The sequence below is a fragment of the Chiloscyllium plagiosum genome, unplaced genomic scaffold (genome assembly GCF_037043375.1).
Source record: "Chiloscyllium plagiosum isolate Xiang-an unplaced genomic scaffold, Cpla_swu_hap1 HiC_scaffold_26, whole genome shotgun sequence".
NCBI classification, from domain to species: domain Eukaryota; kingdom Metazoa; phylum Chordata; class Chondrichthyes; order Orectolobiformes; family Hemiscylliidae; genus Chiloscyllium; species Chiloscyllium plagiosum.
This window is the reverse complement of record NW_028270164.1, coordinates 35,031,585-35,175,107: the sequence shown is the minus strand read 5'-3', so window position 1 is coordinate 35,175,107 and position 143,523 is coordinate 35,031,585. Positions and strand designations below refer to the sequence as shown.

The 143,523-nt window shown below is 40.4% G+C and overlaps 2 protein-coding genes across 2 annotated transcripts; one reads left to right on the top strand and one right to left on the bottom strand.

Annotated features, from left to right (window-relative positions):
* Nucleotides 1-29,113: 29,113 nt before the first annotated feature.
* On the top strand, nt 29,114-82,017 carry LOC122563224 (ADP-ribosylation factor-like protein 8A). The gene is made up of 7 exons (XM_043716808.2): nt 29,114-29,542; nt 54,571-54,651; nt 57,416-57,489; nt 58,398-58,491; nt 66,181-66,248; nt 71,077-71,147; nt 81,855-82,017. Exons 1-7 carry the CDS (start codon nt 29,420-29,422, stop codon nt 81,902-81,904), a joined length of 561 nt encoding a protein of 186 aa, XP_043572743.1. The 5' UTR covers nt 29,114-29,419; the 3' UTR covers nt 81,905-82,017.
* A 43,146-nt stretch (nt 82,018-125,163) lies between these two features.
* On the bottom strand, nt 125,164-130,567 carry LOC122562985 (G protein-coupled receptor 37-like 1). The gene is made up of 2 exons (XM_043716286.2): nt 129,227-130,567; nt 125,164-126,700 (listed from the first exon to the last, which is right to left on the bottom strand). Exons 1-2 carry the CDS (start codon nt 129,998-130,000, stop codon nt 125,894-125,896), a joined length of 1,581 nt encoding a protein of 526 aa, XP_043572221.2. The 5' UTR covers nt 130,001-130,567; the 3' UTR covers nt 125,164-125,893.
* Nucleotides 130,568-143,523: the final 12,956 nt, after the last annotated feature.

Here is a 143,523-nt window from a genome sequence, read left to right as displayed (position 1 = left end):
TTCAATAGTCCCATAACATAAAAATAAAAGCAGATTGGCGGAGGCAAACCACCTCAAATAATCTTTACCCAGTATCAAAACTGTTAGAGTGGCATGTATCACAAGATAGCAGGAGTTGTCATCTGGGAAAATACCACAATAATCAGGCGTAGGTCATTTTGAACCCGTTCTGCCATGAAATAAGATCATGGCTAATTTGAGGTCAATTTAGAACAGAAATGAGGAGACATTTCTTCAGCCAGAGAGTGGCGGGCGTGTGGAATTCATTGTTACAGAGCACAGTGGAGGCAGGGATGTTAAATGTCTTCAAGGCAGAAACTGATAAATTCTTGATCTTGCAAGGAATTAAGGGCTATGGGGAGAGTGCGGGGAAGTGGAGTTGAAATGCCCACCAGCCATGATTAAATGGCGGAGTGGACTCGATGGGCCGAATGGCCTTACTTCCACTCCTATGTCTTATGGTCTTATGGTCTTTTCTTTCCTGGCAATTTCTGATACCCCTTAAATAATTTTAAGTCCGAGTTGGATAGATTCTTGGCTGAGGATGGAGTCAGTGATCCTGTCTCTGCTGCTCTCTGAGGAAGAGAAATTGATAATCTAATGAGGCAGTGAAAGAAAAGAAAAATCTCCTCCTCTTCATCCTATCTAAGAGATCCCGTATTTTAAATGTGTTTCCCTATTTGTAATGGCTCCATGGGGAGAAAGAAAATCTTCTCAGGATCCATGCTGTGATGTGCAAACGAAGCAAGGATGATGGGAGAGAAAAAAAAGCAGGTAGTTAGAACATGGAACACACAGCCTGGAAGGTAATAGATGAACTCAGGAGGGCATTGAATGATTATTTGGTAAAGGTATGAGGCAAAAGCAGAAGACAGACACTAATTAATGATGTTTGTCTGAAGAAACAGTATAGACACAATGGGTTGAATAGGCTCCTGTGCTATAGCACGTCTATTATTTTGAATAATTGCTCAATCATTTTAACAGCATGATTTAAATCGCTTCGTGAATTCTCGCATTCCTCCTTAAATTTGTGGGCGGGGGAGGAAATTACTTTTTGTCCTAAACCTGTAGGATAAGTGCTTGGAATGCTGTCGTGAGCAAAATCCACCAGTTTTGAAGACCTCAGCTAGAATAGCATTAGAAAAACATTGGATCAATTGTGCCATGCTCAGCCTTCTACTAGATACCTCTGCCAGTTGACAAAGGTTCTCGTATACCGAGCAGCTGTCATCACCACACACCTGGCTGGCATCAAGGAACCTGGAATGTGTATTAGCAATGCAAAAGAATGCTAGAGGAATTCCACTGTAGACAGGCAGGAGACTGGAAGAACACAGCAGGCCAGGCAGCATCAAGAGGTGGAGAAGTTGATGTTTCAGGTGTAACCGTTCTTCAGGCCTCTTCAGGTTGGGTTACACCCGAAACATGTCTTGATGCTGCCTGGCTTGTTGTGTTCTCCCAGCTTCCTGCCTGTCTACTTTGGATTTCAGCAACCGCAGATTTTTGTCTCTAGAGGAATTCCACTAGCAATATGTCCACCTGCACTCTCCACCTTCTAGAGGAGAATCACTGAATAAATGATGATGTCCTTTCTGAAGTCAGCACCACAAGTATTCAAGAAAACCTCCTGGAATATCAAATATGAATGACTGGACATGGTGACCAAATGGCTGAAACCATCTATCCTATTAGTTCCTGTTTTCTCAGCTCTCAAAAAGCCACTGTTCCAGGTGGATAAAAAGAATGCAACAAGGAGACTCAGAAATTCGGGCAGCATGGTAGCTAAGTACTGCCTCACAGCACCAGGAACCCGAGTTCAATTCCAGCCTCGAGCGATTGTCTCTGTGGAGTTTGCACATTCTCCCTGTGTCTGCATGGGTTTCCTCTGGATGCTCTGGTTTCCTCACACAATCTAAAGATGTGCAGGTTAGGCGAATTGACCATTCTAAATTGTCCATAGTGTTTGGTGCATTAGTCAGAGGGAAATATGGGGAATGGGTCTGGGTGGGTTACTCTTCAGAGTGTTGGTGTTCTCTTGTTGGGCCGAAGGGCCTGTTTCCATACTGTAGGGAAACCAATCAAAAGGCTTTGATTCAGGACACCTCACTGATGTGGAGGTGCTAGTGTTGGACTAGGGTGGACAAGGTCAGAATACAGACGACACTGGTTTATAGTCCAACAATTTAATTGAAATCACAAGCTTTTGGAGCATAGCCCCTTCATTGATTGGTGCTAGGTCCTCTACTTTTTGTCATTTACATAAATGATTTGGATGCGAGCATAAGAGGTACAGTTAGTAAGTTTGCAGATGACACCAAAATTGGAGGTGTAGTGGACAGCGAAGAGGGTTACCTCAGATTACAACAGGATCTGGACAAGATGGGCTAATGGGCTGAGAAGTGGCAGATGGAGTTTAATTCAGATAAATGCAAAGTGCTGCATTTTGGGAAAGCAAATCTTAGCAGGACTTATATACTTAATGATAAGGTCCTAGGGAGTGTTGCTGAACAAAGAGACCTGGGAGTGCAGGTTCATAGCTCCTTGAAAAGTGGAGTCGCAGGTAGATAGGATAGTGAAGAAGGTGTTTGGTATGCTTTCCTTTATTGGTCAAAGTATTGAGTACAGGGGTTGGGAGGTCATGTTGCGGCTGTACAGAACATTAGTTAGGCCACTGTTGGAATATTGTGTGCAATTCTGGTCTCCTTCCTATTGGAAAGATGTTGTGAAACTTGAAAGGGTTCAGAAAAGATTTACAAGGATGTTGCCAGGATTGGAGTATTTGAGCTATAAGGAGAGACTGAACAGGGTGGGGCTGTTTTCCCTGGATGTTGGGGGCTGAGGGGTGACCTTATAGAGGTTTATAAAATTATGAGGGGCATGGATAGGGTAAATCGGCAAAGTCTTTTCCCTGGGGTTGGGGAGTCCAGAACTCGAGGGCATAGGCTTAGGGTGAGAGGGGAAAGATATAAAAGAGACCTAAGGGAGCAACTTTTTCACACAGAGGGTAGTACGTGTGTGGAATGAGCTGCCAGAGGAAGTGGTGGAGGCTGGTACAATTGCAACATTTAAGAGGCATTTGGATGGTTATATGAATAGGAAGGTTTTGGAAGGATATGGGCCGGGTGCTGGCAGGTGGGACTAGATTGGGTTGGGATATCTGGTCAGCATGGACAGGTTGAGCAGAAGGGTCTGTTTCCATGCTATACATCTCTATGACTCCATGGCTATGATTAGGAAGAGTGGCTACAGAGAAGGAATGAAAAGGAAGCAAATCCTATACTCTGGGTCCCATCATCTTGTAGCAATATTTCCTGTATGGGAGAGTATAGGACCAGAGGGCATAGTCTCAGAATGAAGGGGCACCAATTTAAGTCTGAGATGAGGAGGAATTTCTTCTCTCAGAGGGTTGTGAGTCTTTGCTGTGGACAGCAATGGGGGCAGAGTCTTTGCATATATTTATGGCTGTGACAGATTCATGATCAGTAGGGGAATCCACGGTTATGGGGAAAGGCAGGAAAATGAATGTGAGGATTGTCAGATCAGCCATGATCCTATTGAATTACAGAGCACGTTTGAGGGGCTGAGTGGCCCAAATCTGTTCCTATTTCTTAGAGCGTTATAATGTGGCATCTGTCCCCATGTACCAAAGATCTGTGGATCAAAAATTGTTATGTTCAATTACACAACAGAAACCCATGACCCCGATATCACCCTCAAATCAAGGGGTAGCAGATGACAATTATAACAAATATTCACAGGTAGCTGGTATCATCCATTGTATAGTCTTGTACTAATCATTGGTGGATGTTTAGGGGAGAGTGCAGCCAATCCTACATCCTGCACTTTAGATATTTTCCAATCAACCTGCACAGAAATGTCATTACACCCCTCTGGAGGAGGTGAAACTTGAACCCAGATCTTATGGCTCAGAGGCTACGACTGCACCACAAAAACCTTCAATCTTATATTCTATTAAAGCTAACTTAAAATCAGTTTAAACAGCTTGTGATGGAACACTCTAAAATACATTCAAATGATTAATAGTAACTTATAAAATGTGAATGGAAACTTAACAAATCAAAATAACATTCTCTAGGGTGATGATGCACACCATTTGCTGTGGTCCTCATTGGCCTCTACCGACCTCTATCGTGCCACTGAACACTACATGCTCCCTATAAATGGACACTCAAGCACAGATGTAATGATGAAAGAGAAGCTGAGAGTCTGGCATATGCTCCGATGTCTGGAACTGTCAATGGCCACTTTGTCAAAGCCTGGGAGCAGATCTACGAGGTGGCCATTTGACCTGGCCACCCTGTCAGCACAGGGCACCCATGGATCAGGAGCATGGTAGACCCATGGATTAGGAGCATGAGGCCCATGGATCAGGAAAGTGGGACCCATGGATCAGGAGTGTGGGGCCCATGGATCAGGAGAGTGGGGCCCATGGATCAGGAGAGAGGGGTGGTCAAACCAGAAATTTATGAGCAATCCCTTCAAAAAAAAACTAAAGAGGGTCTATAAACAGAAAGATTCAACATAAACATGGAAAACTATTTCCTTCAGGCCACAAAATCTACTTGTAGTCTATAACCCAGTGCACCTACAAAACCTACTGTTGCATAGGACTACTGTGTGCAGAACTTTCTACTCCAGATCCCCAATAGAAAAGGGAAGAGCTCCTTTGTAGAGGGCCCATTACTAGGATCTCCTCCACTGGAAGACAGAATGTCATGCCAGGGCATATCTGAATGTCTGTCAAAGTTGAGGAACTGGAATGTGTGCAGGAGCAGCCCAGACAGGAAAAGTTTCCACGTGGTTTTGAAAGGGACAGGGGAATATCTCTGAGATGGTTCAAATTATGGGGTGCCATGACCCTAAGGAGGGTCCATTGTAAGTGGATACTATTGAATCCTGAACAGATAGGGATCAGTTTGTCCAGAAGCCCAAAACACACCTGAGCACCTCGATTTTCCACATAATCTTGAGGCCCATGTATCATGGTCAGGGGCCTCTGGGTAGCTCAGGCCACAGATTGGACATCGATTGATGCCCCAGAAGTAGTCCAGGTGACTTCTCACCAAGATTCCTCAGATATTTTCAATCATGCTGTTCAGACATGTCTCGGGCAGGTGGGAGTTGAACATAGATCTTCTGACCCAGAGGTGAGGACAATACCACTGCATCACTTGAACCCTCAATGCTTCATTCCAATGAGGTTATGACATAGCTCTGCAGAAACCTAGCCTCCTGGCTCAGAGGTATGGATACTACCACTGGGCTACAAAAACCCATTAAAGGGCAGTCTCTCATTATAGATATTTTAAACCAGGAATGTCACGATACATGTCTGGTGTAGGTGGGAGTTGAACCCAGGCTTTTTGGCCCCATGGTAGGGAAACTACCACATTACCAGAGTCCTCAACATTCTACTCTTTAAATAGGTGATAGTGAGAAATGCAGATGCTGCACAAAGTCGATATAGTGTGGTGCTGGAAAAAGCATAGCAGGTCAGGCAGCATCCAAGGAGCAGGCAACTTGATGTTTTGGGCAGGAACCTATAAGGGCTCTGCCTGAAAAGTCGACTCTCCTGCTCCTTGGATGCTGCCCGATCTGCTGTGTTTTTTCCAGCAGTACACTTTATCGACTACTACTCTTTAAACCAAACAGAATCAGGTTAAAGAACCCACTGATGCAGCATTATAACAAAAATACAAAATTAACAATTAATCAAACTTATACGAGGAAATTGAAACTTACTAAATCAAAATAACATTGTGCAGGGTGATGAGGGACCCCAGACATCTGCAGTGTCACTGGTCTCCAAAGGCTTCCATTGTACTGCTGTATCAACATTCTACATTGAGTTTAAGGACCCATCTGTTAGCAGTAGTGGATAATAAACCACTAATGCATCTTTTAAAGACAATGCACTTCTCTTAACCACAAGATGTACTTTATGCATGATAAAAGGTACACATTGCCTTGACGAGTTCAGCATAATTACAAAGAATATCAGGACCCAACAAAAACATTTCTGTCTCCACTGGGGCCTCATTCAAGACTGCTTCTTCACTCCAAGATTCTGACATAATCAAATTGGGTGAAGCCTCATGTAATCTCCAACATGAACCTTTTCAGAACAATTAATTTATACGCCATCCTTCAATCTTCTCTTCCCCCTCTTAAGAGTCTTTATCTCATTTTTTATTATATAGTAAACCAGTGCTGCCCAAAATACTCTAAATGTAGCCAAGGTTTGACATTGCTTAGCATAACTTCCTGACTTTTCAATTTTGGAAGCTGATGAAAAGAAGGAAGGATTGGCTGCAGAGAACACGAGAGAAAGGAACATAAGAGCAGGAGTTGGCCATTCTACTCCTCAAACCAATTCAGTTCAGGGCTCATCATATACTTCAATGCCATTCCCACATTATCCCTAGATCCCTTGGTATTGTTATTATCTAGAAAGGGTAACGAGGGAGAGAATAGGGCCCATCAAAAATGACCAAGATGGCCTTTGTGTGGAGCTGCAGGAGATGAGGGAGATACTAAATGAGTATTTTGCATCAGTGTTTACTGCGGAGAAGGACATGGAAGATATAGAATGTAGGGAAATAGATGGTGACATCTTGAAAAATGTCCATATTACAGAGGAGAAAGTGTTGGCTGTATTGAAATGCATAAATCCCCAGGACCTGATCAGGTGTACCCGAGAACTCCTTGGGGAGCAAGGGAAGTGATTGCTGGGCCCCTTGCTGAGATATTTGTATCATTGATAGTGAGAGGTGAGGTGCCGGAAGACTGGAGGTTGGCTAACGTGGTGCCACTATTTAAGAAAGGTGGTGAGGACAAGCCAGGGAACTATAGACCAGTGAGCCTGATGTCGGTGGTGGGCAAGTTGTTGGAGGGAATCCTGAGGGACAGGATGTGCTCATTTTTGGAAAGGCAAGGACTGATTAGGGATAGTCAACATGGTTTTGTGCGTGGGAAATCATGTCTCACAAACTTGATTGAGTTTTTTGAAGAAGTAACAAAGAGGATTGATGAGGACAGAACAGTAGATGTGATCTATATGGACTTCAATAAGGCGTTCGACAAGGTACCCCATGGGAGACTGGTTAGTAAGGTTAGATCTCATGGAACACAGGGAGATCTAGCCATTTGGATAGAGCTGGCTCGAAAGTAAAAGACAGAGGATGGTGATGGAGTGTTGTTTTTCAGGCTAGAGGCCTGTGACCAGTGGAGTGCCACAAGGATCAGTGCTGGGTCCACTACTTTTCGTCATGTAGGTAAATGATTTGGATGTGAACATAAGAGGTATACTTAGTAAGTTTGCAGATGACACCAAAATTGGAGGTGTAGTGGACAGCGAAGAAGGTTATCTCAGATTACAATGGGATCTGGATCAGATAGGCCAATGGGCTGAGGAATGGCAGATGGAGTTTAATTTCGATAAATGTGAGGTGCTGCATTTTGGAAAGGCAAATCAGGGCAGGACTTATACACTTAATGGTAAGTCCTAGGAGGTGTTGCTGATCAAAGAGACTTTGGAGTGTAGGTTCATGGCTCCTTGAAAGTAGAGTCACAGGTAGATAGGATAGTGAAGAAGGCATTTGGCATGCTTTCCTTTATTGGTCAGAATATTGAGTACAGGAGTTGGGAGGTCATATTGCGGCTGTACAGGACATTTGTTAAGCCCCTTTTGGAATATTGCATGCAATTTTGGTCTCCTTCCTATTGAAAGGATGTTGTGAAACTTGAAAGGGTTCAGAAAGGATTTGAAAGGATGTTGCCAGAGTTGGAGGATTTGAGCTCTCGGGAGAGGTTGAATAGACTGGGGCTGTTTTCCCTGGAGCATCAGAGGCTAAGGGGTCACCTTGTAGCTGTTTATAAAATCATGAGGGGTATGGATAGGATAAATAGACAAAGTCTTTTTCCTGGGGTGGGGGAGTCTAGAACTGGAGGGCATAGGTAGAGTGAGAGGCAAAAGATATAAAAGAGACCTAAGCGGCAACCTTTTCAAGCAGAGGGTAGTACATGTATGGAAGTGGTGGAGGCTGGTACAATTGCAACATTTAAATTATGAATATGAAGGGTTTGCAGGGATTTGGGCCAGGTGCTGGCAAGTGAGACTAAATTAGGTTGGGATATCCAGTTAGCATGAACGAATTGGACTGAAGGGTCTGTTTCCGTGCTGTACATCTCTATGACTCTAAATCTATCATTCTCTGCCTTGAACTTACTTAATATCTAAGCATCCATGGTCTTTTGGGATAGTGAATTTCGAAGACTCACCACCTTCCGAATGAAAAAAATACTTCTCCACTCACAACTAAATGGCTTGCCTTTTATTGAATCTGTGTCTCTGGGCACCACAGACAGGGAAAACACCCTTTTAGCACTTATCCTGTCTATTCCTCTAAGAATTTTGGAAATTTCTATGAGATTGCCTCTCATTCTTCTAAACTCCAGAGATGTTAGATGCAATCTCCCCAATCTCGCCTCTTAGTGCAGTTCCACACCCCAGGAATCAGTCTGGGGAGCCGCTGCTGCATTCCCTCTATGGCAAGGGAACCCGAAATGCATACAATACTCAAGGTGCTGTTTCACAAGTCTTCCACACAATTGAAGATAGATTTCATTGCTCCTGTATTCAAATTCTCTGGCAATAAAGGCCAACATCCCACTAACTTTCCAAATTGCTTGCTGCACCTCCATGCTAGATTTGAGTGACTTATGAACAGACACCAGGTTCTTTTCAACATCAACATTTTCCAAACTCTCATCATTTAAGAAGTACTCTGCAACTTTATTCTTTCTACCAAAGTAGATAATCTTACACTTATCTACATTCATCTTCCATCTGTAATGTTCATGCCTGCTCAATCAGCTTGTCTGAATGCCCTCAAAACCACTTTGCATCCTCCTTACAACTCATATTCCCAACAGGTTTTGTACCATCTACTAACCTGGAAAGATTTGCATTGCTACAGACTGTCATGAGCTGGGGTCCAAACACTGATCCTTGTGGTAACCATTTGGCACAATCTGCCAACCTGAGAATGACACATTTATTCCTAATCTCTGCATTCTGCCTGCTAACCAATCCTGAATCTATGCTAATATATTTCCCCCAATTCTCTGAGCTTTAATTTGGCTCCTAGCTTCCTATATAAGACTTCACCAAAAACAATGTCAAAATCCAAATACACCACATACACTGGTTCTTCTTACCAACTCTGTTAGTAACAAGCATAAAAATCTCTATCATTGTCAAGCATGATCCCCTTTTCATAAATCCATGTTGACTAATCAGACAATTATTTTCTAATTACTCAATAACTACATCCTTTATAATAGAGTCTAGTATTTTCTCTACTGCTGAAGACAGGAGTTGCATGGTGTGTTATGAATGGAGTGGAGTGGGGTGCTGAAATTCCTTTTTTTGCTTTTTGTTTTTTTTCTACATCCAGAATTGCTTTTACAAACAACTCAACTTTTTTTCCCATCACCTGCGGAGTCTTTTTTTGTTTGTTCATCACTACCAGTATATCACCCGTGTTTCCACTTGAATAATTTACTTGCAAAGGCTGTCAAGGTCAATGCAAACCATCAAAGGTGCCAGAGAGATAGGGAAAGGGAAAAGGGGCATATCAAAATGGAGTTGGAAGGGGAGATAAAGCACTCTGCGGTGCTCACTTCTCTCTGAATGCATCAACAGCATGGATGGACACTGCATTCTCCCTCTCCAAGGACATCTGGGCACGAACATTGCCACATGATTTTTGTTTTGTAAGGCAGCTATTACCTGAAAGATTTAACTAAACTAATGTCATGAGATAAGCCCCACCCATCAGGATATGAAAGGATCACTTCTGGGAGGAACTAACCAGTATTATATCTATGTCGCTAACAGTAATTCAGACTTATACTTAAGTTTACTTCAAAATTACTTCACAGGATGTGGGCATTACTTTCCAGGTCAATATTTATTGTCAATCCCAAATTGCCCAGAGAGCAGTTAAGAGTCAACCACATTGTTGTGGGTTGGAAGTCACATATAGGTCACAGCAGGTAAGGATAGTACATCTCTTTTCCTAAATGGCATGAGTGAACCAGATCAATTTTTCCTGACAATCAACAACAGCTTCATGGTCATTATTAGACCCTTAATTCCAGATCATTATTAAATTCAAATTTCACCATTTGCAATGATGTGATTTGAATGCAGGTCCCCAGAACATTACCTGGGTGTCTAGATTAATAATCTAGTGATAATACCACTAGGTCATTGCCTTCCCAGCATAGCTTGGGGCCTTACAATATACTCTTATGTAACTCAGATATAATGTAACTAGCTATGAAATGCTATGTAATAAACTTATTTTGTTCTACAAGACTGAACTTCACTTCTGTCGAAGAAAATTCATGGGAACTTGGTATCTTCTCCATTTGATATCAATAAGTTAAACTAAAGCCAATAAGAATGATTAGCGTCAGTGAATCATTCTAAATTTTGTCAGATGGTTCCACTGGACATAGCCACAATATATAACATGCTGGTCGAGTTAATATCTGAAAATAAACTAGTTCCCAGTGACAATAGTTACAAAAAGTTGCACGCGTATCTTTGTTTTAAGGACAACTAATAAAGTTGAAACATAAACTCAGATTTCAATAGAACAGTTAAGGAAATCTATACGACTAAATCAATAATAGCATTGGTATGTATCTATTTTCTGCCTCTGTAGTTGATCATAAAAGGGAGATGAATGTTTCAATTCGAAAAGATGCTCATTTAAAATGTCTGCTAGTGAGACATGGAATTATGGCCTCAGCTACAAGTTTGCACCTAAGCTACATTTTAAGTTACAAAAGCGAGTTGGAAAAAAATGGAATTTTGGTAGAAACTCACATATTGTTTTCTGGAAATTTTGAAACCACCCAATTTGAAAATCAATTAAACTGAACACTGACTGTCGTCAACACTATTTGGTAGCTAGATTCAAGATTGGAAACTAAACATTTAGCAATATATGTGTATATGCATGTGTGTGTAGACAGACAGAAATATTAAACCACAAGATATGGCAGCAGAATTAGACCATTTGTCCCATTGAATCTGCTCTGCCATTCGATCATGGCTCGTATGTTTATCATATCCATTCTCCTATCTTCTCCCCGTGACCGTTGATCTCCTTACTAATCAAGAATCTATATCTATCCTTGTCTTTTTAAAGCACTCATGACTTGGCCTCCATGGCTCTCTGTGACAATGAGTTCAACAGATTAACCATTCTCTGTCTGAAGAAATTCCTTCTCATTTCAGTTCAAAAGGGTCGTCCTTTCACTCGGAGGCTGTGCTCTCGGGCCCTAGTCTCTCCTATAGGTGGAAACATCAGCTTCACGTTTACTATATCCAGGCCTCACTGTATTCTGCAAGTTTCAATCAGATCCCCCCCACCCCCCCGCCCACAATCCTTCCAAACTACCAGAGTAGATCCAGAGTCCTCAGCTGGTCTTCAACGACAAGCCCTTCATCCCGAGGATCATCCTTGTAGACCTCTTTTAGACCCCGCCAGTACAGCACATCCTTCCTTAGATACAGGGCCATAACTGCTCATAATATTCTGAATGCAGCCTGACTAGTGTTAAACAGCCTCAGCAGTATATCTTTGCGCTTATACTTTTGCCCTCTTGAAATGAACATTTACATTGCATTTGCCTTCCTAACTGCCAACTGAACTTGCATGTTAACCTTAACAGAATCCTAAACTAGGACTGCTAAGACTGTTTGTGCTTCAGATTTCCAAAGCATTTTCCAGTTAGGAAACAGTATATGCCTCTATTCTTCCTACCAAAGTATATAACCTCAAACTTCATGTACATATAAATGAATGTTGGGCTAGAAATTGGTTGTCACCTCAGACATTTTAATGGAAGCAACACCTAAGCTTCCAATATGTTGGTTTTGCCAGTCTTTTTGGGCTTAGCATCTTTTTGCATGTCCTTAGGAATGATTCAAGGTATCCACTGTGGTATTTAAGAAAGGGTAGTGTATTACTTATGACAACATGCATGAAATTGGGTGAACTCTCAGTGACAAATCCATTCAGAACTTATGGTAATCAGTAGCAAGGACAGCTCAGTTAGATACCTGTTAGATGGTTGTTAGTTGCTGACCTTCTTTCCAGAGTGCAGATTAACTTCCAGAGTGCAGCCATTTATTCATCTATTCTCTGAATTTACAATTTAACACTGACAGCTGATTAATAGTAGACTGCTTTTGCTGCTTTCAAAATAGTTTAGCTACAGAGCTGGGTAATTTGGTTGGGCTGAGTTTGGACCAACATCTGGTCTTAAGGGGACATTTATTATACCTGAATTTCTCTGCTCATTTATTGCACTGTTCATTTACCTAAGGTGCCTTCACTTAACAAAGGCAGATTTTCAGCCACAACACAAGACTCAAACCATAATTTCTTCATCCTTATGCCACCTTTATTCCAAACATGCAATCGAGTCATGGCTTGGCTACATGGGTTGCATAGTTCATGACTTCTGTTCAGAACCTGGGCACATCAAGCTGTCACCGAAAGCATCGTCAAAGACCAGTTAGGACTCAAGCAATACACCCATCTCCTGGATCGCTGAGGAGAACTTTTGTGGTGCTGGCCAAGCTATGTTTCCAGATTTGTTGCTGTTTTCTGCATTTTTTTATAACTTTGCAATCATGATGGACCAGCTCTTACCAATATCTGGGCAGCGAAAATAACAGCTGGAAGAAAAGTGATAGGATGAAGAGTAGTGTAACCAGGAGAAAGAGCTGAGCAGTACTGAGCATCAGTGCCCCTGGCTGAGACAAATCCATCCAAAAGATCACCACATGAATTATCACTCACATATCCAAATACAACAGTTCTTGTATTACCATCCTTGCTACATCCTTCAGTCCAGCTTTATGCTTCTAAGCCACACTGCACTATAATGAGCCAGCATTTGCTGGAAATATAGAATCAAAAATAGTGATGCATTCTGTTAAAAATATGCAAATCAGACAGCAATTTGTGGGGTGAAAGAGATGCCCTATCAATTCCATTTAGCTACAAATTGCAGGTTGATTTGTATGTTCCACATTTAACTTTATAAAACAGCAACACATTCTTAGTTTCCCTGTGAGTTTTCATAAAGTTGCTGCATTTGCACACTATGTCCAGATAATCTCGCCGCAGAATTTTAAGTTTTGTAATTAATTATTGTCAGTATCTATCTTCAGATGACATAACTGCTCAATATTGCTCATTTCTCTTGGTTCCTTTATCACTTTCTTTTAATCCAATCTTTCTTTCCCTCACATTCTTTCACAGTTTTTGATTTGATCACACTTCGCCCACTTTAATTCCTTCTCTTTCTTAGTTTGATCTGTTTCTCAGTCTATGAATCTCACTGGTTTAGGGAATATGCTTTTTATCCAATCATTCATTCAGGACCCGGACATCCTGTTGTCCCTGTTGCTCTCTTATCAGGTCACACTTTTCAGTTAGTTACAGAGCAAAATACTTTGAACAGAAGAGTGCAGAAAATTGCCTAAATAATTGGACTAACTGTATGATGCTCTGTTCCAGAAAATTCTGGTCCCCGAACATTAATACTAAATCCAGAAAACAAATATGTCATTTAATTCCATCTTTGTAAAAGCTAATATAAATAATTCAGAATTATCATTAATATCTATTTCTGTGCTCATTTCTTATATCAATGGTCCTATGCAGTGTTTTTGGCAGCAGCTTGGGAAATGGAAGATGTCTCAATCTTTACTGAGACTCTGCAGACAGTCAGAAAGGATGGCTTTGAGCAGTTACAAAGTATTACAAAGCATTTAAGGCACAGATCATTCAACCCAATAGGTCTATCTTCTTCTCGTCCTGTCTTCATCCAACCCCATGAACATAACAATATTTTGTTTACTCCCACATATGCTTACCCAGCTTCCCTTTGAGTGTATTGATTCACCTCAAACTGGTACCAAGTTCCACATTTTAATCACACTTGTTCTTAGTCTTGAGGAATTGGCTACAGACTGCATGAGATGAGTTAGAGTCAAATGTGTGGTGCTGGAAAAGCAAAGCTGGTCAGGCAGCATCCGAGGAGCAAGAGAATCGACGTTTCGAGCATAAGCTCTTCATCAGGAATAAATTGGCCTATTCCAAATAACTATATGGTACTGATAAAAACTATAGAGTTGGTAGCTTCAGGGTGGAAAGATGTATTGAAATCCAGACAAAGTATAGCAGGAGCTTCTCCTACAAAGGCAGGACCAATCTCCTGGAAACTGTCATCAGGGAAGCAACAGTTTAATGGTAAAACAAATTGGACCCTCTACCATCTCTATTCAGTGGTGTAAAGCATTCTGTCTTGAAACAGAAACAAGAAAACAAATAAGAGAGTAAGGATGTAAAGACATCCTGACTGACATCTCTTTCAACACTGCCTGTGTTGATACTATGGCTTTAAGAGGTGTATTTTGTCTTGGTTTTTTCATTGAAGAAAGATTGTGACAGATATGTCGGGTAGTCTGCTTCAAAGCCAGTAAAGTAAACAGTTTGTGAGGCCTAGGAATTTTTTTTTAGTTGGAACAATAGAAGCAGCCCAAGTGGATGGGGTCAAGCTCCACAGAACCAGGACTTTGAGTCTTAGTTGTTTAGTAGCAGCAGTTGTTAGAGTCTTGAAGTCAGATTTGGAAGCTGCAGTACATCTCTCCCTGCTACTCTCTTCCTCTCAGAATTTTCTCTTGATGTTTTTCCTCCTGGGATGGAGACTTGCATGTAAGACAATCAATTTTACTGAATTTGTCTTTGCTAAGGGTGTATTTATAGGATGTTACCTTGTTGGAACAGTTGCTGTTTAGCAGTTAAAAAATCTGTTATTCTGTTAAGTTTTCCAATAGATTTAAATTATTCCAATTTTTAAAATTTCTTTTGTTGTGTTTTAACTACATGAATATGTATGAATAAAGTGTGTTTTGCTTCAAATCTGGTAGTTTGACCAATTGAATTGCATCCAGAACACAATGCCAGGCACTTGCCTTTAAAATAAGAAAACATTAAGGGCTAGGCTATCTTCTTAACACATTTTGAGGGGGTTTGGTCTGATCCATAACATGCCACTCACTAAAACTCAGAACTCCCCATGATATCAGATTTTATAATTGATGAGATGGGGTTTTTTTCCCAATAAAAATGTGGCCACAGAAATGCATAATGATAAAAGGTCACACAAAAAATTATGACCAAAATATGGCAACAGAAAAGCAAGTCTTAAAGCCAGGAAATACATACAGAAGTACACTTTTCAACATATTCCACAGAAATATATATTCACAGTTATTTCTAGTCAGTCTCCCTTGGTGTTTTCCATTAGTTAGTATTCCAATGAAAGCAGGGACACCAAGACCAGAGCACACAAAGGTAATTCAGTCCCCATCCAAACTTGGGTAAATGTTTTCAGAATGTTTGTCAAATAAATATATATGCCTTTAGCTGTATTGTGTGAAAAAAGCATTTGTATTTATATTCCACTTTTACAATTACAAGACTCCCAAAGAACTTTACAACCAACAAAGAATTTGTTGTAATTGCACTCAACCAGTTTGCACTCAATAGGAACACAGCTATGTGATAATGAATGAACAATCTGTTTTTGTGATATTGATTGAAGGATGAATATTCTCTGTGCCACTGGAAATAAATCTCTGTTCTTCGTTGAAATAGTTTCACGGGAACTTGCGCATCCACCTGACAGGGCAGAAAAAGTTTCAGTTTAATGTTTCATCTAAAAGATGGCACTTCCAACAGTGCAAAACCTCCTCAGCACTGCACTGGAGTGATCACCTGAATTTTTATACTCAACTCCTCAAGTGAGACTTGAACCCACATCTTTCTGAACCTGAGCTGTAAATCTTCTAAAAAATCGCTAACAATGCTACTATCTGAGACACAGCTCACGTAGCAGTGTAATATGTTTTCTGTAGTTAATACATGTAGTTAAAATAGAGTCACTGTAGATACATTTATGTCTTCAATAATTTTACTAGATAATACAATGAGGAAATATTTGTATCCTGCAATGTTTAACGCTTATTTATTTTCTTCCGGCCTCAAATTTCTAGCCTGCCAAAGTTATAAACATAATAACCCAGCTATGTGAAATTCAGCATTTATCTACAATAGCAATATGAAACTAATTCAATAACTAGGAAATGTAAAGGGGCAGAAATTGACCATAAAAATGACCAGATTGTTGTAAAACTCCAACAGTTTGCCAACAACTCACAAGAACAGGAACCCTAAACTGTTCTGGTCTACGTATCAATCTAGTACTACAATATGCGGTTTACTCTAACTTAGGTTGGGTAATATTTGCTGATATTACAGTTCTAGGAAAGACTGAGCTAAATTTTACCAGAAATTGTCTAAGTTTCAATCTTGGGGCATTTATCTCTGTACACCCTAGTGAGTTTTCTCTTTACAGCTTGCCTCATTAGATATGCACCATCCCTCAATGGTGTTCTGCTCACTCATCTTCTCCTCAGCAACATGCCATCACTGGGCTTTGCCAGGATTCCTGTAGCCAGTACCATTGTTAAAGTTAAACTGGGCATTAGCTCAAGCACAGGTAGCTAGGATCTGCACTTCACATGCTTTGTTTCTAATTCATTCACAGGATGTGGGTGTCACTGGCCAGGCCTGCATTTATATAGAACATAGAACAGTAGTTCAGATCCTTTGGCCCTTGATGTTGTGCTGAAGTTTTATCCTCGTCTAAGATTAAACTAATCTATATACCCTATATTTTACTATCATCTATGTGCCTATCCAGGAGTGATGTAAATGTCCCTAATGTATCTGATTCTACTACTACTGCTGGAATGCATTCCACTCACCCACCACTCTCTGCATAAAGAATCTACCTCTGACGTCTCCCCTAAACCTTCCTCCAATCACCTTAAAATTATGTCCCCTCGTGATAGCCATTTCCGCCCTGAGAGAAAGTCTCTGGCTATCCACTCTATGCCTCTCATTGTCTTGTACACCGCTATCACGTCACCTCTCATTCTTCTTTGCTCTAATGAGAAAAGCTCTAGCTCTTTTAACCTTTCTTCATGACACATAATGTGGTACAGAAATGAAAAGGAAGCACTTCTGCAGGCCCATAGGTAACATGGTTGACACTTCCCTGCAAACACAGATGCCCATTTGTAAATATATTGTTACTTTACATTATCACCAAGCTACATAGATTACTTGTCCTAAGCATTTTCCCACCTTAGAACCCTGTCCAAAGAAGTGCAGTTCTTTCCAGTATAGCCTAACATTTCTCATTATTTAACATGGGACTGTGGCAGTCTGAAAAGTCTTCAAATGGTTGGAAACATTCACTGTTATTCATCAACAAGAAAAGCAAAGAAACAGAAAAAAGTTGCATTTGCTTCTGGGAATAGACAGGATCAACAACATATTTACAGTAAATTAGTGATCACTGCATCCAACATACGTCTGTTGGAAGCAAGTGTCAATTCAGTCCCATCTGTCTCACAGTGCATGACACTGCAGCACTCTATCATGCTGAAGGTAATGTTCCTCCCTACTCAATGTCCTCATCTTCCTCCTTGGAAAACAGCGTTCATCATATCCCCTCTTTGCCTGCTTCAGTTGGCTTTTGCCCGAAACAGCGATTTTACTACTCCTTGGATGCTGCCTGAACTGCTGTGCTTTTCCAGCACCACTCTAATCTAGACTCTGGTTTCCAGCATCTGCAGTCATTGTTTTTACCTAGTTGATTTTAACCCTACTGCTTCAGTTGTGCAAAGCAATAACCAATGTCATGGTAAAGATAGCTTGTGACCATGATTTGGATAGACACTGCATGCATTTCATATACAGGGTACAATGATTACAGATAACTTCAACTGTTACGGTGTAAGTGCCGAATTAATGCAATTGTCCCTTGAAGGCAAAGAAAAATGTGCTGAAGAAACACAACAGATTTGGCAACATCTATAGAGAGAAACACAGAGTTAATATTTTTGAGTCCAATCTCACCTTACTCACAAGTAGATTCCATATTCTCAGACAGAAAAAAAAACACACTCTGCTCACTCTTTGTGTGGTTGCAACCATTTTTGATTTCTCATTGTACATTCAAAAATTGTGCAGGTCCTGCTTGGCACAGTGAGTCCCAGGCAAAGTCTGCTAATCAAATGCTCACTCCATCCCCGACCCCACCAGTACCACCATGTTGTTTTTCCCCTTGCACTCCCTGTTGAGTCGATCAGTACTATGCTGTCACAAGTTCTGATCCACCTCTTCAGCTACCATTTTATCTCACAACATTACCTTGAATTCAGTCCTACTTAGATATGTCAACCGTCGTACTCCACTGACCCCCATCGAAGCCAGCGTGGTTATGACCATTAATAATCCATGTTCTCCAATTCACTACTGTCTTTCCCCCTTATATATGGAATTGTCCCTCCCCATCCTTCACAATTATTGTCATCTCTGTAGCCTAGTGTGCTGCTTCTAATGTAGACAATTGATTTATCCAACTTCTGTACCACAGCAGTGACTTTGACTTTTATTGATCCCTGACTGATCTTTGTGTAGCCCTTTGGCTGACATATCACATTCCTTAGACTAGTGATACAGACCTACCTACCCTAACAGCCTAAGCTGTGTCCAAGCCCCTGCAAAACATCAGATATTGCCCTTGACATACTATGCTGGATACCCTGACTGAAGGTTGTATTTCTTGACTTGACTGAAGACTTGAGACATGGCTGTTTGGTTGAAGCACATGTAGTGTGTTACCCACATCTCTTGCTAGCACATCACACGGGTGTAACTTTAATGTAACACATTGCCAGAAAACAACATGTCCACGCCCTTCACAGATCACTGCTGCCAACCATGACAAGCTGCCTGACTTTGTGTTTGCACAAAACAGCAAGTCAACATACAGTCCTGTGAGTCTTGAAGTCTGAATGAAGGAGGCAAAGCACAGATGGGTTGGTACCTGGGATTTCGATGTTGTGGCTATTACGGAGACATGGGTAGAACAGGGACAGGATTGGCTGTTGCAGGTTCCAGGGTTTAAATGTTTTAGTAGGGTCAGAGGTGGGGGTAAAAGAGGGGGAGGTGTGGCATTGCTTGTCAAAGATAGTATTACAGTGGTGGAAAGGACGATGGATTAAGACTCGCCATCTGAGGTAGTTTGGGTTGAGGTTAGGAATAGGAAAGGTGAGCTCACCCTGTTAGGAGTTTTCTACAGGCCTCCTAAAAGTCCTAGAGACGTAGAAAAAAGGATTGCAAGGATGATTCAGGAGGAGTGAAAGTAATAGGGTGGTTATTGTGGGGGACTTTAACTTTCCAGATATTGACTGGGAAAGCTATAGCTTGAGTTCGTTAGATGGGTTGGTGTTTGTCCAGTGTGTGCAGGAGGGTTTGCTAACACAATATGTAGACAGGCCAACAAGAGGTGAGGCCATACTGGATTTGGTTCTGGGTAACGAATCAGGCCAGGTGTTAGAATTGGAGGTAGGTGAGCACTTTGGGGACAGTGACCACAATTCGGTGACTTTTACCCTAGTGATGGAGAGGGATAAGTGTGCACTGCAGGGCAAGAGTTATAGCTGGGGGCAGGGAAATTATGATGCAGTGAGGCCCGACTTAGGATGCGTGGCTTGGAAAAGTAGGCTTCAAGGGAAGGGAACGATTGATATGTGGAGCTTGTTCAAGGAGCAACTATTGAGTGTCCTTGATAAGTATGTACCTGTCAGGCAGGGAGGAAAGGGTCGTGTGAGGGAGCCATGGTTTAATAAGGAATTGGAATCCCTTGTTAAAGGGAAGAGGGCGGCCTATGTAAAGATGAGGCGTGAAGGTTCAATTGGGCCGATTGAGAGTTATAAGGTAGCCAGGAAGGATCTGAAGAGAGAGCTAAGAGCAGCAAGGAGGGGACATGAAAAGTCCTTAGTTGGTAGGATTAGGGAAAACCCAAAGGCTTTCTATAGGTATGTCAGGAATAAAAGAATGACTAGGGTAAGAATAGGTCCAGTCAAGGATAGTAGTGGGTAGTTGCGTGTGGAGGCTGAAGAGATTGGGATGACACTGAATGAATACTTTTCGTCAGTATTCACTCAGGAACAGGACATTGTTGCCGATGTGAATACTGAGTCACAATTAATTAGAATGGACGGCTTTGAGGTATGTAGGGAAGAGGTGTTGGAAATTCTGGAAAGGGTGAAAATAGATAAGTCCCCTGGCCCTGATGGCATTTATCCTACGATTCTCTGGGAAGCAAGGGAGGAGATTGCAGAGCCATTGGCCTTGATTTTTATGTCCTCGTTGTCTATAGGAATAGTGCCAGAAGACTGGAGGATAGCAAATGTGGTTCCCTTGTTCAAGAAGGGGAGTAGGGATAACCCTAGTAACTATAGGCCGGTGAGTCTCACTTCTGTTGTGGGCAAAGTCTTAGAGAGAATTGTAAGGGATAGGATTTATGCACATCTGGATAGGAATAATGTGATCAAGGATAGTCAGCATGGTTTGTGAAGGGCAGGTCGTGCCTCACAAACCTTATTCAATTCTTTGAGAAGGTGACTAAAGAGGTAGATGAGGGTAAAACGGTAGATGTGGTGTATATGGATTTTAGTAAGGCGTTTGATAAGGTTCCCCATGGTAGGCTACTGCAAAAAATACGGAGATATGGCATTGAGGGTGAGTTGGAGGTTTGGATTAGGAATTGGCTGGCTGGAAGAAGACAGAGGGCAGTAGTTGATGGTAAAGGTTCATCTTGGAGTGCAGTTACTAGCGGTGTTCCTCAATGATCTGTTTTGGGACCATTGCTGTTTGTCATTTTTATAAATGACTTGGAGGAGGGGCTAGAAGGTTGGGTGAGCAAGTTTGCGGATGATACGAAAGTTGGTGGAGTTGTTGACAGTGAGGAAGGATGTGTCAGGTTACAGCGGGATATAGATAAGCTGCAGAACTGGGCAGAAAGATGGCAAATGGAGTTCAATGTAGCTAAGTGTGAGGTGATTCACTTTGGTAAGAGTAACAAAAAGATGGGGTACTGGGCTAATGGTCGGATACTTGGTAGTGTGGATGAGCAGAGGGATCTTGGTGTCCATGCACACAGATCTCTGAAAGTTGCCACCCAGGTAAATAGTGCGGTGAAGAAGGCATATGGTGTACTGGCTTTTATTGGTAGAGGAATTGAGTTCCGGAGTCCTGAGGTCATGTTGCAGTTGTATAAGACTCTGGTGCAGCTGCATCTGGAGTATTGTGTGCAGTTTTGGTCGCCATACTATAGGAAGGATGTGGAGGCACTGGAACGGGTGCAGAGGAGGTTTACCAGGATGTTGCCTGGTATGGTAGGAAGATCGTATGAGGAAAGGCTGAGGCACTTGGGGCTGTTTTCATTGGAGAAAAGAAGGTTTAGGGGTGACTTGATAGAGGTGTACAAGATGATTAGGGGTTTAGATAGGGTTGACCATGAGAACCTTTTTACACATATGGAGTCAGCTATTACGAGGGGGCATAGCTTTAAATTAAGGGGTGGTAGGTATAGGACAGATGTTAGGGGTAGATTCTATACTCAGCGAGTCGTGAGTTCATGGAATGCCCTGCCAGTAGCAGCGGTGGACTCTCCCTCTTTATGGGCATTTAAATGGGCATTGGATAGGCATATGGAGGATAGTGGGCTAGTGTAGGTTAGGTGGGCTTGGATCGGCGCAACATCGAGGGCCAAAGGGCCTGTACTGCACTGTATTTTTTCTTTGTTTCTATGTTTCTAAAAAGGCAGGGCAGGGATGCTGTCAACATCAAAGTTGATGCACAGTGGTTGAGCACTAAGAAAGAAAGCAAGGGGCCCTAAAATACATTCTGTGCCCCGCCATGAGATGGATGTTAGTTCCTGTGTGGAAAGTGTCCTGGTAGCAGTATTATAATGAAAGGTGGCTGTATGCGCGAAGTGCAGAATTCAGGGGGAAACTATATTGTAAGTGGGTCAGAGATGTGCAGTGAGGATGTAGAAAGACTGATATGTGTCTGATGCCAACCTTCATGGATGGTTGCTGCTCATGAAATGTGTCCTGTGATGTTGATGATTGTCAATGTTCCTGCTCAGACTCTTTAGGTTCTGCACATGGCAATCAGCATTGGCATGTCAACTGTAGCATTGACTTCTGCTAGGTATGGACCACACAGCTGAAAAAAAATGAGAGGGAACAATACTGACTGATGTCCATTGTAGGCTGATCCATGCAAATAGCCTCTTACTGCTCACTGATGACATTCTTGTCTCACTGTTCAAAACTTGATTGCAGAGTCACAGACATTTCTTCATGTTGTCAAGAATATCAGTTCTGCCACTCTCACTATATTTTCCAAACATGTAATTTCCATGTCGTTCAGGGGCTGCAATGTTTCTACCCATACAAAAGCAAGACTGTTCTTGGCGAGTAGGCAGATGAGCTATTGGGAAATAGGTAGATGAGATGAAACAATCTGGGACCAGTGTCACTTGGTGAGTACATCAAAGTGAAAGTAAAAAAAATGAAAACAAACCTTGAGTATTTATTTAGCTCAATGTGTACCTCCAGCATTTTACCAATATATGTTATGAACTACAACATTGACTTGTGCTTTCTGACTCATCAGTTCGCAGTACGAAATGACAATGCTTGAAATGTCATCATCCAATTTTAAGATTAGATCAAGCTGGGCTTGATTCTAACTAATATAAATGCTGGTAAATAAATCTCAGCTGCACAGTTTGTATTATAGCTTCACAATAGACTAACTTTGATCAGAGGTAATGTGGTTGGACAAGCTTGCTTTCCTCATTGATGGGCAAGGGACCAAATGTGCAGCCTTATTCTGCTGATGTCATCATGTTGATAAATGTGTTGTTAAGCAACGACATCAAACATACAGCGTCTGCTTTGGCAGCAGTACTCTTTGCCCTGGTTTTACAATCACATGAGAATCAGTGTTTCCTCTAGGGGCACTGGATTTTCCATTGGTAAACCTCTGAAATAAATCCACACTGCAATAAGCTCGCAGGACCATTTATTGAGAAAAAATATCAGCGTCACATAGCACTTTGTTCAACTTAATTATTTTTAAAATTTATTTTCATATTTCATGGAATTATTAATTTGCTTTTTTTTCTGTTCAGTGATTCATTTTGTTTCTCTTAATGAAGAAGGCATTATTTCACGACCTTACTATACTAAATGTCACCTCTCTGTCCATCCTGATAAATATGTCGATGTCATCTTAAAGTCTTCTGACTCAGAAGCATACGCTATTACTCACCCAGCTAAATTTTGCAATCCTCCTCATTGTTTGCCAATTTCCATATGTGGTCTGCAAATTTTAGTATTGTGCTTTAAAATAAGTCCAAATTGTCTCTGCCTGAAATCAAATTATATACTGAGCACTGATCCCTGCATTAAATGGAATTTGAATCCTTCTCCAATTTAACAATATCTATTTAGCTGAATCCTGGGTGTCCATCAATTTTCTAACTAGGATCTACTACAATCCTGAGATCTCTACAGAACCAACAAATAACATCATACAAATATTTGGGAACACAGGGTCTAGTACAAAGGTAGGAACTAAAGGAAATCTGTATTAGTAGATAAATGGAATTGGGGAGATTGATGGGACAAAAAATGGATAAATCCCCAGGATCTGATAATCTGCATCTTCGAGTACTTAAGAAAATTGACCTAGAAATAGTGGATGCATTGGTGGTCATCTTTCAAGCTTCTATAGACTCTGAAACAGTTTCTATGGATTGGACGGTAGCTAAAGTATTTATACTATTTAAAACAGAGAATTATAGATTGGTTAGTGTGACATTGGTCATGGGGAAAAAACTACAGTGCATTATAAATGAGTTAATAGCATTGAGCGTCAGAGATGGGAGGTCATGTTGAGGCTGTATATGATATTGGTTAGGCCATTTTTGGAATACTGCTAGTAATTCTGGTCTTCCAGTTATACGAAGGACGTTGTAAAACTTGAAAGAGTTTAGAAAAGATTTACAAAGATGTTGCCAGAGTTGCAGAGTTTGAACTACACGGAGAGGCTGAAAATGCTGGGGCCATTTTCTCTGGAGTATCAGAAGCTGATGGGTGAGCTTATAGAGGTTTATAAAATTGCGATGGACATAGATAGGGTGAATATGCAAGGTGCGGGAGTCAAAAATTAGAGAGCATAGGTTTAAAGCGAGAGGGGAAAGATTTAAAAAGGACCTAAAGGGCTAACTTTGTCACGCACAGAGTGATGCATGTGTGGAATGAGCTGCCAGAAGTCGTAGTGGAGGTTGGTACAATTACAACATTTAAAAGGCATCTGGATGCATAATGAATAGGAAAGATTTAGAGGGATATGGACCAAATGCTGGCAAATGGGACTAGATTTATTTAGGATATCTGGTCAGCATGGACGATTTCAGACCAAAGGGTCTGTTTCCATGTTGTACAGCTCTATGACTCTATGACCATTTGGTAAACAGTGACAGGATTAGAGTCAGGACGGATTGACAAAAGGGAAATCATGCTTGACAACTTTACTAGACTTTATTGAGAATGTATTAGTAGAGTTGATCAAATGGATCGAGTGGATGTGATTTACTTGGACTTTCAGATGACCTATAATAAGTCTCACATCAGAGACTTTCTTGTAAATTTAAAGTGTGTGGGATTGGGGCAAGTGTACTGACATAGATAGAGAATTGGTTGCCAGACAGGAAACAAAGTGGGGAAAAACAAATCTTTTTCTGGTTGGCAGACAGAGACTAATGGGCTACTGCAGAGATCAGTGCTTGGACCCCAGGTATTCATTATAATGATTTCAATGAGGGAACTAAATGTAATGAGTTTGCAGATGACACAAAACTGGATGGAAATGTGAGCTGTGAGGGGGATGCAGAGATGCTTCATTGTGATTTTGACAGGTTGAAGGAGTGGGCAAATGCCAGATGAAATACAATATGGATAAACGTGAGGTTATTAACTTTTGTCGTAAAAACAGGAAGGCTGATTATGATCTGAATGGTGATAGACTGAGAAAGAGGGAGGTACAGTGGGACCTAGATGTCTTTTGTACACCAGTCACTGAAAGCAAGCATGCAGGTGAAGCAGACAGTGAAATGGGATGTTGGCCTCCATAGCAAGAGGATTCGAATACAAGAGCAAGGAAGTCTAGCTGCAATTCCATAGCATCTTGGCGAGACCACAGCTGGAGTATTGTGTGCAGTTTTGGTCTCTTTATTTGAGGGAGGACATTCTGGCTATGGAGAGAGTGCAATAAACATTTACCAGACTGAAGGGAGATGTTTTTATTCACTTGTGGGATATAGGCATCGCTAGCTGGCTAACATTTTATTGCCCATCTCTAGTTTCCCTTCAGAAGGTGGTGGTGAGCTGCCTTCTTGAACCGCTGTAGTCCACATGCTACAAGTTGACCCACATTGTTATTAGAGAGGGTATTCCAGGATGTTGACTAAGTGACAATGAAGGAATAGTGATATATTTCCAAGTCAGATTGGTGAGTGGCTTGGTGGGGGAATTTGCAGGTGATGGTATTCTCATGTATCTGCTGCCCTTGTCCTTCCAGACGGAAGTAGTTGTGGGTTTGGAAGGGACTGTCAAAGGATCTTTGGTAAAATTTGGTAAGTGGATCACAGGAATTTGGAAGAATGAAGGGAGAATCTCATATAATCCTACAAAATTCTAACAGGAATAGATGAGATAAATACAGGAAGGATGTCCCTGATAACCTGGGAGTCCAAAACCAGGGGTCACAATCTAAGAACACTGATAGGCCATTTAGGACTTAGATGAAGAGAATTTCTTTCCATTTTGAAAATGGTGAGCCTGTGAAATTTGCTGCCTTAGAAAGCTGTTAAGGCTAAAATATTGAATGATTTCAAGAAGTTAGATATAGTTTTTAAGACTAAAGGGATCAAACGATATGGAGAGAAAGTGGGAACAGATTAAGGAGTTGAATGATCAGCCATGATTATCTTGAAAGGCTGAGGAGACCTGAAGGGCCGAATGGCCTACTCCTACAGTACTGTCGATATTTCTATGTTTCTAGCTTTGTTGTTACATTTCTTCCTGCAAGTTATTCATGAGTTTCAGTGACTATCAAGTAAAGCTGGTATGGAATTCATATGCACAATATATATGTTCCATGATTCCCTCCCCTCCTCCCTGCAACCTTCTCTCCTCTGCTCTCTGATTCTCCAGGTCCTGCCATTTCTCTCCTCTTCCCCTAATCACTTAAGTGAGACCAGGTGGTCATTTTGCTTAGTGCCTCCATTCACTTCCCAAACATTATGCTCAGTTGCCAGTGCTTATCACTTTAATTCTCATCCCCCTACTTTCAGGTTGAGTTCACTATCCTCAGCCTTCTATACTGTACATTTTACAGGTATAAGTAGAACTGTATTGAATTGGCTTCAAAATGATAAAACAATGGATAATAATTAAAATGTTCAAATTAATATGGTCATAGAATGTAAATTAAATCTACATGTAGGTAGATAATCATTGACTCTCAAAGGCGAAAACACACACACACACACACAACCTCTTGAGTAAGTTCTTAAATTCTGAAGCGGTGTCACCGGACCTGAATCGTTAACTTGCTTTCTCTCCGCAGATGCTGCCAGACGTGCTGAGTTTTTCCAGCAATTTCTGGTTTTGTTTCAAAACAAGTTTTATCTGATTCGGAGATGCCGGTGTTGGACTGGGGTGTACAAAGTTAAAAATCACACAAACCAGGTTATAGTCCAACAGGTTTAATTGGAAGCACACTAGCTTTCGGAGCGACTCTCCTTCATCAGGTGATTGTCTTGAAACTTGATGTCTGTGTCGATATGTGCAATCTTCTTGGAGATCCTCTCCACTTTAAGCCGGCGGTTAGTGGTGTCGATAGTAGTCACAATCACCTGATGAAGGAGCGTCACTCCGAAAGCTAGTGTGCTTCCAATTAAACCTGTTGGACTATAACCTGGTGTTGTGTGACTTTTAAAGTTTTATCTGAATTAAGTTCTTGAAATTTGTCCTTCTGTAGTTCTTGAAAATAATTTTGAACAAAAGAACTCTGCACAAACCATTAAGACAAAGAAAAATAATTCTTTTATTCAACTCATAAATGATACCAATGCATGTAGTTTCATGACATTTCCAAGAGCGCACATTCTGAACTCAGCTCACAATGTTGCATCGCTGTGCAACAATTTAAATAAAATGAGAAAGAGAACACAATTTCTTTCAAATCCCCATTTCTTTTCAGGCAAATTGCTCACCGCCGGTTCAACAGATTAATCCTTCATTCTTGAAGTATTGGCAACCCTAAGCGGCAGTCATTCATTTTGGCTTCCAGACCTGACACTGTGTACACGTATGTCATACCTTAAAATAACCAGAGTACTGGGTGTTCATTATGGTTTCCAAACGGTGTCAGATTTCCAATCACAAAATAAGTGTTTGCAGTCTCTTGATGTTGCAATAATGATGAGAAAGTTGCTGTTCAGGCCTCTGTCTACTTTATCATCCATATTTAGCCTTGCACATGGCTGGATAAGATGAAATTAAATAGCGCAGCAAAATTAAAATGGATCAGCACCTTCAATCATGTATGCGGAATCAGAAAGCAAGTGCCCTTTTTTTAACCAATCAAGTGACAATAATATTTCTTGTATTTATATTATACCTTCAACTTTGACAGTTACACAAAATCTGATTCAGCCTCAGCCAGTTGGTATGGAGAGGAAGGAACCTGGTGATGTGGACTGAAGATAGTAGCTTTAATTGTCCTAATATTTAATTGGAGGAAATATGCTAGAACATTTAGAAGAGCAGTCAGAGGTGAAGGAAGATTGAGTGTCATCAATGTGTTTGAGGAATCAGATACTGTGTTTGTGGATGGTGTTGCTGAACAGCAATATCTTGAAAATAAATAGCAGAGAGGTAAGGATTAGAGTTTTGTGAAATTAATAGTGTAAGGACTGAATAAAGAAGGAATGTTGATAATGTCAAATCAGGTAAAGATTGAGAAATAGAGAAAGGGAAATAAAGAGTTGATCAATAGAGACACAGGGAGAGAAAAGTAAAAAAAAAAGCTTTATAATTTTGAACATTAAATCTTGATGAATGAGGTTCCACACTTGTAAAAGCTAATTTTCAGTGTCAAAGATGTTGACTAGCACATCACATTATTCAAAGGTCACTTAAACTTGAAATGACTTCAGTTACTAGAAAAATTTACTTTGTATCTAATGTGCAAAGCCAGAAACTTCATGCAATTCCCTGCTTCTGAATGGGCACCCAAACAGCAAAGTATAATTTTTGTAAAGCTCACAGCAGAGAATGCACTTTCTTTACCTGTAATCACCCTCGTGTACAATTACTCTGACACTTAACTGAAAGCAGTGGGTAGAATTAGCTTCGCCCTTACCTTGCCAGTAATCCTTCAGGCCATCATAAGTTAGTCTTGTACATATTCTTGTCCCTCAATTTCTTGTCCATAACCCTCTTATTAATATATTGCCTGAAGTGTCTGGGGAAAATATCATAAAATTTCCTATTATCTTAAGTGTCAATGCAGCAACTGTCAGAATAAAACCTACCTACTTTCTCAGCGGTGCTTTGAGTCCTGAAAAATTGGTCCCAATTTTGGGAAGGAATGTGTACAACTGGGAGGCTACAGGCTCTTGTGGTGCGATGGTAGTTTCCTTTCGCCTCAGCTAGGTGAGCTGGGTCCAAGTCCCAGCTGCTCCAAAGGTGTGTCCTAAAATCTCTGAAACAGGTTGATTGAGGAAATATCTTGTGGCAACAGGGAGGCTTTGCACAGGGAATGTCTCATCCTTCCCTGAAGAGGACGGGGTTGTTGCCACTCATCCAGGACAGGGGGCGCGAGTGGTCGCTGCGGGGGGCGGGCGGTGTGTTTACAGGAGACGGGGCTGTGGGAGCTCGGTTCTCTCTTGTCGGGTCTGTCCCCGGGAGGGAGAAGAAGTATCTTCCATCTCTGTCTCTTTCCTCCAGCTCCGGGTTGTGGAAGGGGAGGCCGGTCGAGGAGGAGCCGGAGCCGCCTTCTGGCTTAAGCAGCGGCCGTCGGGGCTTTGAAAAAAAAATTAAATAACTCATAAAAAGAGCCGTCAAACAGCAGCTGATCCACCACCTCCTCCTGTCACCCCCCACCCCAACCTTTCATCACTTTCCACTTCCCTGGCCCTTCACCCTCCCCATCAACTATCCCCAGCCTCCAAAAAAGCTTTTTTTTTAAAAAAAGCCTAAGCAACGGGGGAGAAAGGAGGCAACGGGAAGATGTTGGCCCTCTTTAACAAGCTGCTGGACTGGTTCAAGTCCCTCTTCTGGAAGGAGGAGATGGAGCTGACCCTGGTGGGGTTGCAGTACTCGGGCAAGACGACGTTTGTCAATGTGATAGCGGTAAGAGAATTAGCAATAATGAAACGAAATGTCAACAGAGGGGCCTGCCCCATGGAAACCAGCCCATTTCAATTGTCCCGTGCTTGAATAACCATCCTTTCTACGCTTTTTGTTTTACATGTTAGAAATTAAAACGTCCCCTGGCAATTATTTTTAAACGAATTTGGCAATATCTTGCTTTCATGATTGATTTATTCCTCTTTTTATTTCGAAAAAAGATGGTGCTTTAATTAAGAAAAACCAATTCTGCGCATGATCCGCCCTTCCAGCTTTAACTTCCAGGCTAGTTTTTTTTTAACCCTTTATGGCCTGTCAGTATGTTCAGATAACATTGCCTTATTGTTTGCAGCCTGGGTCTGGTTTTTTAATCCTTCTCATTGCTGTAGATGAATGTTATGGATTTTATGGGTTCCTTCTGGCATGGAATACTTATCTCTGCAAACTGACAGTGGTGGAGTATTTGAAAGATTACTCCCACCACATTGAGGGAGAGAATATGTCCTGATTTGCCTCCTTTTATGGTTGCCCCCAAATTATTAAACACAGAGATTTATCTTACGAATATACAACACAATCCAAGTGACAATATCAACCAAGTCAGTATTATGTTAACTTTTTTAAAATTTCTCTCATTTTAGTAATGGAATTTGTAGAACGTTCATTATAAAATGGATTTGCAGTGACAATAACTGTAGCAAGTTGCAAAATACATTATTTTGTGATTATAAACAAAGCACTGGAGAAACTCTGGCAGAACACCACAACATCTGTGGAGAAAGAAAATTAACACTTTTGCTCTGAAGAGGAATCACATTGGATTCGCAAAATTAACGTCAATTGTGATTGTATTGCCAATCTGTGCCCCTTCCTGCAAACATGCCCAAGTGCATTTCTTTTCCCTTGTTTATAGTACTGTTGAAATAGATTTGCAATATTTTCAGGATGTTTTTAGCTATGCCTAATCACTTTTTAAAAAAACTTTGAATGTATGAGTTAACTGAATCAAAAGGAAAAACACTTTCTTGACAACTGAACTAATAATTTCAAACCATTACATCTGTCCCAGCATTGCTGTCATTCTAAATCCAAGTTTTGTTTTCAAATAAATTAGTATTTTCCTCACATGAGCACTGATTGCTCTTGCTGAAGCTGAATCTACGCATACCTTACGTGCTGATGTTGTGTAAGAGAAATTACAGTCTAGCCTGACTCATTTTGTTAGTTTTGTATTTTCCCCATACTTTAATATAGTTGAGAATGAGGATGAGACCTAATACCTTCCTATCTCAAGGCTAAATTATACATTGGCGTTGATATACATTCAACCCATCAGGAAAGCTCGCTGATGAGCAAGTCAGTACTGTATTGGCGCTGCCTCGTGCTCCCACGAGGAGGTTGAACAGTTCATCCACTTTACCAACACCTTCCACCCTGACCTCAAATTCACCTGGACCGTCTCAGACTCCTCCCTCCCGTACCTAGACCTTTCCATTTCTATCTCGGGTGACCGAATCGACACGGACATTTACTATAAACCGACCGACTCCCACAGCGACCTAGACTACACCTCCTCCCACCCTGCCCCCTGTAAAAACGTCATCCCATATTCCCAATTCCTTCGTCTCCGCCGCATTTGCTCCCAGGAAGACCAGTTCCAAAACTGTACAACCCAGATGGCCTCCTTCTTCAAGGACCGCAATTTCCCGCCAGACGTAGTCGACAATGCCCTCCACCGCATCTCTTCCACTTCCCGCTCCTCTGCCCTTGAGCCCTGCCCCTCCAACCGCCACCAGGACAGAACCTAACTGGTCCTCACCTACCACCCCCCAACCTCCATGTACAACGTATCATCCACGTCATTTCCGCCACCTCTAAACGGACCCCACCACCAGGGATATATTTCCCTGCCCTCCCCTATCAGCGTTCCGAAAAGACCACTCCCTCCGTGACTCCCTTGTCAGGTCCACACCCCCACCAACCCAACCTCCACTCCCGGCACCTTCCCCTGCAACCGCAAGAAATGCAAAACTTGCGCCCACACCTCCCCCCTTACTTCCCTCCAAGGCCCTGAGGGACACTTCCATATCCGCCACAAATTCACCTGCACCTCCACACACATCATCTATTGCATCCGCTACACCCGATGTGGCCTCTTCTATATTGGGGAGACAGGCCGCCTACTTGCGGAACGTTTCAGAGAACACCTCTGGGACACCCGGACCAACCACCCCGTAGCCCAACACTTTAACTCCCCTTCCCACTCCACCAAGGACATGCAGGTCCTTGGATTCCTCCATTGCCAGACCATGGCAACATGACAGTTGGAGGAAGAGCGCCTCATCTTCTGCCTGGGAACCCTCCAACCACAAGGGATGAACTCAGATTTCTCCAGTTTCCTCATTTCCCCTCCCCCCACCTTGTCTCAGTCAAATCCCTCGAACTCAGCACCGCCTTCCTAACCTGCAATCTTCTTCCTGACCTCTCTGCCCCACCCCACTCCGGCCTATCACCCTCACCTTGACCTCCCTCCACCTATTGCATTTCCAACGCCCCTCCCCCAAGTCCCTCCTCCCTATCTTTTATCTTAGCCTGCTGGACACACTTTCCTCATTCCTGAAGAAGGGCTTATGCCCGAAAGGTCGATTCTCCTGTTCCTTGGATGCTGCCTGACCTGCTGCGCTTTTCCAGCAACACATTTTCAGCTCTGATGGGCAAGTCGGTCAGTTTTGGAATGGGGTACCATTGGATGCATTCTGCCACCAGAACTTAAAGATATTGGAATAAAATTACTTCCTGTAACTTTTGTTTATGAAAGTAAAATATGTAACACCAGGGCGGCATGGTGGCTTAATGATTATCACTGCTGCCTCACAGCACCAGGAATCTAGGTTTGTTTCCAACCTCTGGTGACTGTGTGTGTGGGGTTTGCACATTTTCCCCATGTCTGTGTGGGTTTCCTCCGTTTTCCTCCCACAATCCAAAGATGTGCAGGTTAGGTGAATTGGCCATGCTAAATTGTCCGTCGAGTTCAGGGATGCGTAGGGTAGGGGAACATAGAAATGAAAAGTGTGATGCTGGAAAAGCACGGCAGGTCAGGCAGCATCCGAGGAGCAGGAGAGTGAAATATTTTGGGCATAAGCCTTTTATCAGGAATGTGTTAGGGGGAGCTGGAAGGGGGCTGAGAGGTAAATGGGGTGGGGGGGGAAAGGGGAGAGGGGAGTGTGGTTGGGGGAAGGTAGCTTGGAAGGTGGTATGTAGATGCAGGTCGGGAATGATGGTGATAGGTCAGAGCAAGGTCCTCGCTTTCTCCTGAGTAAGACGTAGAGTACGACGGTAGGGAATTGGGCCTGTGTGGGATATTCTTCGGAGCGTCGGTGTGGCCTTGTTAGGCCAAATAGCCTGTTTCCACACTGTAGAGATCCTGTTCTCAAATAGGATAGTTTCACTCAGATTTTGATATGAACAGCATATGGGTGAAGGGTTGCTCTTGTGGTCTCTTTTGTAAAGAGATTATCAATAATTTCCACTTTCTTTTAATTGAAATGTACCTTTTGGAAGCCTTCAAGTATACTTGTGAACCAAACTTTAAAATATGAATAACAATCTTGTGCAGATGAAAGGTAATAAGTTTTATGTTGAGAATACTTCCCTTTATTACCTAGACACAAGACTACTTTTCACTTAATAGCTGATTTAATAATCAATCAAAATCTGTTTATAATCTTGCACAACTGTAACTTTTGTGGTATTAGCTGTCTATGTATAAAATTCAAATTGAATATGCTACAATAAACTGTCTATGAAGGTTAGCTAAAAGTTTGATTTAGAGTAATCTACAAATTATCTGTCATAATCATGTTAGTTGTGTCCTGGATCACATGTTTGGTGATTTATACTTTCCAAAATCAGGTTCGAATCTTTATGGGGGATAGACCCAGATTTAAAGGTATTGTTAGTGTCGTTGTTGTGAAAGTAAGGTCCTGATATTAGAATGTTTTAGTTTGAAGTTGTTTTTGCATTTGAATCATTATTTTTAACATTTTAAATCTGCTGCCTTGTGACACTAACTGATTACAAAAGAACTGGAGGCCTCTGCTTGATCCCTAGTCTTTAATGCAGTGGTTGGTGCGATGGATTGGCTTTGATATTCTTGGCTGGGCATGTCCAACAATCATAAGCCCGTGAAGCAGGGTGGAATAAGATGTTGAAACATGCACATGCTGTGTTTTGTCTCTGTTTTCTCCCTCCCCACCCCAAGCCAAGTAGCTTTAAAGAATTACAATCCAGCTTCTCTCTCAGTAAGGCCACTTGGAAGACACACCAGATGGTTGCCTGTTCCTGTAAAATATGAGAAGCAGTTTTCAAGAAGTACTGCCTTTTTTTTGTGATATGCTTCAAATCATCATACCATACTGATGTGTTGCACAGGGTGATATTTTACTTCTGTTTCAACTAGACGCAGCAGTGTTCCCTTTGTAATTCACCATCATTTGAATGCTTTTATCCTGAAAAGAAAAGTTTGTAGATTCTATGTTAGTCTCATTTTTTGAGAGAACTCTATGACTTTGCAAGGCTGACTAACTGCACCTGTAGAAAATGCAACATTCTACGTACAAGCAAGCAATTTTGTCTTTCATTGACACCAATATTTTGTTCTGCCATAAGCCACGTAATTTAACTGAAAACCATTGCTTGCTGCCCATACCCTTATGTTCCTCATTTTTAGGTAACTATTGATAAATGTCTTTTAAAAGTAGTTGGAGCTGTGGTGTTGACAATGTTATGGGATGAACGTGTAACAATTTTTGAGCCTCTGATTTGCTTTTCTAACAATTTGAATTTGGTCTTTTTCTTACTGCGCCTCACCTTTTCCTCTTATATACCCCCCAAAAAAGTGGATAACCATTTATAACAAAATCAGGAAGTGCTGGAGAAACCAATCAAGTTTGACAGCATTCTGTAAAGAGAAAAACAGAGTTGATGCTTTAAGGCAAGAGAATTTTTGTCAGAAAGTCATGGGACATAAAGTATCAACTCTGTTTTTCTGTTTATAGGTATTGTCAAACCTGAGTTTCTCCTGCTCCTTCATTTTCTCTGTCAGATTTCCAGCATCTGCAGCTCTTCATTTTATTATTTGTAGTGTTGTGACCCTCTCTCAAATCACTTCAATCCTTTTAACTCTTCACATGTTTACAGGAAGGTCTGAAGTGACTGTAGAGTGCTTATTACATTCTCTACATTCCAAATATGAGGTTACATGTTCACCCTGTATTATTGTCAATGCCAGAGCTCCAGCTACTTTTAAAAGAGATTAATCAATAGTTGCCTGAAAATGAGGAACGTAAAGGTTTAGACAGCAAACAGCAGCGGGGTGAAAACAATGACTGCAGATGCTGGAAACCAGATTCTGGATCAGTGGTGCTGGAAGAGCACAGCAGTTCAGGCAGCATCCGACGAGCAGCAAAATCGACGTTTCGGGCAAAAGCCCTTCATCAGGAATAAAGGCAGAGAGCCTGAAACGTGGAGAGATAAGCTAGAGGAGGGTGGGGGTGGGGAGAAAGTAGCATAGAGTACAATAGGTGAGTGGGGGAGGAGATGAAGGTGATAGGTCAGGGAGGAGAGGGTGGAGTGGATAGGTGGAAAAGGAGCTAGGCAGGTCGGACAAGTCCGGACAGGTCAAGGGGACAGTGCGGGCTGGAAGTTTGAAACTAGGATGAGGTGGGGGAAGGGGAAATGAGGAAGCTGTTGAAGTCCACATTGATGCCCTGGGGTTGAAGTGTTCCGAGGCGGAAGATGAGGTGTTCTTCCTCCAGGCGTCTGGTGGTGAGGAGCGGCGGTGAAGGAGGCCCAGGACCTCCATGTCCTCGGCAGAGTGGGAGGGGGAGTTGAAATGTTGGGCCACGGGGCGGTTTGCTTGATTGGTGCGGGTGTCTCGGAGATGTTCCCTAAAGCGCTCTGCTAGGAGGCGCCCAGTCTCCCCAATGTAGAGGAGACCGCATCGGGAGCAACGGATACAATAAATGATATTAGTGGATGTGCAGGTAAAACTTTGATGGATGTTTCAAACTTCCAGCCCAAAACGTCGATTTTGCTGCTCATCGGGTGCTGCCTGAATTGCTGTGCTCTTCCAGCACCACTGATCCAGAGCAAGCAGCAGCACCCATTTCAACTATGTGGGTCCTGGTGGAACAAAATATTAGTGTCAGTTTAAGGACCGAAAATAGCTTGATTGTACTTCAAATATTGCATAATAAAAAATAAATTATTTACAAGAATTGTCGTTTTCATAAGTCTGCAGCAGTAGACAGCTTGTCCACAGCAAATTCACAACACCAATTGAGATGAAAGACAGATACTTCTGCTTTTATGGTGATGAATAAATCTGTGCCTTAATACCAGGATAACTGCTGCTTTTTAAATTATGCTATGGGATATCTTGCAATATTTCAGAAGGAAGCAGGCCTTTCAAATCCTGTGACGCTTTCACACCAATGCAGTATTCCCTTTTGCTGTATTGAAATGTTTGTCTAAATTCTATGCTGAAGTCTAAGTGAGAGGTTGGGGGCAATAATCTTAATGGTACAGAACTAATTTGATCTTTCAGTCTTGAGTTGCATATTATGGTAAGCCTTTTTAAGCTTTTGTGGAATGTTATATTGTTTGAGGCATTTGACTGAATTGCATGTCTTTTTTTTTAAACTTCCTCTCATCCACTACTTAACTATATCATGGAATACTTAATAGGGAATAATATTCATTTTGGGTGTAAAATTCTTTGCCAAAATCAATGCTTTTTTCAACTCCACTTAGCCAATCTAAGATAATGGATATTCTAATTGGTGTTTATTGTTGTGGTAATCTTTGTAACTGAAAATCCCAGCTGAAAGTTGAATGTTCTTGTGCAAGGTGTCAGCAAAGTTGAGCAAAGGAAGAGAGAAGGCAAGCTTTATCAAATTAGATGTCATCAAGCTTGATGTAGAATAACTTAGGTTGAACAACGATTGTACAAGTTCCAAGTTGTGAAAGAAAATACAACTATCAATTGGCTTGAGACATTCTCCAACTTCCAGTACACAAGTCTATTTTATCTTGAAGCTAAGCACTAACTGAAATTTAGCTAAACGCATTTGTGCAATATTTGCAACAATGATCCATATGACTCACATGTCATGTGAGCAGACAAAGGTGAAGTCCAATCTTTCCCACCACAAAAAGCTGTTAAATTATTTGCGGTGTTTTTAAGAAAAAAACATGTTTGTTTGTATCTGACACCTATTTTATAGTGTACAAATTGTGTTTTAGGTTTCTGAGAATGGGTATTTCAACAATATCTGTTGTGTATAAGACAGAATAAACTTCAGCTTGTATACATTTATCCTTCCTTGACCTATTTAATCTATGCTACAATATGGTGAGATTTTTGAGTTTCTGGCTATCAGTCTGGAGGCAGAGGAAAGCTTTGTTAATAAATAATGAATGAGTGGTGGCAGGGGAGAAAGACATTATTATGGGCTCAGCTTGTAGAGAATAAAGGAAGAATTTGGATTTAGTAAAAAGTTGCAGCATCAGATTTTAGTACAATACAAATAGGCAGTCATGACAGGAAAATGAGCTGAACCATTTGAATGTGTCTCACATAAAACTTAATTGCAGTACAATTGTGGTTCCTGATATCCTCTCTCTCAACAGCCATATAAACCCTTGAAGCAGGAAAGAATGGATTCCAAATGAAAAATAGACCACTGCAGGGAAAAGAGAATTATGGGAAATTCCTCTTCAGTATCTGTCCACTTTGTAACCCTTACCAGCCTTACCAAACAAAAGTTGTCACCCTGAGTTTTGAAGTTTTATATTTGCCTCACTAGCTTTTAACTTTAACTATCCTTTGTGAAGTGTTTTCTAGGATCACCATTGAAGATTCAAGCTCTGAATTTAAGGTCATTTATTTGTAAGGATTGTGTGTTCTAGACATCTGCCGCCAGAAACAGGGACAAAAAATTACGGCCCAAGTACAGAACATTGTGGGATATAATAAGTTGTGTTCCAGTCGTTTAAATGCATCTCATTATCCCCACATTTACTCCACCTCCTAGGTAACTTCCTGTCAAAACCAGTACCATGTGCACTCATTTTTAAGTGTTGTCAAACGTTTTTCTGAAGTCTGGTGATCTCTCTAATTTTTTCCTACTGTGTGAGCCTCCCAGCTCCGTGCAAGGCAGGAACTTCTGCATTGCGATGCTGATCAGCATGCTTGGGACCGTCAAGCTGTTGTATGGCTGTCCAGCTTAGTGAATGCTACTGAAGTCCCTAAAATAACATGCATATTCACTCCCTTAACTGCCATGTTGGTTATGAATTTGTGTACTGCTGTGGCAGTGTTTGAGACCTATATGTTGGTTGTATAAATTAGCTTGGAAGATGCATAAATGAAACATGATGGATCTGTCTAATTTTCCTTGCTGCTTATAGCAGTGGTAAACATTATCCCTAAAGCACTATTGCTGACCACAACCGAGTGAGAAACAGGCTCTCATCTTAGTAATCATAGAACAACAGAATCCCTTTGCTTTTGGAAGAATGAGGGATGACTTGATTCAAGTGTATACTATCCAGAATGGTTTTCACAAGGTGGACATGCAAAGGATATTTCATCTTGTGGGTCAGTCCAGAATAAAGGAACACTGTTGAAAAGGAATGAGGAGTTATTTTTAGGGTTGTATGGCTTTGGAGCTTTCTGTCTCGAAAGACAATGGAGGTAGAGTCATTGATTAGTTTTAAGATGCAGATGGATAGATTTGTTGTTAGACAGGGAAATTCAAGGATTATCAGAGCCAAATGGGAATATGGAATTTAAAATGCAAGAAAATCAGCTGTCAATGTATTGAATGGCAACGTGGATTCGGGACCAAAGTGTTCTACTTCTGACTTATTTCATATGTTCGTTCAGTGTTTTGGAAACTGTTTGTTCATAGACTGTGCCGCTGGCCCACTGTTAATTAGGCTGAGTTATGCAACAGTGCACGCCAAGTCCTTGCCTTGTACAATAATCTTATCTGGTATGATGCATGTCATCGTTAAAATGCTGTTGATGGACGATTCAGCGAAAAAGATTGATGTATTTCAGAGTTGTTTTGAGTCAGAGGGGCCATTGTAATTTTTTTCAGGTGTACTTTTTTTCTTGAATTGTGTACAAGTTTTTTTATTTGCGGGAGAAAAAAAAACAAATCTGCTTTTTAGTCACATTTTTACATGGAAGAATGTGCAATCTCTTGTTGGGATAATTTGGTTATGAAGGTCAGAAAGATAAATCCTTTGTTAATGAAGAACATGGGTGTGTGACTTGCATAAATCAATGCTTTTAATTGGATTTTGTATCTTCATTTACATGTGACATATTTTATCGAAATGTATTCAGTAGCATGGTTAAGACATCATATTTGAAGCCCAGAATTTGCTGAGAATATAAAACTGAGTTAAATGTACAGCCTATTATTTATCATCTGGCAGATTGTGTTATGATAGAGAAACTGTGGGTCCATTCATACTCGCAACTCACACCAATTGCCGGGCAGTAAAGTGTGAGCATCTGGCTCCCACTGCTGTTGGCAACATCCACACCAGTCGTTGTGTTTGGGTGACTTCAACAACGTCATTGATACAGCTGGGTGATCTAGTGGGGCTAATAGCAAACTGGACCCCACATCCAGATTTGTGATGACACTGGTAAAAGATGCCAAGCTGCACGACATATTCAGCATTGCTACAGATGGAGCAAAGTGTAGATAGGCCTGTCTGGCTCTAACCAGGTATATCTGCTCAAGTATAATGTTATGGAGTTGAAGGTGTGTACTGTACCTTTAAGACAGTGTGAAAGTTGAAAAGCAGGCAAGCCTGTCATGTGAATGACTACAGGCAAAGAGTGTGCTGGATACCTTGAAAATGTAACATTCGAGCTGTCACTCAGATACTGAGTTGTTTACACAACATTTCAAATTCAACCAATCAGTTTAAATTATGCCCCAAGATACTAAAACCCAATTGAATTTGAATTTTACTGTTTTGGAATTTGGGAAGTTTTCTGTCACTCATACTTAAACAGATCACGAGGCGAGGTGAGCTTTTCTGTGTATTTGGGTTAAATTAGCAGAAGAGCATAAGACCTAGGAGTGGAAGTAAAGCCATTTGGCCTGTCGAGTCCACTCCACCATTTAATCATGGCTGATGAGCATTTCAACTCCACTTGCCAGCATTCTCCCCATAGCCCTTAATTCCTTATAAGATCAAGAATTTATCAATATTTGCCTTGAAGACATTTAACGCCTCCACTGCCCTCCGTAGCAATGAATTCCACAGGCCCACCACCCTCTGGCTGAAGAAATGTCTCCTCATTTCCATTCTAAGTTGGCCCCCTCTAACTCTAAGGCTGTGCCCATGGGTCCTAGTCTCCCCGCCTAACAGAAAAAAAACTTCCCAGCGTCTCACCTTTCTAAGCCATGCATTACTTTCTAAGTTTCTTTTAGATCTCCCCTCAACCTTCTAAACTCTAATGAATACAATCCCAGGATCCTCAGCCATTCATCGTATGTTAGGCCTACCATTCCAGAGATCATCTGTGTGAATCTCTGCTGGACACACTCCAGTGCCAGTATGTCCTTCCTGAGGTGTAGGGCCCAAATCTGGACACAGTATTCTAAAAGCCTAACTAGAGCTTTATAATGTCTCGGAAATGCATCACTGCTTTTATATTCCAACCCATTTGACAACATGACATTTGCTTTCTTAATCACGGCTCAACCCGCAAGTTAACCTTTAGTAAAACCTGGACTAACACTCCCAGAACCCTTTGTACTTTGGCTTTATGAATTTTCTCACCGTTCAGAAAATAGTTCATGCTTGTATTTTTTCCAGGGTGCAAGACCTTTCATTTGCTCACATTGAATTTCATCAGCTATTTCTTGGGCCACTCTCCTAAACTGTCTAAATCTTTATGCAGCCTCCCTACCTCCTCAGTATTACTTGCCCTATCCACTTAACTTTCTACTGTTCTACTGTCTTCTCCGCTAGGCTCTGCTTCCATTTGATGTTCATCGGTTCCTCTTTCATGCCCCTGTAATTACCTTTATTTAACTGTAACACCATTACATCTGATTTTGCCTTCTCTCTTTCAAACTGCAGACTGAAATCTACCATAATACGATTGCTTGAAGTGAGTAACTGTTCCCTTATTTTAAGATCTTTTATAAAGTCTGGCTCATTACAAGGCACTAAGTCCAGAGTAGTCTGTTCCCTTGTGGGCTCCATCACAAGCTGTTCCAAAAAAACATCCTGTAAGCATTCCCTGAATTCTCTTTCTTTGGATCTACCGACAACATAATTCACCCAGTCCACCTGCATATTAAAGTCTCCTATGATCAGTGACCTTGCCTTTCTGACATGCCATATCTATTTCCAGAAACATCTTGCGCCCCTGGTCCTGACCACTGTTAGGGGTCTGTACATAACTCTGTCATTTTATTTTCTGCCTTTGTGGTTCCTCAACTCAATCCACACAGACTCCACATCATCTGACCCTATGTCATTCAGCGCCATAGATTTAATTCCATTCTTAACTAACAAGGCAACCCAGCCCTCTCTGCCCATCTCCCTGTCTTTTTGATAAGTTATAATGTTTAACTGCCAGCCCTGAACCTCTTGCAACCATGTCTGTGTGATGCCTACCACATCATATCATTCACAGTAATTTGTGCTGTTAATTCATTTACTTTGTTACGAATACTACAAGCATTCAGGCAAAGTGCCAGCAAGACTTGCACCATGTCTCAAAGGCATCCAAGATGATCTTTTGGTCTAGGTTCCACTTCATGGAGTATGATGAAACATGCTCATGTGCACAGATGGTGCGCAAGTAGAGCTCTGTGAAGAAACATAATTGCTCGGTAATGTCATTTCAGTCTGACAGAGGATTGCAAATCCTTTCATGCCTTGTATGACATGAAGCACACAGGCAGCACTGCCTCCCAACCATTCGTCTTTCCAACTGGGTCAGGGCTACTCTGAGGTCGATGTTTCACCTTGATCCTGCCTGGCACAACACAGATATGAAGATATTTGAGAGCCTCATGCTCCTCCGGGATATGATCACTTAGGTGCAGGACAGAGGGTGGGCACCTGCCACATCAGCCTAGATCAGGAGAAGGCCTTTGGCAGAATATTGCATGCATACTTTGGGGGGGTTGGGGGGACATCTTGTCCAAAATGGGCTTTGTGGAGGGAAAGCACAATTGGATCTGACTGCTCTACACCAACATCAGTAGAAATTCTCAGTCAATGGGTAGGAATTAGAAACTTTCCCAATCTGATCTGAATTGCAAAGTGCTGGAAAAGTGCAGCAGGCCAGGCAGCATCCTCGGAGCAGGAGAATTGACATTTCAGACATAAGCCCTTCTTCAGGAATGAGGCTGGTGTGCCAAGCGGGCTGAGAAAAAAGGTGGGGTGGGGTGGGGGGGGAATTTGGGGAGGCGCACTGGGGATACGATAGGTGGAAGGAGGTGAGGGTGATTGGCCGGAGAGGGGGTGGGGAGGCGGAGAGGTTGGGAAGAAGATTGCAGGTCAAGAGGGCGGTGCTGAATCCAGGGGTTGGTACTGAGATAAGGTGGGGGGATGGGGAATGAGGAAGCTGGAGAAATCTACCTTCATCCCGTGTGGTTGGAGGGTTCCTAGGCAGAAGATGACGCGCTCTTCCTCCAAGCATTGTGTGGCCAGGGTCTGGCGATGGAGGAGGCCAAGGACCTGCATGTCCTTGGCGGAGTGAGAGGGGGAGTTAGTGTTCAGCCACGGGGCGGTTGGATTGGTTGATGTGGGTGTCCCAGAGGTGTTCCTGAAACGTTCCGCAAGTCGGCGGCCTGTTTCCCCAATGTAGAGGAGACCATATCAGGTGCAGCGGATACAGTAAATGATGTGTGTGGAGGTGCAGGTGAATTTGCGACAGATATGGAAGGATCTATTGGGGCCTTAGAGGGAGGTGAGGGGGGAGGTGTGGGCGCAGGTTTTGCACTTGCGGTTGCAGGGGAAGGTGCCGGGAGTGGAGGCTAGGTTGGTGAGGGATGTGGACCTGACAAGGGAGTCACGGAGGGAGTGGTCTCTCCGGAACGCTGATAGGGGTGGGGAGGGAAATCTATCCCTGGTGGTGGGGTCTGTTTGGAGGTGGTGGAAATGATGGAGGATGATACGATGTATCTCGAGGTTGGCGGGGTGGAAGGTGAGGACCAGTGGGGTTCTGTCCTGGTGGCGATTGGAGAGGCGGGGTTCAAGGGCAGAGGTGCGGGAAGTGGAGGAGATGAGGTGGAGAGCATCATCGACCATGTCTGAGGGGAAATTGCGGTCTTTGAAGAAGGAGGCCATTTGGGCTGTTCGGTTGTGGAACTGGTCCTCCTGGGAGCAGATGCGGCGGAGGCGAAGGAATTGGGAATATGGGATGGCGTTTTTACAGGGGGGCAGGGTGGGAAGCGGTGTAATCTAGGTAGCTGTGGGAGTCGGTTGCTTTGTAGTAAATGTCTATGTTGAGTTGGTTGCCCGAGATGGAAATGGAGAGGTCTCGGAAGGGGAGGGAGGAATCTGAGACGGTCCAGGTAAATTTGAGGTCGGGGTGGAAGGTGTTGGTAAAGTGGATGAACTGTTCAATCTCCTTGTGGGATCTGAAGTCATGCAGGTCTGCCCATTCCTGATTTTATTTGTGTTGCATAGATCCTTTGCTGAATCCATCAGGAACGTTGCGAGTCTGAGTGGGGAAACTGCAGGCAGTGAAGGTCAGTGGGTCAAAGCTTCCCTGTATATGGATGACGTTGCCATTTTCTGCTCTGACCCGACATCAGTGCACAGACTCATGAGTATCTGTGACCAGTTCAGATTAGCCTTGAAAGTCATGATAAATCAAGACAAGAGCAAGGCCATGTACTTTGGGAATGGCCAACAGATCCTTTGTCTGTTTCAGCATCAGGTCACATAACTTGAAGGTGCTGTGATATAGTTTGCAGGGGGCAGGGTGTGTGCTGAACTTTGGAGGAGTATATTGCCAAGATGAGGCTGAAATTGACCAGATCAGAGCATCACTTCCCCTCTTGCAGGTAAAAACCTGGTCATCGGATATTAGGAACTTGTGTGTGTGTGTGTGTGTGTGTGTGTGTAAAACATGTACCCAATGTGGCCTTTATACTGACGGCCACCTTTGTGTGCAGCTACATCAAGCTGTGTGTAGACCCTTGCTACGCAAATGCCAAGTATCACTACATACCGAGATTCTACCTGACCTGGTGTTACAAAGATGAGTCTGGCTTGTAGCTGTGGAATGCTCCAAGTAGTTGGAGTGTTCTCTATTGCCCGTCCTCCGTGGAGAAATTTTTAAAGGAAAATTTTTTGACGACAAGTTGATCAATTCAAAAAAGCATTGTTGATCCTTTCGGAGCAGTCCTGAGCAAATTGTCAAATCATTTGGCAGAATGCCTCATTGTCAAAACTTTCTAACAAATATCAAAACATAGCTTGGCTGATGGTAAGAAGTGCACCATCCATCAGATCCTTCATAGTTTCCTGACTCTCTCTGCCACCACATGCTGCCCTCAAAAAGTAGCTGAAGTGACTGTTGCGCCTCTCCTTCAGGATGGACCTTCACAAAAGGAGGTTTGGAGAGAGATGCAGTGTTTTTTGTTGAGGATCATCCCAAGCAGCTCCATGGTACAGGACTTTGTGCTGTTGTTCCCTGGGACACGCACAGACCCAAATATTGACCAAGCCTGGATGTCTATCGTCTTGGTGAAAGACGCTCTTCGGTCTGTCCAAAACATGTTGGTCTTCCAATGTGAAAAGTTGACCTTGACTGTTGCAGACTAGTACATTCCAAGGTCTAGGATTATGTGCTAAGGGACGAGCTAAAGCTCAGGGCAGTTGCTACCAAGGCGTAGTGGGGAAAGACCACTTTTTCAGGTCTCTCTGCTAAAGTATAATGAGGGTCAGTTAAGTTCTCAGACATCTTATTGCTTCAAAATGAGTGTAAATAGTTTCCTGCATGAGTAGAAAATGCCTTTCCAGTTGCAACTGCAGGGAAGCTCTGAGAAATGTCAAATTTCATTGTGTTTGCTTATTCTCAGCAAAGACTACAGACTGATTTAGGACCTTATGTATGCATTTGTAGATTTTTATGAATAACGTATATGTTTGTAATTAGGAAGTTTTTGGATTATTTAAGAGACTGCCTATTAAATTCATCACCAACTTCTTAATTAGATTCTGGAAATTGCTGCTTTTGCATTTACTTTATTAATTAGGTTCATTACACACCACTTCCACTTACAAATAGTTTGCATCGCTAAACATTTCAGCTACTTTTTGTATATACCAAGTACATGGTGCTGATACTTGCAAGCAAGATTTCTGTTATTATAATACTACCTAATGTTGGAACCTAGAAAGAGTTGGGGAGTAAGTTGATCCTAGATGTATTCAAAATTGAACTGTTTTCAGTTTTTTCATCTATCCAATCTTTCTTTTACCTCCTTTATTTCTCTTTAGGTAATTCATCAGTATTGTTTGTCAGTCATTCCTCTTTTTCCATCTTCAGATTTAAATGTCAAAGAATATATATTTAATCTCTCATTCTTTTAATCGTGTCACTCTATTACCTGTTCAAGTTTGATGACAAATATCTTACAAGTTAGCGGACAAGAGTGTATGTTTTGCAACCTGAATGTGATTCTTGTTCTGTATTTTTAATTGTATGTTTGTAGCATAAATTTTAAAAATAAACCATTTAATTACAGCACGGAATTTGAAATTTTCATCCTCATGGTTTCCCTTGTTTATTATATTCTTCATGCCAAAATAAAGACTCTTTCAGGAAATTATTGACCTTATGATAAATATATTTTGGATGTTTGGCATTTCTATTTAATTAACACTTCAGAAATGGAAATGGTGAAATGTTGACTTCAAAATTGAGTGTCCAGAGGCACCTGCAAGCATGAAAAATGCTAATAGAATTAGTGGTGTAAAATGTATACATCTGTGTATGATTACCATGTAGTCTTTATCTGCTGCATGTGTTAGAAGCAAGAAAGCATCGCATTCTAGGCCTCTCCTTTTCCACCTCCATGAGTTTTGCTTTTTTGCTGAGGATCTCTTGCCTCATTTTTTATTCATTCATCTCTTCCTGCATCCTTTTTGCTAAATTGCAGAAGGGCTGATCCCTAAAGCCATATGAGTTTTAAGTTAGGTGTCATCTGTTTAAACTAAATATCTCAATATTAAGTTTGCTGGCTGGTGACATGGGAATACAGGCCTTAAGTGCTCTCTCAGGTCCATTTGTCATTGATCAGTTAAAATAATGTTTTTGCATTAAGTTTTGAGCAGAAAAGTTAATTATTTAAAAAAAATGAAGGTTGCTTTTTGAGAGTTCTGATAAAATGAAAAGCTATATCATTTTAGAGTTACTTCTTGATTTATTGATTTGCAGTTATCAAAATACTATAGCAAAGATGCCATGAGCCGACGTGCTTTAATACTTTGCAGTATGTTGTTTTGTTGCAAGCTTCCTTGTAATCCATCACTTTAAATTGCTTCCACAGCTGACAGATCCATAATGACCAGCAATTTACTGTAGTGTCATGTAACTTAAAACTCCCTACCAATTTTTTTAAAGGACCAAATCTATAATCATTCTGCCAACTCGCTTTTTCCAAGAGGATTTGGTGTTTTTAAAAAAAAAACATGTGTCCATCACTGCAATTTACTAAATTCTTTGTGATAATGCCAAAAGAGATTAGTATTTTGACAAATTTTTGAATTGCACTTTTTTGTTTTCTAGACCGAACCACAATTGTGACAGTTTTGTAGACTTTTATTGTAGCTAGAAACACAATGTTCGGGTCAAAGGTCAGATATAGAATGATCAGCTGTGCAGTAATGCTGCCTCTACTATGTCCATGAGTATGTCCCAGCCAGCTACGTTATCAGAATATTTATCACTTGTCACACCAATGCTCTTGATGAGGCTGCCCCATAGTAGAAAATTAAGGAAGGTTTTATGCTACAAAACTCATATCCATTTGGAACTGGATTGACATATTAACAGGTTATGGACAGAGGAGATGTTTTCAGGTCACGGTTGAATTAAGCACAGAGTGAACACAACGACCAGTGTCTTCTGTCTTTGAGTTCCCTGTTTTGCTCTCTAAATTATGTAATATTTTGGTAAACCGATTTGCAGTTTAGTAAGGGCAGTTTAGAAATAGTGAAACTAAATGACTTTGTCATTTGTTCTCATTTCTATTGAACTAGACGGTTTAATGTTTCATTTTATTTTTTCCATTTTTGCCCACTGGAAACAGGTGTGTATAAATGTATGCAGTTTTCTATTTAGTGCAAAATAACCATTTCAGTTTCTAAAACCAGACAGTTCATGAAATGCCATAATGCATGTGCTGATGTTATGATTTTAACTGTAATAAAGTATTTACTGAGAGGAAATTCCAAAGTCTGAATTAATTGATAATGCGTTTGTTGAAACATTTCTCCTGGAACAAATTAAACTATTTTTTTAAAAAAAGGTTATCAGCGCCACACTTCCTCTAAAGCTTCTATTTTCCATTAATTCCATGATGTATATGCTTCAATCCAAGTGGATTGAAATGCACGCAAATGCATTACAGTTCTTCACAGATATTTACTCCCCAGATCATGAGAGAGGACAAATGATTGTCATGTCATCTTCCTGTCCTTTTCCAGTCAGTTGGATGTATGACCATCATAACCTACATCCGTGACAATTTTTCTACTACTACTACTACTACTACTACTACTACTACTATTACTATCTTTCTCCATTCACCACTTCCTCTTATCCATTATTGTCGACAATCAAACCTGTAGAGTTTTAATGACGTGGAAAGCATTGCTATCAGATATGTGAAAGTAATTTTCCTTGAGACTGCCTGATGGAAATGAAGCTCTTTGGACCATTTAAACAATGCAGAAAACTTAATTTGGTTGTGTTTCAGTTTCATCTTTTGCTATTGTCACAATGTGATTGTAATTAAAGTCAGTGCAAGAGCTTTAAAGGTTAGCCCCAAAGATAATTGTGGGAAATGCATAATAAAAATATAATAAGAAAGTGCTATCATCCATGTTCATTTGAGCATATTGTCTATCTTGAAAGTTTGCATTTATGTAGTATATTTTTAATGTTGCCAAGATGCTTTGAAATGGGGGAACAGAGTAAAGATAAACATGGAGTGAAAGGATTATACAGAGAAAGATGTAAGCATTAAGAGGTGATCCAACTTTAGAGATCTGAGACAGTAATTCTGGGCAGATAGAAGTCGAAAAGAAAAGGTAATTTAAGGAGTAGATAGTGGGCCCCGTACTGGAAATGGTGCATTGAAGGTAGTGCGGTGAGGGAAATTTACAAAATTTAACAGGTTGGAAGATTATAAGATATGGAGTTGGGAATCTCATCTAGCCTTGTACTGTTACAGATTTAGATTAGGTCATGAAGTGATTTGAAATGTGCAAGAGCACTCTACATATTGTCAGTGAATACAAGTATGACAGCTGAGTTGGATCAAGCTTAGCACAGAATGTGTGGCCATGGTTTAGAACAAATGAATTTTATGCAAGTGAAAAGTAGGAGGCAAGCAAGTTGAGCATTTGGGAAATTGAGTGTTGACATGAGAAAATTAAGTTCCTGGAACAACTGCTGGTATGCAACTACATTGTGATTAATCTGTACCACAACCTTGCTTATCCATTTGAGACCTATACCTACTAAAAATTCATTGATTTCAGTCCTGAAAATTTCTAATAACTTGTATTCTGAGCCTTTTGAAGACCACTTTTTTGTGTGAAAGAAGTGTTTTCTCCCCAAATGATCTAACGTTTAATCTTTATGCCAGTTGTTCCGGATTTCCCACCAGTGAAAGTAGTTTCTCTGCATCTGTTATTTTGAAATTTTATAAGCTCTAGTTAAATTACCACTTGGTCTTCTAACCTGAAGGAAATTTTATTTTCTCTATTCTTTCATGGGATGTGGACAGGCATTAATTAGCTATCCCAAATTGCTCTTTAGTTGACTGAAATGGCTGAACAATTCAGACAGCTGTTAAGAGTTAACCATATTACTTTAGATCTGGAGTCACGTGTGTACTGGACCAGATAAGGATGGCAGTGTAAGAAATAAAAACAGAAATTGCTGGAAAAGCTCAGCAGCTCTGACAGCATCTGTGAAGAGAAATTAGAGTTAACATTCCTCAGAAGTGATGGTAGTTAGGAAAATGAAGATTAGTGTTAGAACGCTGGTTAACCAGATGGACTTTTAGGCCAGTTGATGATAGATACTCACCAATTCTTTTTCTTCCTTGTAGGCAATTCTTAAAGAAACCTACCTCCTAATCCAGGCCTTGGGCATCTGTCCTGATATGTCCTTATGTGACGCATGTCATATTTTGTTTTATGCCTCTGAGAAGTTCTTGGGATGCTTTACTACTTTTTGAGTGCTGTATAAAAAAACTGTTCAGCACTAAATGATGAGCTGCTGGCAGGGATGTACAGAACACATAACTTTCCCCTTTTTATTCCAAGCCATTTGAGATGCATGTCAATATTCCATTAGCACTTTTAATTTTATGTCCATGCTCTAGCTTTTATTGATTTGTCAAAAGCTTCTGAATCAGCATGTTATAATACATGCACAATAGTTCCGTATCAAGGCTGCTTACACAATTGTAGTTCTCGGTGAATTTAAAGCTGAGCGAAGCAAATGAAATGATCTTTTGTTTATTTTGATCCAACAGATGTTTAATTCTCTAATCTACATATGTCACACTTATTAATGCTTCACCTTGTTGTACAAATGGTGCATCTATTTATTTGATCTAGTCTTGGTCTCCTTTTCCACATTTTGTTGAGTGTTGTCAGGTATAAGTAAATATCAGTTTTTTCTGCAGGGAGAAGCAGACAGATACTGTTAGCAATGTTTGCATTTCCATTTGTTCTGTCAATGAAAAACATCTGAATGAGTCTCTACAAACTACTGACAGTACAGTACTGTAAAGTTTATAAGTAATGTATACCTTTTGTGCTTTATTAATAATTAAACTTGGAACCTTCATGGCACGGTTACCTTCGAGATAAACTTAGTTCACTGGACTTACAAAAAAGTACCTTAATTATTTTTCACTGTAATGTCCAATAAAATCATTTGAGTCATCATATTCATTTTTTAAGTAATGACTACTTCAAGTTATTTATATTGCATGATTCTAGCTGCGTTAGATAATTCAGTTTTAAATTATCAGTAGACTTGTACCTGTCTGGTAATAAAGTTTATCCATTCACATGCAAAATAATTGAATATTTAGTAATTTTAATGATTGTTAGAACATATTTTAGCGGAGGTGTTGTGAGATTTGAAAGGGTTCAGAAAAGATTTTGCACGGATGTTGCCAGAGTTGGAAGGTTTGAGCTATAGGGAGAAGCTGAACAGGCTGGGGTTATTTTGCCTGGAGCATCAGAGGCTGAGGGGTGATCTTACGGAGGTTTATAAAATCGTAAGGGACATGGATAGTGTGAATATTCAAGGTCTTTTCCCCAAGGTAGGGGATTCCAAAATTAGGGGGCATGGGTTTAAGGTGAGTAGGGAAAGCTTTAAAAGGGACCTCAAGGGGCAACTTTTTCACGCAGAGGGTGGTGCATGCATGGAATGAGCTGCCAGAGGAGGCTGATGCAATTATAACATTTAGAAGGTGGGTATATGAACAGGAAGAGTTTAGAGGAATATGGGTCGAGTGTTGGCAAATAGGACTATCTTTGGTTAGGATGTCTGATCAGCATGGAAAAGTTGGACTGAAGGGTCTGTTTCCATGCTGTACATCTCTGGCTGTATTTAAAGCAGTGATGATAAATATCAACAACTGTGTATCTTATGCATACTCAAGTGGGAAATGTTCACTATTTGGTTCTTTTAGGTTTGTGAAATTGCAAACCGTCTTTCTGAAATATTGTATTAAAATAGAACAGTTGTTCCTTTCTTTAATTCCTATACCGCAAGATCTCTGGCTTACAATGATCAAAAATGGGGTGAACCCAAATCTGATTCCTTGAGCAGAGTTTTTTTTTTGCCTAGGATACTTTCACTCGCTGCTTCAAATGATCAAATGCATTTGTTGAATTTGAAAACAAATCTGCTCTAATCTGGGGATTGTATTCCTCCTGAAGTTATGACCCCAGCTGCTGATAATACTGGACAAATCCAATCCCAGAGTGAAACATTGCTTGAAAGATCCTAAGTTTTTTTTTCTTTTTTGTTTTGGAGTTTGGTTACCCATGGTGGTTTAGTCACTGAACATATTCACATGAGATTGTTAGTATTCTTTTAACAAAAGTTACAAGTTTATAAAACAAAAGAAATAAAAATAGTTTGAAAAGATTTAATCATAAGATCAGTCTTTGTTTTTGTATTTTTCTTCTTGACAATATCCTTTTACTGTGATTGTACAGGACATTGGTTAACCCACTTTGGAATACTGAGTTCAATTCTGGTCTCCCTGCTAAAGGAAGGATGTTGTGAAACTTGAAAGGATTCAGAAAAGATTACAAGGATGTTGCCAGGTTTGGAGGGTTTTTATAATAGGGGAAAGGCTGAATAGGCTGCGGCTCTTTTCCCTCGAGTGTCGGGGGCTAAGCGGTGATCTTAGAGATTTATAAAATTTAAGAGGGGTATAGATGTGGTGAATACTCAGAGTCCTTTCCCCAGTGTGTCGGGGTCCAAAACTAGAGGGCATAGATTTAAGCTGTGGGGGTGGGTTGGGGGAAGATTTAAAAGGGACGAAAGGGCAACTTGTTCACGCAGAGGGTAGTCCGTGTATGAAATGAGCTGCCAGAGGAATTGGTGGCGGCTGATACGATTACATCATTTAAAAGGCATCTTATTGGGGATATGGTTAGGAAAAGTTTAGACAGATATGGGCCAAATGATGGCCAAGGGGGCAAGATTAATTTAGGATTTCTGGATGGCATGGATGAGTTGGACCGAAGGGTCTGTTTTCATGCTGCGTACAGCTTTTGAACTCCAGCGAAGTATTACTTCGTCTTAACATATTCTTTTTTCAGCCAACTCAGTTTTGATGACCTGGAGACTTCTTTCTGTTTCTGAGGGCTTGGGTTCTTTTTCTGTTCAGACAGATGGGACACTTCTGCAATTGCTTTCACCTGGAAATTCTACAAAGTAACAAACAGCCCTTCTAGGATGTAGTTGTCCTTCTGCACTGAAACCCGATTCTTCTGAATTGATCTGAAAAGTATCAGGGTCCTTATCATAAAACTCAACTCAGCAAGCACTTCTTCCGTTGACAGTATGGATCTCATGCTAGACACTTGCTCTTTTTGGAAGTCATGTCTTCAAATTACTCTTCTAATTGACTTTGACTTTTTTTCAAAAAAAGCTGTCTTCACAGAGCTGAAAAACTTCATTTGCCTGTACTTTAATATCTAAATTTCCAAAATGATCATAACATACAGCTTTTGTTGCAAGGTATTCATAACCTCTTGAGAGCATCAATCATGTAACCTATTTTGCAAGAAAGGTGAAATATCAATAATTTCTTCGACTGACAAAATAAAATGATACAACTTCAGTGGTAGCCCATTGATTTCATTCATGTAAGCCAAAGTTGACTTCACTTTTGTCTTGAGTTGCTTTTTCATTGCTTGTGCTGGTATTTGTTGAAGGAAAACTGATTTTTCTAATTTAGAATTGTAAAATAAATAAATATCTTCTAAAGATTTTCTATTGGATGTAATATTTATTTAGAGTACACTTGGGCATCTTGTACATCGCATACTCGTTTTTAGTATTTGTTGCTCAACTCTTGGGATGTAGAAATCTTAAGAGTGATGTCAGACTAGTGACCTTCTAACTCGAGTGCCTCAATAAATGTTACCAATGAAGCCAGTCACTAAACTGACTCAATATGATTTTGTTGCTCCCAGTGCTGCACTAATGCTGTCAGTTCATGCCTTCAGCATTCTGATGTATTCTTTTTCCAGATGGTCTTTTATATCAAACCAAGGTTTCATATGATACAATACCTGCTTCTGAAATATACTGTCTTGTAAAGCTTATTATAAATTATAGTGTGCATTACTAGTATGATCTTTGCGAATCTAGTTAATGAAATCAAATGGCAACAAGGATACATGAAATTTAGGAATATATAAGGCATCATTGATTTTGAGAGATCTGTTGTAAAAGAACATACTTTATGGATGCAAGAAATGCCAGTTTGCTTAGGTTCTTGGAATGATAAGGCATAAACTTGAGGTAATTCAATTCTATCAAGTCTGCAAGTTTTACCCCTCGCAATTGAATCATTATTTGAATCTGAAACTCCTTTTCTCAATATCCTTTATTGGACCTCTTTTATTTAAAAAGAAAGCCATTTGTTAAGTTTTTATGGTCTGTACTACAATTATTGTGGCCAGAAATGCAAATTGTAACCATATTCTGTAAAGACCAATTAACAAACTCCTTTAATTGATTTCAAGCTTTCTCAGATATGCCGCCTTGTTTCTGTGTTGCTGAGCAACAGAAACTATCTATTACCCCAAAATTCCATGTCCTTGAAGACCCTTTTTTAAAAAATCCTATCCGCTCTTTGACATACAAATTCAGTTACTTTCATAATTCTAACTCTTTCTCTCTGGCAGCAGAACTTAGATTGTTGATATTCATTAGATTTTTTCTGACAAAGAGTCACTGGGCCTGAAATATTATCTCTGATTTTTCTCCATGGATGCTGCCAGACCTCAGATTTTCGAGCAATTTCTGTTTTTATTTTAAGTTATTCAAAAGCCTGGCTAAGAACCATTTGGAATCAATTTTGAGAATCTTTGAATGTTTTAATTTTAGTATTTTGCAAATACAGAGCAAGAAAGACTGATGTAGTTCTGCTATCTTGTCTTTGTGTTGTAACACAAATTCCGACTTTGCATTTTCTGACTTGAATTGGATGGCCTAGCTGCCTGCCCATCAAGATATTCTTCTTTCAGTTTTTCCCAATTCATGATTAGAAAATGTCAGAGATGTTCAGTGGTGTCTAATCCCAAATATTTTGGTACATTGTAAATAAGAACAAATCCAACACAAACTCAATGGCAATTAGTGATGGGCAGTAAAAGGCTGGCCAGCCAGCAACATCCACATCCTGTGAAAACAATAAAATAAAAATGCTGTGAACAGAAGATAAACAAATTGAATGTTTTTCACTGGAATTATTTTGTTCTTGTTGTTATAATCCGAATTCAGACAAATACTGGTTTTGTAGTTTTCATACAATGAATATGAAACATGTGAATACAATTTTTACCTTTCCTTTTGCTCCCTCCACACTCCTCCAATCAACTGTCTCTGTTCTGGAAAATTAATCTGACTGCAATATTTGACAAGAATGAGTGCTCCACTACTGGTTTCCCCAGATATCTCTGATTGCCAAATTCAATAAATGTTAACAATTTGTAATGTTCTGCACATTAACAATTAATGGAAAGAAAATTTTCTTAAGTGCATTAGGTAACTCCTACTGATAGCAGTGCTTTACGTTGCTTTCTTTTTTTGTTTCAATAGAAACTTTTTTAAAAGCTAAATTCCATACATCCATTTATTTCCAGTATTTGTCTTTTTGTAAGTCTGAAATATGCAGATATCTATGCTGGTGTAATTGAGGCCTTGATGTAAACAAATCTTTTTTTTTTAAGAAAGAAATAGTATCTTTTGTGCATACTATTGGTGAGTGTTGTTCAAACATTTTATTTGGAAATCTGTTTGATAGAAGTCACCCACCATGTTAATGAATAAGAAAGATAAATATGAAGCAGTGCTGCTTTTTGAGCAGAGCTGTGAAGTATTGTCGTATATTCAATTATTTTCTGTGGTAAGTCTATTTCTACTACAGTCTTTCCTGATTTTATTTTTTTTGTGCCAACAGTCTGGACAATTCAGTGAAGACATGATACCAACAGTCGGATTCAACATGAGAAAAATTACCAAAGGAAATGTTACCATCAAGGTATTTAGCTCATTCTGATTTTCCAGTGTACTTTGTTTGTAGTGGCTTGATTAGACAAAATATGAAAGATAAAAATAACCTGAAATATCCTAACTCGTGCATTTTCCAATTTTCAGTTAAAGTATTTAATATTGCAAATTTCACCGATTTATTAATATACAATCTTGGTATTGCTAAAAAAAAAAGGACAGATTTTGTCAAACATTTTGTCTTGCATTCATCAGGGGGTTTTGCAAAAATGTCAATACAAGGGTAAAACTTATACTCTAAGATGACAATGCTGATTGGTAAGTGTATTCTGGTAGAGGCTGTAGGGAAATTAATATTCATACTTAGCTTGATTTCAGCTATTATTAACTCATGAATTTAATATTACATTCCTATTTTTAAATTATAATCAATGTAGGACTTCAGTAATGTGACTGTTCAGTGTCACTCTAGCAGTATTTAAACAAAATGGAAGTAACAACTGCTTTGGTTGAATGGGTGAATGATTTTCCTCAATCATTAAGTTGTTTCTTAAAATCTATTATCAGCGGAGGAAAGAAAGATCGCGGCTGTGTTCTATTTTTTTTAATTTGTAATGTTTTAGTTACAAAAGCAATGGCTGCCTTTGCTAAATGATTTAACTTTTGTCACAGTGTGTGATTGATTGATTGATTGGTTTTGTGGGTAGTATAATTATTCTAGGTTTTAATAGTTGAAACTATATGTTTGAAAGTTTAAGGATATCTGTCATTTTATACAGTATTGATTGTGCACTTATTTTGTACAGACTGTTTTATTTATGTATGACCTACTTTGTGATTTATGCATTCGTACTTTGTAGTTTTCTATATTTCCTTTAATATTGTTTCCTTATTTTAAAGTAACTTGTTCCAAACATCCATAATTGGAGGGTGGAAATGCATTAAACAGGTGGCCTCTAACACAGACATTGATACTTGTTTGACTTAATGGTGGGTTTACATCATTTAAGCAAAATCTGAGACAGTGAATTGAAGGTATCATTCACAAGGATGTGATAGCATATATACCTTGACTGCAAGCAACTGAGCAAAGCAGATCACAGAATATTTTGATATTGCAGTGATAAGCTACAAAACGCAGTGAAATGATAAGTAAAGCTATAATGAGCAGTGATGACTCCCCAGTAGTGAATCACAGCTTAAAAGATGTCAGTAGATTTTGTGACTTTCTTAAATGCATAATTTTGGATAATAGTTAATCACTGGAGGGTGATAATAGATGCACTAGCCAGACATTAAAATTCCTTTACTTGTTCTATCTTATTTTGATAGGCTTTGGGGAATGGGTAATATTTTTAATTACCCAGTTCAGGCATGTTACAACATAGTTCTAGAGCAGCTGAGACTTGGATTTGGTTCTTCCGGCTCAGAGGTCGGACAATACTAACTGTGACCCACTGGGGAATAAGGGAAGCTGATTGATAGTTAAAGTAATGAATCAGGGCATAATCTTACAATTGAAGTTAAATTGGATTTCAGAATCTTGCGAGGCATTGCTATGGAGAATCACTTTTAATGATTGACAGTTCACTGTCAAGTTTTGTTTAAATTTTAAATCAAGCAAGTTGACTAATTAGTGAGAACATTGTCCTGAGAAATGAACCAGAAAATTGCAGTTACCTATTTTGGTAAGTTAAAACCGGTTCCATATATGTACATATTATTTCTCTTGCAAAGGAGAGGCCCCTAAATAATGCAGCATCCAGTATGTGTGTACTCAAATTGTACAGCAAATTTTGTCCAATTGCAAAATTGCATCTAATATTAAACACTGTTTGGTTTCAAATTTAAATAAAGCTGGCAATTAACTATCAACCAGCATTGATGTGTGCATTTTCTGTGGCAACACCCCTGTCAATTAGTCTACTTGCCAAGCAATCACATGCAGTCCTGTAATGTAACGTAGGTGCTGTATCCCCTTGAATTGGTATCCTTGCAAATTGCTGAATTTAGTGAGTATAAAACAAAAACCTTTCTTGAAGTATTTCTTTTCAGAAGTTCAGGTTTTCGAATAAGATGTCGCATTGCAAGTTTCTAAATATTTTTCTGTAATAAAATCTGATGAATTTTGATATGGTTGATTTTCTGTTGACCAATGATATGCTTGCATGTACTCTATTGGGGAGTTGAGGATGGTAAAGAATGCAATTAGCCATTCTATTCTTTCAAGTAAATAGAATATCCTCCCCTTTTCTGCAGCATCACCTCCGTAAAATCTTATTACTAATTGTCTACAAATGAAACTAACTTTTTTTTTCAGTTTGCACTGAACTATGATTTAGTTCAAGGTTGTCTTGTGCAGCCTACTTATGAACATTTTCCTCCAGTCAAAGAAATAGTGATAACTACTGACTGGCACACTTTGGGCCCTTTTGGATTTGGCGCCTGTAGGATTTGAAATTGCAAAAATATAACGTGTGATTTATACCTTGGTTGGTTTGCAACTAGCCCTCAAAGATCCAATTTAAAATACAGTGTTGGGTAGCCTCTGTGAAAATGTTTTTATTTTGATCTTTGTGATGTAAGTTAAAGCATTTTATAGTGATATGTCCAGGAGAGAAGAAAAATTGTCAATATGTTGCATGATTGTCAGTAAGGACAGGTCTGTGACTGCATGATAGCAGGTAGAAAAACTTGAAATCTGCTACATAAGAAGGAAACTGGCTGAGCAGGATCAAACTTGGACTACATTTATTCAAAGAATATTTTATATTAATTACCTACCTTAATTTTAGCTCTGGGACATTGGCGGGCAGCCTCGATTTAGAAGCATGTGGGAACGTTACTGCAGAGGAGTCAGTGCAATTGTGTAAGTACTTAAATTGGAGAAAATGAATTACAGTACACTTATCATTTGACAGCCTGTTCGATCTTAAATTATTTGGTGTTGTCACAACAGAAGTGTCTAATGAGGTCATTTTCTTTGTCTTTCTAGTTAGGCGTTAGTCATGTCACGTTTCCTTAACACTTCTTTCTGTATCTTGTCCTTTTGAAACAATTTTCTTCACTTTCCTCTCATCCCCACCTATTTCAAAACATTGTCTTACTCATATTCCTCTGGGTGTCAGATGCTGTCCATCACTTGTGTTAAATGACATGGTCTTTGGTGAGTTTTGAGATGGACATGAAGATCAAATCCATCCCTGTGCTTAATAGCTGCATGTTTGCATTGAACAATGATTCCTGAGCAGCAATTGGCAAGTGAATTGGTTCACATTCTTTCTCATTTCTAAGCTCAGTTGCCAAAGTACAGGTAGGCAATCCTTTATCAAAATCCGAAAAGCTCCAAAGTCCGAAGGTGTTTTTGTGAAGTTTTTTTCTCATTAACAAGATTGGGCATGCAAACAGTTAACCCAAGTCGTCACCCTCTCGATGCGTGTCACTCAGATGTGATGTGGTGGACATGGCCCAACACCGCAGGCCTCAATTCTGTTTCAAGGCCCTGTTTTACTTAGTGAGGCATGCTCCTCTGCTAAGATTTTTCAAAATTGCACCATCAAACTGTCACTTTTCCTGAAATTGAAACAATTCTGAATTCTGAACGCCAGTTGGTCCCAATCATTTATGATAAAGAATTGTGCACCTGTACTGATTGTCAATGCTGCCTTAGCACAAATCATAAGGAGATCTTGATGTTTACTGATTAGCTACACATTAGAGCCACGGTGGCTTTCAAACAGAATTTATTAATAAATTTCACATTTGTGCATTTTTCAGCTACATGGTGGATGCTGCAGACCATGAGAAGACAGAAGCTTCAAAGAATGAACTGCATAATTTATTGGACAAACCACAGTTGCAAGGCATCCCAGTACGTTGATTCTTTTTCGATTTATAAATAATCTAACCTAGGTATTCTGAATATTTAACGAAACAGTAATTTTCAAAGTCTTAGAATTGGAAGCAAATCTTTAAAATTTATTGTATCATTCTGATTTGGTAATGAGGTGATAACATTGTGGTGATACAGAGCTTGCAGTATGCAAATAAAAATTCTGATTTAGATATTTTCAAATGTAATATCTAACAAAATTCTAGTCTCTGGTATTTTGATAAAAGACTTAGTGAAGTGTATGCAGTCAGTTAATACTTAGCTTTGCTTGAATAGTGTCATCTTGTACTCTTGAAAATTGCTTAAGCACTAAAAGACAAGGGTACTGCTATAGTTTCTGGGTTTGTCTTTTATCTGTAGAGAGAAGCTACCTTAGTTATTAAACAGAATGCATATTTGACAGCAAGGCTCTAATGAAATGGTTAGAAGTGTGAATTTGAGGCAGTTTGAGTTTTCAGATCAATATAATGCACTGGAAACATGCTATTTACGACTATTATTCTACAATAATGCTTCAAGAAGTGTCAATTTAATGATTACAATAATCAGTTATTGCTGTTAGCATTTACATTTTTATAATTTAACTATTTGTGAAGTTTTCCTTTGAGTAAAGAGATCATTTTGTTACAATTTTGACATAATTGATATCCTATAAGCAATTGTGTAGTTAATGTGAAATGCTCAAATTATGTACCTTTTTGACTTGGGCATTCTCGTCAAAGAAAATATTGAGCAAGCTCAAGTTGAGAAACTGTCAAAATTGCAAAAATGTGTACATAAAGCAAGTTGAAAATCTATTTAAATTTAACAGAAAATGATTGAAATACTCAACAGGTCATGTAGCATCTATGAAGAGTTGAGATGACCTTGATGGCAAATTTACACTCTTATCTCTGTCTTTCCTTATGCTGAACATTTTCTGTTTAACACCGCAGATTTCTAGCATTTCTTGTGTCTTACCTTCTTGTATCCATTTTTGAGTAAAATGGCTCAAGTAAAACTTAGACTTTTTTAACACAAGCAAATATAAAGACTAACAAACATTATGGACCTGTTTTGACAATGCAAGAGCATAATGAAGAAGGTGGATTTAAATAGTGAGATGGAATCTATGCTACGTTATGATGAGCTCTCATTATTTCTGATATTGTATGACTAAGTGTTTAATTTTGATACTGTTAAGGACAGTATACAATTTATAGTAATAGGAGAAAGTGATCAGAATCGAAAAGTGAGAGGCTGGAAAAGCACAGCAGGTCAGAAAGCATCTGAGGAGCAGGGGAATCGACGTTTCATGCATAAGCCCTTCATCAGGAAGGTGGTGGTAGAGTGTGGAGGTAAGAGGGCAGAGAGATAAATTGGGAGGGGTGGGGTGGAATAGAAGAATATAGCTGGTTAGGTGATAGTTAGATGCAGTTGGAGGGGGTGACGGTGATAGGTCGGAGCGGAGGATGAAATGGATGGATGGGAAGGAAGGTGGACAGGTAGGACAATTCAAGAGGGTGGATGCCAATTTAGAAAGTTGGATCTGGGATGAGGTGGGAGGGAAGGGAGATGAGGAAACTGGTGAAGTCGACGTTGCCATATGGTTAGAGGGTCCCAAGGCAGAAGATGAGGCGTTTAGATTAGGTTAGATTACTTAGTGTGGAAACAGGCCCTTTGGCCCAACAAGTCCACACCGACCCGCTGAAGCGCAACCCACCCATACCCCTACATTTTACCCCTTACCTAACACTACGGGCAATTTAGCATGGCCAATTCACCTGACCTGCACATCTTTGGACTGTGGGAGGAAACCGGAGCACCCGGAGGAAACCCACGCAGACACGGGGAGAACGTGCAAACTCCACACAGTCAGTCGCCTGAGGCGGGAATTGAACCCGGGTCTCTGGCGCTGTGAGGCAGCAGTGCTAACCACTTCCTCCAGACGTCGGGTGGCGAGGAATTGGCGGTGGAGGAGACCCAGGACTTGCACGCCCTTGGCGGAGTGGGAGGGGGAGTTGAAATGGTTGGTGGGATTGTTTGGAGAATGTGTCCCAGAGTTGTTCCAAGAAACATTCCGGGATTTGGCATTCTGTCTCCCCAGCGTAGCGGAGACCACATTGAGAGCAATGGTCACGGTAGGTATGAGGTGTTTGGATGTGCAGGAAAATCTCTGCTGGATGTGGAAGGATCCTTTGTGGCCTTAGTTGGAGGTGGGGGGGGGGGGGGGGGGGGAGAGATCTGAGCGTAGGTTTTACACCTCTTGCAGCATTAAGGGAAGGTGCTGGGAGTGGAGGATATGTTGGTGGGAGTCATGGATCTAACGTGGGAGTTACAGAGAGAATGGTCTCTGCAGAATGGTGATGGGATGGGGAAGGAAATATATTTCTGGCAGTGGGGTCTGACTGTAGGTGGCGGAAATGGTGGCGTATGATACACTGTATCTGGACATTGGTGGGGTGGAAGGTGAGGATTCTATCGTTGCAGGTGGAGGTGCGGAAAGTGGAGGAGATGTGCTGGAGGGCATTGTTGATCACGTGAGATGGAAAATTGCGGTCATTGAAATAGGAGGCCATCTGTGATGTTCAGGAGTTGAATTGCTCTTCCTGGGAGAAGGGATCTGTGGGATATCTCTCCAGGTATCTGTGGGAATCGGTGGGTTTGAAATAGATGTCCACATTGATTCGGTTGCTGGAAATGGAGTTGGAGAGGTTCAGGAAGGGGAGGCTGGTGTCTGAGATGGTTCAGGTGAACTTGATCAGGGTGAAAGGTATTTGTGAAGTTGATGAACTGTTCAACCTCCTCGTTGGAGCAGAAGGTAGGGTCGATACAGTCATCAATGTAGTGGCAGTCATCAGAGTTCTGGAATCCCACATCTTATCAAGAATTCACAAATCTGACTGACCCAGTCAACCCCTCATCTCCACCTGCTTTTGCACCATTGAACTTATCTCCTCATAACTTGACACCATCCTGTCCCCCTTGGTCCAAGAACTCCCCACATACATTTGGGACACAGCCCATGCCCTCCACGACTTTCGATTCCCTGGTCCCCAGCGCCTCATCTTCATCATGGACATTCAGTCCTTGTACTCATCCAACCACCATGTCGAAGGCCTCCAAGCTCTCTGTTTCTTCCTGTCTCACCGACCCAAACAGAACCTCTCCACCGACACATTCATTCGATTGGCCAAACTGGTCCTCGCTCTCAACAACTTCTCCTCCTCATCCTCACATTTCCTTCATGCAAGAGGGGCAGCTATGGGCACCCGCATGGGTGTCCTTTGTCTGTCTCTTTGGATACTTCAAACAGTCTATCTTCCGTAGTTATACTGGCACCATTCTCCACCTTTTCCTCTGCTACATTGATGACTGTATTAGTGCCACCTCGCACTCCCACAAGGAGATTGAACAGTTCATCAACTTCACAAACACCTTCCATCCTGATCTCGAGTTCACCTGGACCACCTCAGACACCTGCCTCCCCTTCCTGCCTCACCTCTCCATCTCTGTGACTGGTGACCGACTCAACAGGGACATCTACTTCAAACCCACCTACTGCAACTATCTAGACTACACCGATCCCCCCTCCAACTCATAAAAATGCGATCCCTTACTCCCAATTTCTCTGCCTTATCTGGTCCTAGGAGGAGCAGTTGCTCTCCAGAACATCCCTGATGGCCACTTATTTCAAGGATAGAAATTTCCCCTTCCATGTGGTCAACAATGCTGTCCAATGAATCTCCTCCACTTCCTGCTCCTCCAATCTTGAATCCCACTCCTCCAACCGCAACAAGGGCCATGCCCCCGCCCTTCACTCCCAGTACCTTCCTTTGCCACCACAAGTGGTATAAAACCTGCACTCATACCTCTTTCTCCCCCCCCCCCCCCCCCCCCCCCCCCCCCCCCCATACACACACACACACACACACACACACACACACACCTCCATCCAAGGCCACAGGGGATCTTCCAAATCCGACAGATTTTCCTGCACATCCAAACACCTCATCTACTGTGTCCATTGCTCTCGATGTGGTCTCCTCTACATTGGGGAGACAGGATGCCAACTTGTGGAATGTTTCTTTGAACATCTCCGGGGCAAACGCACCAAAAAACCCCATTACCCTGTGACTGACCCCTTCAAAATTCCCCTCCCACTCCAACAAGGACATGTAAGTCCTGGGCCACCTCCACTGCTAATTCCTAGTCACCAATGTCTGGAGGAAGAACGCCTCATCTTCTGCCTTGGGACTTCCATTTGCCATGCAAATGATTGAACTCCCAACCACATGACATCAATGTCAATTTCACCAGTTACCTCATCTCCCCTCCTCTCATTTCATCCCAAATCCAACCCTCCAACTCGGCACCAACCTCTTGAACAGTCCTACCTCTCCATCTTCCCTTATACCTATCCGCTCCACCCTCTGCTCCGACCTCTCACCATACTCCCCACCTCCCTCACGTTCATCTATCAACTTCCCAGCTACCTTACCCCCAGCAATACCCCTCCTCCTATTTATCTCTCAGTTCCCCTCCCCACAGTCCTGCTGAAGAGCTTATGCCCAAAACATCAATTCTCCTGCTTCTCGAATGCTGCCTGACCTGCTGTATTTTTCCAGCGCCACAAGTTTCGACTATTTATGGTAATAGACAAGTGTTTCTATTTTTGTACTGTTATCATGATTAATGAATGCATGTCAGCAGTGACAGACTTGTGGAACCTTCTGTATCTGATTCAAGGTTGTGTGTATATGGCTAAAGCTCAGTAAACCATGTTTTAATGTTTAAAAATCCTAGATTAAAGGGATGCACATACAAAATGTCTAACCTCAGTAAACATCAAGCTCTGTTGTGGAAAATACTATATCCTATCAAATACTATATCCTATCCTATCAATTATATCTGGTATTACTTTTGCCATGCAAATGATTGAACTCACTTTATTTGCTGATGCTGTTTTCATTTGAGGTTTTGCTACTTTACAATATTTAAATGAGCGATGCAAGTGAAATAATTATTCAGTTATTATGGTGCAGTCACTAAATCCAAAAATGTTGTTTACTAATTTTTCTAAAAATGTTCATGTTTGGTCATTTAAGCACTGTATGAAAACAGTAACATTTAATTGAATTTTATTTAAACTTATTGAAGAAATGTAGGTAGACTAGGCCAGCATTTAAATTTCCATCCCTGTTCGCCCTTGGGAAGATGCTAATGAGACACCACCGTGAACTGCTGCAGTACAGGTAGTGTTGTTGGGAAGTTGTTCCAGGATTCTGATCCAGTGACAGTTAAGGAATGCTAATATAGTTCCATGACAGAATAATATATAGTTTGGAGGGGAACTTGCAGGTGGTTATGCTCCCATCCATCTGCACTCCTTGGCCTTTCGATCCTTGAAGTTGTGGACTTAGAAAGTGCTATTGAATGAATCATAAGTTGCTGCTTTCATTGTGTAGATGGTATGTGTTGCTCTCTCTGTATCGTGGTGTCGGACGTACGTGCCAAAGGTTTTAGATGAGTCATTGAGTCATCCAGTCACGTCATTCAGTCCAACTCCTCTGTGCCCAAGCTGACCTTGTTGCATTTGGCTCATATCCCTTTAAACCTTTCCGGTTCATTTCCCCATCCTGATGCCTTTTAAATATTGTAATTGTACCTGCCTTCACCACTTCCTGTTGTAGCTTGTTCCATATACTCTCCACCCTCTGAGATGAAGAAGTTACCCCTCAGGTTTTTTTTTAAAAGAAATTCCCCTCTCATCTTAAACCTATGTCCTTGAGTTTTGGATACCCACACTCGAGGAAAAAGATCTTGCCTATTTCATCTATTTAATGTCCCTTGTGATTTTATAAACCTCTATAAGATCACCTCTCAGCCTCCAAAGCACGAGGAGGGTGAGAAAAACCCCTGCTTGTTCAGCCTCCCCCTATAGATCAAATCTTGTAGTCCCAGTAACATTCTTGTAAATCCTGTCTGCGTACTCAAGTTTGACAACATTATTGCTAAAGAAGGGCGACAAGAATTGGATGCAGTATTCCAGAAGTGGCCTCACCAATGTTGTGTACAGTCGCAATATTGCATCTCAACTGCTATACTCTGTGCACTAACCAATGAAGTCAAGCATGCCAAATGCTGCCTTCACTACCTTGTCCACCTGCGACTCTACTTTCAAGTAACTGCACATTTCAATCTCTTTGTTCGGCAATACTCCCCAGAACCCTACCATTAAATACATATGTCCTGTGCTGATTAGCCTTCCCAAAAGGTAGCATCTCACATTTATCTATATTAAATTCCATCTGCCACTCCTTGGCCCATTGGCCCATCTGATCAAGGTCCTATTATACTTTGAGGTAATCATCTTCACTGTCTGCTAAACCACCTATTTTGATGTCATCTGCAAATGTACTAACCAAATCTCCTATATTCTCATCCACATCATTTATATAAATGACGAAAAGCGGTCAAGTAGGCTGTTTTTGCTGCCGAGCTTTGTCGGTAGTGAGCAGACTTTGTAGAGTCCAGAGGTATTGCACTCCAGCGAGCTCTTAGTCTCTGACCTTTTGTTTTGGCTACACATTTATAGGGCTGATTCAGATACGTTTCTAGGGGGTGGAATTTACCTTTGTACATGTTTTTTTTTAAAATGTGTGTTCACGGAGATGGATTCACATACCACAGTGTCCTGGATGTGCAAGGTCTTTGTCCAGTGGTGTGGATAACTGAAATGATTGGCAAACAGACTCTGCTGTGCAGTCAATCACTCATGTTGTCCTAACTACTCTTCTGTCCTTGCTCACCCTACCCCAAAAAAATAGTGGAGCCCACAGTCGGTCGGTCTTGAGTTGCTGTCAAAGTGACAAAGGTGTATCAGTCACCCCAGTAATTGCAGCAAAGACTCTGCTACCACAATAGGCTGCATGTTTCACAAATAGCTATTCAGATCCTACCCCTATGTTAACTTCGCTTCCCTGTGCACTTTCAATTTGTGATGTCGTGATTTGGCCTCTGGGCCTTCCCTGCCTGTTGTTATAACTGACTGGCTCGGCCTTTCTCATCATTGCTCTCAATTCTGAAGCTGTTCTGCCTTGCCCAGCTCCAGATCTTTCTCCTTTTCATCTCAGCCAATCCTTTATCTATTTCCCTTTGATGTCACATCTCGTCGTTTCATGGTAGCCTCAGCACCTGCTGTTCCCTGGCTGTATTTTCACTCCCTTTGCATCACATTGATCCCTACTGTTCCCAGTCTGTACTCTAAGAAGCATTTGCTTCTTAATCTGCCTTCCAGTTTCATTCTAAATGTTATGAATTCTTTGTTTGGCACAGAACACTTTTCAACAATTCCTTGTTAAATTTAGAGATCTGAAATACTGGATGACTGAAGGAAAGGCCTAAATTTAAAATGTATATTTTTTCTTTTGTTCTTGCCTCCCAGTAATGGTAATAATGAATTCAAATCTCTATTTTAAATGAACAAAAACTCATACTTTAAATGATCCATTTTAGCAATGCTTGCAAATCAGTAGAGTGTTTATTGGTGACAAGTTATGTTATTGTCACTATTTTTAACCTCTGTTGGTAGAACCGTTGCATTTGATATAAACGAACATAAAATTTCACAGATTAAACATTCATGAGGCACTACATTTTGAATAATCTGGCAAGTCTCTTTTTAGGTGCTAGTTCTTGGGAATAAGCGAGACCTACCTGAGGCGCTGGATGAAAAGGAACTGATAGAAAGAATGTGAGTAGCATGCTTTTATGGTATCAGTCCCATCAACTTAACTTCCAATTCATCTCATTAACTTTCAAGTAAATACCTATTGATTAAACTCGCAACTAGTGTGTTTAACATAAAATACATCCTAAAGTACTGATCATATGCAAAATAAATGTATTATGAACAGTAGCCATCTTGTCACATGGTAGAAAGTCAACAGGGTAGATCCTAAGCTTTTAAAAGTGAAGGAGATAAAGAGTGAGCCGAAATAGCAAGTTTGTTGTAGCTGATGACTGCTACTTGTGATGGAGAAGATAGGGCTGTATTGGAGGCGATAAAATCCTTATAGGTACAAGCTCGGATGTCAGGCTGGAGGAATTTACACACCTTGACTGAGATGGCTGCAACAGGACTGTAAATTAGGTTGAGGATTTTTAATTCATTAGAGAACAATAAACCAGTATATTTTGGGGTGACAGTAGTGTAGTTTCACTGGGCTAGCAATTAAGAACCCCAGGCACAATTTCATGGAGCCATAGGTTTGATTCCCATCATGGCAGTTGTGAAACTTGAATTTGCTAAAAATCTGGAATAGAGAGCTGGCCTAATGGCGACCATTAATCACTGTCAGTTCCCATAAAAATCATCTGGTTCACGAATAGCCCATAGGGAAGGAAATCTGATCAGGCCTACATGTGACTCCAGATGCACAGCAATATGGTTGACTGTAAACTGTCATCTGAGCAATTAGAAATGAGCAATAAATGCTAAATTGGCCAATGACTCCCAAATCCAGTGAGAGATTTTTAAAAAGAGGTTGACTAGCATTTTTGGGGGAAAATTTTGTATAAATTACTGCGAACAATAAAAGTGGGAGGTCAATGAGGAAGTGTGGTTGAAGCGAAGGCTGAGGTTAATGAATAGTTAAGAATTTCACTGGATGAGCAAAGGCAAATCATGAATATGGAGGGAAATGATCTTAGACTATTGAACATAAACAATTTTTTTTCAATTTTCATGAGTAATAGAAATGAAAGAATAGAATCAAAAAAGTCTAGTTGGCAGGAATAAAGTAGCAGCTCTAGTTCATTCAGTCTCTATTGTTTAAATAATCTGTTAACTGAAGCTGTACTGACATTTCGCGAGAGATTTTTAATCAGCTTGTTCAGATATGCTATGACATGCCTTTGGAATAAATGGGACTTCAATCCAGACCCTCTAGCACAGAATTTAGGGATACTACCACTGTGCCACAACACGCTTGAGGGGTGCTGTTGATGACTTCAACCACGAAGTTATTTATGCAATGGATTGAGTGGAAATTGGACTAAAAGAGTTTCTTCTCCAATTGCCTTTGAGATGACTACAGAGCTACATAGTACTACACACGTAGACCTTTGAGGAATAATATAATTAGAGTTAGGGCAGTAGTTAAGGGGATGGAGGGAACATTTTGGTAGTTTTGATTGAGTGGAAGAGAGTGGTTAACTACTTTAAACAGCAAGACAGCAAAGAGGTTTTCTGTGCTGAAGTGTCCTCTGATTATTGACCTCTATACTCAACTCTGTGTCCCTCTGTAATCTTAGACCTCTAATCAGGCTGCCTCTCAACTTCTTCCGCTCCAAGAAAAACAACCCAAGCCTATTCAAACTTTCCTCATAGCTTAGACAGTCCAGCACAGGCAACATTCTGATAAATCTTCTCTGCAGCCTCCCTAATGTAATCACATCCTTCCCATAATGTGACCAGAACTGCCTGCATTACTCCAGCAATAGCATGACCAGCATTTTAAACTGTTCTTGTTTCTTTCCTTCCACTAATAAAAGCAAGAATCCCATATGCCTTTTAACCCCCTTATCTACTTGACCTGCTACTGTCAGGCATCTGTGGATATACACACCAAGGTTCATCTGGTCTTCAGTACTTTCTAGGGTCCTGCCATCCAACCGTTGTCTTGTTAGCTCTCCTCATGTGCATTACTTCACATTTTCGGGTTTAATTCTATTTGCTACTGTTTTTTCTGCCAACCATTCCATGATATCCTCCTTCAGTTTATAACTATCCTCAATATTTACCTGTACCAATTTTAGCAATCTTGATTATACACCTACATTTTATATATATCACAGATAGCAAGGGCCCCAGCACTGAGCCAAGTTTATGTGGTTGTAAATGAAGGTATCGTGAAATAGTTTGAATCTTATCCAATGTTTATTTTAAGCAGCTATAATTCAAAAGTGCAATAGATCTTTGGAAGTGGTAATAGGTAAAGGGGTTGCTCGCAAATGAAGTTGCATTTGGCAAGAAATTAGATTTTGGGTAAGCATTGAACCAAGCAAAGTGACCAAATTCAGGTGAAGGAATTAATTTGAACTTGAAACCCCAGTTGTCAAGGAGTAATGAGTGGAAAATTGACAAAGTAGCTGAGAACTGTGATTTTTCAAATTGCTGCAAGTTCACAGCGGTGTTCCTCTGGGTATTCTTTTTAATTATTGATTAGCTGTATTTGCATATAAAAGAAACACACAAGCAATAAACACAGGCTAGAATCCAGCTAGATTTATTGTGGACAATTCTGAGCATCAGGCTCAATATCTTAAGGCTCTAGAGAAATTTACTAGCATGGCATCTAGAAATTGTGCAGAAGCTGGATTATTTCTCTTTGAGGTCGATAAGGTTAAGAGGAGATTTAATAGACCTGTTCAGAATTATAAAGGGATTTGGTTGAGAAAAAAAGGATATACTGTTTCTAGGGACAGAAGGATTTGCTAACCAGAATTAACAGATTTAAGGTAATTGTTGCAAGAACCAGAGATGAAGAGCAAAATCTTTACTGTTATCAATGAAACACAGTAAAAATATCTTAATAAATCTTATCCATGTGTATTCTGAGTGAGTTCTTAAGTAGACTTTGCGAATTTGCCGAGTGAAAAATCTCCCATTCTACTGGTCAACAGTTAAGTAGATATCTCTAATTTAGCGCTATAATTGCTCATCCTTCAGTAGTTTGCACTCCTAACATTGTCTGACTGCACACCTGCCTCACATTTATCTGTTCAAACACTTTCCATGTCTGTTAGCACAGGTCACTCCTAGCTAGACTTTTATCTTCCACCAACCGTTAGCTTGGGGTTATTCAAATTTTTACTTCCAGTGCCCTGACTCTGACCCATTCTTATTTGCTTATCATCCATCACATATTGGCTCCCAGTTAAATAATGCCTTGGTTTAAGATTTTCTTTTTTTGTAGATTACTTAGTGTGGAACAGGCCCTTCAGTCCAACAAGTCCATACCGACCCGCTGAAGCACAATCCACCCAGACCCATTCCCCTACATTTTACCCCTACATTTTACCCCTTCACCTAACACTACGGGCAATTTAGCATGGCCAATTCACCTAACTTGCATGTTTTTGGACTGTGGGAGGAAACTGGAGCACCCGGAGGAAACCCACGCAGACATGGGGAGAATGTGCAAACTCAACACAGTTGCCTGAGGCGGGCATTGAACTCAGGTCTCTGGAGCTGTGAGGTAGCAGTGCTAACCACTGTGCCACCGTGCCGCCCACGTGTGTTTTCAATTCTTCCCTGCTACCCAAGTTTATCATTGTAATCTTCTCTAGCACTTAGATATTTGTGCTTAGCCATTCTTCTCTCTTTTTATCCCTGATTTTATTCTGTCAGTATTGATGACTGTGCTTTCAGCTGTTAAAGCTCTAAAGCAAGTTATGTGTCTCCCTCTCTTTCCTCCTATAAAATGTTCCCTGAATCTGTAGAACTGGTTTTTGGTCATGTGCCTCAATATCTCCTCGGTTAGTTCAGTACAAGACTTTTTGATAATGTTAAAAATCACACAACACCAGGTCATAGTCCAACACGTTTAATTGTAAGCACTAGCTTTCGGAGCGCTGCTCCTTCATCAGGTGGTGGTAGAGAATGCTCCTGTATGAGAATGCTCCTGTTTAGCACCTTGTAATATTATACAAGTCAAAGCTGCTATATGAATAGTTTGTTGTTGTAATGCACATCTGAAAATTTTCATTCGCCAATGCAACAGATTCTGTAATGTGCGTGAATCACTGTTGCTGACCTGAGGTTTATTCATCACTTTTGAAATGAATCACAACTGAAATGTTTCCCTTACCTATAATGAGAATTCCTTTTTTTTCAATCATGCGTACACAATGAGTTTTGACATTAAAAATGTTGCAAATCAGAGAGCCATCCCCGCTCTCGCTTCACGGAAAGTTGGAGGTCTGTTTCAATGGATTATCCCTCCAATTGGATGACAGCTGCATCAGTCGTTTGGCAATGATGCAACACACCAACTGGAGTTTCTGAACCAGTGTGCTCCTTGCTCCACCTAGAGGTGATTTTCCTAAAAAGCACAGCCTGATGAATATTCTACAAAATCTATCCCATGGTGGATAGTGCAAAAAAAATGTATTGCCCTGCTTTTTTTTTACTTTTCACTGCATTATGTAATTTCATCACTATGTAGGTAATAAAACTAGCATTAAGTCTTTACATTTAAAAACTAAAATCCGAAGTAAAATAATAAAATATTGCAACTATCTAGCTATTGGAACCTTTGAGGAATTTTGTAAAGTTTTACCATTTTTTTCCAAAAGGTTGGAAAAATGTTTTAGTTAATTATTGTGAAAATGAAGTTGTTTATCTGTTGACCACAGTAAGTTTTTTTTTGCTAAGTTTACATAGATATAATTTGCAGACCAGTAATCCAAAGCCATTCTCATTGAATTTTTGATATAGACATTACTAGTTGCATTGTTAGTACATTGAATTTTTTTTAAAAGCTATATTTCATTTTCCCTTTATTTCATGATGTCAGGAACCTGTCTGCTATCCAAGATCGAGAAATCTGTTGCTATTCCATCTCCTGCAAGGAAAAGGATAACATAGGTAAGCACTTATTGGCAAGATTGTGCTTTCACTTTCAAGGGATGTGGGTAGTGAAGCACGTCTTTTGATTTCTTTCAAAATTTTGGTTCCTTTTGGTTGGAACTGAATCAAGATGCAAGTTGTACTTCGGAAATAATAGAAGATCCTTATGGAAAATCAGACCTAAGATAATGGATCTTTTTAATTTAAGTTATTTCATTCATCTAGGAAATGTTCTGAGATGCTTTGCAGAAGATTTGTCTGTACTGAGAAGTAGTGAAAATTAGGAACGGCAACTGATGATATTGACACAATTTTGAAGAAGCTTTTAAATGGAATGAGGGATGTATATGGGGCCATTTGTAGATGGCACACCAGACAATAAAGTCAGGATGGTTAAAAGTTGTTCTATTGATGGGATGGCAGAAGGAAAGTGCATAGAAGAACTGAATCAGAAGATTTTTGGGCAACAGTTTGGAATGCTGAAAAAAAGACTTACAGAAGGTGAATCAGTTTGAATGAAGAACTGTCCTAGTGAGGTCCACTATAGAGGAGATTTAGTGGAGCAGACAGATGAAGCCAGCCCTGTTGGAAAACTGAAGATATGGAGCAATAATATAGGGCAAAGAAAGTCATTTAGAACATAGAACATAGAAGAATACAGCGCAGTACAGGCCCTTTGGCCCTCGATGTTGCGCCGATCCAAGCCCACCTTACCTATACTAACCCACTATCCTCCATATACCTATCCAATGCCCGCTTAAATGCCCATAAAGAGGGAGAGTCCACCACTGCTACTGGCAGGGCATTCCATGAACTTACGACTCGCTGAGTGAAGAACCTACACCTAACATCAGTCCTATATCTACCCCCCCTTAATTTAAAGCTATGCCCCCTTGTAATACCCGACTCCATACGCGGGAAAAGGTTCACACTGTCAACCCTATCTAACCCCCTAATCATCTTGTACACCTCAATCAAGTCACCCCTAAACCTTCTTTTCTCGAATGAAAACAGCCCCAAGTGTCTCAGTCTTTCCTCATACGATCTTCCTTCCATACCAGGCAACATCCTGGTAAACCTCCTCTGCACCCGTTCCAGTGCCTCCACATCCTTCCTATAGTATGGCGACCAAAACTGCACACAATATTCCAGATGCGGCAGCACCAGAGTCTTATACAACTGCATCATGACCTCAGGACTCCGGAACTCAATTCCTCTACCAATAAAAGCCAGTACGCCATATGCCTTCCTCACCGCACTATTTACCTGGGTGGCAACTTTCAGAGATCTGTGTAAATGGACACCAAGATCCCTCTGCTCATCCACACTACCAAGTATCCGACCATTAGCCCAGTACCCCATCTTTTTGTTATTCTTCCCAAAATGAATCACCTCACACTTAGCTACATTGAATTCCATTTGCCACCTTTCTGCCCAGCTCTGCAGCTTCTCTATATCCTGCTGTAACCTGCCACATCCTTCCTCACTGTCAACAACTCCTCCGACTTTCGTATCATCCACAAACTTGCTCACCCAACCTTCTAACCCCTCTTCCAGGTCATTTATAAAAATGACAAACAGCAATGGTCCCAAAACAGATCCTTGCGGAACACCGCTAGTGACGGCACTCCATGAAGAAACTTTGCCATCAACTACTACCCTCTGTCTTCTTCCATCCAGCCAATTCCTAATCCAAACCTCCAACTCACCCTCAATGCCATATCTCTGTATTTTCTGCAGTAGCCTACCATGGGGAACCTTATCAAACGCCTTACTAAAATCCATATATACCACATCTACCGCTTTCCCCTCATCAACCTCCTTCGTCACCTTTTCAAAGAATTCAATAAGGTTTGTGAGGCACGACCTGCCCTTCACAAAACCATGCTGACTATCCTTGATCACATTATTCCTATCCAGATGTGCATAAATCCTATCCCTTACAATTCTCTCTAAGACTTTGCCCACAACAGAAGTGAGACTCACCGGCCTATAGTTACTAGGGTTATCCCTACTCCCCTTTTTGAACAAGGGAACCACATTTGCTATCCTCCAGTCTTCTGGCACTACTCCAGTAGACAAAGAGGACATAAAAATCAAGGCCAATGGCTCTGCAATCTCCTCCCTTGCTTCCCAGAGAATCCTAGGATAAATGCCATCAGGCCCAGGGGACTTATCTATTTTCACCTTTTCCAGGATTTCCAACACCTCTTCTCTACATACCTCAAAGCCATCCATTCTACTTATTTGTGACTCAGTATTCACATCGACGACAATGCCCTGTTCCTGAGTAAATACTGAAGAAAAGTATTCATTCAGTGTCTCCCCAATCTCTTCCGCCTCCACACGCAACTTCCCACTACTATCCTTGACTGGACCTATTCCTACCCTAGTCATTCTTTTATTCCTAACATACCTATAGAAAGCCTTAGGGTTTTCCCTAATCCTACCGACTAAGGACCTTTCATGTCCCCTCCTTGCTGCTCTTAGCTCTCTCTTCAGGTCCTTCCTGGCTACCCTATAACTCTCAATCGCCCCAATTGAACCTTCACGTCTCATCTTGAGATAGGCCGCCCTCTTCCATTTAACAAGGGATTCCAATTCCTTATTAAACCACGGCTCCCTCGCACGACCCTTTCCTCCCTGCCTGACAGGTACATAATTATCAAGGACACTCAATAGTTGCTCCTTGAACAAGCTCCACATATCATTTACACTCTTGCCTTGGAGTCTACTTTTCCAAGCCACACATCCTAAGTCATGCCTCACCGCATCATAATTTCCCTGACCCCAGCTATAACTCTTGCCCTGTAGTACACACTTATCCCTCTCCATCACGAGAGTAAAAATCACCGAATTATGATCACTATCCCCAAAGTGCTCACCTACCTCTAATTCTAACACCTGGCCTGGTTCGTTACCCAGAACCAAATCCAGTATGGCCTCACCTCTTGTTGGCCTGTCTACATATTGTGTCAGGAAACTCTCCTGCACACATTGAACAAACACTGACCCATCTAATGAACTTGAGCTATAGCTTTCCCAATCAATATCAGGAAAGTTAAAGTCCCCATAACAACCACCCTATTACTGTCACTCATCTCCTGAATCACCTTCCCTATCCTTTCTTCAATGATTCTAGGACTATTAGGAGGCCTGTAAAAGACTCCTAACAGGGTGACCTCACCTTTCCTATTCCTAACCTCAGCCCAAACTACCTCAGATGGCAAGTCCTCATCCATCGTCCTTTCCACCACTGTAATACTATCTTTGACAAGCAATGCCACACCTCCCCCTCTTTTACCCCCACCTCTGACCCTACTAAAACATTTAAATCCTGGAACCTGCAACAGCCAATCCTGTCCCTGTTCTAGCCATGTCTCCGTAATAGCCACAACATCGAAGTCCCAGGTACCAATCCACGCTGCAAGTTCACTTACCTTATTTCGTATACTTCTTGCATTGAAGTATACACACTTCAAGCCACTTTCCTGTTTACAGACACCCTCCTTGGAAATTGATGCCATGTTCCTAACCTCCTTACACTCCAGGCCCTGCACCCTGAAGCTACAATCTGGGTTCCCATGCCCCTGCAGAGTTAGTTTAAACCCCCCCCCCCCCCAAGAGCACTAGCAAACCTCCCCCCAAGGATACTGGTGCCCCTCAGGTTCAGGTGTAGACCATCCTGTTTATAGAGGTCCCACCGTCCCCAGAAAGAACCCCAGTTATCCAAAAACCGGAATCCCTCCCTCCTGCACCATCCCTGTAGCCACGCATTTAAGTGTTCTCTTTCCCTATTCCTCGACTCTCTATCACGTGGCACGGGTAACAAACCAGAGACAACAACTCTGTTCGTTCTAACTCTGAGCTTCCAACCTAGCTCCCTGAAAGCCTGTCTAACATCCTCGGCACTCCTCCTACCGATGTCGTTGGTGCCAATATGGACCACGACTTCGGGCTGCTCCCCCTCCCCCTCCAGGACCCGGAAAACACGATCAGAGACATCACGTACCCTTGCACCTGGGAGGCAACATACCAAACGTGAGTCTCTCTCGTTCCCACAAAACCGCCTATCTGTGCCCCTATCGAGTCCCCAATTACTACTGCTCTGCTCTTCTTCACCCTTCCCTTCTGAGTAACGGGGACAGGCTCCGTGCCAGAGACCTGAGCCCCGTTACTTACCCCTGGTAAGTCATCCCCCCCACAAGTATCCAAAACGGTATACTTGTTCTTGAGGGGAACGGCCGCAGGGGGTCCCTGCACTGGCTGCTTCCTCCCAGTCCCCCTCACTGTCACCCATCTATCTGCCATCTTTGGAGTTACTACTGCCCTATAACTCTGATCTATGACCCCCTCTGCCTCCCGAATGATCCGAAGTTCATCCAACTCCAGCTCCAGTTCCCTAACATGGTCTTGGAGGAGCTGGAGATGGGTGCACTTCCTGCAAGTGTAATCGGCAGGGACGTCGATGGCATCCCTCACCTCATACATGTTGCAGGAGGAACATTGCACTGCCTTCACTGCCATCCCTCTAAAGCTAACTTTTATTTAAAAAAAACTGGGTCTAAAGAATACAACAAGCAAAATTCAGCACTTACCTACTTACCAAAACAGGTGTTATTATTAGGTTAGAGGAGGAGGGCGGGTGGGAGGCACTACCCGTGTAGTGCTTCGGGTTCCTCTCCTTCGCGCTTTTAAAGGGGGAAAAAACCTACCCAGGTAAGCTTACACTAACTGCTTCCGGGTCTCGGCTGCCCCTCTGGTCGTCGTCACTTCCCCCTGGTGCTCCCGCTCTTTCTGTGAAGAGAGAGTGAAAGAGAAAAAAAAACACCGCTGCCCGCTACCGGTAAGCACTTTTAAAACCAAACGGTCTTACCTTCGCTGCTGCTCGCACTGGAAATGACCGGCCGCTTCGAAGGGTGAGTATAAATACTCACCGCTTTCCTTCCCGGCTGCCCCTCTGGTCGTCGTCACTTCTCCCTGGTGCTCCCGCTCTTTCTGTGAAGAGAGAGTGAAAGAGGAAAAAAAACACCGCTGCCCGCTACCGGTAAGCACTTTTAAAACCAAACGGTCTTACCTTCGCTGCTGCTCGCACTGGAAATTTGTGTCTTTGACAGTTTTAGTCTTTTAGCCTTGCTGTGATAAACAGCATGAACAGTGAATGGAAGGATTGGACTAACGAACATAATTTTTTGAGGTGACACCTTATTCAAGAATCTTAGGTTGGACATGTCAAAAGTGCAATATTCGAAAGCAAGGATGATTCTCTTTGAAAGAAAGGGACAACATCTGAAAATCTGTCAGAAGTTAAAGACTGAATGGTTAGCAGATTTGAAAGTGGATCTCTAAGGCAGATAAACCTGGAAAGTGAATGTGAAAGTGAAGAAAGGAGAAAAGCTGCCTCTTCTTTTTACACGTGTTCTGTTCAAGCCTTGCCTTGTAGGAGGTTTTGAATGCCATCCATTATGCATAAGCAACAATGATATTCACCTTTTTAAAATGTTGCAAATGAATTCCTGGGTAAACAGGATGTGCTTCATTCAATTCTCAAGTCTTACTGCATTGTGACATGTGCTTGTCCAGAGGTCCTTTCGGTTTACTTGTTATTCAGTTTGTTATAGCTAATACAAGATATTTTACTATCAGCGATGCAGCACTCTGAACCCAGCAGGGTTTGCATTTAATCGTAAACTCAGCTGCTGGAATTAATTTGTAATTTGAATAATGGAGGAACTATTGGAAAATCTATTGTTTCAATAAATTGGAATTTTTATTTGAACATGAATTGTAATATTCTGTAATAATGTAAAGAGCTCAAGCCCAGCTATAGCCTTCCGATGCAGGCAATGGACTTGGGCAGCGAGAGTCTGATATTCATGTGCTGTCATTCCTCAAAAGTTCTCAAAGTGTTTCATAGGAAACACATTATGAATTGCAGCCACTGTTAACTAAAATATAAAGGAGACATTTTACTCTAGATGAGGTGAATGACTGACTGTTAATTTGGTCTGATTCAGTCTAAAACCCAATTCAAATACTAACCACTCCCTGACGGACTGACCATCTCCCTCCTGAGATCACGGTTACCATTCAGTATCTGCTTGATCATAAAGTCTTTTTCAGACTTGCTGGAACAAATATCCAGGAACTGACCTTATAAGTAGCCAGCTTCTGATATGTATTTAAACATTAACACTCTTCCTTGGTGACCAAGCATCTGCAAAACCTTGATTAGGACCAGCTTACAATTAACTTCCAGGTCTGACCTCATGAATAAATTAAAATCACAATCCAAAATTCACAGTTTTGAGTTCATAATTCCAATTCAAAATTAACAAACAAAGTAAAAATAATGAAAAAATCGCAGTGGGTTGTAACAATCCCTTCAGTTCTAAGAACTATGTCCAACTCCTTCTTGAAAATCTTCAATATTTCGGCTTTAACTACTTTCTGCGGCAGAGAATTCCACAGGCCATTCGTTTGGTGAAGAAATTTCTCCTTGTCTCAATCTTGGGCATGCCATTAAAGATTATTCGACTGCTTAAATGCAGATAAGCATCCAGTACCCATTGTGGGATTCTTGTGGTGCGGTAGTTGTTTCCCTACCTCTGAGCCAGGAAGCCGCGATTGAAGTGCTACCTATTCCTGAGGCGTGCAATACCATCTCTGAACAGTTTGATTTGAATATATCTTCAAAGCCTGTCTTGAATGCCTCAATTGAATCTGCCTGCACCAAACATCCAAGCAGAACATTCCAAACCAGAACAATCATTGTATAAAAACTGGTTTGTTTTAAATCTTGTCATGGTGCCTATTTTGCAAATCACTTTAAATCTATGCCCCCTTTGTTCTTGTTCCTTTAATGAGCTGGAACAGTTTCTCTGTACCTATTCCATCCAGTCTCTTTTGAGATCTCTTAATTAGTTTTGCTCCATGGACAATTGTACCAACCTCTTCAGTCTACCCTCGTAAATTGAAGGTTCTCACCACTGAAATCTTTCTTGTAAAACCCTTGTGTATTCTGTCCAAACACTTAGATCTCTCCTATAGTCTGGTGCCCAAAACTGTGCACAGTATTCTAGCTAATGTCCTACAAATGTCTTACACATGTTCAGAATCACCACCTGGCCGTTGTTGTCTATGCCACTATTGGTAAAGCACAAGATACTGTCTGCTTTATTAACTGTTGCCTCTACATGCCATCTTCTTCAGTGATATCTGCACAGACACATCCAGGGCCTCCTGCTTATTTCATCTAAAACTAACCACTATTTTATATTGTCTTTATATGCTCTTCATATCAAAATGCATCACCTCACACTTCTGCATTAAACTTAATCTACCTCTCTACCCACTCCACCAAGGTGTTTATGTGCTTTTGAAGTTCTGCAATGTTGTCTTCACTGTGTAATGCTTCCAAGTTTCTTGTGATCTGCAAACTTTGTCCCCTATCCATTTGATCTGGATCATTAATGTACACTCATTCCTCTGTATCCATGAGAGTTTCATTTCTGAGAACCCCTGGAATGAAATAGTTCACGAGTGCAGAGTTTATTTAAAAGTAAATTAAAAATTGCAGACATATGATTTTTGCCTGCGGACATTTTGGCGTGAATAGGTAAATTTGTGATTTCATGGACACCAAGAATTTACTGTATATCAGGAAAAGCCAAAATACCAACATGGATCGCTGGGTCTCCACTACAAACCTCCCTCCAGCCCAAAATTGCTCATTGACCATTAATTACCATTTCCAATCAATCAGCCAATTTTGTTCATGCTGTTAGTTAATCTTTAACCCTTTCACCCAAATAGACCAACACTTAAACTGGGGCTGGGCACAAATTTGAAACGTATTTTGATTATTGTGTCGTAGTGACGCTAAAAGAAGCTTCTGCTTCCCTGAAGATTTGTCACAATCTCTTTAGTTGCTTCCAGTAGTTACTTTCCTAGCGGAGATCAGATGGTACCTTCAGGCCCAGGATCTTGTAAATTTACCATTAGATACATTAACACAGAAGTGATAGCTTGAAGACATCATTGTTAGTATTGCTCTAACTATATAGTCATGATGATCAGGACTGAAAATGATGAATTGTTTGTCATATTGTTACCTGATCTATTGGTCTCTCTTCACACTGATTTTGCACCAATTGTCTTGCAGATGAGGAAATAGCTGCTGTTTAGAGGATTGCTGAATCAGCCATAAAACACCGGTCATTAGGATCATATGTCACTGAGATTAAATGTCTGTTGGACAGCATTGGGTTCATGATGTATACTTATGAAAATGGCTCTGTGGTGCAGGCTGATTGATCTTTTATTTTCCTTGTGCATTAATGTTTATTCAGTGTTGTTGAAAAGGTATGAGATTTGGAGCAACAGTGACAGAATGGCCATTTTAAATGACAGCAAGTCAAAGACAGCTTCAGTGTATTTTTCCTTATGTTATGAAGTTGAAGGTGTGTACAGTACCTTTAAGAGAGAGTGAATACTGTTCTGAACTGAAATTATAAGCACCTGTGTATATGACTAGATGGCATACTAGATAATTGAAAACATGTAACATTTGGATACCTGAGTTGCTGTTTGGTTAAATTTGAATTGTTATCAAATCAGTTTAAATTATGTCAGGATACTAAAACCCAATCAAGTTAGAATTTATTGTTTTGCCAACATCGAACCAATGAGATGATCCAATGTTGGGGATATAAAAGTGCAGACGTTTTGAAAATTGCAGCGAGAGTAACTGCCATTGAGAGAGATCCAAGAATTAGGAAACACTCCATCAAAGGTACCTTTTCATATGAAACACATTCGGAGTAAAAAGAAAGAAGACAACCTAGGGAGATTAGGTTAGATTCCCTACAGTGTGGAAACAGGCCCTTCGGCCCAACCAGTCCACCCCGACCCTCCGAAGAGTAACTCACCCAGACACATTTCTCTCTAACTAATGCACCTAACACTATGGGCAATTTAGCATAGCCAATTCACCTGACCTGCACATCTTTGGACTGTGGAAGGAAACCGTAGCACCCAGAGGAAACCCATGCAGACACTGGGAGAATGTGCAAACTCCACACAGCCAGTCACCCAAGGAAGAAGGATACCGAAGACGACAGCAGCTGTGTGATGTTGAAATTAAGTTAATGTAATTTTAATGTGTCTTATTCGAACAGCATATTGTTATACAGATAATAAGCAGTTAAGAGAAAGGGGGAGATTAGATTTGTGAATAGATGCTGTTTAATGTTCACTTTTAGAGTTTAAGAACTAAATTGATATTATTTTCTTTAAATATTGGAATTTGGGAGTTCTCTCTTTCTTATATTTTAACAGATTACGAGGCAAGTTGAGCTTTTCTGGGTGTTAGGTTTAATTAACAGAAGGGTTTACTGCAGTATTGTAACACTTAACATGCAGTCCCTGACCTGAGCACTTTCTGTACCACTGGATGAGCTGCACACTTTAGTATTCTGATTGTTGCTTAATTTGCATTAAGTAGCTAACCTGATGTAGAATAAAAGCAGACGATACTGTAATATGTCAAAACCTTCAACAATGCATTATGAAGCAGTAAATATATTGAGGGAGCATAGTTCTCATTGAGATTTTGGCAATCTCTCATTTGATTCTGTAATGGAGTTCATCAGTAACAGTGATGCATTTATTAATAGAATTAGAATTAGGTTTATTGTCATGTGTGCAGTGAAATGTGCACTACCAAGTTTTGGCACTAAAATAGATTGGGTATAAAAATGGAGAAATAAAGAGAAAAACTAAAAGATCTACATTACCATTCTTCATAGTATAAATTGGGAAAATAAGAAATAAATTTAAAGATAAACATTTTTAATAATAGTATAATTCTTGTTACTGTTCTAGTAATTAGTCTCTGAGCCAAAAATCTAGCAAAATGAATTCAAATCTTGCTAATGTAGTTGGAGGATGAGTTCTGTTCATGTGAGCAAGTCTGGAATTAAAAGTATATTGTACCATTAATAATGATAGTGAAAATGGTGAACTATTGTTAATACCTATCTGGTTTACTACGAGAAAGGACAGCAAACTTCCTTCACTTTTTTGTCTTTATATGTAGCCAGACACAAGAATGTTTGATTTTGAACTGTCCAGTGAATGTGAATGATAGGCAGTAATTGTCGTGACATTCAGATGCCCTGAAGGAATATTTAAAAATCCAAGTGCTCTTTCCAGAATTATCATTTCAGTAATGCATGCTACTGCATTGGAGATGAATTAGATTCTTTGATCCTGTGATGTATTTTATAAGAGAAAAAAATTGAACAAGTAGTACTGACAACTCTGTGGGACTTATTATTTAGCATTTTAAAAAAGAGTCAAAAAGAGTTTATTATCTTATTGTATTTTTACAGTTGCTGTATATTTGCCCTGGTCAATGGCTTTCATTCTGGTTAATACATTCGAGTTTAATTTTGTATACATTCTGGTTAATACATTCAAGTTTAATTTTGTATACATTGGCATGTATCTTGAAAGTGGCTACAAAATTTGAGCAGTATGTACTGAACAAACTTGGCAGTTTGCAAAGGCACATAATATATAAATGTAGAAAATGGTTTATGTTTGGATTTGCTGCTTGTGCTTTTACAATTAGAAATCATTTTCAGTGACTATATATAAAAATCTATTGAGTGTGGAGTATTTTACCACTTGCATTTCTAATTTTCTACAAATTAATTTCAGATATAACACTACAGTGGCTCATTCAACATTCAAAGACCAAACGCAGCTGAGAACAAGGATGTTGATTTCTTAATCACCCAGGACCTGCCATAGTTAACCCTGACCTCTTTCCCTGGAAAGAAAGTTTAGAAAGCTGTCCAACAATACTGAGGTCAAATTAAAGTTTTTATCACAAGAGAGTGTACAATATTATTTTGCACTTTTTTATGTTTTTATATAATTAAGCTAAGTTACTAAATCTGATTATGAAATTAATAATTTACCCGCTGTCAGTTTGAAAAGGGTTTTGTTATTGTATAAATGGGATGTTTTTATTTTTAATATGCATGCTTTTAAAGCCCCATTGTAGGAAGGAACTCCTTTTATCAGGATGCTACAGTTGTTGCTGTTGAGGAAGCACGTTTACATTCCATTGCATTAACTGAGCATGCTCAGGTATTTGTGCAGTGGACAATTGTTATATTGAGTAAATATGCATTTACTTCATTACTCCACCTAACAAGCCTAGTCTTGTTATTTGAACCTCAATAACAATTGTGGGGAGTATGGAGCTACTTGAAAAAGTGATTGCATTTTTATATATTAAAAAGAAGTCAATGAAGTCATCTACAGAGAAGCCATATCTCTTGTATCTTTAATTGTAAGATGTTCTAAATGTCAATACAAAAGAACCCATCCGATGAATGCCTGTTGCTGGAAAATGATGGAGAGAGATGATGTATGGTCATCATATAATCTACCATGTACATTAAGGTGTTGAAGGTTTTACCCGTTCATTACAAGAAAACTTGCAGCGCCTAGGAAACTAGGGATTAGTATTTGCAAATGCCTGATATCTGATTTGAATATGTACTTAATTTGCTAAGTTGCTAAATGATGTTGTTTACAAGATCTGCTATTTGGAGAAAATATTACAGAGAATAACATGGCCTTAAATTAAAGTATTTAGTTTACTGCTCCGTGGTGGTACTGTAAATCAAAGCATGTTATTCAGTTTGTCATTTTCAATAATATCAAATGGTGGACAGTGACACTGAATTGTGATGCAGAGAGGTGTGATTTGGTTCATCGTGCCTGCACCAACTCTCTGAGGAAGTCTAAGGTGTGGTTTGGTATCTCTCTCTGTTATTTGGCATGTAACGTGCATTGTCACCTTTTTAAGGGTTAGTACTATCACTAGTCCGATGATGTGACTTGAACCAGTTTTCTCTGATATCCTTGCCACATAAATTATATTTGTGCTTAATAGCTGAAATCTGATTCCAAGATTTTTTTTGATATGCGTGTAGTTTTTTTAAAAAAGCAACATTAAAGCATTGAAATCTACTCAGGATGGGGAAATGAGACAAGCTACTATCCGCTTTTTAATTTCTCTTGCTTTTTTGCCTGCATGGTTCCTTAAATGTTTAAACTGCTGCTGTATTAATAGCACATCTCTATGATTGCACATTGAAGTAGTTTTACTTTTGACAGGTAACCTAACGGGTGATGAGCTTGTTCTTTTTTTTGTTGTGACTTGCCTTTTAATAAGTTTACAATCTGTTTTAAATTGCAGTTTTGTACATACAGATTTAAACCAAATTGTTGAAATTTTTAAAACACAAATTTGTGATAAATATTGTACTAGGTAGTAATTTGCTTACATGCAGGTACTTAGTTGTAAAAGCTAATGGTTAGCAGTGTTTGCTATTGTATAAGACGAATGATGGACTAATAGCTTGTAATATGTTTTATCTTGAACTGTGACTGGTTTTAAGTGAATCCTTTATCCTGCAGTTTTAGAAAATCGTTAAATAATTGAAGCTAATGCATACTGTGTCATATATAATAGTTTGTTGACTTGTACAGTCAACTTGTCAAATAATTGTCCTGTGGGTGATTGATGTACTGTTGCTCTTGTCATTTGATGAAGCTAATGCTGTAATAAATACATCCACAAAAAATTTGTGCTTTTTGTATTTTCACACAGTGCGAATCATTTATCTTCAATGTAGTTTCATTCTTAATTGAAATTAATCTGAATTTAAAATCTTCAAATGTGTTCATGGATCAGCCTTGTTTCCGATTTGGTAGATGTTAAGAATTGTGTACTTTTGCTCATCAGGTTAAAAGATGTGAAGCATTTCACTTTCTGATTTATGCAATTAGATGTATCTTTATTTTGATCACTTCATATCAAAGAATATTCAAAGAACAATTTGGATTGATACAGCATAGAGCAAAGAAAAAAATGCTGCAAGTCGCTTTACTGTGCAAGAGCAAATGTTGATTTAAAGGAAAACATGAGAAAGGGTTGTGAAAAATATGTTTAATGGAATGGGTTTCTACAAGACCCTTAAAGGGGAAATGGCAATAAAGAAACAACAAAACTTGGGCGTGGCTTTGGTTGACTGAAGTCATACAGGCAATGGGGAGTTAAAGCAAAGAAAAATCACAAGCTGGAACAGTATCATTTGTCATTGTAGACAGAAAACATAGGTCATCTGAGGTCAATTTAAAATCAGAGGACAGTGAAAGCAAGCAGACGTAAAAACAAAAATTGTTAGAGAATATTAAAGCCTTATGTTGTGGAGCGGAGGAACGTAATAGTTTGTGGTCAGTGATGTCAGACTGTTGAATGTAGCTGCCTAAAAATGAAATTATTTGGAACGGGAGTGATGCAATATGTCTCAATTCTGTGCAAATACTAAGAATCTTGACAATGAAACAAATCTAAACATTTAATCCATTGAGGGAAACACTAATGCTGTGGGCACCATTTGAGACTTGGCTTAGTATACCTAAATTGAGTGCATTTGCATGATTTAATTAAATTTAACTTTTGTTGACAAACTGTAAATATTTTGCATCAAAGTAAGTGAATTAATATGAAAGGCAGGAACTAATTTGGATTTAATATAAGCCACTATGTGAAGTATGAAGCCTACTTATCAATGACTATTTTTTGGGCTGTTCATAATGGGGAAGCAGGATTGACAGGTGTTTACTTGTTTCTGGGCTTCTGCATATATCAGATGGTTAAGGAATGCATGTTGTTAAATCTGGGGAACAAGAGTGACCTATGAATGCAAGATAGACATGTAGTGGATTATAACAACAGAAGTGATCATGCTCATTGAAACAGTTAGTACATTCTGCTAGTGATAAAACAGATAAAAGTTAGACGTTTATTATTGTGGATTTGTATAACAAATTGGTTAATTTCTGTCATTCTGCTTTCAGTTCCGGAGCCTTATGCAGAGGATGATCTTGCTTTTAGGGGATTACTGAAGAGGACAATTAAATTAAAATGGATTAAGTATTTGAGCTACCAAAGATGCTGAGATTTTTTCCCAGTGGAAAATCAATTAGACATAATCTAAAAAAAATTGATGCTTTCAGTACTTTGAAGTATAAGTAAACTGAACCTGATTTGTTATTTGGCATAATGCCAAATCCTGTAATTTGGAATACTGCCTCAAAATATGAATCAAGTTGAGATTTAATTAAAAGGAGTTTATTGCTCAACTGGTTAACGGGGACAGGCAAGTAAATAGGGCTGAATTTTTAAAGTAGGGGGCAAACAGGATTGGTCTGGTCTATTGTATGGCATTGTTAAAATAAATATTTCAGAAAATGTTGTGTGTGAATATATTGGAATTGAATGAGCACTGAGCAGGAGTTGATTGAAATTTTATGGAGGTGACCAAAGCACTGGTGGAGCATCAACTTTGAAGAGGTATTTGGATTTGAGAGGAAGATTTGAGTAAGGCAACAAGAATTCTGAAGTTGAAGGATATGATGTTTGAAGGCTCCTTTGACTGGTGAAGTGGAGAAAAGTGGAATTGGAAGAGATGGCTGGGAAGCAAACCTGGATAACATTGCAAAGTTAGAATGGTACAAAGCCGTGGAGGGATTTGTAATAGATGAATACTTCAAATATATATCTTGGGCAATTTTCTTCTCTGCACCTTCACCATAGCACCAACCAGTAAGTGAGCAATAGGTTTAAATGCATTCCAATCATGCATTATGTATTGCACACAACCGTTAACTTGTCATGGATAGTGAAATTATTCACCTCTCCTTTTGGAGTAAGTTTTGATTGTGTTGCTAAATTTTGGATTCCTTTACAGTGATACGCTGTTGGAACACATAGCATTTTGAAAATGTTAAAGCATCAACCTTGGTCCTCCATTAATCTAAATGCATTTTCCAAACAAAGCTGAGTCCGCTTGTACTTTATTTAGTAAGTTGCCTGACGGTATTTTGTAAGCCAGGTAGGTGAATTATTCCAAATTCATCACCGTTTCAACAATGAGAATATTGAGAAGTCTTTGTGTAAAAAAAAAACACATATGCACTCACTGGCACATTTTTCTTCACTTGGGAAGAAAGAGAGTTGAAGTGATTTGATGGTAATTGGAATGTAGAAGCACGATTCAGGTATTTAGCACCTTGAGCATGTTCCATTGTTAAAGTAGATTATGGACCTAACTCCATATACCCCTCCTTTGCTCCATATCCCTTAATACGTCTGGCTAACAAAAGTATTTCAATCTCTGAATAAAAAATGAAGTTGATCCAGCATCATTGCAGTTTGTGGGAGAAAGTTTTACCATTTTGTGCAGAAGCTTTTCCTAGCTTCCCATCTAATTCTTGGATGATGCACAATGGTCCTGAGCTTGTCCGACCAGCAGAAGTATTTTCTCTCCACCAACTCTATTGGAAACTTTGATCAGCTCTTTGCCTTCTAACTTCCAAAAGACTCACCTCTTGTTTGAGTAATCTCTCTATGCAATTCAATCCTTAGAGTTCAACTACAATGTGATGTGCAGCAGCAGTGTTTATTATGGGATGAGTGATCCAGAGGCCCAAACTAATGATCAAAAAGTATGCATTTGAATCCCACTATTGAAGCTGGGAGCTTTTAAGTGCCTCTAAAATGACATGCTAATGTACTTTATGTACTTTACATGGTGAAAGAGGCAAAAGTGTGATCTGAATGCAGTTGTCCTGATGATATTAAGGCTTGGTGGAAAAGCACTGAGGATGTCACTAATCTTACTGAGCCTGCCACTGATTTCTAAAGGAAGTGTGAATGTTCTCACCGATTAAGGATGCATACTTCAACTACTGCTGTTGCATGGATTCTGTACAGTACTGGGTCATTCTGTAAAATGGCTGAAACCTCTCTCCAACAGTGGGTCGAATCCGAGGATTTTTAGTGTTTCGTTGAAGAAAATACTTCAATTAAATAATAAAAAGGTACCAAACATAATAAAGTGAGTTTATTTACATTTTGCAATGTGTTGATTTAAATGAATTTCATTTTGCAAATCATCTGGAAATTCATTTAATTCATCAATATTTGACAAATATCTGTTCATTTTTACTATTTCAACATTGCAGGTGTAATGGTTGAACTGGAAGTGTATCTTGTGTAAGAATTTAAATATAGATTTTCTCGAAGTTCCTTAATATTATGTAAGAATCGGTTTCAATGCTGCTACAAAGGAAGTTCCCACAATTCTATCTACGTGACTTCATGTTAAATTGCAGTTTGTTCCAATCATAAGACATAATTGCTGGCCTAGTTCTGAGCAAATCTCTTTGTAGATGTATTTAAGTGTCAAGTATATTTATTTAAAAGATCTTACAAAAGTCTACAATTTTAAATATTGTTTTTGAGATAGCAAATGAAAAGTCAGCAGTGCAACTTAGTGGTTAGGATATGTACATGATACAAGAAAGTTATTGCAACTGTTGGCTTTAAAATTGAAGATGGAGCGACTTTTTATTTGTGTGAAGACAGTGCCTTAACACATTGATATTCATTCCCTTTAGACTTCAGTTTGCACTTGCGTTTAATGAAGGTGTTAATTGCAAGAAAAAAAATCTGTGTTCAAATAAAGCTGTATTAAACTGAGTGAATTTCATTATTGTTTAGTTTTTGTTCAGCACCTTGTTTTGCCTGGGAATTTAATGCATGTTTGCATTCAAAAGCACTCGCCAAATTTCTAAAAACTACAAAGTACAAACTTTTGCTTTAAGCAGCATACAGATTGTTCTTGACCTTGCCAACCACCAATTTTTTTCTCTCTCCGCATCTTAGCTGGTAGGTTCATTAATTCATTTAGCTGCTTTCATTCTTTTCCTTTTTAATGCACTTGAACATTGTGTCTATTGTTCTGCTTCAGTGCCCAGAACAAAGGACTCTTATGCTGCTTTGGTGTAGGTAACCAATGATTGCTGGCTGTAAAACAAGTCTGAACTCCCTGGGAAAATCTTTTTTTTAAATATCAAGAGCACTATTAAAAGAAAGTTTGCTTGTGCAGTTTGGAAAGGATTCACTTCAGTCTTATTCATGAGGTGCCATTCAAAACTTCACATCTTCAATTTTGAACAAATCTTGATTGAAATATTTAATCTGATTTTAGAGTGAGAATGGGCTGATAGTACACCAAAAATTGCAAGGACACTCCTAATCACCTACCTCCAGTCCGGTATGATTTTTGACTAGACAAGGAAGCAGACATTCTACACTCATATCTAAAAGAGAGATCTGCGTACATATGCAAGTTAGAGCCCCGCCCCTCCATCTGCAGATTCCTGATCTAATTTTGGCATTTAATTAAAATGGAGCATACATCAGATTGTACTGATTCAATACAACCAAACCAACAGTCCTTGGATTTTCAACAGCTCAAAGGGGTCATTCTATTTTTAAAATAAGTCTGTGCCACTGATTTCTTTGGACTCAATAGGAACTTGAATGTTTCTCATCTCCAACAAAAAAAGAAATTCCTGCTTGCTGCCAGGCACTTGGTATTATATTGTTCTGCTGGATACTGGCTCAACTCTGCAGCGGTACCATCAGATTTCCCATCCTTCCCAGATGGGCAAACGCCTATATTTGCATTCATTAAGCACTGACAGCTGACCACAAGTATTTTCTTGAGGCTTGACCTATGAAATACTTCAAAGCTCTCACTGGTGCCATCGGGTGGGCAATGTGATCATTTCAGCCAACATTGCCTGCAGTGAACCCAAAGCAACTCGTGTAAACTTTTTTAATCATAATAGCTTTGTATTAACAACCGTTTTGATATGAAATGTTTATCTAAGTTTAACTTTAAATATCTATTGCTTTTTACAAACATTTCTACTGCTTTCTATGGTTCGTTCTTTACATTAAAAGTTACCTTGATTTCATAAGGATGTTGAGGTGAGCTATTGAGCAGTGAGAGATACAGCAAAAGCAAATGTAATTCTGGTCTAAAGTCAATGTGCGATATAACCAGTTCCCTTGCTACCACTTACATAATTTAGAATATTTTTACACAAAAGTGAATCTTCTATCAATTCCTGGTAGTCCCATTATTAATTTTTTTTTTCTCTGCGACATTCCTTTTTGGGTTCCAGGAGCCATTAGTGGAGCCTTTGTTTTGTTTACATTTAGACGTGCATGGCCCCTTTGAGTTACTAATGTGGTTAAACTTGAGTGGGAAAATTGCCTTGCTGATTTTGATACAAAAGATAATGTTAACCTATTACAGGAACAGTATTGAATGCAAGTGGGTATATAATAATTCAAGTGCCATTGGTTTTCAAGGTATAACATGTAGAAGCAAGAGTTGACAACATTAACAAGCAACATTTTAAGAAAACAGATTATTTAAAATAGGTGAATGCTTGAAAAATTAAAGGTGAAGCATGAGGGAATATATGCAGGACCAAAGTTATGAAACCAATATGTATATTTTTGGCATGCTTTGGGGATCTCCTGCAAGAATTTCTGAAGAGATCAAACATACCCATCAATTCATGGGAGATTCTGACTTGTGGTTGACAAATTAATTGGCAGGGCGCCAAAAATATGAAGACTCTTCATTGAGAAGGTGCAGATTAAATCTTTGATGAGAGCTCTCAAACTTCCATCAATATTTCAAAAACTATCTAGTCCATGTGGTCGAGTCTGCAGATTGCTCATTGAACTTATCAGTTCATTCGGAGTCCAACAGTGTTCGTCCTTGCTCCTGAGAGACTGCCTGAGAAGGAAGTAACACATTAAAACAACCTTATTTATGACCTTGTCAGTAGCTGCACACTCGATAAATTTGGGGAAAATAAAGCCCAGATCTAAAACAAAACCGGCAGGTTGGAATGTATCTAAAGGCTTCTAGGATAACCTAAAAGGTTGAGAAAAGCATGGAAACATATTTCGAGGCACCTTCTGAATAAACCCAACATTGTCAAAATATTGGACACTATTAAATAAGGTTTGTTTCTCTCAAAGTTAAAGAATAAATGAAAATTGGAAATGTCTGATCCATGATGAAAATAAATTAAGAAATGTTTGTTGTAATAGAGTTGGATATACATAATCATGTGGAGATTGATGATAAAATTATCTAACATTTTAGTAATGAAATGTTTGAACATTCATTTGGCAGTTGGAACCAAAGAAACATACAAGAAATGAGAGAGAATTAGGAGGAATTGTGCCTGAAGGTTTTGGTTGCTTGTTATTCACAGAAGGTGCTACTCAAAACCAAAATATTGTTCCTTTCTTTCAAAAAGTTGGCTTGTTAGCTTGAAGCTGGAAATAGTAGATCTTGAGCGTAATTAACCTCATTGACATTTACTGCAAATAATTCAAAGTTTCTGTGGGTTACTTTGGAATTATAAATATAGAAAATGTTGCAAAACTGGGTGTAAATTTTAAATTATCAATGTGATGAAATTGTGTATTTAATATTGTTTTTGGAATTTTGATTTCAAGATAAAGGCAAATGGGCATTAATTTCTTCTGTGAAGAATTTTCTTAAAACAACAAAAAAAGCAAGGTTAGAGTACTTCCATGGCAGGGATCTAAATCCAGTATTTCTCAGAAATCAGGTGACCGTGGACCCCAGCGGTGTAAATGGAAAATGTTGACAAAGCAATCATGAAAGCTATTAGATTTCTTTTCAATTCAGATCCATCTAAGACAAAACAAGCTTTTTTTATTACAGTTCCAAAGTCACCAAGGTTGAGTTCAGAAGAAAGTTATGTTTTCTTTCTATAATAGTTCACTGAACAAGTCACCTCAGTAGAAGGGTTTAGTTTGTAAAGCCTTGAGAGTTTGGTTAGAAATTTGCAGGTTACGAGAACTGAGAAAGTCTATGCTATTGGATGTGAAAAGTCCATGTCGGCAGATTTGTACAGGGTCTCTACATCCTACAGCAAAAAAAAACTGATGTATCAATTAAGTAAAATCTGGTTCAGTAAACACACCTGGTAAACAAAAGAACATAAACCTTTTTTTGACTTATGATCTGTTAAATAATGTCATCAGCTGGGATCAGAACAAATGTGAACTTGAAATATATGGAGACGGTGAGAAATCTCAAACTTCAGTCAGTGAATATTCTTCAGATTACTACAGGATCTTGATTAGCTGGGCCAATGGGCTGAGAAGTGGCAGACGGAGATTAATTTAGATAAATGCAAGGTACTGCATATTGGGAAAGCAAATGTTAGCAGGACTTATACGCTTAATGGTAAGGTCCCAGGGAGCGTTGCTGAACAAAGAGACCTTGGAGTGCTGGTTCGTAGCTGCTTGAAAATAGAGTCACAGGTAGATAGGATAGTGAAGAAGGCGGTTGGTATGTTTTCCTTTATTGGTCAGAGTGTTGAGTACAGGAGTTAGGAAGTCATGTTGCGGCTGTATAGGACATTGGTTAGGTCACTTTTGGAGTATTGTGTGCAATTCTGGTCTCCTTCCTAGTGGAAGGATGTTGTGAAACTTGAAAGGGTTCAGAAAAGATTTACAAGGATGTTGCCAGGGTTGGAGGATTTGAGCTTTAGGGAGAGGTTGAATAGGCTGGGGCTGTTTTCCCTGGAATGTTGGAGGCTGAGGGGTGACCTTGTAGAGGTTTATAAAATCATGAGGGGTTGAATAGGATAAACAGACAAAGTCTTTTCCCTGGGGTTGGGGAGTCCAGAACTAGAGGGCATAGGTTTAGGGTGAGAGGGGAAAGATATAAAAGAGACCGAAGAGGCAATGTTTTCATGCAGAGGGTGGTACATGGTTGGAATGAGCTGCCAGAGGAAGTGGTGGAGGCTAGAATGGCATGGATGATTTGGACCGTAGGGACTGTTTTCATGCTGAACATCTCTATGACTCTATTGAACACAAACAAAGATAATGCTTCAGAAACGAAGTGGTTTTTTATCAAAATTGGAAACTGAAGAGGGAAATCAGGAGGGCAAAAAGGGATCATGGGATAGCTTTGGCAAATAGAGTTAAGGAGAATCCAAAGGGTTTTTACAAATACATTAAAGACAGACGGGTACCTAGGGAGAGAATAGGGGCCCTCAAAGATCAGCAAGGCAGCCTTGGTGTGGAGCCGCAGGAAATGGAGGAACTAAATAAGTATTTTGCATCGGTATTTACTGTGGAAATGGATGATACAGAATGTAGGGAAATAAATGGTGACATCTTGAAAAATGTCCATATTACAGAGCAGGAAGCGCTGGATGTCTTGAAATGCAGAAACGTGGATAAATCTCCAGGACCTGATCAGGTGTACCCTAGAACTCTGTGGGAGGCGAGAGAAGTGATTGCTGTGCCTATTACTGAAATATTTGTATCGTCAATAGTCACAGGTGAGGTGCCGGAAGACTGGAGGTTGGCTAACATGGGGCCACTGTTTAAGAAGGGTGGTAAGGACATGCCAGTGAACTATAAACCAGTGAGCCTGACATCTGTGGTGGGCAAGTTGTTGGAGGGAATCCTGAGGGACAGGATGTACATGTATTTGGAAAGGCAAGGACTGATTAGGGATAGTCAACATGGCTTTGTGTGTGGGAAATCATGTCTCACAAACTTGATTGAGTTTTTTAGGAAGTAACAAAGAGGATTGATGAGGGCAGAGTGGTAGATGTGATCTACACGGACATCAGTAAGGCAGTCGACAAGGTTCCCCATGGGAGACTGATTACCATGATTAGATCTCACTGAATACGGGGAGAACTGGCTATTTGGATACAGAACTGGCTCAAAGATAGAAGACAGAGATTGGTGGTGGAGAGTTGTTTTTCAGACTGGAGGCCTGTGATCACTGGAGTGCCACAAGGATTGGTGCTGGGTCCACTTATTTTCATCATGTATATAAATGATTTGGATGTGAGCATTAAAGGTATAGTTAATAAGTTTGCAGATGATACCAAAATTGGAGGTGTAGTGGACAACGAAGAAGGATACCTCAGATTACAATGGGATCTTGACCAGATGGGCCAATGAGCTGAGAAGTGCTAGGTGGAGTTTAATTCAGATAAATGCGAGGTGCTGCATTTTGGGAAAGCAAATCTTAGCAGGATTTATACACTTAATGGTAAGATCCTCGGGAGTGTTGATGAACAATGAGACCTTGGAGTGCAGGATCATAGCTCCTTGAAAGTCGCAGGTTGATAGGATAGTGAAGAAGGCATTTGGTATGCTTTGAGGAGAAAGTGAGGGCTGCAGATGTTGGAGATCAGAGCTGAAAATGTGTTGCTGGAAAAGCGCAGCAGGTCAGGCAGCATCCAAGCAACAGGAGAATTGACGTTTTGGGCATAAGCCCTTCTTCAGGAATGAGGAAAGTGTGTCCAGCAGGCTAAGGTAAAAGATAGGGAGGAGGGACTTGGGGGAGGGGCGTTGGAAATGCGATAGGTGGAGGGAGGTCAAGGTGAGGGTGATAGGCCGGAGTGGGGACGGGGCAGAGAGGTCAGGAAGAAGATTGCGGGTTAGGAAGGCGGTGCTGAGTTCGAGGGATTTGAGACAAGGTGGGGGGAGGGGAAATGAGGAAACTGGAGAAATCTGAGTTCATTTTTTGTGGTTGGAGGGTTCCCAGGCAGAAGATGAGGCGCTCTTCCTCCAACCGTCGTGTTGCCATGGTCTGGCGATGGAGGAGTCCAAGGACCTGCATGTCCTTGGTGGAGTGGGAGGGGGAGGTGAAGTGTTGGGCTACGGGGTGGTTGGGTTGGTTGGTCCGGGTGTCCCAGAGGTGTTCTCTGAAACGTTCTGCAAGTAGGCGGCCTGTCTCCCCAATATAGAGGAGGCCACATCGGGTGCAGCAGATGCAATAGATGATATGTGTGGAGGTGCAGGTGAATTTGTGGAGGATATGGAAGTATCCCTTGGGGCCTTGGAGGGAAGTAAGGGGGGAGGTGTGGGCGCAAGTTTTGCATTTCTTGGGGTTGCAGGGGAAGGTGCCGGGAGTGGAGGTTGGGTTGGTGGGGGGTGTGGACCTGACGAGGGAGTCACGGAGGGAGTGGTCTTTTTGGAACGCTGATAGGGGAGGGGAGGGAAATATATCCCTGATGGTGGGGTCTGTTTGGAGGTGGCGGAAATGACAGCGGATGATATGTTGTACATGGAGGTTGGTGGGTGGTAGATGAGGACCAGTGGGATTCTGTCCTGGTGGCGGTTGGAGGGGCAGGGCTCAAGGGCGGAGGAGTGGGAAGTGGAAGAGATGCAGTGGAGGGCATCGTCGACTACGTCTGGCGGGAAATTGCGGTCCTTGAAGAAGGAGGCCATCTGGGTTGTACGGTTTTGGAACTGGTCCTCCTGGGAGCAGATGCGGCGGAGACGAAGGAATTGGGAATATGGAATGGCATTTTTACAGGGGGTAGGGTGGGAGGAGGTGTAGTCTAGGTAGCTGTGGGAGTCGGTCGGTTTATAGTAAATGTCTGTGTCAATTCGGTCACCCGAGATAGAAATGGAAAGGTCTAGGAAGGGGAGGGAGGAGTCTGAGACGGTCCAGGTGAATTTGAGGTCAGGGTGGAAGGTGTTGGTAAAGTGGATGAACTGTTCAACCTCCTGGTGGGAGCACGAGGCAGCGCCGATACAGTGATCGATGTAGCGGAGGAAAAGGTGGGGGGTGGTGCCAATGTAGCTGTGGAAGATGGACTGTTCCACATATCCTATGAAGAGGTAGGAATAGCTGGGGCCCATGCGGGTGACCATGGCTACTCCTTTGGTTTGGAGGAAGTGGGAGGATTGGAAAGAGAAGTTGTTCAGGGTGAGGACCAGTTCAGTCAGTCGAAGGAGGGTGTCAGTGGAAGGGTATTGGTTGGTACGGCGGGAAAGGAAGAAGCGGAGGGCTTTAAGTCCTTCCTGATGGGGGATAGAGGTGTACAGGGACTGGATGTCCATGGTGAAGATAAGGCGTTGAGGACCGGGGAAGCAAAAATCATGGAGGAGGTGAAGGGCGTGGGTGGTGTCCCAAACGTAGGTGGGGAGTTCTTGGACTAAGGGGGACAGGACCGTGTCGAGGTATGCAGCGATGAGTTCGGTGGGGCAGGAGCATTTGGTATGCTTTCCTTTATTGATCAGAGTATTGAGTATAGGAGTTTTTGAGCTATAAGTAGAGGCTGAACAGGCTGGGGCTGTTCTGAGGTTAACAAAATCATGAGGTGCATGGATAGGATAAATAGACAAAGTATTTTCCCTGGGATGGGGAAGTCCAGAACTAGAGGGCATAGGTTTAGGGTGATGGGGAAAGATATAAAAACCTAAGGAGCAACTTTTTCACACACAGGGTGGTACATGTATGGAATGAGCTGCCAGAGGAAATGGTGGAGGCTCATACAATTGCAACACTTAAGAGGCATTTGGATGGGTATATGAATAGGAAGGGTTTGGAGGGATAAGGGCCGGGTGCTGACAGGTGGGACTAGATTGGGTTGGGATATCTGGTCTGCATGGACGGGTTGGACCGAAGGGTCTGTTTCTATGCTGTACATCTCCATGACTCTAGTAAAATTATTTCACCATGGAACTCATGAAACCAGCACTTTGCTGTCATACACCTTATCAAAATATTTTAATTAATGAGTCAGGAAGAACTTGAGTAGAAACTAGAAGCATGAGTAGGCTATTCAGTGTGATCCTGGCTGATCCTCTATTTCAAAGCCATATTCCTGCTTTCTCCCCATACGCCTTGATGGTTTGAAAACTTTTAAAAGTATAGCAACCTCTTTCTTGAAAACACCAAATGACTTGGCCTCCAAAGCCTTCTGTAGTGAATTGACCACCCTCAGTGAAGAAATGTTTTCTCATCTTAGTCCTAAGTAGACAATCCTATATCCTAAGACAGTGATCCCTGGTTTTAGACTCCCTAGACTTTCCAAACTTGCCACACCAGCCTATTTACTTTTTTGTTGACTAGTGTACATGGACCCCTTACACATTTGCATTTCACAAAATAATGCTACTTAGACGATATTCTGCCTTTCTATTTTTCACACAAGTTAATGCCTTCACATTGATTCACAATATATTGCATCTGCCATGTCTTTGTCCAAACATACAATTGTTCTAGATCATTCTAAAGTCTCTGCATCTTCCTCAACTCACAATCCCACTTAGTTGTGTTGTCAGCGATCTTGGAAGTATTGCATTTGGTTCTCTCATCCAAGTTATTTATACGCATTGTGAATATATGGGGTTCAAGCACTGAACCCTGGGGTCCACAACTAATCATTGCTTGCCACTCCATTTAGTTCCACTCAGTTTCAATTGTGTCCACCATTTCTCAATCCATGTCAGCATACTACATCCAGTCATGCTTGTTTTAATTTTGCCCATTAGTCCCTAATGTGGGACTTAATTTAAAGCTTTTTTGAACTCCAAATACATCATATTCTCTGGTTCTCACTTATATATTCTACTAGTTACATACTCAAGGAGATTTTCTTTTCATTAAATCCATGCTGACCTTGTCTGATCCCAATAATACTTTATCTTGTTATCTTTTTCTTAATAATAGACTCCAGCACTTTTTCAACTAGTGGTGTTAGGCTCACTGGTCATATTCTTTTTTTAACAAAAATTAAAGTGGGGTTACATTTGTTACACATCAATCTGCAGAAAATGCTTCAGTGTGTACAGAAATTTGAAAGATGACCACCAGTATTTCCAGGACCATCTCCATTAGTACTCTAGGATGCAGATTACCAAGTCTTGGGAATTGGTCAGTTTTTAATCCATTAATTGCTCTAACGTTTTTTTTTTTAACTGAGTATTGATTATCCTCAATTTCTGCCTCTCACTAGAACGTGATTTCATAACTTTTCTCAAATTTTTGTATCCTCTGTTGTGAAGACTAAACCAAAATTTGTGCTCAATTTCTTTGGTCCCCATTATAATTCCTCCATTTTCTCCTCCACTGTAAAGAACCTACATTTACCTTCACTAATTGTATTTTTTTTATATTTAAAGAAGTTTTGTAATGAGTTTTTATATTGCCTGTAAGTTTACTCTCCTCTATTTTCTTCTCTTGATCATGTCATCTTTCTTTTGCGGAATTCTAAACTGCTGCTAGTTCTCAGTCTTATTGCTTTTTATGGCTATTTTATATGCCTTCTTTTTGAATCTGACACTATTCTTAATTTATTTTGTAAACCATGCTTATGCAACCTTTCTGGTTTTTGCACCAGGTAGGAATGGATATTTGTTGCAATTCATTTGTACATTCCTTAAATATTAGATGTTGCCTATTCACTGCCAACCCTTTTCACAAGGTTCCCCAAACCATCATTGCCAACTTGCATCTCATTCCCATGTAGTTCCCTTTATGGATTCAGGATCCTAGTTTTAGAATCAATGTCTTCACTGTCCATCCGATTGAGCAATTCCATCATTTTACAGTTACTCTTCCCCACTGACCCTGCACATAATGTTAATAATAATAATAATAATAATCAAATTCTAATTGCTCTTGATAAAAGGATAAGAAAATAGTGCATTGGATACTTGTGTTAAATGACAACTTATTAAGGACAGTTGTAACTAGATTGTTCTGTGCCCAGTATTGATATTTTGTATGTATTTAAGTGTTTAATAGATGATCTTAAATCTATTAAAAATGAACTCTTGACATTTTTTGTCATAAATTTAAGGTGGTCGGAAGGTCTGGAATAAATGGCTACTGTCGATATACAAATTATGATGGTTTTACTAAAGAAATGATTTTCTTGAGTAAAAATAATCCTCTTCCAGAAGGTCTCTAGGATATTATGGATTTTCTCAGGGAACATTGTTCTCTGCTCAAAAATATGAAAATTGAGCTTGAGATCCTACTTTTAAATTTTCTTCCTAACTCACTGAATTCTGCTTTCAGGACCTTATCCCACTTCCCATCTATGTCATTGGTAGCATTATTGGCCATGACGTTTAGCTAATCCCCATCCATTAAAAGGATGCCCTCATTCTCTTCATGGCACCAGGGAAGCAAATATGTCACATTGGAGTCAAGTTTAAAGCTGCAGAAATGTCTGCCTGATCTCCTGAATATGGGATTCCTATATTTACTTCCTTGTTATTCTTCTTTCTCTGTACAGCTAAGATGTGCCATGGACTTGACTCTGGCTGCTCTCTCTTGAGAAAGTTAAAAATCACACAACACCACGTTATAGTCCAGCTACCTGACGAAGGAGAAGTGCTCTGAAAGCTCGTGCTTCCAAATAAACCTGGTGTTATGTGATTTTTAACTTTGTCCATCCCAGTCCAACACTGGCTCCTCCACATCATATCTTGAGAAACCTTCACTAGTTCACAAAATAAAAATATCAGTTGGCAAGCTTGATAGATTTGGGGCACTCCTGCAATACCTGCCTGGTTTACATTGATTGTCTGATCGTCACTTGTACGCTCTCTGCCTGTATACTTCCAAACTGCAGTGTGACAATTTCCCTATAAGTGCTATTCACGTAGACCTTTGCCTCATGGAGTGACTTCAGTGGCTGCTCAAGGTCTGGAATGCAGAGCTCAGCTTGTGCAGTTGGTGAAATTTCCCGAGGATGTGTTTGTCTGAGAAACATGTCCATGATTTCAAATATACCATGGCAGTGCACATTATTTGGCCGAGATAACTTGCCATCTAACAATTTTGAAGTCTATTTGTTGCCCTTAGAATAAATGAAAGACTGGTTAAAATCTTACCAAGACCTAATTTTAATTATTTTAACTTTATTATCCTTTGTCATTTTATTTTACTTTGACCTGATTTAATTTTACCTCCCTTTTGCTGAAATTTAAAGTATTACTACTATACTTAATGAATAATAATTTTTTTTTTCTAAATTTATTTCATTTAGACACATTCTCACAGCAGCTTCCCACCAACTAATCAACAAGATTTCCTATGCCAGTGTCACTTTGCTCTTATCACTCATGGATTGTTTTTTCTCTCAGCCCCTAGTAGAGGTGTCTCCCACAGGTCCAGCTCTATGCACTCCAAGAAAGCAAGTGAAGGCCATGAGCCTTGCTCACTTTTTATCTGCTGCCTGAGTAGAATTGTCTTCCACAGTTCCCACTGTCTCTGCTCCCTGAATGGGAATAATAATTGATGAAGCTGGTTATCAGAGTCACACATAATTTTCAAGTTAGTGCACTAGTAATATTGCAATTCTAACTGTTCAAATGAATTCTGAAGTAGGAGTGTATGTGGACTTACTGTAACAAACTGCAAGCTAAGCTTGATATGTACATTCCAGTTGCAAATGAATTCAATCTTATATGCTACCTTGCGGCTACCAGGGTAGTTAGTATTTGAGTATGAATTACCACTGCTGGCATTTTCACATAAATGATCCATTTTGAGGATGCAAGAGCAGTGGAAAATTAATTTCTCTTGAGTCCTGATGCTATCATCCTGGTCTTCATCTGCAATGAACTGTATTTTGGTATTTGATGCTTTTGAAGTTCTCACACTAGTGATGTCTATACTTTGGTTTGCGGTATTTACATACTAAAATATGCTTCTATATTTCATCAATAGAGTCATGGGTCCATGGATGTCTGAGTTTGCATATCTGAGAGGGTAGGGGAGACTGTTTTAGCGATGTTGACCTCAGGAACCACCAAATTCTTTAGGTCAGATGTGGGGACCTAACAAACATAAAAGCTTGTGAGTCAGTTTCCTTTCTTAATTAGACTGGTAAGCATCCTTAATTTAAATGGTAGCAAGAAGAAAATTAAATGGGGAGAGGGATGTATAAATGTCCAGGATCCAATACCACACTCTGGGTCTGCTTTTATCATCACTGGTAAACTGTAGGACTGGGTTATTCAAAGTTGAGTTAGTTACTAATGAGGTTCATAAACCAATTGTCCATCTCAGTTCTATTTAAAAACAATTCATGTTTCTAATTCTAAATCTCTTGCTTTGAGTTTGTCTCTTCATTTATGAAAAGTGGAATTGGCATTACTACTTTTTCTGTTTGTTCTCCATTAATTCTGCTGATCCACAACAAGAGTTGTCATGGAATATTAAGGAACAAGCAATTTCAAAAGGTCTTGAGTTTCAAAATTGTACCAAGTCAAATAGAAAAGCATGTTCAGATAGCAGAGGCAAAAGTTGAATAGATTAAAGCATGGAAATTGCAATTAGCTAATTCTGTACACTGGTTGCAATTGTGTGGCTAATGAAACACTTTCCATGGAATTGCTGTTGTGTACTTTATAATAAATACTTATCTCAAAATTGCTGAACAGCCTTTTTGTGCATGCTGAATTTTTGCACCTAGTATATGTAGCAATGATATCAATAATGTGAGTCAATTTGAACTTTCAGAAGGGAGCACTGATGCTTTAATATACTGTTTGCCAACATCTTCATAGCTCCTTGAAAGTGGAGTCTCAGTTAGATAAGATGGTGAAGAAGGCGTTTGGTATGCTTTCTTTTATTGTTCAGAGTGTTGAGTATAGAAGTTAGGAAGTCATGTTGCGGCTGTACAAGACATTGGTTAAGTCACTGTTGGAATATTGTGTGCAGTTCTGGTCTCCTTCCTATCGGAAAGATGTTGTGAAACTTGAAAGGGTTCAGAAAAGATTTACAAGGATGTTGCAAGGGTTGGAGGATTTGAGGGGAAAGATATAAAAGAGACCTAAGGAGCATCTTTTTCACGCAGAGGGTGGTATGTGTATGGAATGAGCTGCCAGAGGATGTAGTGGAGGCCGGTACAATTGCAACATACAGGAGGCATTTGGATGAGTATATGAATAGGAAGGGTTTGGAAGGATATGGGCCGGGTGCTGGCAGGTGGGACCATATTGGGTTGGGATATCTGGTCAGCATGGACGAGTTGGACGGAAGGGTCTGTTTCCATTCTGTACATCTCTATGACTCTATCTCACCCTGGCCTATATAAAATGGGATAGAGATGATTCTGGTTTTTACTGCTATGCCTTGGTGCAATTTATTTTGTTCAAATTTCTAAATCTATGGACATAGATGTATTAAAGAGGACTAAACATGCTAAACTTCAAGGTCAGTGATTTCACCTTCCCCATCATCCAATAGTTTGCTCTAATGTGTTTTGTGGGCAACTGGCAGCGTAATTTGACATGGTATCTTTCCCTTGGTATTTAAAGTGTATAACACCTACACCTTATTTGAACATTTTTTGCAAAGAGTACAGGATTTTTCCTGTCAATTTGCTTGGATTCTGGTGGCTTACATCTCATTTGCTGTTACACCAACCACATTCACCACTGCAAGGTCTGACTGGTATTGGCTGTGTTCAGCATTGCTTTCCATGCCTGTTACATTAGAAGCTATTAGGTCCCTGAGTCCCTACTGAGTAATTATCGACAATGACTCTCAAATAATATTTTGGCTACCTACCTGACATCAAGTTGCAGCTCTGTAAATTTAGAGGATGAAGTACTTGGTTTAGATCAATTGATGACCCAAAATGCAGCTGAGATATCTGTCAAACTGAAGATACCAAAATATTAAGTCAGCAGGTGAGATCTTCAATAGCTCAGTTAACCCATGATTGATTCTTAATCAACTGTTTTCAGGCTCTGCAGTGAGACCACCATGTAAGCTGAATCGCAAGATCACAAGAAAAATTAAAGATCATTCAATCAAATTCATATTAATAATGCAAAAGAGTCTTAACACACCCCAGTTGAGGATTTCAGCTGTTTCTTAAATAATTGCTGATTTTACCTCAGACATGCTGCTTGGAATTGCAATCGAGGGAAGACGTTTGACTCAGTATTCTCATCGTATTCTCTCAAATTCAGTTTGTAGCAATTTTCTAGATCACGTTTCCTTTCTCCAATAAGATCAGCTTTCATTTGCTTTCTTTGTGTTTGAAAAGTATTTTCCTCTAACCTTTTCTTGAATGAGGATCAGCCCAGTTGTTCATCTCTGAAATGTTTACTGGCTCTCAAAATGGATGATGTGGCATAGATTACATAATATATTGGATGGTGTGAGATCTCAATGCTGCATAGCAAATGAATTATTGAACACAAATAATTACACTTTGCAATGACAAATTTTGGGCAAGAATGTTACTTAAAAACTGTTTGGCACTGAATGTTTTTAGTGGTTGGCTCCCTGTTGTGCACTTTTTTTCTGTATTTATTCCTTGTATTAGTTGGGTTTTTTTTCCCCAAGATAACTTGTCATTTTCATTTTCGTGGTTATGCTTTCCTTTGATATTTTTATTATTTCTGATTTTTAAAAATATTTGAAGAAGAACAGAAATGGGAATGGGCAGAAAACCCCCCAGCAATTATTCACTTGTTCACTATTTGTAAAGTTGAGGGAATAGTAATTTCAAACTAAATGAATCCTTCCTTCCAGTGTGAGCATTCTTCATATGCGATCTTGACATTGACAGTCAGCAAGCATTCGCCACAGAAAGTGTCTCAGTGAAGTGCAGATTTCTGGTAACTTCACTTAAAATTAAAGAAAGAAGAGTTCAGCAATGTTATGGTTAGTTTTCCTCCACAACTGTAAGTTATTAAGAAGTTCAATTAATAATGCCAAGTAGAAAGTCTGTATTAAACAGGAGAAAGATCTAGTGGAATTAAATTTGGAAATGGGCTGAAAGGAAGTCTGAGCATTTGCTAAGATTTTGAAAGCAGAGGGAGAACTACAAATAAAGTAATTTTCCCAAGAGAGTGCTCGAGATCGGGGATATGATGGTGAAACAGTAGCTACAAATGATTGCTGAAGTGGATGGGATTTGAAGTATAGGCTGTTTACTGCATGAGTAGAGGCTACAAGCAAGGACATGATCCTAATCATGGTACTGAGGCAGAGTCTCAAGTTGTTTATATATATTTGAAGATTCATGAGGGTGTAAGAAGTGGGTGGATCCTCATGAGAAGTTAGGTTTTTAAGAAAAGCAGTGCTGGTTAGGTGAAGCTACTAAATTAACGGAATAAAATATTGGATGTCAGAAATGGAGAATAAAAGTGGAGATGAGTAAATGAGTGCAATGAGCAACCAGATTGTATCAGTAATGAATTAGTTGTGAAGGAGAAACCTGAACGAGTGATCAACCACTAATGGGGGGGGGGGGGCGGGGTTAAGGAAAACATTTTTTCATCGTGAGAATCTGACACTGCCTGGGAGGATGGTAGAGGCAGGAAACTTCACAACCTTATAAAAAGTATCTGGATGACCTCTTGAATTGTCATAACATTCAAGGCAATAGCCCAAACGTTGGAAACTGAAGTTAGTTTGGAAAGATTGGAGCAGACCCAATAGGCCCCTTCTGTACTGGATGACGCATCATGGCCTCGCTTATTTGTGAGGTGAGTTCATATACAGTATTGAGGTCAGAAGTTAATGATTGCTGAAAAGATGGTTTCAGATTTGACTATTTTGTACTGGAGATTTCTTTTTATCCCTCCAAGACTTGAGATTTTCTGAGCATCTGCTATTTTTGAGAGTCAGGAATTTTGAAAAATCATAGGCATATTTTTCATAAACTTTTAAGTTATCCCTAATGGACAGGAGAATAAGGGCAATGCAATTCTAACTTATCAACATCTTAGTCAGAAAATTGGCCCTTCAATGTGGGATGAAATTTAGCAAGAGGGTAGATGAAAAGGCAAATGCATTTATCTGCTTCTGAATTATGCCAGCACACAATAATTATTATGCTTGAGGGTGATTTGCACATTTAGAAGATGCTAAAAATGATTACTTTCAGAGGCAAGGTGAAAGCAAGATTTGGAAAATTAGCGAAATATAAACTGACGTTGAACGTTTCATCAAAACTGAATTGGAATAGTATTCATGTTGAGAAATCAATTTATTGTTTGTTTAATATCTGCAATTTAATGAATTAAATCATCAAATGCTTCTGCATTTACATTTAAAAATGTTTGAATCTCTAGCAAGTCTGTATGTAAGCACTTGGTAAGGTGATAATCTAAATTCATGACTGAATATTGAAAGGGTCATAAATGTTTTTTTAACATATTATTATCCTAATTAAATCAGCACCCCATCAGTTGTTGATTGTCTCCAAGATGAAGTGAATTTATTTTGGAATCTGTCAGCTGTGAAGTGAAATGCTATATTAATTCTGTCTTGTCTGTTAGATTCTCATGTCATTTATGAACAATTTGAGTGAAAATTTACAGATTCTTAGAACTACCTACATTGTTCAAACACAGAATTGTCTCATTTGCATTGTGGGTTAAATTGTTTTTTGTTAGCACACTTGAAGCTTTCACAGTCAAATAAATCAGCCTCACAAAGGCCCTTAACTCTCTTTTATTCACTCTTGTTCAGTAATTGCAGGAATACTTGGAGACACATCCTCCTATTAAACACTGAAAATGATAAATTAGTTAGAGTCATAGAGTCATAGAGATGTACAGCATGGAAACAGACCCTTCGGTCCAACCCGTCCATGCCGACCAGATATCCCAACCCAACCCAACCCAATCTAGTCCCACCTGCCAGCACCCGGCCCATATCCCTCCAAACCCTTTCTATTCATATACCCATCCAAATGCCTCTTAAATGTTGCAATTGTACCAGCCTCCAACACATCCTCTGGCAGCTCATTCCATACACGTACCACCCTCTGTGCGAAAAAGTTGCCCCTTAGGTCTCTTTTATATCTTTCCCCTCTCACCCTAAACCTATGCCCTCTAGTTCTGGACTCCTTGACCCCAGGGAAAAGACTTTGTCTATTTATCCAATCCATGCCCCTCATAATTTTGTAAACCTCTATAAGGTCACCCCTCAGCCTCTGATGCTCCAGGGAAAACAGCCCCAGCCTGTTCAGCCTCTCCCTGTAGCTCAGTTCCTCCAATCTTGGCAACATCCTTGTAAATCTTTTCTGAACCCTTTCAAGTTTCACAACATCTTTCTGATAGGAAGGAGACCAGAATTGCATGCAATATTCCAACAGTGGCCTAATCAATGTCCTGTACAGCCGCAACATGACCTCCCAACTTCTTGACTCAATACTCTGACCAATACAGGAAAGCATACCAAACGCCGCCTTCACTATCCTATCTACCTGCGACTCCACTTTCAAGGAGCTATGAACCTGCACTCCAAGGTCTCTTTGTTCAGCAACACTCCCTAGGACCTTACCATTAAGTGTATAAGTCCTGCTAAGATTTGCTTTCCCAAAATGCAGCACCTCGCATTTATCTGAATTAAACTCCATCTGCCACTTCTCAGCCCATTGGCCCATCTGGTCCAGATCCTGTTGTAATCTGAGGTAACCCTCTTCACTGTCCACTACACCTCCAATTTTGGTGTCATCTGCAAACTTACTAACTGTATCTCTTATGCTCGCATCCAAATCATTTATGTAAATGACAAAAAGTAGAGGACCCAGCACCGATCCTTGTGGCACTCCAGTGATCACAGGCCTCCAATCTGAAAAACAACCCTCCACCACCACCCTCTGTCTTCTACCTTTGAGCCAGTTCTGTATCCAAATGGCTAGTTCTCCCTTTAATCCATGAGATCTAACCTTGTTAATCAGTCTCCCATGGGGAACCTGGTCAAATGCCTTACTGAAGTACATATAGATCACATCTACTGCTCTGCCCTCATCAATCTTCTTTATTACTTCTTCAAAAAACCTAATCAAGTTTGTGAGACTTGATTTCCCACACACAAAGCCATGCTGACTATCCCGAATCAGTCCTTGCCTTTCCAAATACATGTACATCCTGTCCCTCAGGATTCCCTCCAACAACTTGCCCACCACCGAGGTCAGGCTCACCGGTCTATGGTTCCCTGGCTTGTCTTTACTGCCTTTCTTAAACAGTGGCACCACATTAGCCAACCTCCAGTCTTCCGGCACCTCACCTGTGACTATTGATGATTTAAATATCTCAGCAAGAGGCCCAGCAATCACTTCTCTAGCTTCCCACAGAGTTCTCGGGTACGCCTGATCAGGTCCTGGGGATTTATCCACCTTTAACCGTTTCAAGACCTCCAGCACTTCCTCCTCTGTAATCTGGACATTTTGCAAGATGTCGCCATCTATTTCCCTACAGCCATAATGTCACTGCTTCAACTAACAATCTTGAAACTGAAAGGCACATCCTGGCCTATCCTTCCTTAAAGGGTCAGCATGCTGAGTACAGGTAAAGTAATTTTTTGAGAACATTATCCTCTTGCACTGATTGGAAGTCCTCTGAAATGTTTCTAATCGTGTTGTGATGAGTTCCTGAATTTGCCTGATGATGTTGAATCCCAATGAGGACGATAGAGGATAATGCACAAAATACGTAGGGGCAGCCAAACAATTCACCCCTGAAAGCAACCATGACACTTGGGAAATTTCAATCACTGGAGCATCCAATCAGGGAAAAGAAACCCTCTTGAGTTGAATGGTTAGAATATCAAAGGAGTTGGTTCTGCAATCTTAGGCTGATTGTCTCTCTCATTTACTGCTGATTGGTCCCCATTGAGCAGTCGAGGCAGAATCTGGGTCCCAATGAACAAGGCTCTCGTCTAGGAAGAGTGAAATTGGGAGAAACTGAGACTGCAAAGTAAGAATTGACACTGCAAAAGATTGGGAGAGGGGCTGGTAAAGAATACTTTGGGTTGCAAAGACGGTCTACAAATGAGGGTGGAGATGCTACAAAAGAATAGAAGGGCTGCAAAGTGGGAGTGAAGCCTGCAAAATAGATTTATAGTGTACTGAGGTGCGGAGTGAAATAGCTTCACGGAGGCTGGTATCCGGTCACCAAGTCACTCTTTGTTTACACATGGAGAGTCCTTGACACTCGACCAGCTCCCTCAGAGCCAGCACTCGGAGTGAGCAAAACCCCTGACGTGTGACTCCCTTGTTAGGTCCACATCCCCCACCAACCCACCCTTCACTGCTGGCATCTTCCCCTGTCACCACAAGAGGTGTAAAACCTGCACTTACACCTTTTCCCTCACCTCCAAATAGGCCCCAAAGGTGCCTTCCACATCCGGCAGAAATTTTCCTGCATCTCCAAACACCTCATCTACTGCGTCCATTGCTCTCGACATGGTTTCCTCTACATTGGGGAGACAGGATGCCAATTTGTGGAATGTTTCAGAGAACATCTCCAGGACACATGCATTAAACAACCCCACCACCCTGTGGCCAAACACTTCAACTTCCCCTCCCACTCCTCCAAGGGCATGGAAGTCCTGGGCCGCCGGTTCCACCAATTCTAGCCACCCAATGCCTGGAGGAAGAACGCCTCATCTTCCATCTCGGGACCCTCCAACCACATGGGATTAATGTTGATTTCACCATTTTCCTCATCTCCTCACCGCCCCCCCCCCCCCCACCTTATCCCAGAACTAACCGTCCAACTCAGGCACCACCATCTTGAACTGTCCTACCTGTATATCTTTCATCCCACCTATCCGTTCCACCCTCCACTCCAACCTATTACCATCACCCCCCATTTTCATCAACCTATCCTATTCTCAGCTACCTTCCCCCAGCCCCACCCTGACCCATTTACCTCTCAGCCCCCTTGCACACCCCTACTCTTTTCCCCCCCCCCCCCCCCCAACATTCCTGATGAAGAACATACGCTTGGATCATCAACTCTCCTGCTCCTTGAATGCTGCCTCACTGTATGTGCTTTTCCAGTACTACCCTCACTCCCTTTCTCATTTCAATCAGAGATCCCTTATTGGACCAGATTAACAACCCCAATCAGGGAACTCATATTCACTGATATCCACCTGGCTGACCTTGTTACAATCACTGCATTCTCTGCGTGTGAGAGCATAGGCCGGCTTTTTGTTTTGTAGCTCTTCCTGGGGCATTTTAGCATTGGGTCAAGTTCCCCTAACTCTGCCTCAGATATGGGCCATACGTAACACACAGTAGCTCACCTCTTACATTAGATTACATTACAGTGTGGAAACTGTAATGTCGGCAAGTCCACACCGACCTGCCGAAGCGCAACCCACCCCATACCCCTACATTTACCCCTTACCTAACACTACGGGCAATTTAGCATGGACAATTCACCTTACCTGCACATTTTTGGACTGTGGGAGGAAATCGGAGGACCCGGAGGAAACCCACGCAGACACGGGGAGAACGTGCAAACTCCACACAGTCAGTCGCCTGAGGCGGGAATTAAACCCGGGTCTCTGGCACTGTGAGGCAGCAGTGCTAACCACTGTGCCACCGTGCCGCCCACGAGAACCTCAAAAGAAATTAATTTTGTTCTTCAGGCAGCAAAGGCATCGAGTTGGTGACATCTGTCGTCTCAGATGGTATTGTCCATCTCAGATTCTGAGTTATCTTCAATGCTTGAGGGAGATGGAGAACCCATGGGTTCTGAACAGTTGGAAGCGCTGTTGAAGAGTTGGGCATGTTTTGCTTCCACACCATTTGCGAATTTGCTGCTTTCATATGGTCCACGTGCTTGTTCAGGACCATCACACCTATCTGAACTTTATACTGGACCTGACCTCACATCAACCATGCCTCTTACCTATGCAGGACCATTTCTATACCAGACTCCATCCTCTTAAGTAAACTGTCTCTCTCGCTTAGCAGAGGCTTGTGTCCGGCATTGGTGTTCAGGGAGGAGCAGCAAAGGGAGGGAGAGAGGGTCTGCAAAGGAGTTTAAAGGACTGCATCTGCAAAAGGGCAGAACAGTTTTAGACCTTTCAACAAAGGAATACTGAGTCAATTAATTCCTTGCAAATGAATATGAAGTTTCTAGCTTAAAGCTAATGGAGTTCAGGAGCTACCCCTATATCTAGGTAAATTGCGGTGGATGCTTTTGTAAGGAACACTGTCAATTGGGTACTTTAATATCGCATTTGTGTTTCATATCTCAAAGCATCTCACTTATCCTAAGTTACTTCAGATGCAGAAACTGTTAGAGATAAACATGTGACTGTCTAGTTATGACTTCATCTGTCTGCAGGAAGCCTGCTTAGCTTGATGGATTTTGTGTATCAAAGTATCTGTGAGCTATCATTTTCTTTTCAAAAAAAAAGCATTTGCTAAATCATGCCTGTTGTGTAAATTTAAACACTGCATTGTCTATGAAATTCATGCTTTCCATATTTGTTGTGACTTTGATAGAGCAGAGCTTATTCAAGATATTGATAAGATCTTCTAATTCTGCCTCTGTAAAGAGTCCAAATTGCCCACATACAAACTCAAATACAGAATGTCTAATGAAAGAGTTAGAATGGAAAGAAATGCCTAAAAACCAACATGTAGCCACCAAAGAAACAAAAACTACCCTTGAGAAAATCTCTAGAGGAGCCCTTGTTTTCTCCATAAGGCTGATAGGCAGGCCAGCTGTTGCACTCAGGAGTAGCACTTCGGAGATGCTATTCCCATCAGGATCCTCATTTTAGTCCTCTGCAGCAGAATTCATCTGTGATCTCGGCCTCTGATGAGCTAGTACCTCCGTATTCTTTCCCCCGGCTTGGCTGCAGCTCATTTGTACAAGGATGACTCATTATGTTCTAAATCAAAAAGGGTGATGCTGGAAAAGCAGAGCAGGTCAGGCAGCATCCGAGGAACAGGAGAATTAATGGTTCAGACATAAAGCCTTCATCAGGAATGTTCTAATCCCAACTTTACTTTTGCCTCTAATGTTTGCAGTGCCAGCATCTGAATGGTGCTGCCAGTGTGAAATCTAGTGGTATGGCCCATTCCTGATTGCTGTGCCACTAATTTATTCATTTCTTTGTTGAGCTGTTCTGGATTGGCAGGCAGTAATATTATTATTTGAAAGCAGACTGTGGGAGTATGTGGTGAGTACAGGGTCAGATGGGAAACAAATAGCCCATGGCCACACCATTTACAACTACTGTTGTAGTTCTGTTCGCCGAGCTGGGAATTTGTGTTGCAGACGTTTCGTCCCGTCTAGGTGACATCCTCAGTGCTTGGGAGCCTCCTGTGAAGTGCTTCTGTGATGTTTCCTCCGGCATTTATAGTGATTTGTACCTGCCGCTTCCGGTTGTCAGTTCCAGCTGTCCGCTGCAGTGGCCGGTATATTGGGCCCAGGTCGATGTGCGCATTGATTGAATCTGTGGATGAGTGCCATGCCTCTTGGAATTCCCTGGCTGTTCTCTGTTTGGCTTGTCCTATAATAGTAGAGTTGTCCCAGTCGAAATCATGTTGCTTGTCATCTGCATGTGTGGCTACTAAGGATAGCTAGTCATGTCGTTTCGTGGCTAGTTGGTGTTCATGGATGCGGATCGTTAGCTGTCTTCCTGTTTGTCCTATGTAGTGTTTTGTACAAAATCCCATGCAAGAACTGCACACTACGTTGGTTTTGCTCATGCTGGGTATTGGGTCCTTCATCCTGGTGAGCTGTCTGAGAGTGGCTGTTGGTTTGTGTGCTGTTATGAGTCCTAGTGGTCACAGTAGTCTGGCTGTCAGTTCAGAAATGTTTTTGATGTATGGTAGTGTGGCTAGTCCTTTGGGTTGTGGCATGTCCTCATTTCGTTGTCTTTCCCTTAGGCATCTGTTGATGAAATTGCGGGGGTATCCGTTTTTGGCGAATACATTATATAGGTGTTCTTCTTCCTCTTTTTGCAGTTCTGGTGTACTGCAGTGTGTTGTGGCCCTTTTGAACAGTGTCTTGATGCAACTTCTTTTGTGTGTGTTGGGGTGGTTGCTTTCGTAGTTTAGGACTTGGTCTGTGTGTGTGGCTTTCCTGTATACCTTTGTGGTGAATTCTCCGTTTGGTGTTCTCTGTACCATCACGTCTAGGAATGGGAGTTGATTGTCCTTTTCTTCCTCTCTAGTGAATCAGATTCCTGTGAGTGTGGCATTGATGATCCGGTGTTCTCTATTTCTGTGTTTTTAATGATTACAAAGGTATCATCTATATATCTGACCCAGAGTTTGAGTTGAATTTGCGGTAAGACTGTTTGTTCTAACCTTTGCATTACCGCTTCTGCTATACGGACAGATAACCAGCTTTGACCTACAGAGAATGAAACCTGAAAGCAACAACACCCCCAGATTCTATGGACAACCTAAAGTGCACAAACCAGACATCCCACTCAGACCCATAGTATCACTACCAGGGACACCATCACACAAACTGGCTAAAGAACTACAGCAGAAACTGAAACACCTGATCAGCGGATCCAGACACTCTATACAGTCAACACAGGAATTCTTGGACATCATCAGAAATATACACATAGACAAGGAAGAAACTATGGTCTCATTCGATGTAACGGCACTGTTCACCTCTATCGACAAAACCCTAGCCAGAGATACAATAGCCAACCTGCTGGACATACAGAACAGACAACAAGACGGGGAACCTCTCAACAAAGACTGCATACTCAAACTACTGGACCTGTGCCTCACAACACACTTCACATTCAACAACCAAATATATGAACAAATCAACAGCACACCCATGGGCTTACCCATCTCTGGACTCATAGCAGAAGCGGTAATGCAAAGGTTAGAACAAACAGTCTTACCGCAAATTCAACCCAAACTCTGGGTCAGATATGTAGATGATACCTTTGTAATCATTAAAAACACAGAAATAGAGAACACACACTGGATCATCAACGCCACACTCACAGGAATCCGATTCACTAGAGAGGAAGAAAAGGACAACTAACTCCCATTCCTAGACGTGATGGTACAGAGAACACCGAATGGAGAATTCACCACAAAGGTATACAGAAAAGCCACACACACAGACCAAGTCCTAAACTACGAAAGCAACCACCCCAACACACACAAAAAAAGTTGCATCAAAAGGGCCACAACACACTGCAGTACACCAGAATTGCAAAAAAAGGAAGAAGAACACCCATGCAATGTATTCGCCAAAAACGGATACCCCCGCAATTTCATCAACAGATGCCTAAGGGAAAGACAACGGAATGAGGACATGCCACAACCCAAAGGACTAGCCACACTACCATACATCAAGAGCATTTCTGAACTGACAGCCAGACTACTGTGACCACTAGGACTCATAACAGCACACAAACCAACAGCCACTCTCAGACAACAACTCACCAGGATGAAGGACCCAATACCCAGCATGCGCAAAACCAATGTAGTGTACAAAATCACATGCAAGAACTGCACAAAACACTACATAGGACAATCAGGAAGACAGCTAACGATCCGCATCCATGAACACCAACTAGCCACGAAACGACATGACCAGCTATCCTTAGTAGCCACACACTCTGATGACAAGCAACATGAGTTCGACTGGGACAACACTACTATTATAGGACAAGCCAAACAGAGAACAGCCAGGGAATTCCAAGAGGCATGGCACTCATCCACAGATTCAATCAATGCGCACATCGACCTGGGCCCAATATACCGGCCACTGCAGCGGACAGCTGGAACTGACAACCGGAAGTGGCAGGTACAAATCACTATAAATGCCGGAGGAAACATCACAGAAGCGCTTCACAGGAGGCTCCCAAGCACTGAGGATGTCACCTAGACAGGGGACGAAACGTCTGCAACACAAATTCCCAGCTCGGCGAACAGAACCACAACAACGAGCACCCGAGCTACAAATCTTCTCCCAAACTTTGATCAACAACTATGTCAGATGCAGATGATCTGGGAGCTGAGAAGAGGCAGGAGTCGTCCTGCTGTTATTCTCAATGTTCTCAGTAATTCTGGATTACATGGGAAGCTATCACTGATAGCCACATTGCTGAGAACCATTTTCTCCATAGAGGTCAGAAATGCAGGCATCCTCGCCCACTGCAGGATTTGTTTTTCCCTGCTCCCTCCTATTGTGTATATCTTTGTCTGGCGAGAGAGAAGGAAGAATGTCTATGATCATGTAGCAGTGTATCTGGGGAATGAGCTACCATAACTGAATGACCAGTAATATGTAGAGGCAGAAAGTAGCAAGAATAAAGCTGGTGGTCTTTCAGGGTGAATGAAGCAGACTATCTAGATGTGAGCTTTTAATACAAAGGATCACTGATGGATGAGTGATGGAAGTGTAGTGCATTGAGTAGCATGGTAGTTTGGTGAATATGAAATGTCATGCCAAAATGCATTCACTGACCTTGATCATCCGCATGAGATGGTCAGATTGTTTGTGGTACTGCTGTGAGATGCTCAGGTCCAGATGCCAGGAATTGACCTCCCTGACTACTTGTTCCTACTTCTTTGAAGGTACACCTTGTGATCTATACAGGTAGAACCATGTTGTCTCATCTCATACTCAGCATCACCACAATGCCTCCAGCTGGATCCAACATACCTGAACCCTCTGTTCATTATTTACATTTCAACAATAGTATTGTATCTTCCATTAAGAGTAATGGGTAACCTTTTAAAAAGAGCAAACTGACTGCACTATTTGGTATCTACACAACACTATCGATCTCCTACAGAACACAATGGCAGCCTGAAGCATGCAGAAGAAAGAAACCACATAGGAGCTGCTCCACCACATGCTACAAGCAAGCAGATGTAGTAAGTGCACCAAACAAATGCTGCCCATTTTGATCAGAATGAGCATGGATAGGTCACAAATGGAGATATCAACAAACACAGAGCCATTAAAATTTAGTGTACAAACAGTATAAATTCAGACTGCAGTTCATTTTCTGATGCCATTCTACCATAGCTGGTTTTCATTTCAACTCATTGCAGCTTTGAAAGTATGTAGATAATGACATTGATGAAAGTTAGCTTTCAGTCATTCTATATTTTTCATCTATGGAGCAAGCTCACTTAATCTTCCAATGGGTTAAAGAATGTAAACAAGTCACAGGACATCATTGCAACAGTCCCTCAGCGTTGTGTCATATACTCAATTATCTTCAGCTGCACGATCAATAACCTCCCTTATATTATACAATTAGAAATGGGGACGTTTGCTGATGATTACACATTGTTCAGCACCATTTGTGATTCCTCAGATACTAAAACAGTCTGTGTCCAAACACAGCAAGACCTTGACAGAATCTTAGCTTAGGCTGATGTGTGGTGCTGATGCAATTTGCCACTTAAATGTTAGGCAGTGACCATCTCCACTAAGAGAAAATCCAACCATCATCCCTTGACATTCAATGTCATTGGTACCACTGAAACCCCCACAATTAACATTCCTGGGGTTACCTTTGACCAGAAGCTGAACTAACCAGCCATGTAAGTAATGTGGCTACCAGCGAATTCCAAGACTTACTCCAATGAGTGTTTCGCCTCCTGAGTTCACAAAGTCTGCCCACCATCTACAGGGCAGGTGTAAGGTAAGGAGGGTGATGGTATACTCGCCACTTACCTGGGTAAGTGCAATTCTAGAGAAATTCCAGAGGCTCAACATGATTCAGAACAAAGAAGCACACTTTGTTATTACCCCTGAATTTATGCAACATTCACTCTCTGCATCACTGACAGTGGCAGCAGTTCACATCATCTTGAAGCTGCAATACAGCTCCTTGGGTCATACCTTTCAAATTCATATCCATTACCCCCTAGAAGTGCAAGGGCAGCAGATGCATGGGAACACCACTACATGCGAGTCCTTTAAGCCACACACGGTCAAGACTTGAAAATATATCTCGGAGATGCCGGTGTTGGACTGGGGTGTACAAAATTAAAAATCACGCAACACCAGGTTCTCGTCCAACAGGTTTAATTGGAAGCACACTAGCTTTCGGAGTGACTCTCCTTCATCAGGTGATTGTCGTGAAGGAGCGTCGCTCTGAAAGCTAGTGTGCTTCCAATTAAACTTGTTGGACTATAACCTGGTGTTGTGTGACTTTTAACTTAGAAAAGAATAACAATATATTTTCAATCAAAGGATTGAAATCTTGGAAATCTATCCTAAAAAACACTGTGGGTACCTCCAGATGTTACTTGAAGTGTTTTGAGAAGTAGATCACCATCATCTTCATCAGGAAAATTAAGGTAGTTAGGGAAATCAATACTGCTCTAGCTATCCCATTCAAAGAATGAACTAACAAAAAAGGCCTCTTTACTGGACTGCTTGAGAAATTGGACTCCGAACGCAAAATATGCCTTAGTAACAGACACTTACTTACTTAGATAATTAGTCACAATACCTAGTGAGAAATTTAAAAATCTGTTAGCTTGTGTTTTAGGTAAAAATTAGTGACCCAGTACATCTATAATTTGTTTCAGCTCCTTTATCAAATTGTGACAAAATAGTCCCCAGTTTTAGAGTTCGAGTGGACTTGAAACATGGTTGAATCTTTCCAACTTGTGTTTTGAACCTCACTCTGTACTTGTTTCTGACCTACAGACTTGTCATCTTTATGGAACTATTAGCATTGAGAAAGATTAGTGCACTATCTCGTTTGTTTGTAATATGACCACTTGATATATATGAACATGTCATGGCAGCATTCATGCAAAAGGAACAGTTGGCAAAAAATGGAAAATAGGATATAAATAAATTGGCAAGACTTTCTAGATACAGGTTGCTGGCAACAGTATGAAAGGGGAACTGTAACTGTTGAAATGGGACAAAACGCGATTGATCATTTAGAGAAGCAAAACGAATTTGGGATTTGCAATAAGTGAATGAAGCCCAGAAATGCTCAGGGCATAGTCAGTCAATGTTTCATGTATGATTCAAAGTACCACCATCGCATGAAGCATTCTAAAAAAAATGAAATATTTACAACCAAAATGAAACAGTGTGTTTGGAGGAAGAAAATAGAGACACAGGTAAAAAAAAAAAGGCTTTGTATTGGTATCAAGAAGTTTCAGTCCACTGATGAATGTATTTTTGACAGAGTCTTTCCATTGTGCAATATTGTACAATAAATGCACATCTACTCTGTATAGAATAGTCTGGCTGAAATGCTACCTAGACTCTGAGTTAACAAGGACAAAGTTAAAGAATTTAAGAATACCAGCATGTTCAGATTTGGAGTTTATAATACACTAAAATCTTCAAAAAGAGTGGTTATTTCTAGTAAAATAGTTGCAATCAATCATTTTATTCTCATGAATTTAGTGAGTTTATTATAAAATAGACCATTGAAGAAAACACAGATGAAACTGGACATACTGCTGTAGTTGGAAAATCTGTGAATTTGTAATTTTTGTAATCAAGGCACTGTTGTATGCCTTTATTGGAACATAACCTCTTCAATAAAGAAATTTAGAAAGTATGATTGACATTAAGGAGTAGAAATTTAGAAGGCAAAATGTCAATTGTTTTCAAATTAGATAAACAATTTTGTCATTTTCTAAAAGATTTAAACTTTAGTAAAGGATATAGGAATAAGGGATGGAGTGTATGATAACTCCATAGAAAAGTTGCATGATATATGTGGGATTTTAAGAAAAATATCAAAGGACACCGTTACAGCCGATAATAAGTCTGCTCTTGGCAAAACTCTTTAATTCTGTGCCCAGTACCTTCATCAAAGGTATCAGATTTTTAAAAAGCATTCTCAATCTATAGCTTCTAGATTTGGCAACCAGATTTTGTCAGTCAATAATAATACATAGTAAATATGAAAAAGTAATTGTGGGTAAGATAATGGAAATGTGGATAGGGATTGGATTGGGACCACTGACAAAATGCCTTACTGAAAATTGGTGGAAAGGGGGGAGTGTGAAGTTTGCTAATGGATGAATTCAGTGATGTGTGTGCAAATATGAACATAATACTTCTGAAAATGGCAAAAGAAAACCCTTTTAGTTGTATAGCATGTGAAAGGAACCATGTAGTAATGGACAAAATAATTCACAAACTTTGGCAGATGAGCCTGTAAATTATCATCTACAATAGTGGAGGCTGTATATTCTAAGAATTTATTGCAGATAATTTAAGAACATTGTCCACATTTTAATTTTTGAAAGAAATCCCAAAATCCCATCAGTAATAATTGATCGGTATGGCAAGGTACTACCATCAGTTCCACATTTACAGAGCATTTGAATGTACTGCAATTCGGCAGGAAGAGATTTATCAAAGCTGAAGTCTCAGAGAAGTTGATGAGCCTTGAGATACAAGACAAGGCTTTTGTAAGTCAGTTTCAATGTTGGATATATGGTTCATTATAGGAAAGAGGGTTTTCAAGCATAGAGAGGCCTGGTGAAGTCTACTGGTAGAGATGGAAAAATAATAATTGTCCATCATTGGTATCGGACGGTTTGGATGCTCTCTTCAAGATTGCATTTAATGGATTTTAAATTTGCAGATGCTGAAGCAATTATAGAAAATAATAAGCAGCCAGGTACTTCTCAGACACAAAAGATACACAGCTATGAGGACAAGTAGGCTACAATCGACAATTTGTCTCATAATGATCAGTTCTGATGGTCAATAGAAAACTATTTGTCCCAGAGGACAACTGCCCCAAAAGTTGATACCAAAGTCTAATATTTACCAAAAGGGGTTAGTTAATGGGCAAATGTGATTATTATAAGTAAAGCAGGGAAGACTAATGAAAAATATTAAAGCTGAATGAATGTGCAGGATGAATGGCAGGAAGGTAGGCCCATGGATTATGAACATGAAGTAATAAGATGGAAGGCAGGAAAATGGCAGTGTAAGCTCACATAGTGGGGCTGGAAGTGAATGTGCCTCTGGAAAGAGATCATGGACCATTGAAAGAAATCCTGTGAAGAGGAGGGGAAGGTCAAACTGTAGCAGTCAAGAAAGAAATAGAAGGCAAGATTTAGAGCATGTTTTAACAAGGAATAGAAATGGAGTACAAGCCAGAAATGTGAAAAGGAACAGAAGCCCATGTAGTTAAAAAATCTTTTAATGAAATAGAAGGCAAATTAATAAAAGGTGTAAAACAATAAAAACTACAAAGGTGGGGAGGACTTACTGTGTACACATGGATGCCAGATACAGCACAACCAGCCCTGTCATATGGGTAAACGAGGGGGCCAAGATATAAGGGCAGACTCAACAATGGCAGAAAAAGCAATATTGACTTTTTAATTTGCCTTTGTGAGCAACAAATGCTTGGGACTGTGGATCCATTTATATTTAAGCTATATTTCTGCAGGTAGATAAGCTTAAATGATCAGAAAAGTTAAGCAGCAGAGACAATTGTTCTTGGTGAGGCAGTAGAAATGGGATTTTTCTTGGCAAAAATATTGGAAAAAGTTTTAAAAAGGAACTCAGCAGCAATCCCCATTAAGTAACATATCAATAATAAGTCACTATGGGATAATGTACACTGAATTAAATTTGTGAAAGATAAAAGACTGATGATAAAATTGCAGTTTAAAACAGACTGTGGAAAATGGACAGATCTCCAAATTGAAATGGGTGGAGAGCAGCAGTCAGCTATCTAATATTGTTACAAGAAAGCAGCAAGTTCTAAGAAAGAGTTGGACATGCTGGATGAAAAGATGCATGGAACTTCAAATGGGAAAGAAAGAAACTGGGAATATAATTATTGGCATTTTATGTTTTGTGTTTTTATTATTAAATTGATTCATCTAAAAAGTAAAATGAGAATCTGTCATCGTCTAGTATGGTCAGAAGGAAGGCTTGAGAGCTAATGGAATGAGAGAACAAGTGACAGATTTATTAGTTAAGTGAATTGGGTAAAATTTATTGTTTAAATGTAGGGAATAAGTAATTAGTGGGATGTGTGTTTTATGGAGTGTGGCTGACTGAAGTAAAGCTCTCATAAAAGTGTGGACTTGAAATCTGTTTAAACATAGTTATCTTTTGGAGCAGAACACTGCTGACATCTTGGGAATTATAATCCACTGAGTTGGTACTTTGAGAAAACTGGATGAAATTATGTAAAGTTCTAATATTTTAAGGGACTGTTTTTATCAAAGTTTTATCCTGGATCAAGCCATGATTGATTTTCTTTAGAGTACTTGCACATACAGGCTGAAAATGGTTTGATGTAATGCCGGTGTGATAAATGTTTGCACAGATCGCATCTCACTTGGAAACATGAAAGGATACATTAAGTTCTGAAATACATGAGGCTTCTGCAAAAAGGTCATTGGTTTTGTTGCTCCTGGTAACAGCCTGCAAGATGATGAGTCGTCTTGCCACAGTTTAGATAGCACTTTAAAATTATAAGCATTTATTGTTTCATCATGTGTGGCTTCTTTATAACCAGAAGTTAAAGATTTCTCTTTGGTGATGTCTTTCATATTTCAACTTCCTCAAGATCTAAATAGAGGCAGAATGTGAAGAAAAAGCATAGTTCCTGTGTTTATTCTGTTTACTGCAAACTGTACAATTCCTTTTCAGAAATGTTTGCATACTTCAGCAAATTAAACTGGACTCCTTGGCTATATTCTTGGCTGCTGAACAATTTGTAGTGCTTAGAATTGATAGCTGGACTTTCATAGTCCCACTCAGCTGAACTTTGAACAAGACAAACATTGTCCAACACTAGAAAAGAAATATAAGGGCAGCGGGCCACTTTCTATTTCCTTGAGTTGGATCCTTGGCCAAGACTGATGATACTCTCCTAATACAGTCTTGTCACATTTACATGTTGAGTTCAGAACAGTCATTTACTGAAAAAGAATGTCAGTAAGTGTCCTTCTGGGATAGTTTGGTATATAATGTACTTTATTCATAACCAGGGTGATTTTGCTTTCTGGATCTTATGAACATGTCTTTGTGTGGAAGACTAACTATTGTCAAAACGTTGTCTTAAAAAATGACTAAATTATATGTTATAGTGAGGTAATACTCAATTTAACGTGATCGATGAATATTTCTGCTCTATCCTGCGACAAATTACCGAACAACTCAATGTTATACAATACATTTCTTTTACTAGTTAAAAGGCCAGTATTGTTTTTTTTTAACTTAATTGTTATGTAACAGTTTCTGCAAAACAAATGCATGATAGCCCGGTTCTATTTTGTAAATACATTGATTACCCTAACAAAAATCTACTAAGTTTTAAAATATGAATTGTTACATTGAAATCTGCATAGTTTCAAGCTCCTGTCATGAAATGCTTAATTTTGAGACTGTAGAATGCTTCAGAAGTTTTTGTGCAAAATAAGCTGTGTAGCCTGATTGAACTGTGGGGGCTGTAAATATGATCTTTGTAAGCAGTACCAGAATTTAAGATATCGGTTTTGAGCTACTATATGTGCAAATTGTCTGCAAAGACAGTTATAAAATAATGCTTGATGATTGATAGAAAATCTTTTGTTCATATCAGCAACTAAATAAAGCATTGTCTCATTTTTAATGACATAGTCTTAGTTGAGGTCATTGAGTATGTTCTGAACTCTGTCAGTTATGTTTTAACGTGCTAAACAGTCGTTGAAATAGTCATAAACTATGTGTACCGCCCACTAATAGTTCATTCTGCAATAATGCACAATAGATATTATCATTGTATAGTCTCCATAGAATACTTCACTGAACTTGACAAAATGTCTCATGTTTTCCAACTTACAGCACTTAGGCATTACATTATCATTCACTGGAGGAATTGTACACATATTACTATTTAATGATCTTCTGCAGTTTTGGGGTGCATTTGCATTTATTTAGTGGTCATCTAAATTTTCAGTTTTCAACTTTTTTTCCTTACTGCCTGTTTTCTACTGAAAAGACTTATTGGTTTTTAATTAAAAAAGGTTTAGATGTTTGCAAATCTCCACTGGAGGCTTGATAAGATTTCAGAGAAAATTTTATATTTATACAATGCAAAATCAAAACAACTGGATAGGATTAGCTCACCCACTCAACTGAGGTTATTCAGCATTGAAGCAGTTTAGTTATTTGGCAGAGAAGCTGTTTAACATAAATGTCCCTCAAGTTGTTAAATTGACTGCTTCAATATTGCTACTGTGTGAGTGGGTTGCCATGGAACATGCTTCATTATTACAGGCAGCACACTCAGTCTCATCTGTTTTCATTCTCGTGCCCTACATTCACCTGCACTTTTTTTATTGTATTCATCCTGGTCATTGTTGACAATATCAGCATTTATTGCTACCCCTTGCAAATGGGGTGGGAATTGTTTTCTTGAATTGTTGCTGTCTGAGTATAGATACTGCTAAAGTGCTATTTGGGATAGATTTCCATGGTTTTTACTCAGCATGAAGAAACCGTGACATATTTCCCAGTGACGCTTGTGTGCCTCAGAGTGAAACTTTAAGGATTTATTGTATCTGAGCAAAGTCTTTGTGTTTTGCATGCAATTATCCTTATCAGCTGCTAGTCTAGGCCCTAAGCTGTGGAATTCCCTCCCGGCCTCTTCAGCTTTTCACCTCTTCTCCTGTAAAGTGTGCCACGAAATGTCATCAGACAAACTTTTGGTCACGTGTCTTAATGTCTTGTTCTTTGTCAGTTTTGTCCAAGTAGAGGTCTGTGAAATTCAGTGGAATGTTTTACATTGTTTAACATGCTATCTAAATGAAGGCTGAGTTCTAGCATTCTTGATTTTTGGGATATTTTATTCAACTGATTGGCACTTGCATCTTGGGCACTTTGGTATAGTTTCTGGTCAATGACAACCTCAAGATGTTGATGGTGTGGCTTTTGGTGATGAGTAATGCCATTGAATATCAAGTGGATATGGTTGGATTCTATCCTGTTGGAAATGGTCATTGCTTACACTTGTATGGTACAAATGGGCAGCATGGTGGCACAGTGGTTAGCACTACTGCCTCACAGCGCCAGAGACCAGGTTCAATTCCCGCCTCAGGCGACTGACAGTGTGGAGTTTGTACATTCTCCCCGTGTCTGCGTGGGTTTCCTCTGGGTGCTCCGGTTTCCTCCCACAGTCCAAAGATGTGCAGGTCAGGTAAATTGGCCATGCTAAATTGCCCGTAGTGTTAGGTAAGGGGTAAATGCAGGGGTATGGGTGGGTTGCGCTTCGGCGGGGCGGTGTGGACTTGTTGGGCCGAAGGGCCTGTTTCCACACTGTAAGTAATCTAATCTTAAAAAAATTGCTACCTGGCACTAATCAGCTCAAGCTTGAAAGCTGCTTGATTTTTGCTGTGAATGAACTGATTTACTATCTGAGCAATTGCGAATTGTATGAAAATGTATGCAATTATCAATGATCATCCCCACTTCTGGCATTATGTTGGAGGGAAGGTTATCAACAGAGCAGGGACAATGCCCTGAAGAACAGTGGGCTCTTGTGGCACAGCGGGAACATACCTATCTTTGAAGCTAGGAGGCTTGGGTTCAAGTCCCATCTGCTCCAGAAGTGTACAATAACATCTCTGAACAGGTTGATTAAAAACATCTACCTTGAAAAACATGGGGCTCTTGTGGTGCTGTGATAGTGTCCCAAGACCAGAGGTTAAGTCTCACCTCCTCTAATAAAAGCAATCTGCAATTAATCCACTGGCATGGCCAATTATGATTCTATAGGTCTAATTTAAAGATTTATTATCTTAGAGCAAGGTAATTGCTTGATTTAGGTTAACACCCTTGAACTTTACTTGACTAGTCAGGTGACATTTAAATCACTTGAAAATGCCACAAGCATTATTATTTGTCCACCTGAGGTTTCAGATGGCAAAGCATGTGAAACGTTGGAATTATTAAACTTTTCTATTCAAATTCCTTAAACTAAGCAAACCATGGGAGAATAAAATCTTGATGTATCACAGTAAAACATTGATTCAAGAACAGTTTTAAACTTTAAACGAAGGATTAAACTTTAGAATCACAGTACCTTGCACCATATTTAGCTCATTATATCTGTGCTGGCTCTTTGCGACAGCAACCAAAACAAAACTTTCTGGCCCCCAATATCATGAACTTTTTGCTGGCTTCAAATACCCATTAATTTCTCTTTTAAAACCTGTGATGTTCTCGGTTTTAATCGCTCCTCTGGGAAAGCCTTCCACATCCAACAAACCATTGTAAGAAGAATATCTTCCTAATTTCTCATTGTCTTAGTGACAAAGTTTATCAATTTGATGTCACTGATTCCCTGAAGAGATGAAAAAAAGGTTCCTACTCAATTGAGCAAAAAAATTTCACATTTTAATCTTCCAATAAATCTAAACAAGATGTGCTACACTGTATTTATTGTTTGTTTTGGTTCCAAGGGATTTATAAAGCAGTGTATTCATTTTTCTGTTTCTTTTCCTGTTTGTTTGCTTTTTTCCTTATTTATTTTCTTCCATGCTCTTAATTTTCCACACTATAAGGAACAGAAGAGAGTGTAATTGATAAACTGCATTGACTTCTTTCCACATTAATATCTACTCTGTCACTAGATGGTATGGAATTGCACTATAGATTCATATGATTTTTAACTTTCCTTCTGACATTAACAGCACCTTTTCTCTCCACCCAGTACTATGGTAGACAATGAACATAATGCAGTATGTCTAATGCACAGCTGAGCTTTAGGTCAGATGTATGCTAACAGATCAGTTGCTAGTAAAAGTCTGGTAAAGGACAAGGTGAAACAGTATTTTGTACCGTATGCTGCAATACACCACTCCTCTGATGTGCTTTAAGCAGGTGAATTCACACTAAAGCTAAGTAAAATCATTGTTGCTCATTTTATGTGTGCACTACTGAGAATTTGAGGAAAGTTTTTCAAGTTCAGAAACTAGTTGTTTTTGTCAAATGCAGATAAATTATGATTTTATTTCAGAAATTAGTTGCTTTGTTATATGTAGATATATTATGAATTTATTTGCAGTTATTTAAAAAAACAAGCTAGTAACCATCAGCAATTAACAGAATTGTCATCTATGCAGGTGAAAATCCTATTCGTACCTTTGACTTCTTATAATCTTTGGCTTGTTTGGTGAAAAATACTTATTGCCATTTCTCTCGTAAATCATTGCATGCAACAAATGATTGGCAGATCCAAACAGCAGACATGTCAGTAAGGCAGCATGACATTTACCAGTATCAGACCTTTACTAGCAACTGATCTGTCAGCACACATCTGATCTAAGGCTCAACTGTGCAGAACACTGCAGACCCATTTTGTAAATTAGTTACCCGTGACTTCTCCTTGCTTGTTATTCAGGCTTTTTCAATAGCTGTTACCATGTGACCATAGAAACGCACGCTTACTAGTCCTGAATTGGAGCAGTAATTTTGAAGTTTATTCAAGCTTGTCATTCAACATTGCCAAAGCCGAGCATAATGACAAAATGATTTAAATCCTTGATTTAATTCTGTCACTCAACCTTGATGAAAGCATTTTGTGCCATTTCTGGAAATGTTTCAAGGCTACAGAATTTGTACATTTCATTCTTGTTTTCTTTACTGAGTTATCTCTGCGATTATTTTTCTTCAATAAGTTACATTATATTACAGCAGGAGAAAAGCACAATGCAGCCAATTGTATCTGTACCTAACACTTGGAGCTGATTCTGTCCTTACCTACAGCTACAACAGACTATGATCCTTTCTGGATCTAACACTAAAAGCAGAGCCCATTTGTGTCCTTAACCTGACAAGGAGCAGGAGTTTTTGATTAGCCATCAAAACGACTTCCAACTGGGGATGTTGTGGGAGTATTCCTACCTCTAAACCATGTGGAGGCCTGAGTTCAAGTCCCGTCTGCTCCAGAAATGTGTCATAATATGTCTGGTTAGGTTGGTTTACCAAAAAAGGGAGACTTCCAACTGATGTTCCTTATCTTAATCTTGCAGAATGAATAACAATTGTAGCAATTCTATGAGCATTATAGCTGAGGCCAGTTCACTTGGCCTAAACCGGAACTTAGTTGTTTATATGCTCAGCCATTAATTGGGACAAATTCTGGTATCTACCTTTTGATATATAAAACAATACTGTATCGATAGATGTTTAAAGGAAATATTGTATCATTGGTCAACAGAAATTCATTTCACTTGCTTAATATGTGACATTTTGTTTTATCGTTGCTGGCTTCAACCTTAGATGTTAAGACTGTTTAATAGTCATCCGAAACCTGAGAGTTTGGTTTTCCACAGATGTTTGAGACTACCATGTAGGGCTAGTCTCCAACTGTTCTGGATACTTAGTTATCTCCCACTTTAGTGCTGGCAGTTCAATCAGTCTCTTATCAGTAGTGCAGTTTGCACTGATGAAATATAGGTGAAATAAATAAAAGCCATTCTGAAATAAAACAAAGCACAAACCAGAACCAAAGAAACCGGTTCATATTTTTATTTGACATTGTACTAGGCCAACACTGTTGTGAAATTACACAGCAGCTGGTTTCCCCATCAACATATAAGATTGTGAATATAAAAACAGCTATTTATCTAATTATTTATTAAATTTGGAAACTCATGTCTAGACAATACATTCTGACACTATAAGGGGTTCAAAAGACAATATTTATAAAAGTGCAGATCTAGAAATTAGGAGAATGTTAAAGGTTCTTCATGCACTGCAGTCTCGTTAATCTTGATAATAATAGGAATTGTTGTATGTTCAACTGATAGTCATTCTCAACATGATAACAATGCATCACAAGTAAAAATGAAAAAAAAAACTATCCTCCGTGTTTTAAATTAAAAGTTTTAGTTAGAATGTTAGATACTATGATCCACTAGGAATTTATTGTAGGGAATTTTATGCTACATGGATGTATTTCTAATATTTTGGAGCAACAAATTATATTTTAATACTTTTTGACTGTATTTCATTAAAAAATTGCATCTTATTATTTAACTGTCTAAAATAAAACTTAAACTCAGCAAGGAAATATTAGTTATTCACACATCAGGAACTTAACTACAGCTAACTAAATTTCACCTTATTTACTAGGTCATTTTGGGCAGTAAAAAGAGCACCACTAAGTCAAAAAATTAAGTGTGTTTTTGAAAATGGGCATGCTTCACCATTGAGCCTTCAGGTTGAATGTGAAGGATTGTAACTAACATTGAGTGCCTAGGGTCATCATTGTTGGTGTTTCCTTGGAATTATCACAGAAAATAGTTGCCATTTCTGTCTTCAGCTTGCTGTCATGAACATCAATTTCTGAAGTCTCTGGAACGCATTCATCACAGCAGCAGCAACAGCAATCCATGAAGGCTCTGCCCAAAGGTTTACAGAGGCATAGAAGCAACACTGGGGTTACAGAGGACTTGAAAAACAGGAAGAACTGATTAATAATGTTGAGCAAGTCAACGGTCTCCTTGGAGATTTCAGGAAAGGTATAGGTCACCACGATGTTGGAAACATTTTCCGGGATAATGCAGAAGCCATAGAGGATAGTCAGACCAATCAAGGTATTATTCTTTTGATTTTCATGCTGAGCATGCTGAGAAATAATTTTGAGGTTGGATTTCTTCTCTGTGTTTCTTACTCGTCTCAACACCAACTGGCAAGTCACTGTGAAAATGATGGGCAAACAGAAGTAGCAACCAAAGTACCACCACATCCTGGAATTCTCATAGGTCAGTGCAAGTTCATAGATATGCTCAGGGAGATTCAAAGATGTTTTGATGATGCAATAGTCAGTGATAACCCCAGACACAATGGAAGTCTTTTGATTCAGTTGCCAGAGAAGGACTTCAGGGAGGGCCAGCAACATAGATCCTATCCAGATGACTGCCATCTTGGCCACAATAGATAGACAATTTTCTATCAGCCTAATTTGTGACTGTGTGCTTGTTGCAGAACGAAACTTGTCAATGCTTAATGCACATAGGCTAAAGGTAGTGACTCCAAGAGAAGAAACCTAGAAGTTAAAATAAATTCATATATTAATTGTATATCTTTTTACAATTGTATATCTTTTAATGTTGAAACAGCTTATACAGCGACACAAAATAGCCATTCTCCACTGGAAAAAGCTTACAAAACCCCATGTTAAATTCTAAGAAGCATAAATTAAAATGTTAATAACATTTGATGTGAAATATTTCCATAATCATTTTTATTCAAACATTCAGTGTAAAATAAGGCAGTGCCAAATGAATAATGAAAGGACAATTGTAAATTATTCCATGATACATCAATGTCAATGTCATTATTAGAAACAGTTACACCAATCTACTGTATATTAACACTTGGTAATTATTCATACATTGACAGAGAAAGCACATTACACTAACATTTAACATTTAGTATATTGGAGTTTACTTCTTAAAAATGTAATATCTTTATTTTCTTAAAAAGAAAACATAATGGAAGCTAATATTAATTTCATACTTAAGTCTGAAGTAGTGAATATTTTCTGCTTTTACAAACTGCTACAATATAATCATATCGACTGCCCAAGCACTGCACTTAAATATTGTTGAAATTGAACAGTGTTTTAAGCTGTGCTTATTATGCAATATGATAACATTAAACCAGGCAATTTGTCAAAACATCAAAAACAAAATCATTCTCACTCATTGATTTAGACAAAACTAAAATACTGCATGCAATAAATCTGATGAAAATTAACTCAGAAACTGCTGGAAGTGTTCAGCAGGTCAGACAATATCTGTGAAGAGAGAAACAGGGTTATTGTTTTGAAGTATCTCTGTCCATAGATGCTGCCCGACTCTTGAATATCGCCAGCATCTCCTGTTTGATTTGAGCAGTTAGATGTTAGTGCTTAGTTCTATTTTTAAGATTTAACTATTACCACTTGTGCCAAACTATAGGCATATTCTCTTTTTTTAAAAAAAGGCTGTCTCTAAGCATACAGCAGCTTCTTTATACTGGCGTCAATCCTTTAAAAAGTTGTTCCTCTCTCTATCTCTTTAATAATTAATGTTCTCATGGCATCATGTTCAATACAATGAACGCATTGTTGTAGCAATTAAAACCAGTCAGCCCTTTCTCTCAGCCAGTATAGTAGAATGCCCAAACTCTAAGACAAAATGAACTTCTAAAATATACTACATCCTCTGATCTGATACTGCATCCTGCAGCTGATCCTCAAAGAAAGTAGTTCTAACTGAGATGTATAATTTACAAGGGTCATCGCTGTGCTCACAAAGTGCTGCCATGTAACCATTGTACATTCAACTCTTGTACAACAATTACCTTTATCTTCACCACATGCATGTTGCTCTGGCCTTTCTTTGTTGCTGACGTTAAAGGATTTAATTGCTGATATGAATTTTACTCTTTATTCAATGTGGCATATAACCCACCAAGAAGTAAACATTGCTGCAATCATATTTAGTAGCACAGCATTTCAATAATTTGAAAAATCTCAGCGTAAACTAATTCACAAGTTTACATCTTGCTGCCAACTGACATAAACTGGACAGTAGGAAGCTATACCATCAAATTACTAAACGTGGCATAAAGCTGCAGAGTGAAATGGCTTTATTTTGATATACTTCAGAATGTAAAAACTTTACACAGTTAGGAAAACCTATTCAACTGTTGATACTTTTATCAGTTAAATTGAGCTTTCCTTAAAGTTGACTTCCATTTAATACAATCTTATAAACTGCTTGTATTTTTGTACTAGTCCCATAACAATGAAAGTGAAAAATTTAAACATAAGAAATACGTGAAGTCATATTCCATACAGGTCCATTGTATGAGCTGTATCAAATAATGTCCAACAGTAAACCAAACAATAAAACCTACAGCAATAAAAACAGAAAGTCAGCATATCTGGCAGAAATTGTGGATATCTGGTCTAAGGGTCACAGGACTGGAAACTTTAACTGTTTTTCTCTTTACAGCTTGCCAGACCTGCTGAGTTTTTCCAGCACTTTTTGTTTCACATCTTCAGCACCTACAATTTTTTGTTTTATAAAACTCACAGAGTGGGGTTTCATCTTAGAATTAAGGACTTTACATGTTTTAGAACACAGAATAGTGGAATGTAAAGATCTATCTATATATATGGTTATATTTTTATTCTGATTGTTTATATTTTCTAACAGGGGGCTGGTAGAGATTGGGAATGTTTAAGTAATTCTGTTTTCTCGAGTTGTTTTCTTTGGAGCTGATGGAGGCTGAGGGGAAACTTGATAGAAGTGTATGAAGTTATGAGATGCATGGATAGGGTTGACGGTCAGAGTCCTTCTCCCAGAGTTGAAATGTCTAATACTAAGGGTCATACATTTAAGGTGCCAGGTGGGAAAGTTCAAGGATGGTGTGAGGGGCAAGTGTTTTTTTTTCTTTAAAGAACTTCCACAGAAATACAAATATATCGTCTGAAATACCAAGCAGAGGGGATCTCTGGGCACGTGTTTAGAATATCAGACCATCCGAATGATAATTCAGCCCCAAACAAGCCGGGTCTTACCTCCAGGTAGGGCACCACCTTACAGCCAATGTCCCCGAGCAACCTTTTCTTGGTGATCTCATTGAAGATGACCACCGGCAGACAGAAGAAGATGACAAAAAAGTCCCAACAAGCCATGCCAGCGAGAATGTTATTCCAGGCGGTCTTCATGTAATAATTGTGACAGACAATGCACATCACGGCTAGGTTTGCAATGATGCCGACCGCGAACAGGATCAAGGACAGAAACATGACGGCGTACGCGCTGTAGGTGCTGTCAGTGACAGGGTACAGGCTGTTCTGCAGCTGGAGTCTCCTCGCTGTTGTTTCCAATCCATTCAGTTCCTCACCTCGAACTCCAGACGTCGCTTCACCCCCTGATACCTGCACCCCCTCATCTTTGAGCGAAGGGATCCTGGAACTTAGTTGGAAATGAGTCGATTCCACGGAGTTGCCTTGTGGGGGAGACGCGGCTGTTGCCTCTACTGGGGCAACAGTGCCCTTTTGATCTGCCCCCCGCCTTGCTCTTTGCTCGGGTTCTTTTGGGCTGTCAGGATTTGAGCTGGTGTTTCCTGCAGTCTCCAGGTGCTCTCCAAGCCACTGGTCAGCCCCAGGCACTTGTTGAATTGCTGTTCTTTTCAGCTGGAGGTCACTTTGCTCTGGTACCTCTTGCCACTTGTACCATTTACCGCTGGCGCCTCTTGTCAGGTCATGGTGCTGTTGGATATTGTCGGTAGTTGTCAATCCAAGGATAAAGAATTGCACTAGAAACAGAACAGCGAGAGAGGTGCACATTTCCCTCCCCTCTCCCCTTCTAACCGAGAAGTAAACTGCACGACAGTGTCGACAGATTTACAGCCGCCTCAACCCAGACTAAAGTCTCCCCTTATTTTTTTGCAAAATCTTCCCACTTGGTGACTCTTGTCTGCAAACCCTTCCGACGTACAGCTGTCAGTGTGCAGTGTATGTCTGGAGCTATCACATCACAACTTTGTGCATTGATCAACCTGCAACAAAGCAAACTACTCGGCTCTCTTCAAACTCTCGTTATTTTCGGTTCTCTCGATGTTTTCCCAACATTACTACAACTAAAAGACAGCGCGCAGTGAGGAGTTTTGAATTGCCCCCTGCTGGTGTGAATCAATACTTCACAAAAGGAACTCCAAAGGTGGTTTATAATTGGATTTAATGCAAAGTGCTCAAAAAAAAGTTTTACTGATTTCTTAAAGAAACTAATATTAATTTTGCCTCGGTTTCGCTCTTTTCTAACTTTGTCTCAACCCCCGCTAGAAAACAAAAGGCACTAAACGAAGGAGATGTAAATTGCCTATGGAAGGTGTTTTGTTAAACTGGGTAAGGAAAAGCCCGGGCAGTAGTGGAATCCCCATGATTTGTCCTACCTGTCTATCTTCTTTTCCACCTATCCACTCCACCCTCTCCTCCCTGATCTATCACCTCCATCCCCTCCCCCACTCACCCATTGTACTCTATGCTACTTTCTCCCCACCCCCACCCTCCTCTAGCTTCGCTCTCCACGCTTCAGGCTCTCTGCCTGTATTCCTGATGAAGGGTTTTTGCCCGAAACGTCGATTTTGCTGCTCCACGGATGCTGCCTGAACTCGCTGTGCTCTTCCAGCACCACTAATCCAGAATCTGGTTTCCAGCATCTGCAGTCATTGTTTTTACCTAGTAGTGGAACAACGAGGCAGCTACTCAGATGGTTTCATTTCACTAACGAGTTTCAAGCGTTTGCAAGGAATTAGAAATTACTAGCTGCACCAACAATCAAACGCTGATCGACTGACCCCCCCACGGGACCCTGGCTTCCCCCCCAGCCCTCTACATCTAAGTCCATCAACATACCCTTTTCCCCTCATCTATTTATGTAGTGAACTATTCACCTTTATTTCCACATTCTAGATGCTTTCTGTATAAAGAAACTTCTCCTGAATATCATTTCTGGTTCATAGAATCTCTACAGTGTGGAAGCAGGGCCATTTGAACAACACCACTCTTCTGAAGGGCATCCCGGCCATACTCACCCCCCTATCCTATCCCTGTAACCCTGCATTTGCTATGGTGAATCCACCTAACTTGCGTAAAACAAAATTGAAAGAACTGCAGATGCTGTAAATCAGAAACAAAGTCTGAAATTTCTGGAAAAGCTCAGCAGGTCCAGCAGCATCTGTGGAGAGAAATTAGTGTTAACATCTCACGTTGAGTGACCCTTCCCCAGAACTCTTTCTGTTTTTATTCTACCCAACCCACACGTATGTGCACTCTGGGAGGAAGCTGAAACAGCTGGAAGAAGCCCGTGCGGACATGGGGAGAATGTACAAACTCTGCACAGACAGTTGCCCAAAGGTGGAATTGAACCTGGGTCCCTGGTGCTGTGAGGCAGCAATGCTATTTGTTGTGTGAAAAAGTTCTTTTTCTTTCTCACATCATGCTTGCTTCATTTGCACATCACTTGAAATGTAAGTATGTGTAGATACACAATTATCGCAGTCAGTTTATCGATAGTTTCTGAAGTGACAATTGCATTATTGTTGTGCTGTATTGTATCATGTGAGATAACTTGTATCCATAAGTTGATTTACATTTCTCTTTCCTGTACAGACAGAGGCAAACAGACAGAGAAACATATACAACACAAAATCTCACACGTTTTTCTCTATTGGATTGATATATGTTTTCACATCTAGCAGCTTATCCTGTTTCACCCATCTCACCTCCATTTTAAACTATTGATTATCTACTGTGGCTCAGACTTTGTCCACCCCAGTCCAACACCAACACCTCAACATTATCCTGTAAGGTGTTGGCACACCAGGATTTCAAGCGAGATCTGCTAATGACATGCATCAAGGTAGTATTAGCTCATTGCTGCCACAATGGAGAGGAATGCTCAACAGCTTATGCATCCAAGATTTTGACTATTGCAGAGCATAAATAAGCCCAAATAGAGTTGGCAGTCGTATTTGGAGTCAGGAAGTTCCACCTATACTTTTATGGACAAAGATTTCTAATAATAATGGACCACAAAACCCTACGTGATTTTATTAAAGAGGACAAGGCAGTGCCACCCATAGCTTCAGGCTGAATTCAGTGGTGGTCTCTAATACTAAGTACATGTAATTTCAAATTGGAACACCATCTGAGGGCCAAGTGGAAAATGTGGATGCGTTGAGCTGCCTCCCTCTAGCAGATACACCACCGGTTGTATTGCCACTGGAAGAGTCTGTAATGATTTTAATTTTATTAGACACACTTTCAGTCACAGCTGACAGCATCAGACTTTGGACACAGAAGGATCCGGTACTGGGAAAACTGAAACAGCTGGTGGTGTTGGAGGAAACCAAAGGGCCATCATGACCAGAAGTCTAACCTTTCTGGACTCGGTGAGACCAGATCACCATAGAGGATGGCATTTTGCTATGGGTATCCCAAGCAAAGATTGTCGCCACTTACTAGCTGAACTCCACCAAGGTCATCCAGGCTTGTCCAAAATGAGGATATTAGCGAGACGTTATGTTTAGTGGCCAGGGTTGGATGCCAACATAGCTTTGTTGTTGTGACAGTGCCCAAGAATGCCAACAAGGACAAAACTTTTCTTTTATTTCAAAATCAAACTTTATTCATAAAATTATTTGGATCTCTTTACAACTGGTCATGCCATTCTTGTGCACACATTACATGCCAACAAGGACAAAACTTGCTTCCAGCAGCACCCCCACATTCATGGGAATGGCTGGGTAAACCCTGGCTTAGTTACACGTCGACTACGCAGGTTCTTTCATGGGCTCACCGTTCTGAGTCATTGTGGACACACATTCATATTGGTTGGATGTGTACAGAGTTCATTCATCAAATACGGGGATGTAGTAGTAAAACTGCGCACATCATTTCCAATACAAGGATTCCCGGAAGTTTTGGTCACAGATAACAGGCTGTCTTTTACCAGAAGGGAATTTGAGTTTTTCCTAAAGTCAAAAGGCATTCAACAGATAAGGACAGCTCCATACCATCCATCATCCAATGGTCTGGCAGAAAGAGCACTTCAAACTTTGAAGACAGGCTTAAAGAAAGGGCCGACAGCTTCACTAGATACTAAACTGAGCTGCTTCCTTTTCGATTACAGGAATATCCCACATGCAACTAGAGGGACGTCACTGGCAGAGTTGCTCATAGGGAGGAGACTCTGCACCAGGTTAGATCCCAGATCCATGGTGGGGACGGTGACACAGCATCAGGAACACCAATGCCAGACAGAAGAGAGAGACTGTTTATTACAGCGGCCAAAATTTGGTGGGGGAAACATGGAAACAGTCCCACATGGTTACGAGATATGGTTGACGGGAGGTCAGCTCCAGTAATGTATAAAGTTTGGGTAGGTATGATGGTCATGAACAAGCACATGGACCACATGTAAGCTGCACGTTCACAATCTAGGCAGCAGTAAAATTTGCCCGGCTCCTTAGAACAGTTGGCGGAATCTATGGGTTGTTCCTCTCCATCAAACATTGAGGAGACCTCACAATCTGAAATAGACATGGTGGATGTTGCCACCTCAATGCATTTACCACTTGAAGAAGAGAATGAATTTCTTTCGAGACACTCCAGGTGCAAGGGGCAAGTGACTGTGCATTAACGCGTGTATCCAAGGCAGAGCTGGACAAACCTAGCTCAGTGCTAAAACAGGAGAAAGTGAGGTCTGCAGATGCTGGAGATCAGAGCTGAAAATGTGTTGCTGGAAAAGCACAGCAGGTCAGGCAGCATCCAGGGAACAGGAGAATCGCGTTTCGGGCATAGGCCCTTCTTCAGGAATCCTGAAGAAGGGCCTATGCCCGAAACGTCGATTCTCCTGTTCCCTGGAAGCTGCCTGACCTGCTGCGCTTTTCCAGCAACACATTTTCAGCTCAGTGCTAAAACACCCCAGGAAGAGCTACAAGATAAAGAACCAGCCTATGTCCTCAGACTCAGAGCTGTGGAATGTAGTGATTGTAACAAGGTTGACCAAGTGGACTCATAGAATATGAGTTCCCTGATTGGACCAGATTAACAGCCCCAATCAGGGAACCCTGGCTGACAGATATAGACAGGAGTGTCAGACATTCAACACTCTGAGAGTTGACACTGCCATATCCTAATGTGCTTCTAGGTCAGCTGATGACTGGGATCCAGTTGAGTCCTGCCAGGCTGGGTTCTTAAACCTACTGGCTAACTTCTGGAACTTACCAAGGACTTGACCAATCAGAGATATGATATTAACTGGTCTTATCACCTTGAAACACTGCTAGTGGCTCTTGATGGCTTGCTTAACAATGGACCATTTGGTATGTCTGCTCTTGGGCCTAGAAGTCTGGTTTCATCCTAGTATTAGACTTACTAAGGCATGTCTGCCCTATCCATCGAACGTTATTTGTTCATCACACATGCCCGTTCACACTTCCTGTTGTGTTCTGGTCCCTCTCTAGTTTTCAGTTTTCTGGGCTTAGATCTTGCAAGGATTTGTCCCAAGGCTTGAATTAACTCTTGTGTCTGTCTTGGCTTAGGTGTTCCCAGTAACTTTGCTTATTGGCCAATTTTTATTCTCTGTTTATTTTAGTTGCTGTGCCTGCATTTCTGGGGTCCCATATTAATGATTTTTATATGACTTGAGCAATTGTCATTGAGCAGGTTGTTGCTGAGCAGGTGCTGCTTTATAGCAGTGTTGATTGACACCTTCCATTACTTTTCTGATGATTGAGAGTAGACTGATGGGGCAGTAATTGCACATTTACTATAAACCGACTGACTCCCACAGCTACCTAGACTACACCTCCTCCCACCCTGCCCCCTGTAAAAACGCCATCCCATATTCTCAATTCCTTCATCTCCGCCGCATCTGTTCCCAGGAGGACCAGTTCCAATACCGTACAACCCAGATGGCCTCCTTCTTCAAAGACTGCAATTTCCCCCCAGACGTGATCGACGATGCCCTCCACCGCATCTCCTCCACTTCCCGCTCCTCTGCCCTTGAGCCCTGCCCCTCCAATCGCCACCAGGACAGAACCCCACTGGTCCTCACCTACCACCCCACCAACCTTCATATACAGCGTATCATCCGTCGTCATTTCCGCCACCTCCAATCGGACCCCACCACCAGGGATATATTTCCCTCCCCTCCCCTATCAGTGTTCCGAAAAGACCACTCCCTCTGTGACTCCCTCGTCAGGTCCACACCCCCCATCAACCCAACCTCCACTCCCGGCACCTTCCCCTGCAATCGCAAGAAATGCAAAACTTGCGCCCACACCTCCCCCCTTACTTCCCTCCAAGGCCCCAAGGGATCCTTCCATATCTGCCACAAATTCACCTGCACCTCCACACACATCATTTATTGCATCCGCTGCACCCGATGTGGCCTCCTCTATATTGGGGAGACAGGCCGCCTACTTGTGGAACGTTTCAGAGAACACGTCTGGGACACCCGGACCAACCAACCTAACCATCCCGTGGCTCAACACTTCAACTCCCCCTCCCACTCCACCAAGGACTTGCAGGTCCTTGGACTCCTCCATCACCAGACCATAGCAACACGACGGTTGGAGGAAGAGCGCCTCATCTTCTGCCTGGGAACCCTCCAACCACAAGGGATGAACTCAGATTTCTCCAGTTTCCTCATTTCCCTCCCCCCACCTTGTCTCAGTCAAATCCCTCAAACTCAGCACCGCCTTCCTAATCTGCAATCTTCTTCCTGATCTCTCTGCCCCCACCCCCACTCTGGCCTATCACCTTCACCTTAACCTCCTTCCACCTATCGCATTTCCAATGACCCTCCCCCAAGTCCCTCCTCCCTACCTTTTATCTTAGCCTTCAGGACATTCCTGAAGAAGGGCTCATGCCCAAAATGTCGATTCTCCTGTTCCTTGGATGCTGCCTGACCTGCTGCGCTTTTCCAGCAACGCATTTTCAGCAGTAATTGTCAGGGTTGGTTTCACCCTGCTTTTTGTGTACAGATTATTCCTGGGCAATTTTCCACATTGTTGGGTAGGTGTCGATGTTGTAACAGCTTGGCTAGGGGAGTGGCAAGTTCTGGAGAGCAAGTCTTCAGTTCTATTACTGGGATGTTTTCAGGGCCAATAGCCTTTTCAGTATTCAGTGTCTCTCACCATCCCTTGACATCATGTGGAGTGAATTGAGTTGGCTGAAAGGCCAACACCCTGTAAATTGCTTTGAGATGTTTCACGGTTTGCCAGGAGGGTAGCAGAACTGCAGATAAAATTGATATGAAGGAGCAGCAGTCTTATCTATCCTCTTCCCTGGAAGGGAGGGTTGAGTTGTAGCATTCTTGCAACTGAAACAGACAAATTTACATCTCAACAATACCCTGTACCGTAGCATAAATACAATTCATATTTCTGTATTGTATTCAGGAAATGTTGCATTGATAGGAGTACTCAACTGATACACTGAGGCAAGGTTCTTTCTGTGTGTACTGTTCATTGTCCCAGTTCTATTTGAGGAATGGGCAGGAGTCCATGTGATATACTGAACAAAAGTCATCCCTCAGATAAACAAACCACCAAAGATACTTAACTAATTAGTCCTCTAATGCATTGTTTTAGGAATAAAGCTGGGAGTAATGAACTATCTAAATACAATCCACAACTCTAAATCTATTTTGGACACATTTGCCAATTTCACTCAATTCATTTACGAAGACTGCATATAACACCTCAAGAAACATGTTGATTGTTTTAGTTAACTCAGTGAAGACTTTTTCACCGCATTGTCATGTTTGTACTTAAATTGTTCCATGGGCCATCCTATGTCTGCTTATTTTCCTTGGGACTTCTTGGCTTGTGCTAAGTTAGATTTGATTGTAGTGTTTTGGGACTCAAAGTTTTAACTCTTTTTTTTCTCCACAGATGCTGTCAGACCTGCTGGGTTTCTTCAGCAATTTCTGATTTGGTCTCGTATTTTTAGCAGTTTAATTTAGTTTTAGTGTATGCCCAATCCAATGAGTATTTTCCATTTTTATTTTAGTGAGGGTTCACTCAGGAGAGAGTCTAACTTCTGTGAGGGGGAACACATTCCATGGTGAAATGGTCACTTCAGTGAACTTGGACTTTTCCTGTTTTTATTCTTTCTGTTTTTGAAACTTAATATACCACCTAATTCTTATCACAGGCTAATCATGTTAATACCAATGTGCCCAGTGTACTGATGGGACTGTAAACAGATAGCGCATTTGGTTATAAAATGTTCAAAACTTCCTGAGCTTGTGATAAGGTGTTCTATAAATGCAAATGCTTCCTGAGAGAGGCAACTGTTTAACATATTTTGTAAATCATTGTGGATGACAAAGTGGAAACAAGCTGGAGTAAAACGTTTATAGTAAGATATGATACTGTTGACCTGTTTTCCTTGCTTATCCTTGACTCTCAAATTCTAGCAAAAGCTAAGTATTTTAGGATTCTCAGTGCTATTTGGAAGGGAGCTCCAGGATTTCGATCTAGTGATCATAAAGAAGGAACAACATATCACTAAGTCATCAGAGTGTGTGACTTAAAAGTGTATATTAGTTGTCTTAGTCTTTCTATATCTGTGTTACAATATTTTGCATAACTTTTGAATGAGAATCAATGTGAAAGATGAACATTCACAATATAAGATACCACCGATGTTACAAATAATAAGAAATCTTTGTAGCTGGCACCAAACATGTAAAAACCACTAAGCAAAGTCGTCTAATTTTTTTCCTAAAAAGAATAGTAGTTGTGGGAATCTCAGCAAACTGTGAAGTTACTGAGTCTAACTACGTATGTTTTGTTTATTTGAGAGTAAAAGAGAAATGGCATATTTAGCCAAATGGGACCAAGAAAAAGAAGCATCAAAAGGATTATGTCAAAATTAGTATTAACATTGATGTTCTAATTGCTCTATTTGAGTTTGCTAATCTGTAAGGCCTTTAGATTTTGAGACGCGGTCTGTATTTCAGTTGTAATAAACCTATGATACCAGCAGATGGCAGTAATGGATTTCATTGTGTTCCACAGCTCCTTCGAGATGTATTAATGATGCATGATGAACATGGGGATTAGTTTGACAAGAGATGATCACTGTGTCCAAAATTCATGTTCAAGTTGCACAAAATAATTACGCAATTGCAAACTGTTAATGACAGAGGCCCTGCTATCTCTATTAATCTATTCATTCATATAAAAGCATGAGGTGCGCTCAATCTTCTGTAGCCAGCCTGAGAAATCACAATTATATGGTTAAGCTGTGTACTATGACTCAAATGCTAAATAACTGTAGGAATGATCACTCTGTCAAGCTCTGGTTAATGTGACCTATTTGAGCTGAACAACCAGAATTTCCTGTGGTTATTCAAGATGCAACATTTTTTGTTTCACAGGATCTGTATTTTACTGCAGTGACGCCACTGTTTCCAGCTCTGACTAACAGAGATTTTTGGTAAACTTGAACTTAGAAAAGCTGCCTAGTTCCCTGTCTGCAAGGGACCAAGAAAAGAGATAGCTATCGGATTTGTTAGGTCTCTACGCATCCTATAATTTTGCAGCAACTACAGCCCCCTTTGAAAGGGGAGTAGAGGAGGTGCAGGGTAGATTTGAGTGGAACTGCTGCACTGGGATATGTTCATGTTGTGGATGGCTTGTGCTGGACTTGCTGCAATGTCTCTTGTTGTTTGCTGGGCATCCCTGTGCAAAGGCAATGTGAGTGTTGTTTAATAATATGCGTAGACCTTTAAACAAGTGTATCTTAAAGTATTATCAATCATTATCACCTTGATAGGGTATGTTGCACTAACTGCTCAGAATTGGTGGAATTCTAGTGCAGTGAAGACACTGAGTATTTTCAAGGCAGAGCTAGATAGATTCTTGACTAATAAGGGAGTGAAAAGGTGTCATGGATCTATTATTATCACATCAAATGATGGAGCATTTATGGGGCCAAATGGCTTTCTCCTCTTAATTGTGTTTGGATGCAGTCCCATGACCATTGGTCATTCTATGAACTGGAGTTGTAGAAGTCTGCTATGTATAATACGCTCAATGAGCAATAACTGTACCTAGACTTATCTTCAAATAAAGAATTCACATTACTGTTTCATCACTCCTTGAGCTTGTTTTGCACCTTCATATAGAAGAAGAAGAACTTAATGTGGTACTGTTTTCAAGTCCACTATTCAAACCATAGAGAAAATGGCACCCTGATTAACGCCTGAACACCCACTCCTCCCATCCCAACAGCAACAAGGAGATTCCAACAAGGTCAACATGTCACTGTAATGTCACCATCTGGCAGAGTGGTGCAGTTGGCCCACAATCTAGTGATAAATACATCAAATCCATCCTCTACTTATAAGCATCTACTACTGCCTACAACCACAGCTGAAATTTAGCTGCAGTACATTTTCATCAGCTTTAGGAGTCTTGTGGTGCAGTGTTAGTGTCTCAACCTCTGGGCCAGAAGGTCTGGGTTCATATCCCACCTGCAGTGGAGGTGTTTCCAACGTTTCCAAGCAGGTTGTACCTCCCTATCTTGCCCCTTAATGTTAGGGTGATGCGCTTGGGTGCTGAATATGATTGTATAATTTGAAATGACAAATTATTATGGTGTTCGCTTGGATAATTGTGTGAAATGTCTAGGGGCTGCAAGAAAATCTCAAAAATCTCCTTTTCAAATCTATTGGACTGTCACTCAGCAGGTGGCAGCAGAGAGTTTCTTTTAGTGGGTGAACAGAACAAACTCCATTACTACCTTTCATATAGCTTTCTAAATGCCCCAAGATAGTTCAGAAATGTGCCACTGTGATTGCATAATGATGCAAAGTTATATCAAGCTGAGCTGCTCAGCATCTGTTCAGAAACCTATGACCTAACATTTCTTCTGAACTGAGGAATCTCTCATACAGTGCTGTGCCATCAATCCTCTGCAGGCCCATTGGAAGCTAATTGAGAAAATATAATCCTGGTTTTCTGCACATGGATAGCAGCATTTGTTACTATTTTCAGTGTCCCTCAGGTTTGCAGGTGAGCAGAGGTATACACTAATACACATTGCAGTGATTTGGTATCACTGTTTCAGATACTAACACAAATACTGCAATTAAAGTATCTCTGTTACTGCAGAAAATGAAAATGCTTTGCATTTTATAGTTCTAATTATTGAACTAATATGTGGGCTTTGATTATATTATGCTGTTGTATCCAGATGTCGAATTACATTATCCTTTTGTAGGATATGGGTACTGCTGGCCCTGCCAAATTTTATTGGTGATCCAGTATTACCCTGGAGAAGTTAGTGATGAACCACTCTCTTGAAGTACTGCCATCCATCTGGTATAGGTCGTCCCAGAGCACAGCGAATAAGGGACTTCCATAATTCTGATTTTATGAATGGCAATCTAGTTTTATGGCTGGATAGTGTGTGGCTTTGAAATTCTGCTTTCCATGACTCTGCTGCCTGATCCTTTCAGAGATTTAGAAGGTGCTGTTGGAAGGTCAGTGGTAAGCTGGTGCCATGCAATTTATATGTAGTACACTCTGTTGACACTGAAAATCAGTAGTGGAGGGAGTAAGTGTTAAAGTTGGTAAATGAACCTGTGAACAGCTTATTAAGGTACTGCTTTATAACATCATCAGCACACCTTTGCTGATGATTGAGAAGACTAGTGCTAATTCACTGGATTGTATTTGACCTGCTTTTTATAGAGAGGGTTTACCTGAGCAAATTTACATATTATCAGGTAGATATCAGTGTTGTAGCTTTACTGGAACATTTTAACACCTCTAGTACTGATGCTGGGATGCCATCATGGCCTGTAAGCAGTAAGGCAGATTATTATCTGAATGGGTAAAATTGAGATCTAGGTATAAGACCATAAGACAGAGGAGCAGAAATTAGGCCATTCAGCCCGTTGAGTCTTCTCTGCCATTCAATCATGGCTGATAAGTTTCTCAACCCTTTTCTCCTGCTTTCTCACTGGAACCCTTGATCTACTTGACATTCAAGAACCTATTTATCTCAGTCTTAAATATGCTCAATGACCTGGCCTCCACAGCCTTCTATGGCAGTGAATTCCATAGATTCCCCACTCTCTAGCTGAAGAAGTTTCTCCTTCCCTCCATTCTAAAAGGTCTTCCCTTTACTCTGAGGCTGTGCCCTCGGGTCCTAGTCTATCCTACCAATGGAAAAGTCTTCCCAACATCTACTCTGTCCATGCAATTCAGTATTCTGTGTGTTTCAATTAGATTCCCCCCTTATCCTTCTAAACTCCATCAAGTATAGACCCAGAGTGCTCAAATGTTCTTCATACGTTAAGCTTTTCATTCCTGGAACCATTCTTGTGAACCTCCTCTGGACGCTCTCCAGGACCATTCATCCTTCCTGAGATATGGGGGCCAAAACTGCGCATAATACTCCAAATGTGATCTGACCAGAGCCTTAAAGAGCCTCAGAAGTACATCTCTGCTTTTATATTCAAGTCCTCTCAAAATAAATGCCATCATTGCATTTGCCTTCTTAACTACTGACTCAACCTGCAAGGTTACCTTGAGAGAATCCTGGACTAGAACTCCCAAGTCTCTTTGCACTTCAGACTTCTGAATTTTCTCCCCATTTAGAAAAATAGTCCATGCCTCTTTTCCTCCTGTCAAAGTGCATGATCTCACATTTTCCCACATTGTACTCCATCTGCCACTCCTTCGCCCACTCTCCTAACCTGTCCAAATCTTTCTGCTGCCTCCCCACCTCCTCAATGCTACCTGGCCTCTACCTAACTTTGTATCATCTGCAAGCTTAGCCAGAATGCCCTCAGTTCCTTCATCCAAATCGTTAATGTATAAAGTGAAAGGTTATCGCCCCAACACTGAGCCTCACTTGTCACTGGCTGCCATCCTAAGATTCAAAGAATTCGAGCAGATTTGTCAGGCGTGACCTCACCTTGATGAAGCCATGCTGACTTTGCCCTATTTTACCATACAATTCCGAATATTCAGAAATCTCATCCTTCACAATGGATTCCAGGATCTTACCCACGACTGGGGTTAGGCTAATCAGTCTGCAATTTTCCGTCTTTTGCCTTACTCCCTTTTTAAACTGGGATGTCATGTTAGTGATTTTCCAGTCCTCTGGGACCCTCCCTGATTCTAGGGATTCCTGAAAGATCACCACTAACGCCTCCACTATCTTTTTAGCTATCTCCCTTAGAATTCTTGGGTGTAGTCCATCTGGTCCAGGTGATATATCCACCTTTAGGCCATTCAGTTTTTCTAGCACCTTCTTCTTGCTGATGCCCATCATACTCAGCTCTGTCTCCTTAATCTCTTGAATGTTTGGGATATTACTTGTGTCTTCTACCGTGAAGACTGATGCAAAGTAATTATTCAGTTCCTCAGCCATTTCCTTGTTCCCCACTACTATCTCTTCAGTATCATTTTCCAGTTGTCCAATGTCCACTTTAGCATCTCTTTTGCCCTTTATATATCTAAAGAAACTTTTACAGTCTTCCTTACATCACCGGCTAGCTGACCCTCATATTTAATCTTTTCCCTCCTTATTTCTTTTTTTGTTGCCCTCTGTTGGTCTTTGTAGGCTTCCCAATCCTCTGGCTTCCTACTGCCCTTCGTCACATTATATGCTTTCTCTTTTGCTTTTATGCTTTCCCTGACTTTCCTAGTCAGCTATGATTGCTTCATCCTTCCTGTACCATGCATCTTTTTCCTCGGGAAGCATCTCTGCTGGGTCTCCTGAATTACTTTCAGAAACTCCTGCCATTGCTGTTCTACTGTCTTTCCTGCCAGGCTCCTCTCCCAGTCAATTCTACCTAACTCCTCCTTCATGCCTCTGTAATTGTCTTTATTCAGCTGTAATACCATTATCTCTGATTTTATCTTCTCCCTCTCAAATTGCAGAGCAAATTCAATCATATTATAATCACTGTCTCTGAAAGGTTCCTTCACCTTAAGCTTTATCATGTCTGCCTCATTCCACAACACTAAATCCAGTATTGCCTGTTCCTTCGTGGGCTCCACCACAAGCAGCTCCAAAAAACCATCGCGTAGACATTCCACAAATTCCTTTTCTTGCAATTCACTACCAACCTGATTTTCTCAGTCTACCTGTGTATTGAGATCCTCCATGATCACTGCAAGTTTTCCTTTCCTACACATCTTTTCTAACTCCTGGTGTATCTTGCGGCTGACTACTGTTTGGAGGCTGGTACATAACTCCAACTATGTTTTTTTTACGTTTGTGGTTCCTCAGTTCTACCCACATAGATTCTACACCATCCTTATACTATA

Excerpts from the sequence above, each read along its gene's own strand:
- LOC122563224 (XM_043716808.2), top strand. The coding sequence starts at position 29,420 with ATGTTGGCCCTCTTTAACAAGCTGCTGGACTGGTTCAAGTCCCTCTTC. Across the intron at positions 29,543-54,570 it reads CGTTTGTCAATGTGATAGCG|TCTGGACAATTCAGTGAAGA; the intron begins GTAAGAGAATTA and ends TTGTGCCAACAG. Across the intron at positions 54,652-57,415 it reads AAGGAAATGTTACCATCAAG|CTCTGGGACATTGGCGGGCA; the intron begins GTATTTAGCTCA and ends CCTTAATTTTAG.
- LOC122562985 (XM_043716286.2), bottom strand. The coding sequence starts at position 130,000 with ATGTGCACCTCTCTCGCTGTTCTGTTTCTAGTGCAATTCTTTATCCTT. Across the intron at positions 126,701-129,226 it reads AGGTGGTGCCCTACCTGGAG|GTTTCTTCTCTTGGAGTCAC; the intron begins GTAAGACCCGGC and ends TTTAACTTCTAG.